Source organism: Schistocerca serialis, chromosome 3 (genome assembly GCF_023864345.2).
Source record: "Schistocerca serialis cubense isolate TAMUIC-IGC-003099 chromosome 3, iqSchSeri2.2, whole genome shotgun sequence".
NCBI classification, from domain to species: domain Eukaryota; kingdom Metazoa; phylum Arthropoda; class Insecta; order Orthoptera; family Acrididae; genus Schistocerca; species Schistocerca serialis.
This window is the reverse complement of record NC_064640.1, coordinates 413,476,448-413,620,626: the sequence shown is the minus strand read 5'-3', so window position 1 is coordinate 413,620,626 and position 144,179 is coordinate 413,476,448. Positions and strand designations below refer to the sequence as shown.

The 144,179-nt window shown below is 41.1% G+C and overlaps 1 protein-coding gene across 1 annotated transcript; it reads right to left on the bottom strand.

Moving 5' to 3' along the window:
- Nucleotides 1-34,018: 34,018 nt before the first annotated feature.
- Nucleotides 34,019-139,828, bottom strand: LOC126470288 (protein OPI10 homolog). The gene is made up of 3 exons (XM_050098039.1): nucleotides 139,686-139,828; nucleotides 69,459-69,588; nucleotides 34,019-35,497 (listed from the first exon to the last, which is right to left on the bottom strand). The coding sequence occupies exons 1-3, from the start codon at nucleotides 139,713-139,715 to the stop codon at nucleotides 35,070-35,072; spliced, it is 588 nt and encodes a 195-aa protein (XP_049953996.1). The 5' UTR covers nucleotides 139,716-139,828; the 3' UTR covers nucleotides 34,019-35,069.
- Nucleotides 139,829-144,179: the final 4,351 nt, after the last annotated feature.

The window sequence follows — 144,179 nt, the reverse complement described above, 5'->3', positions numbered from 1 at the left end:
GGGGGCAGGCAGAAGAGGAGCAGGAAAGAGAGAAGTAGAGGATGGAATAGAAGACTGCGTAGTGCTGAAGTGGGAGCAGGGAACAGGATAGGTGGGTGAAGGACAACGACTAGTGCAGGTTGTGGTCAGAGGGTTATGGGAACATGGAACATATTCCAGGAAGAGTTCCTGCCTGCATAATTCAAAAAAGCTGGTGTTAATAATAAGGATCCAAATGGCACAGGCTATGTAGTAGTCATTGAAGTGAAGCACGTTGTGTTAGGCAGCATGTTCAGCAAGTGGATGGTCCAGCTGTCTCTTGACCACAGTTTGTTGGTGGCTATCATGTGGACAGACAGCTTGTTGGTTATCAAGCCCATGCAGAAAGCAGCACAGTGACTGCAGCTCAGTTTGTATATCACGTGACTGCTTTCACAGGTAGCCCTGCTTCTGATGGGATAGGTGAAACCTGTGACCAAAGTGGAGTAAGAGGTGTGGCAGGGTGTATGGGATAGACCTCGCCTGTAGGTCTATTGCAGGGATATGAGCCATGAGAAGCAAGAGACTGGGAGAAGGGATGGAGTAGGGATGAACAAAGTTATTGTGTAGGTTTGTTAGGTGGCTGAATACCACTGTGGGAGGGGTGGGAAGGATAGTGAGTATGATATTCCTCATTTCAGGGTAAAACGAGAGATAGTCAAAACCCTGGCGGAGAATCTGATTCAGTTGCTCCTTTGTGGCCTGATGGTGGGAATGTGGGAGGTGGTAGGGGACTGGAGAGACAAGGCATGGAAAATATGTTTTTGTACAAGGCTGGGAGGGTAATTTCAGTCTATGATAGCCTCAGAGAGACCCTTGGTATATTTATAGAGGGACTGCTTGTCACTACAGATGTGACAGGCTGTATGGAAGGGACCTCTTGGTTTGGAAAGAGTGGCAGCCCTCAAAGTGGAGGTATTGATGATGGTTGGTAGGTTTGATATGGGTGAAGCTACTGATGTGACGGTGCAGGTCAACATTGAGGGAGTTGGCTTGTTGGATTGAGGAGAATCAGATGAAGCAACTGAGGAAGAAGGTGTTGAGGTTCTACAGTAATGTAAATAGAGTGTTCTCACCCTCAGTCCAGATCACAAAGATGTCATCAATGAATCTGAACCAGGTGAGGGGTTTGGGATTCTGGGTGGTTAGGAAAGATTCCTCTAGATGGCCCTTGAATTGATTGGCAGAGGATGGTGCCATTCAGGTGCCCATTGCTGCTGTACCATGCATTTGTTTGTAGGTGATGCTGTCAAAAGTGAACCAATTCAAGGGGAGGGTGTAGTTGATCATGGTGACCAGGAAGGAGGTTGTCAGTTTGGAATCAGTCAGATGTTGGGAAAGGTAGTGTTCAATTCCTACTCTACACCTTCTCCCAACCCCCTGCCTCATGGCTCTTATCCCTGCAATAGATCTAGATCTGAGACCCGTCCCATATATCCTCCCATGGCCACCTACTCCTGTCCAGTTACAGGCATCACCCATCCTATCAAAGGCAGGGACTAAGCTGCAATCGCTGAACTGCTTTCTACATGGGCATGATAACCAACAAGCTGTTTGTTCACGTGAATGGCCACTAACAAACTGTAGCCAAGAGACAGCTGGACCACCCAGCTGCTTCACAGCTTCTGCCATTTGGATCCTTCCTACCAGCTTCTCTGAATTGTGTACATGGGAACTCTCCCTGCAATGTGTCCTATGTTCCTATAGCCCCCTTGGCCTCAACCTTCCCTAGTTTACCCTCCTCTATTTCTCTGCTTTCCTGATCCCCCCCCCCCCCTTTGGCCTAAACCTCCTGACTGTATCTAGCAGCAAACCTACCCTGCCCCACCAAGCCCCTGCGTGTTCCCACAAGCAGCACTACACCTTCCTCAACCCTCAGCCTGCTATCCCTCCCCCTCCTCACTCCAGCCTCCTAATTAACCCCACCACCGATGGATTGTTTCTCCTACCAGGCGCAGTTGCTGTGTGCATATATATATATATATATATATATATTTTAATAGAGGGAAACATTCCACATGGGAAAAATATACCTAAAAACAAAGATGATGTGACTTACCAAACGAAAGCACTGGCACGTCGATAGACACACAAACATACACACAAAATTCAAGCTTTCGCAACAAACTGTTGCCTCATCAGGAAAGAGGGAAGGAGAGGGAAAGACGAAAGGATGTGGGTTTTAAGGGAGAGGGTAAGGAGTCATTCCAATCCCGGGAGCGGAAAGACTTACCTTAGGGGGAAAAAAGGACAGGTATACACTAGCACACACACTCATATCCATCCGCACATACACAGACACAAGCAGACATTTGTCTGTGTATGTGCGGATGGATATGAGTGTGTGTGCTAGTGTATACCTGTCCTTTTTTCCCCCTAAGGTAAGTCTTTCCGCTCCTGGGATTGGAATGACTCCTTACCCTCTCCCTTAAAACCCACATCCTTTCGTCTTTCCCTCTCCTTCCCTCTTTCCTGATGAGGCAATAGTTTGTTGCGAAAGCTTGAATTTTGTGTGTATGTTTGTGTTTGTTTGTGTGTCTATCGACGTGCCAGCGCTTTTGTTTGGTAAGTCACATCATCTGTGTGTGTGTGTGTGTGTGTGTGTGTGTGTGTGTGTGTGTGTGTGTGTGTGTCGTACTTGTGCAAAAGTGTGTTTGTTTTTTCTACTTTAGAAGAAGGCCTTTTGACCAAAAGCTTAAATGTATAGCAGTCTTTTTGTTGTGCCTGTCTGTGTCTGAATGTCTCCTCTATATGGTGAGTAGCAATCTACATTTTCCACCAGAATTTCTCTGGATTTATAAGGGCTTTCAATAACATTCTGATCTGTTGATAATTGAAGGCTTTGCGTGTTACCCTCTTGGCAGTCAAATGTGTTTTAATCAGCATATCTTTTGGCATAATCTTAGGCTTTACAGCTATTGTGCAGTAGTCACTGTTTCTTTTGAAATTTCCTTACTGTGAATGTATACCGTTGAGAGTCCCTCCCATCATGAACTGTTGTATTAGGTACATATGCATCCAGCACATGGTTAGCTATTCTTTTAAACATGTGAGCCTTGAGCAGCCGCTGGTGAAGTATCAGTGCAGCAGCAGCGCAGTAGCGAGTCGCATATTTAGCTTTCATGTTTGTTTTGTAGTTTGATTGTTAATTTCTTTCCAAGTGTTTGTGCGCTTGCACATTTAATTACATAAAATCCTTGCGTATTCTCGTATTTGAGAGGAGTAATATTGCTTATTGATAGCCATAGAGTATAAATTCGTGGAGTCGTTAGATATTAGCAGTAGGATGGATAAGGTGTGCGAGTGCTCTGTGCGAGCGCAGGAGGATCTGGCCGCAGTTCGCGAACAGCTGAGCGTGCTGTTGGCCATGGTCAGCCGCCTTCAGGCTGCTGCCTCGAGGTGCAGCGATGGCGGAGGGTCTGGCGCGTCGCTTGAGACACCCCAGGTGTCGCTTGCTGCGTCCGCTGACTCAGCCACCGAGGCACCTTCTAGTGTACCCGGCGTGTTGGGGCCGCCCTCACCTCAGGGTGAGTGGCGGACTGCAACGCGTTCACGTTGCTCGACGCAGAGGGCCAATGTGGAGGCTGGCTGGCTGGCCTCGCCCTTTCATCCTGTCAGTGGGCAGGTGGCCGCTCGTTCAGTAGGGCCCAAGCAGGCACAAGGGGGCAAAGGCTTGCTGTTTATTGGGAGCTCCAACGTTAGGTGGGTGATGGAGCCCTTTAGGGAGGCAATCCACAGTTCATACAGGCGGCTGGAGGATTTGGTGAAGACCACTGGCCTCGTACGCGGGTTGCAAGCAGAGCTCTCTATTTGCAGCATCGTTCCCAAAGTGGATCGGGGTCCTTTGGTTTGAAGCCGAGTGGAGGGTCTCAACCAGAGGCTTTGTCGATTCTGTGATGGTCTTGGCTGCAGATTTCTAGACTTGAGCTATTGGGTGGGGAATTGTGGGATGCCCCTAGATAGATCAGGGGTGCACTACACAAAGAAAGTGGCTACTTGGGTAGCAGAGTACTTGTGGTGTGCACATGGGGGTTTATTAGGCTAGGCAGTAGTGCGAGGTGTCCTGATGAACACTCACCAGTCGACGTGAAGGCAGGGAAATCAGAACGCGCTCAGTGTAAAGACACTTCTGCTATCAAGATATTAGCAGTAAATTTTCAGAGTGTTTGGAATAAAGTTCCTGAATTTACTGCCCTCCAGGAAGCGTGTGGTGCGCAAATTATTCTCGGGACTGAGACTCGGCTGAACCCTGAGATAGGAAGTTCTGAAATATTTAGTGAGGGTTGGAACATGTATTAGAAAGACAGATAATACACCGTAGGAGGTGGTGTCCTCATTGCAGTTGACAAAAATATTGTGTCTACTGAGGTCGAAGTAGAGTGTGATTGTGAAGTTATCTGGACACGTTTAACAGTGCTAGGGGAAATAAAGTTAATTGTGGGGTGTTATTACCGGCCACCAGGTTCCACCATGACAGTTCTAGAATCATTCAAAGGGAGTCTACATTCTGTATCGCAGAAGTACCCGGATCATGGTATATTAGTCGGAGGCGACTTCACCCTACCTAGTATAGACTGGGATGTCTATGGATTCATTACAGGTGGTACAGACAAGCCGTCGTGTGAATTACTTTTGAACACATTAGCCAAAAACTGTCTTGAGCAGCTAAATCAACAGCCAACGCGTAATGGAAATATTTTAGATCTGGTACCCACGAACAGACCAGACCTCATCGACGGTGTCAGTGTTGAGTCAGGGATTAGTGATCATGATGTTGTCATTACGACTATGGTTACGAAAGTTAAAAAGTTGGTCAAGAAGGCTAGGAGAGTATTCTTACTAGAAAGAGCAGATAAGCAGTTGTTAGCATCCCACTTAGTAAATGAATGGACTTCGTTAACTTCTGGTACGATGGACATGGAAGAATTATGGGCAAATTTTAAACACATTGTAAATCCCGCATTGGACAAGTATGTGCCGAACAATTGGGTTACGGACAGAAAAGACCCACCGTGGTTTAAGAGCGCAATTCGGAGAATGCTCATGAAGCAAAGGCAGTTGCACTCGTGGTACAAGAAAGATTGAGAGAATGAGGACAGGCAAAAGTTAGTAGAGATTCGTGCTGCTGTAAAAAGAGCGATGCACGAAGCATTCAACCACTACCACCGTCATACCTTAGGGAAAGATCTTGCTGAAAACCCAAGAAAATTCTGGTCTTACGTAAAATCAGTAAGCGGGTCGAAGGCTTCCATCCAGTCACTCACTGATCAGTCTGGCCTGGCAACGGAAGACAGCAAAACAAAAGCTGAAATTTTAAATTTAGCATTTGAGAAATCTTTCACGCAGGAGGATCGTACAAACATACTGCCATTTGAGTCTCATACAGATTCCCTTATGGAGGACATAGTGATAGACATCCCTGAGGTTAAGCAGCTGAATGGGTTGAAAATAAATAAATCGCCAGGTCCTGATGGGATTCCAATTCAGTTTTACAGAGAGTACTCTACTGCATTGGCTCCTTACTTAGCTTGATATTTATCGCGAATCTCTTGCCCAACGTAAAGTCCCGAGCGACTGGAAAAAAACGCAGGTGATGCCTGTATATAAGAAGGGTAGAAGGACGGCTCCTCAAAATTACAGACGAATATCCTTAACATCAGTTTGTTGCAGGATTCTTGAACATATTCTCAGTTTGAATATAATGAATTTCCTTGAGACAGAGAAGTTGCTGTCCATGCATCAGCACAGCTTAAGAAAGCATCGCTCCTGCGAAACGAAACTCGCCCTTTTTTCACATGATATCTTGCGAACCATGGATAAAGGGTATCAGACGGATGCCATATTCCTTGACTTCCGGAAAGCGTTTGACTCGGTGCCCCACTGCAGACTCCTAACTAAAGTATGAGCACATGGGATTGGTTCCCAAATATGTGACTGGCTTGAAGACTTCTTAAGTAATAGAACCCAGTACGTTGTCCTTGATAGTGAGTGTTCATCGGAGGTGAGGGTATCATTTGGAGTGCCCAAAAACAATGTGTGGCTGTTTGCTGATGATGCTGTGATGTACGGGAAGGTGTCGTCGTTGAGTGACTGTAGGAGGATACAAGATGACTTGGACAGGATTTGTGATTGGTGTAAAGAATGGCAGCTAACTCTAAATAAAGATAAATGTAAATTAATGCAGATGAATAGGAAAAAGAATCCCGTAACAGTTGAATACTCCATTAGTAGTGTAGCGCTTGACACAGTCACGGCAATTAAATATTTGGGTGTATCATTGCAGAGTGATATGAAGTGGGACAAGCATGTAATGGCAGTTGTGGGGAAGGCGGATAGTCGTCTTCGGTTCATTGGTAGAATTTTGGGAAGATGTGGTTCATCTGTAATGGAGACCGCTTATAAAACACTAATACAACCTATTCTTGAGTACTGCTCGAGCGTTTGGGATCCCTATCAGGTCGTATTGAGGGAGGACATAGAAGCAATTCAGAGGCGGGCTGCTAGATTTGTTACTGGTAGGTTTGATCATCACACGAGTGTTACGGAAATGCTTCAGGGACTCAGGTGGGAGTCTCTAGAGGAAAGGAGGTGTTCTTTTCGTGAATCGCTACTGAGGCAATTTAGAGGACCAGCATTTGAGGCTGACTGCAGTACAATTTTACTGCCGCCAACTTACATTTCGCAGAAAGACCACAAAGATAAGATAAGAGAGATTAGGGCTCGTACAGAGGCATATAGGCAGTCCTTTTTCCCTCGTTCTGTTTGGGAGTGGAACAGGGAGAGAAGATGCTAGTTGTTGTATGAGGTACCCTCCGCCACGCACCGTGTGGTGGATTGCGAAGTACATATGTAGATGTAGATGACACATCAGGGCCACAGTTCTACAGGCTCCTGCCCAGAGGTAAATGTTTGGAGTTCCTCTTTGATATATGACATGACTGCCTCTTTGTCTAACTTATTAAACAAATAAAGCTTCGTAATTGCTTTAGGTACCATTTGAACTTCAGTAACAAATGTTGCTACAGCTGCCTCATGGTCACTGATACCAGTTTCAACGTTGACATCCTCAAGGAGGCCTGATCTATTTGTAGCTATTAAGTCTAATATGAGGGCTAATCAAAAAGTAAAGTGACTTTTCAAATTGTGTGGGCAACATACATTGGATTATCGATCTTTTTTTTTTTTTGGTTATGTTGGTACACATATACCAAATATATGTTCACCGTTTCAAGTGTACAGCACACTTTGTTTGTTTTTGACAGAAGATGTGTTTTAGTGTGCTCGGTAATTTTCGATTATTATAAAAAAAAATGGAGCAAAGAATTTGCATCAAATTTTGTGTGAAGAATGGAGTCAAGCACTCTAAAACACTTGAAATGTTGACAGTGGCATATGGTGAGTCTGTTTTAAGTAAAAAAAAAAGTTTACAAGTGGTACAAGCTCTTCTACGATGGCTGAGAAGATGCCAATGACGAACCTCGTTCTGGATGCCCCAGTACAGCAACAACAGACGATAATGTCGAAGATGTGAAGAAAATTGTTTTGGAAAATCATCGACTTACCATAAGAGAAGTTGCTGAGGATGTTGGCATATTCGTTGGCTTGTGTCATGCAATTTTTTTTTTTTTATATTTTGGGCTTGGATGTGTATCAGTGAAGTTTGTTCCAAAACTTCTCAATTTTGGTCAGAAGAACTGTCACATGACATTGGTCAGAAGCTCTTGAATGATGATTCTGATTTGCTCAGAAGTGTCATAACTGGTGACAAAACATGAGTTTATGGTTACGACATTGAAACTAAAGCCCAATCATCCCAATGGAAGCATCCCAGAGAACCAAGACCGAAAGAGCGTGCCAAGTTTGATCAAACATCAAAGTTTTGTTTACTGTTTTCTTCAATTACCATGGCATAGTGCATCATGAATTTTTGCCTCAAGGTTGTACAGTCAATAATGAGTATTACCTTGACATTATGCACCATTTGTGAGAAGCAATACGTACAAAACATCCAGAATTGTGGAAAAACAATTCATGGCTTTTGCATCATGACTATGCACCTGTTCATTTATCATTGCTTGTGGGAGATTTTTTGGCCAAAAACAACATGACAATCATGCCTCAGCCACCATATTTACTGGATTTGGCTCCTGTAACTTTTTCCTGTTCCCAAAACTGAAGAGACCTATGAAAGGACAAAGATTTTCAACGATTGAGGAAATAAAAGCTTCATCACTGGAAGTACTCAAGGTGGTACCAAAAAGTGCTTATGAGAAGTGCATCAAGGATTGGAAGGAGTATTGGCACAAGTGTATTGTATCTGAGGGGGATTACTTTGAAGGGGACAAGATGAATATTGATGAATAAATAAATATTTTTTCATAAAAATATAAAGTTACCTTACTTTTTGAACACACCTCATACACTTCTATCACAAGTGTGCTCCTGAACTATTTGCTCTAGATAGTTTACAGAGAAGGTATTTAGTAATGGTTTGCAGGATGTCTTGTCATACCCACCATTACTAAACTGTAATTATTCCATTTGATTGTTGGATGATTAAAATCTCCTCCAACGATGATGGTAAGATTGGGAACATATGTACATGTGACCTGAGATTTTCTCTAAAGCTTTTGGTTATATCTGATCATGAGTATGGTTTTGCTATAAAGATCCAATTACTAATTAATGGCCATCATTAATGCTGAGTGTTGTTCAAACAGTAACACACAGAGCTTCAATTTCTATCATTCTAGATTTGAGTTTCTTGTCTACTGTGGCTTGTCCTTTTGCTACATTCTTAGATTTACCCCAAAAATCTCACTGCTGTCAGTTTTTGGTGTGAGTCACAGTATAAAATGAAGTTCAGGATTTCCTAACTGGATCTATATTTGAACACAATTATTGGCTTACTCAGAATGAAGGAAAAAAGTTATGGCTTTAGCATCTTCTTGATGGCTTCGTTATTACTTTCTCTCAGAAAGACCTGCTCAACATAAAGCAACAGTACAATTGAAATTGGTTTCTGTGTGAAATGGCAATGACTTCATCTGCACTGAATTGTGGATAAAGACAATGAAGATAACTGACACTTAGCATCTTTAAAAAGTACAGGGCTTCCTACTGAGAATGAAGTACAGCAATAAAAGCTTAGGATGTATTGAAAACAACTTCGTATGCCTGCATAAAACACAAAGTCGCAGTACTTACAGACAGATTCTAGCTCTCGTTACTTTTGGTGTTGAATGATGTCAGCCAAGGTTTTCCTCACAGATTCATGTTTTCTAACAGAACTGGTACTTTTGCTGTGAATGTCCTTTTTAACAGATTAAAGAAATATTGTTGCTGAATGTCTTCTAGCAAACATATATGTCAGCTATGACAGAGATAAGGCATGGAATACAGTTAAGCTGGGTTAATAAATTTTGTCTGTTTAGGTCATAATACATTGACAAAGTATGGATGAAAAATATTTTGAGAATGAGCAGCTGCAAGAAACAGGATAAATTCTATGAACTGTTGAGAACATTACTTGATGATAAATATGAAAATGTATTTCCAAAATGCTCAAATATACTATAATCATTTTTAAAAATAACTCTGATAGGAGGCCATTTGTCCACAACTTTGTAAATGTGTGATAGTCATGTGCCGCGAATTGGGGGAAATAAATAAAAAAAAACATGTTGTTATGATTTATAAGAGATAAGCTCTTTGGCATATTGATCCACCTTCAGACTGACAATATGGCAAGTAAATAATTAACAATTCAGTTCTTTTTGTTGATTTCTGAGAAGATAATTACAAGTAAGGGTGGAATATGGAATGTGCCAGCTACCAATCAGAAATTTACTTAGGCAGCAAAGCAGAGATTGTAGCCTGGACTGCATCAAATGCATGACATGCTTTCTTTCATATATTTGCATGTATTTCAGTTTATTAATATTAAACAAAAGTGAACAGCTGCATCCTGGAAGATCTAGGAAGTATACTTATTTTCAGTTATTTTACCTGTTATGTTTTTCATTAAATACTGTATTTTTTCTAAGGTACTGGCTAGTTTAAGGTGAAATGTGTAAAGGAATATCACAGATTTCACAAGATCATTCTGTTTCCGTATTCACATTTTTCCTGACAGTGCCTCTTGTGCGGCTCTTGTTTCCTTGAGCTTAACTTTCTTTTCCTCCCTCACAGAATTAATTCTGGGAAAGGACAAGATACCTGAAGTGTTGCTGGTGTGCATGTAGGACAACCTAATGTTTCTATTATTTTGTTCCTCACTTTCATAGTACTGGACATGTTGACGTCAGACTTATTTTCCCCAGATGGGCCTCATTTCATTTCACTATCTGTTTCTGCCATAAACTGAATGTACAGCCTTGAATATTCAAGAAATTTGCCATGGGGAACAGATGACACATGTTTAAGAAGTAAACACGCACTACTGGGAAATAATCATTTCCCACCAATGCAGCAAAAAGCTGGCAGTACAGTCAAAAAAGCCATCAAGAGTTGCTATGAAACAATACCCACAAATTTGAAGCACTTGGCAGTTCAGGCACAACACTGCATTCTAACTTAATGGACTACAGCATGGACTCACTGTACCATAACTGAATATATCCAAGTGCCACCAGAAAAAGGATACGAGGGTAGTTTGAAAAGTTCTCAGAATCACCATGAGAGGTCAGCACTAGCGCAATGAGTTGTTCATGTGATATTGGGTTGGGTTGCTTGGGGGAAGAGACCAAACAGCAAGGTCATCGGTCTCATCGGATTAGGGAAGGACGGGGAAGGAAGTCGCCGTGCCCTTTCAAAGAAACCATCCCAGAATTTGCCTGGAGCGATTTAAGGAAATCACGGAAAACCTAAATCAGGATGGCCGGACATGGGATTGAACTGTCGTCCTCCAGAATGCAAGTCCAGTGTGCTAACCACTGCGCCACCTCGCTCGGTCACGTGATATTCATTGAACTGTTGCCTGTAAACATGTGCCATGTCATTGCTCTTGGAAGAGAGCTGTGGCAGTGATGTGGCTCTGTTTTTGTTGCCATGTAGTGAGTTGTAAAGATGGAAAAAATCGTGATTCAAGCAGTGATTAAGTACTTTGCCAAGAAAGGTATGAAAGCAAAGGACATTCATGCCAATTTCCAGAATACACTGGGGGACTCTGCTCCTTCATATTCAACTATTGCCAAGTAGACAAATGAATTTAAATTTGGTAAGGAGAGCTTAGATGATGATCCACACAGTGGTCAGCCAAGATGTGTCACTACTCCAGAAATAATTGCAAAAGTGCACAAAATGGTCATGGAGGATCACTGATTGAAAGTGCGTGAAATTGCTCATGCTTGGCAGATGTCATCTGAAAGGGTGCTGCGACTCTTGACCTTGGATCAAAAATGCATGAGAATGGACATGGCTAAATAACACTAACTAAGGTATGAATTGTTGCCATACCCACCTTATTTACCTGACTGGCTTCATCAGACTTCCATCTCTTCTCAAAACTGAAAATTTTTCTCGGTGGATGAAGATTCACTTCAAACAAAGAACTGATAGCCAGAGTTGACAACTATTTTGCAGGCCTGGAGGAAACTCATTTTTGAGATGGTATCAAGGCACTGGAACATTGTTGGACCAAGTGCATTAATCTATAAGGAGACTACACTGAAAAATAAAAAAAGTTTCAGTGATGTAAGTACTTTTTTCTGTTTCATTCCAAGAACTTTTCAAATCACCCTCGTACATCAGCAGTCAGAAACATGTCTTCTTCTCACCCTGTCTCTAACAGTATAGCAAAACAAGCAACTGCAGGGCCAAATGACATGTTGTTATGTTTAGTGGAGAGAATAGATCCTGCTTCAGCATCAGGGATTGGTATTTGCAAGTGAAGCATTAATCTGTGAAAATGGTAGCAGCATACTGACCAACTCCAGATATTACAGTGTCAGCAGTCATAGCTTATAAAGCTCCTACACTTGTAGTGCTTGTAGATAGTTCAGTGAACAGTGTGTGCCAACTTCTTTGGCTAGTTTGCTCCCTGCACCTATTCCCAACTGAATGCAGGGATGGCATTGTCTCGGTCTGCATTACCAACATCTACTGACCAATTATCACCTTTATGCACAATTGTAGGACTGAATTAAGGCTGGGGAAGGCTACACAATATACTGATTTTTTCCCCAAGATAGTCTGTCCAAAGAGTACAATTGTGTAATCATGACCAATACAATGTACAACCTTTATAATATGCAAGTAAAACTCCACTCTAGTGGGGCCATTGCTTTAGTTACTTCATTTCTCATTTACCACTTTTGTAATTTCCCAGGGTTGAGTTACTGAAAGCCTTGAATTATCTCATAAGCTGTGTAGCTTTAACACTGGCTGCTTTAGCATCTCTGCAGTGTTAACTCTACACCTGTATTGATGCTACACTTTCAAATCAGTGGGAAGTTACTGATGATCTACATTGCAATAAACATTTCCAAGTTTTGATTCATCTACCAGATAAAGGATATTTCCAGATAAAGTCAAAAGAAGGTTTGTCAGTGATGATACTTTTGTTGAGTTTGCAACTGGGTCATACAATCATTTAGACACAATATTTCAACAGCCCATCTGGCCATATCTTCAGGTGAGAATGCTGTTTGCTAATCTCTCCAGAAATGATTTGTTCCATGAACGGTAGCTGCTGCTGCCCTCTAAGGCAAGTGAAGGTACAAGTGCCCTGGTGGTGAAAGGTGACAGGAATGACAAACTGCTATCATGTACCACTATCAATACATTCTGCAGGCTGAGTCAATGATAAAATAGGGTTTCACATTTTACTTCATGGGAAGCCCTTGCCTCTATTTACAATTGTGTGTTAGTCTACTTTGGATTGATACTTTTAAAAAACAGTTATATTATTATTCTGTGCCCCTCTGTCATACCGTGCTTTGCCTTTGCACATGTTTCAGATTGTAGTAAACATGTGTGGCAAAGGTGTGCAAAACATCTGTCATGAATGTTGCAAATTGTTTGGCCAATATACACTTTACCACAGTGTCAAGGGATTTTATAAACACCAGACTTCCTCAGTCTTAGATCATCTTTTATTGAGCCAAGGAACACACAAGTATTGGCTGGATGATGAAATAGTCTTTTAATATTATATGCACTGAAGCACCAAAGAAACTGCTGTAGGCATGCGTATGAAAATGCAGAGATATGTAAACAGGCAGAATACAGTGCCGTGATCGGCAATGCCTATAAAAGACAACAAGTGTCTGCTGTAGTTGTTAGATTGATTACTGCTGCTACAATGGCAGGTAATCAAGATTTAAGTGAGTTTGAATGTGGTATAATAATTGGCACACAAGCAATGGGACATAGCATCTCAGAGGTAGGGATGAGGTGGGGATTTTCCCATACCACCATTTCATGAGTGTACCGTGAATATCAGGAATCTGGTGAAACATCAAATCTCTGACATTGCTGTGGCCGGAAAAAGATCCTGCAAGAACAGGACCAATGATGACTGAAGAGAAATGACAGAAGTGCAACCCTTCTGCAAATCGCTGTAGATTTCAATGCTGGGCCATCAACAAGTGTCAGCATACAAAACATTCACTGAAATGTCATGATACAGGCTCTCGGAGTTCAAGGCCTACTCGCGTACCCTTGATGACTGCACGACACAAAGCTTTATGCCTCACCTGGGCCTGTCATCACTGACATTAGACTGTTGATGACTGGAACCACGTTGCCTGGTCGGACGAGTCTCATTTCAAATTTTATCCAGCGGATGGACGTGTACGAGTATGGAGACAACCTCATGAACCCATGGACCCTGCATGTCAGCGGGGGACTGTTCAAGCTGGTGGAGGCTCTGTAACGGTGTGGGGCACGTGCAGTTGGAGTGAGATGGGACCCCTGATACCTCTAGATACAACACTGACAGGTGACACATACATAAGTGTCCTGCCTGATCATCTGCAACCATTAATGTCCACTGTGCATTTGGAAACTTGGGCAATTTAAACAGGACAATGTGACACCCCCACACATTCCAAATTGCTACAGAGTGGCTCCAGGAACACTCTTCTGAGTTTAAACATTTCTGCTGGCCACCAAACTCCCCAGACTAAACATTATTGAGCATATCTGGGATGCCTTGCAACGTGCTGTTCAGAAGGGATCTCCACCTCCTCATATTCTTATCGATTTATGGACTACCCTACAGAATTCATGGTGTCAATTCCCTCCATCACTACTTCAGGCATTAGTTGACTCCATGACATGTCATGTTGTGGCACTTCTGTGCACTCACACGATATTAGGCGGGTTTACCAGTTTCTTTGGCTCTTCAGTGTATTTTTAAAACCCTTCCTATCTTTGAAGACAAGCCCCCAGAATATGGTAGGAAAGTAACTGATCTACATGCATCTTCATCTGGTTCTGGCAAGGATATGTTTGTCAGCATGGCCACTGTGCTTCGACACAAGCTTAAGATTTTATAGCTCTTGGGTGAAGCTTTCTGCATCTGAGATGGCATAAACCCTCCTTGCCAATATCCGCAGCATACAAGTAGTGTTCTGCAGTCTCTCAAGCATACAGTACTACCATCATTTCAAATGTGAATCAATGAGACAGTTCCTCATAGCTTTTCAAACCATGAGAACTGATGCTTTGTGAATGATCAAGTGGCACCAGAGCCGTGTGCCTAGAATCACTCAGAGATTCCACTACCTCTGCATATGTATTGAAAGCTTTCAGCTGTGTTAGTGATAGCAACTTTACTGAGGCCGAGGTGTACGCAAGCAACAGAATTCTTTCAAGGTTCCTGTTAAAGTCAGGATCCATAATTCTGTCACTATTGAGTGACTATGAAGAGAATGCATCACTTAGAATTTAGCTTTAGCAACAATGAAATGATATGACGGTCCTTTCTCCATGGGAGAGCTGGTGTGTGATAATACACCAAATCTTGATCAATGTCACAACAATCTAAGAACAGATTAAAGGAAAAGCTCCTAAAACTTTCTTCTTTCTTATAAAATATGACAGGCAGGACATCCCCCCACCCCAAGCCCTTCATCCCCCTGCCAACGTATTTTTTGCTGTAGTCATTAATACACTGCTGGCCATTAAAATTGCTACATCAAGAAGAAATGCAGATGATAAACGGGTATTCATTGGACAAATATATTATACTAGAACTGACATGAGATTACTTTTTCACGCAGTTTGGCTACATAGATCCTGAGAAATCAGTACCGAGAACAACCACCTCTGGCCGTAATAACGGCCTTGATACGCCTGGGCATTGTGTCAAACAGAGCTTGGATGGTGTGTACAGGTACAGCTGCCCATGCAGCTTCAACATGATACCACAGTTCATCAAGGGTAGTGACTGGCATATTGTGACGAGCCAGTTGCTCGGCCACCATTGACCAGATGTTTTCAATTGGTGAGAGATCTGGAGAACGTGCTGGTCAGGGCAGCAGTCGAACATTTTCTGTATTCAGAAGAGCCCGTACAGCACCTGCAACATGTGGTCGTGCATTATCCTGCTGAAATGTACGGGTTCGCAAGATTCGAATGAAGAGTAGAGCCATGGGTGGTAACACATCTGAAATGTAACGTCCACTGTTCAAAGTGCCGTCAATGCGAACAAGAGGTGACTGAGACGTGTAACCAATGGCACCCCATACCATCACACCAGGTGATACGCCAGTATGGCGATGACAAATACACACTTCCAATGTGCGTTCACCACGATGTCGCCACACACGGATGCGACCATCATGATGCTGTAAACATAACCTGGATTCATCCGAAAAAATGACGTTTTGCTATTTGTGCACCCAGGTTTGTCGTTGAGTACACCATTGCAGGCTCTCCTGTCTGTGATGCAGCATCAAGGGTAACCACAGCCATGGTCTCCGAGCTGATAGTCCATGCTGCTGCAAACGTCGTTGAACTGTTTGTGCAGATGGTTGTTGTCTTGCAAACGTCTCCATCTGTTGAGTCAGGGATCGAAATATGGCTGCACGATTCGTTACAGCCATGCAGATAAGATGCCTGTCATCTCGACTACTAGTGATACGAGGCCATTGGGATCCAGCACAGCATTCCTAATATATCCACCATCCGTGGATAGGAGTTATAGCGTTTTTATTTAAACTAAAGTCTTTCTTCAAAATTTACAAACCAATATTCGTGAGGTAGGACTGATCCTCCAAGCCTACCAATAACTAAATCAGAGATTCTTCCAAACATAAACTGTCGGTAGTAACCATACAACTTCACCGAACCAAGCCCCGGGCGACCCGTGAAGAGTGGCGCAAAGTCCACGTTGCCGTCACCTGAGTCCAAGGACGAGTAGAAGCCCTGCAAGGATGGCTCCGGTACGCTGGTGGCAGTGGACGATGACACAGCGGCTACGATGACACCAGTGGGCTCGCTCGGCGTGAACTGCCTCTCCAAGTTCCTGCGCTAGCGTAAATACTGCTTGGCGCATGGATATGGCTGGCTTTATTTGCAGTCACTTGTTGAGCGGAAGGAAAGAGGTCCACGGCTGTAGCGACCTCTTGCGGCACCGTGGACGCCTCCTGGTGGTCTCTGGGAAGCGTCTGTGTTTCCGGGACGACTGGCCAGGCTGACCCCTACTAGATCCGGGGCTCGCTGTACTGGTCTGCTTCGCGGGAAGCGAGAGTTGCAGGCGCTTAGTCTGGACACAGTAGTTCCATATTACCCTCCTGAACCCACCGATTCCATATTCTGATAACAGTCATTGGATATCGACCAACGCGAGCAGCAATGTCACGATACGATAAACCGCAATCGCAATAGGCTACAATCCGACCTTTATCAAAGTCGGAAATGTGATAGTACGCATTTCTCCTCCTTGCACGAGGCATCACAACAACGTTTCACCAGGCAACACTGGTCAACTGCTGTTGTGTATGAGAAATCGGTTGGAAACTTTCCTCATGTCAGCACGTTGTAGGTGTCGCCACCAGTGCCAACCTTGTGTGAATGCTCTGAAAAGCTAATCACAGCATCTTCTTCCTGTCGGTTAAATTTCATGTCTGTAGCGCGTCATATTTGTGGTGTAGCAGTTTTAATGGCCAGTAGTGTAGTAAAATGTCCATTGCATGGAATTCTTATTTATGAACAATTTTTTCTTCCCCCACAACAATAGCAGCCTGTTCTTTGAAACACAAATTAGGAAAGTTGAAGCAGTGGGTAAAATATACAAACCTTTTTTTACACGAAAGAGAGAGAGAGAGAATGTCTGTTCATGTGCATAGAATCAGTGAAGTTTCTGAGCCTTATATTTGATTATAAAGTGTCCTAATTACAGCACTTACAATAACTGAATGCCAGGTCTCTCCCTGAAGTGCATTTCAGCATAGAGAGGGTACATACATATGGGTTTTATAAAGGCTATGTGTGATCCCACCTAAATTGTGGGTCCACAGAATACAAATGAGCAAAACATGTATATCTAAAGAAAATTCACACTACGCATTATGAGAAGATCAGGCGGGAAATAGGTGCTTACAGACCCAACCTCATACCCAATGCTGGGGTTCTGGAGCCATCACTTGCCATTTTATGGCAGGTCCTCATGGTGCATTATAAGTTTTTTTGGCTGTTCCATCACCTGGCTACCATTTGCGCTACCATGATATTAGTTTTCACACATCTCCCACAAATAACAAGGCCATTTGGAATCTGCATAAAATATGACCTTGTGGTGCTTGATGTGAGCCAAATTGTGAATTGTGGTTTATTAGTCTCATAACATACATAATTCAAATTATTTGATTCAGGTACACAGACATGTCTAAATTGTGGTTAAATATTTCACCATGAACATAGAACAACTGATGTTAATGACAGCATTCTAATAATAAATTCAAGTATGTCACATCAACAACTCAAAACCTGAGTGTGTGTATGTATGTGTAAGAACTCCTCCTAGGCCCCTGTACCAAAGTGCGCCAAATCGAACACTCCACATCCTGAGATGCCCAACACGGGGGGGGGGGGGGGGGGGGGGGGGGGGGGCGGGTTACAACAGTGTAGCCCTAATATTTACTGAGATAGACACATGCATGTTTTTTAAGGCTTTGTCATAGAGGTTGCCCTGCATGACAGTTCTGTTGAGTGGGAATAGTATCGACCTGCTTTGCAGGGCAGCATGCACACGAAGGACAAGAAATGGTTTTCCAGAGACCAGCAAGTAGGCTGGGCATGTTGTGTGGGAGTATCAGCCTGCTTTATTGGCCTACTTTGTATGGCAACCTACACTTCACGGAAAAAGAATGGTTTCCAAGCCCTTGACATACATGCTGTGCTGTGTGATAGACATGTTGTGGGAGTAGTACCAGCCCACTTTATAGACTGCTTCTGCAGGTGCTATATATGCGGATGGGTATACCTGGGGAAAGATTGACACACACATACAGGAGGAGGTGGAGAGAGGGGGGCCAGAAGGGAATGGCTACGGAGAGTGAATGGCAGGGGGGGATCAATAGGGAGAGAGGGGGGCAGGAAGAGATGTAAAGACAGAGACAGAGGGTGGAGGATGGGATGGACAAAAAGAAGGGAGAGGATGGACAGAGATAGGTGAGAGGATGAGATCAACAGATAGGGAAGTGAAGAGATGATGGGCAGAGAGTGGTGAGAGGAGGAGCTGGACCAAGACATGTGCATATTACAAGCGACATGCACGTATGCAGGCTGTATGTACATATGGTGTCTAGGATCTCCTCCCAAACTTCTGTATTGAATTCAACCGAATTAGGCACCTGAACAGCATACTTCATGAGTATGAGCACTGTGAAGTTTATAACTTTATAGCTCAAATAGGAGCAGACATATGACAAAAAACAATTATTTTAAGGACCTGCCATATAGGCTGCCATGAACGACAATTGTGTTGTTGGGGAATATTATCAGCCTGCCTTATTAAAACCTGTGTTTCATGGCAACCTACATGTCAGAGGTACATAACAACTTGCAAGTCCCCCTGACATGTGAGCTGACTTATATGACAGGCTTGGAGTAGTTTCTGTCTGCTTTGTCAACCTTATTTGCATTGCACCATATTCATCAGGAGCAAAAACCGGCTTTGAGGCCCCTGACTTAGGCTGCCCTCCACAACATGTGTGTTGTGGGGCAGTATTATCCTGCTTCACTGACCTGTCGTGCTACATGTGCAGATGGTTATGGTGGGGGGGGAAGGTTGAAATGGATAAAGAAGAGCATGGACAGAGAGAGTTGGGGCATGACAAGATGGACAGAGACAGTGGCTGTGGGAGGGGATGGACAGAGAGGGGGGACAGAGAGAGGGTGAAGAGGAGATCAATAGGGAGAGGAAGGGAGGAGGAGATCAATAGGGAGAGGGAGACGGAGAGAGGGACACAGAGAGGTAAGGATAGGAGGAGATGGACAGAGAGAGAGAGGTGTGAGAAGGAGATGGATAGGGTCAGGGGGCAGTAGGAAGTGAATAGTGTGAGGTGGGTGGGAAGAGATGAATAGCGAGAAGGGGCAGGAGGAGATGGATAGAGAGACTGGGGCAGGACAGAGTGGACAGAGAGAGAGGCGTGAGAAGGAGTGGACAGGGAGAGGGTGGAGGATGAGATGGACAGAGAAAGATGAGGGAGGAGGAGTGGATGGACAGAGAGTGGAGGGAAGAGGAAATGGTCAGAGAGAGAGTGTGTGTGTGAGAGAGAGAGAGAGAGAGAGAGAGAGAGAGAGAGAGAGAGAGAGAGAGAGTAGGGAGAAGGAGATGGACAGAGAGACGGGGCAGAAAGGGGATGAGTAGAGAAGGTGAGAGGAAGAGATGGGTAGAAAGGTGGGGAGGAAGATATGGGTAGAGAGGGGACATGGAGGAGATGAGCAAGAGGGAGTGAGGAAGAGTGGGTTGGGAGGGAGTGAAGAGGAGATGGCCAGGGATGGGAGAAGGGTATGGACAGAGAGACGGGGAAGGAAGAGATGGTCAGAGAGAGGAGAGGAAGGAAATGGTGAAAGGGGAGAGGAGGAGATGGACCAAGAGAAGGGAGAGGAGGAGATGTGTGCAATATGAGAGTTGAACATGTATGCAGGCAAAGCCACAGGAAAAATGATAGATATATAATCTTTTTGTATCTTGTGTGGTTTAAATTATTCTCATCAAATAATTTTTGTCTACTGTGTAGGAAGAATATAATTTTATAAATGTATATGGAGGAAACAATTAGGATTTGTAGTTTCTGAAATAATGGGTGACAAGTTTATTTATGTTGTGTTGTACACATGTATCTGACAATTTTCTTCCGCTGTTTCAGTATTTAAGATGCACTGTTTGAACTTCGGCAACAAGGTATACCATATCTAATGACAAATTTAAAATAACTGTAAGATGCTATTATTCACATATTCATGTCAGTAGAATTTGCTAGTATTTGCATTGGAAAAGCAAAGCTGCTCAATTGATTTGGTTGGAAGTCAATACATGCATTGAAGCTTAAATTCTTGTCCACATTTAGTCCAAAGAATATGATTCTGTCACTTTCTTCCATAACTGCATTGTTATGTTGTGTATTCAAGTTCCACACATTTTGAATTTTTGGTTTGTAAGTTCACTATATGGGTTTTTGCACTGTTCAGTGTCAACCTATTTAACTGGAACCAACTTTCCAGGATATACAGCATGCTCATGATAGTGCTGAGAATTTATTCTGCATTGTCACCTTCAATTAAAACAGAAGCTTTATCTGCAAACAGAACTATAAGGAATTTGTATTTACAGGTAGGTCATTTACATAGAGTAGCAACAGGTTTGGCCACAAAATAGAGTCTAGTGGCATGACTTCTGATACTGTATTCCATTTAGAATAATAAAGCATTGCCCTTAATTCCAAATTTATCGAATTTGTAGGTAAGCAAGGCATGAAGGCATGGTTTATGGAATCAAAGGCTTTTGCAAGAACGCAAAAGGTACCAACAACTTTTCTCCACTGATCTGGTGGGGGTCTGCTCACCACATTCAGTATTTTTGATAAATCTGCATGTGCCCTTCAGGTCATCCTAAAAGGTGACCACCTCAGGAATTTCAGATCTTGTTTGCCAGGCAAACCCGCATTTCCTGAGCTGGGCCAGTTCTCTATCACTGTACACTCTAGGCATGCTTCAGTGATCTGTGCAGCAAAGTGGTGGAACGTTGTGTGTCACAGGGAAGAGGGATCTTGGCTTTACCACTCAGATCACAAGAACAGAAGGAAACTTCTATTTAAATAAAAACAGTCTCAATGGGTGCTACATGTCAACGAAACACTGGCTGTTGAGGCAGAACAATCTTTAGTGGGCAACTTGCAGCATCTCAGTTGTGTACATCTCACCCAGGTAAGTGCGGCTCTGTCTGAGAGGGTCTTTATATCCCTTGCTGCCTGTGGGACCACCATTGGAAATCCACTACACATCAACACTTGTAATGCAATGGGTGCACCATTTGAGAGCATTCATGCCCACTCATTCAAAAGGCTGAGGGGAGCTGGTCCTTCTGATAATCTAATCAAACTGAGTAACAAGGCTCAAGAAGTTGTGAATCAGAATGTGTTTCTACTGATCAAGAGGAAAGAGGGGGCATTTGAGAAAGTGTCTCCTTTCTATATTCATAAAGGTTTAGTAGAAGGTCTTGCTGGTACCTTAAAAACTATTAAAAAGTTGCAAAATGGCTCCTTGCTTGTTGAAACTAACAGATCAAAGTAGGTGAAACTTCTAATTAGATCTAAACACTTACACAAAATTAATATAGTTCTTGAAATGCACGACCCTTCAACTCAAGCAAAGGTGTGATTACATGCCATGGTGTTATGGACACAGGTATCTCAGAACTGAAAAATGGGAATCACAGGGTATGGTCAGTTTGATGCAAAGAATGTGCAGCAGTAATTTGGGGGGGGGGGGGGGGGGGAGGGGCAGACCAACACCTTCATTGTGACTTTCAGTTCTTTGTCACTACCTGAGTACATCATGATGAGGTTCCTCTGACTTAGTGTTAGTCATTAACTACCTAACCCTATGAGCTGTTACAAATGCCAATGATCTGGCTACACAACACTGAGTTTTGGACATGATGCACCTTGTGGGAAACGCAGGAAGGCAGCCCATGACTTTGGCACTGACTGCCTGTCTCCAGCTGCATGCATCAACTGCTCTGGGAGCCAACCAGTCTGGAGTCGAGACAGCTCAAATATTCACTGAAGAATAAAAAATTCAAGAAATAAAAGTGATAAAGTGGACCCCATTTCCAGAAGACAAGAAAGAACACAAGATGATAAAACAACTGGTCTTCGCCACGTGCTACACTTCCTTAGTGAAGAAACATGTCACTACTGCAGCTGTTCAATGCAAATGACATCCAATTGAACAGAACCCACCAACAACACCAGTACTTGCACCTGTACCTGAAAAGCAGACAGGATAAAGAGGTGGAAACCTAGGCAGCCAAGATGAAAGAGAAAGGCAAAACTTTAAGAGTGAGTATAGAGAAGATATCCCAGAAACAGAGAGCCTCCCAACTTCTCCTTTCCAACCAACCTCAGAGGGCGAGAGGACAGGGAAAGGAGCCCAGAATTTGGGTCAAAATCTGTTCCATGTGCCATCAGATGCATATCAGCAAATCTGACTGACAAGGATGTACTGGAGTTTGATATCTTGTCAACAGACCCAGACAACCCCTCCACTCCCTCTTGCCCTACCAAGGTCTCACTGCAAAGGCACAATGACAGTGGCAAATTAATATCATGACACAAACATGGCTGCCATACTTCAGTAGAATATGAACAGATACAGGACCAATTTGGAGGAATTGATACTACTCACACAGGACAGACTTTTCTGCCCATGTATCCAAGAGACTCATTTAAAAAAAAAAAAAAAAGTCATATGCTCTTAGGAGATTTTAGTGCACACAGTGCACTATGCGGGTCCAACACCACTTGCCCCTGTTGTTAAGTAACTGAGGATCTCGTGCAAGCTGAAAGCATCATATACCTTTGAACATGGGTCAAGCTACTCATTTCAGCACTGATCTACTGGTTCATATACAGCCATAAACCTCTCTGTCTGCTGACCTGCCCCTTGCAGACACAGCTCAGGGGGAGGTGGAAGACAACCTTCACGAAGGCATCCCCTTTCCCATCTGGATACTACTGCCAGAGGGAGCAGATCCTGGAAAGGCTAACTGGATGCTTTACAGCCAGTTAGCTGGTTTTGAGCAGTGTGAATGTGTCCAGGACCGGATGGATCACATTACATCTGTGATTCACCAAGCCACACCTAGGAGGCAGTGTGCATCTTGGTGGAATGATGAGTGTAGGTCTGCTGTCAGGGACAAGAGCATGGCTATGCAAATGTTTCCTTTTTTCTGTAATTAGATTTTCAAGTAGGCACTTAAATTTGACCAGCAAAGCTTCAATCATGCCTTCCTTCGGTACTCTGTAAATAGAAACTACAATGGCAATTAGGTCCTTTAGTTTGGCAAAACAGCTCTCAAATACACCCTCTTTATTCAAATAATTAAAATCCTTTCCAAATTTCATATTTTACCAGAAAGAATAACCAAGCAAGAACCTCCATATGATTTCTCTTGTCAAAAAAAGCTGTTGGCTACTTCAAAATTTTCAGTTTTATTAAGAATTTTATCATGTTCATATGTAAGCCAATATTCATTGTGGCAAATAAGGTTGATATTTTTACATTCAGCAAGAATAATTTTTAATCAACTTTATGACTTTTATTTGAAAAATCAGCACTTTGATAACCAATATTCTAGTGCATAATGTGGAATATCCTTCCTTATTAATGGTTTCAAGAATACTTTCTCTAATGTAGTGTTTCAGTCTTACGGTTTCTGTTACCAAACAGTGGGTATCATCTCCATCTTTCCTAAAAAGTTTCCCCTATTATTTATAATTTCACATGTATCAGAGAACATTTTACTTGAAGTTTTAGATCCTAACCTATTTAAATACAAACTATCATTACCCCAGCATTTATTGAAAATCTCAATCCCAATGTAGCATTGCAGTAGACTATCACTCTAGCCACAACAAATGTGTAGGTCTTTCAGGTTTACTCGATTACATTACTTAGAAGAGAAACTGTACCAGGAATTGTTTGAATTAATACTTAAGACATATTAAATGAGCACAATTTGCAGCAATAGTCATTTTGTGCAAGACAGTGTTGGCTACTTTATGATTTTCCTTGATAATGTCTTTAAGATTTGTTTATAAAACATATTTAGTGTATTTGGAGAAGATTTACATGTGATTTGTAGAGCGACGAGTCAAGTGAGGTATAGTTATGCTGAGAAATCCAGCATTTAACCAAAATATGTAACTAAAAGAGAAACAAACGTGGAAGACCTAGGACAAGCTTCTCCATCTACAAGGTTTGGAGAAGGAAGTGTTGTGCTGGGTGCAAGGACACAAGAGAACTGAGACAAATGTATCAGGAGACATGGCAGCCAAGGAGCCATGCATTGGAAATACTTTAGCATGATATGCATCCATTTATGTGATATCACATCACTCTTCAATCAGTCACGCTGCAGTGGAGGAAGGGTGACTGGAAATAAGAAACTATAGACTGCATCTTGTGAAGTTCTTTTCACATGATCATACACATAACACTGCCTTGTTGCATGGATTGCTTATCCAATGAGGTGACCCACATGTGTGTGGTGCTTCTAGTGCTTAGATTTCAGTAAACCACGTTTTAATTGATTGTATTCTATACTTTGTCAGGGGACAAATGTTTGTTCACCAGATTATGCCCTCTACTTTAGTAGACTATGAGATAAATATGATAGGTATTAGATTTTGTAATCTGCTTATTAAATTATTGGCAATGAAATTTTAATGTTATCTAGTTGGTTGTTTATTCCAATGTTTTAAATGTGATCAAGTCCCAAAAAAACTTTGCAACTTTGAAAACACATCTTGATTTATTCATTTAACTTACAGATAGGGTTTTGACATAATTTTATAACAAAATACAATTTTTAACCTATACCTTAACAGGTTCAATGTGACTTCCATTGGTTATGTGGCACACACCCATCTGAAGTTGATTGCTTGCCAAATTGTTACAGCAAGTCAGGTGTAACTTGTTCAACTGTAAGGTAGATTCTATATCTGAGCTCTGGTAGAGAAGCCAGTAAGGGTGGAACAAACACAATATGCTTGATGAATCCCCAAAAGAAAAAGTCAAGGGATGTCACATCCAGTGAATGTGGGGCCAAGCAATTGGCACGCCTCAGCCCATCCACTTACATGGAAAGCTGATGTTCAGGAAATCCCGGGCATTGGACAGGTAGTGCACTGGTGTGCTATCTTGCCTAAACTGTAAGCTATATTCTTGATCATGAACATCAGTCCAGGGGATTAAAAATTTTCCATGCTATCTAAGTATATCACTCTGTTTATAGTTTTCTCTTGGAAAAAGAAAAATCTATAAATTTGGCTCTTGCTCAATGCACAAAACATATTCAGTTTTGGGCTATCATCTTCATCTTTCAAGGATTTTCACTGCCACAAATCTTACTGTTTTGTTTATTAACTTTACAACTCAAGTGAAAAGTAGACTCATCACTAAAGATAATCTTTCTGATGACAGCTTCATCTTCATCCAACCAATGTAACATTTCTGCACAACAGTCCTTACAAACAATCCTATCACTGTCTTTTAGTTCTTGCACCATTGTAAACCAGTACGGTTTGAGATGCAACTGCTTTCTTGACACACGCCAAACAATAATATGTAAGACAACCAACTCTCAAGAAGCATGCTGGGTCAATTTTGTAGGACTGTTCACAAAGCTCTGTCTCACTTGTTCTACTACAATGTCATCAGACACAGGGGGGATGACCTAAGGATTTGTTATGTCTTACAAAACATCCAGTTTCAATAAAACACTTATGTCATTCATAAATAGTAGGCATACCCGGAGAATCTTTACCATACTCTGTACAGGAATTACATTGCACAGTTGTTGCAGACTTCGACTTTTCAAACAAAAATGCACAGGAAGGACACTCAGGGCCTGTAAAGCCAGCCGTCCTTGCTAAAACTGCCACTAATGCTTGCAGTGGCATGATTCTGTAATAGCGTACCACATGAGTGAAAACTTGATCTCCTTTCCACCAAGATGATACCAAGACTAAGTCTGTAAGTTCTATGAATAAGTTTGTACAAATTTTCAAGTTGTAAAGTCATTCTTGATAGACCATGTATTTCGTGTACACACAACTGGGTGGATAAATAATGGAGTTTGAAAGAGAGTGAATGTAGTCGTAATAGTTTTTATCTTCAAGAGATTTTAAGTTTGAGATATTTTAACTATGTCTATTGTGGAATATTTCAGCAACAGCATTCAATGATACCACTTTGAAAATATTCCATCCCTTTCAAGCACTAATGCAAACACACACATACACTCACTGTCTCTTATGTCTCTGGCTACGTGATTAATGATGACAGAATGCACACCAAATATTCATAGGGTGTTTCTCATTTACTCTGCTGATTCTTGCTACCATCTATTCAGAAAATTAAATAGGCAATGCCTTATGCTGCTGATTAAATGGCGACTTATGATTAGGACAATAGTCAGTTTCACTGAGGCACTGAAACACACAATATATTTTGGTCTGTGATTGGATAAATCTGTTAATTATTGCAACAAATAAAGAAGTTGTACTCATTTACCCACGAGCAATGTGTAACTGTTTTAAAACTTTCTTCTACGTGTGATGATAACTGCAGCATCTCAATGATAACTGTTATTGTACAGCTTTCCTCAGTTACAGCCTTGTCAGAATATACTGTGATCAAAGCTTTCATGATATAGGCAATGTTACACATTTATTACTGTCTTTAGTCCCTTGGTTTTGGGCTTTAGTTAAGAGTCAATGATGGAATTTCAATAAGGAAAGGTGACGTAACCATTTACAAGTGATATTGTTAGCAACTGAAGTTTTTGGTAATGAATTTGTTTATCAAGTGAGCTGTAGTGGTGAACACTAAAATTAAAAAGAAACTTCTCACAGCAACAATATACACAACTGAACAATATTTCCCTTAATGAATGAGTTATCTATTAATAATTTTTCCCTATTTTTATGCTTAGAAGTCCGATACAGTTACTGATACTTTATACAAAGTGTATTCACAAAGTATCCAATCTTCTTTATTTCCCCAGAAATTAATGGCATGAAACTGATGACACAATCTATAAGACACAAACACTTGGAGGTCCCCACAGGTGTTATACACAGACTACAATTGAAATTATCCAAAAAAATGATAACATAAGAGGTACCAACAAAAAGGCCTCACTTCATCAAAACTTTACAATTTTTTTTACACAACCAACAAGAAACCATAATACAGGGATTGTCAAGAAACTGTAAACACTAAGAACAAGGCATTCATGTGAGCACAAGCATGTATGATGAGATTAGCAGGTACTGCACAAGCAATGTTCGCACTACTTCTAAATACATACAACAAATGGAATTTTTGTTTTTGTGATGTCCATGCAGAAATAGCAATAAGTCTGAGATAGGTAATGCAAAATCTTGCAAATAACATTTCTCAAGATTGTGATGACTAAGAAATACACACATAGTTGGAACTCAGAAGATAATGTATAGTCACCACAGAGTCGCAAGTAAATATCTACTCAGTAAAAAGACATATATTGAGTAGGCCGCAGAATTAAAGTTATTCTTTCATTTATCTTGTCATTTTTGTATGCACCATTGTAATATGCAGTCATGAGAAATTCAATTATAGATACCTGCTGTGTTGGTGAAATAATGTATGCCATGTAAGTGGAATGTTGTCACTTCTTGTCCTGGTCATTACCATAATAGTCAAGAACAACATGGGCACAGAACATATTAGCATATTTGACAGTGTGGGTGCTTGGTGCACGGAACACACCATCTCTGATATCATGTCAGCACTGAGCTTCTCTGTGTTGCTGTGTCAAGGATGTCCCGTCAGCATCTTGATTCAGGGAAAACTGCTGCCACCAGGGTAAACCAATGTGAGAAACAACGTCTTAACGGTGGGGCTCATTATCAACTATTCATTATTGCAGTAGCAGACTGACTAGACAACAAAACTCATTAAGTAGCCACGTTAAAAAAAAATACCTCACTGTAGAGTACACAAACAGATGTATTGCTGATCACTGATTAGCCCCAGCACAATAACACCACCAGTAGATGCTCAAAGCATGGCAAAAGGTTGCCTGGACTGATGAATCACAGTAAATGTGGGTACATGTTGGTGACACGGCATCAGCATTTCAAAAAACATATAAGGTAATGTATTCCATTTGCCAACAAGATATCACCTGGATAGGTGATGAGGAAATAATATAAATATTTAATGTCTCATTGACGACAACGCCATTAGACACAGAGCACAAAGTCAGATTAGAGAAGGAAATTGGCTATGTTGTTTTATAATTAACTACCCTGGCATTTACAGCAACCAAAGGAAACCTAAATCTGAATGACTGGATGGCGATTTCAGCCACCACTGTTCAGTGTTTTACCATTATGCCACTTTGCACCAATGATATGTCTGCATCATCTTCCACTAGCGAAATATAGGAAATTTTTTGTCTGATCATGTGGACTCATTCTCACCCACAGCATCCTGCACGCAACCTATATCTTCAGCAAGCCAATGCACCATGCCATTACTCTTGAACTGTCAGAATGATGTGAGGGACATTTTACAGACATGAGGAGGATGCTCCTGTTGCACATTTGCGATGCCATCAAAAAGAGAGATTTGTGCACCTCAGATCCAGCTCTGATGAATGTTCGTACATTGTGGACAGCCTTTGAGTGGTCACCGATGGGAATGGCTATCCAAAGTTTTCAGAATCAGATAGAGTCCAAGCCACAATGTGCTGCCTCCATCATCTGGCCAAAAGAGATGGTGCTAAATGCTAGTCAGTAGGTGTGTTTAGATTGACTACTCTTAAGTATGTGGTACTCAGAGCATTGAGAAGCAGTCTTCCAGTGCGTTTTGAGAGATCTCAAGCATCTGGCAATAGAGTAATATCCCAGCTCATTTTTTGTATCTGAGCCACAGTGTTTGTTTGTGAAGTGCTTGAGTCACCATGCATGACTGTATCTGGAAATGATACCCTTAAATAAAACCCTTCTGACCAGCTCCATTGAGGAAAACTGAGCCATTATGAGAAATGCAGTGAGAGAGTTACAAAATAGTGTTTAAAAAGCTTTCTCAAAGCACTTTGAGCAGCATAATACATACTAGTTTAATGAAATTTGTGCCAATTGTGGAAGCTCATTACTGAAGTGTAGTAGTCCCACACACAAGCTACTCTTCTTGACTGTTGTTAGCTTTTATTCATCCACAATTCTCCATTTGTGTGTTTATTTGATCATAACAGCAATCTTCACCCCACAACAGGATTAACTCCTTTTCTTCCTCCAATGTGCTAATTCACTTTGGATCTCATACTTGGAACGTGTCATGCAGTGTATTGTATGAATACTTATACACATTTTATTGTCAAGTTTAATCAATACCTTTATTGATTTGTTACATTATTCATGCATTACTCCATGTTTTTACTGAGCACATACACACAAAAAAATTCCATGATGACATAGTTGTAATATTTTCCAATTATAACAACTTGTCTCGATAATGATGATAAAGGAAGATTATGTCTATGCAATTTCTAATACACAACTGCATCTATGACACTGCCACATACATTTTTGTGCAATGAAACAATTACAAGCACATTTCAATTACTTTTATTAATTTAAAATGAGTATTACAATGGAGGTGAAATTATATTGGGCACACTATAGACAATATTTTCAGTCTTTTTGACACCTAATGACAAGAAATTAAATCTTATTGGTAAAACAAAGTTTTGAACGTTAACATTACTTGTTGTCGACAGGCACATAAACAAAATTGAAAACTTTGTTAGACGAATACTTTCTAAAAGTGACACACACACACAAAAGACAAATCCTTTGTGTGTGTGTGTGTGTGTGTGTGTGTGTGTGTGTGTGTGTGTGTGTGTGTGTGAGAGAGAGAGAGAGAGAGAGAGAGAGAGAGAGAGAGTGTGTTGTTCGTTCACACTCAGCATGAAACAGATTCGTCATGCAAAGTTTTGAGTCTTGTTTATGTGCCTGTTGATAACTCAATGACTCTACTATTTGGTGAGTTGTTACCTTTACTCCTAAATTATTTACATTCTTCTACAACTTTCCATTATCAGCTTGCATAATTAGTTGCTCACAAAATGTTACATGATTAGTATGATTCCTGAAATGTCAATGAACAGTATTACACAAAGTGAGATCCACAGTACATGTTGCATCCCCATATTTTTTAATAAAATATAAGACATGGAGAAGTTACAAAATACACTATTTTAGTGCTACACACGGATACAAACAATTATCCACTCTGAAGAGACAGTATACATGCAAGAGTCTAAAAACCAATACATTTACCTTGCTGATATGTAACTAATTAAATTAAAAGTCTTTCTGTGTCTGCTGAATTATTTATAAACTGCAAACCACAAATCATAGTAATAGACTGGAGGGTCTGGAAGATCATGCACTGTTGCTGAATGATAGTGAATGTAGAATGGCATCCTGTATGCTTCCTAGACCACAGAGCCACTGATGTTTCTATTTCAATTCCATAAAGGTTTACAATTTGGTAAACTCGAATTCCACTTTGGTAATTATCTTTTTTCAATCTATACTGCCTAATAGCACAATTTCTCAGCAGCACACTAATTCTTTCAAAACAAATCACTTGCATTGATATGTATAACACAGGAACTATACAGGTAACAGATATTATGTAAATGGACAAAATACTGTTGTAAATAAGGAACTACTGTTGTTGCTCAATACATAGACTGTCTCTATCCCTTCTTCATATTTAGCACATCCCTTGACTGTTTTTTGAAAAATTGCAACTGTGAACCACAATACGTGTTTGCAACTGTACTTGAGGGCTCTCAGATACAATCAGTATAAGGAGGCATAGAAATATTCAAGAAAACTGCAGTTACCAAAGTATCTTAGTAAATAAATAAAGTTGCAACCACTGACCATACAGAAACATACCTTCTGTAAAATGCTACTGACTGAAATTTTATTTCAGTATACTGTCAGTGTACTGTCTACCGTCATTTAACAATTCTGTAACGGAACCCACTGAACTAAAGATTAAGACACCGCAGAAATACTCTTTGTCGTCAAGTGTTGCTTTACCACATACTGAACGTTTACATCTCTTGCATACCTAATCTCTGTGTATTTCCTTCCATCCTTCAATTATTTTGTAGATATACCTTAGTCTACTTTTAGACTATTCTACTGTACATGACTGATTCTTTACTTTCCCATGTAGTGTAAAATGAACATGTGAGCCAGAATTGCCGGGTTGGTATAAGCGTATTTCTGTCTCCAGAATTATCCGAATATGATAAATATTATGAAAGGAGACACAAAGCAAACATAATAAAGATTTGACAATAGAAGAAAAGTACAAAATAACAGAAGCATTTTCCAGAAATGTATAAAATGTCTGGGCAAATTACTTTTATACGTCAACCAAATTTGTGCCACTTAACAGTTATCTGTAATGGAATATATCAACAGGAATTTATATTCTCTCCCGAGGTTAGTGACTTTTCAAGATAATCTTCAAATTACAATTTAAATAAAGGAATAATATTTCAGGTAGTCTAGGTTAGAACCTGAAAAGTTTAATCTACTTCAATGTAGCATGTGAGATTCTCTTCATTCATTAATTACAGATGGGCCCAAAGTTGGGGCCAAACTGAGCTGAAATGCCCTGCAACATGTCTTCTCGTATGTAGTTACATTACAAAGTTTCAGAAAAACTATTATTGTGAAAACAATAATGGCTGCCTACTTTTTCATGACCACCTGCTAACACAATGCACAAAATTCTCTCTCTAACCCCCCCCCCCCCCCCCCGCACATGCGCACACGTCCTCCTCCACCCCCTCCCCTCAACATAGACACCCCACCCTCAAGCATATAATTTATGACAATGCAACAGCTGGTTTACAACTTACTCACCAATTACACTCACTTTATTTACTCACTACTTAATGACTGCAAATTAAAAAAAATTTGGTAGTATAAGGAGCTGGGATTAAGTCACTGTCCATAAAATTTACCTTCTGCTACTATAGCTGTGCAAATCTCTTCAAAATGTGATATTTCAATTTTTTTTTAAGTAAGTGTTTTTAGGTTGCTTAATAAGCTTTGGACTACATCTACTTTCTATACCTCAGAAAAATTATGAAGGCCAGTTACTATCCAGAAAAGATTATCTTTAAACATTTAAAAAAATATTTCTCTAAGACTATTATGTAGAAAGTATTTAAAAATGAATTACCTCTTACCACCAATCTACTATTATTTTAACACCACATACATGTCAAGAAAGCTTTCACACACGAAGCAAGAACAAATGCCATTGTTCATTGGATCAATAAAGATTGATGTGCCATGTGATTCTATAACTGTGACTCACTTTTTATAAATATGTATCACAGACCATATATAGAAATATGGCCTACACTCCCACCATTAAATAACAGATTTCAGAAATGTTACATGTAACGAGGACTTGCTGCAATCACTGTTATTAAATTACAATTCTTGTGCAATGAGAATAAGTGAAGATATGGCCACCTGTCCCTCCACAGAAAGGTAGGCTAAAGAGATATTGCAGCTTTAGTACGTGGCTACATATATTTCCTTTGTAATGATTATCTTTGTTTCTGGTTATACTGTATTGTTATTCATGCTTTTGAGTACTTCTGACCTTTCTTAGAAACATTTTAGTTCACAAACAACAGAAGTCTGTCAAATTTTCACCTTAAATATAGTTAAAAGTTCCCAAACTGTCTGTCTATACAGCAATATTTAAAACATGCAAACTTGTATTCTGTAACTACATCAGCATTACAAGAGGGGAAAAAAGCACAAAAATGAATTTAACTTGTTTCACTGAATACAAAAATAATAATATCCAGACAAACACTATGGATACAATAAGTTGTGAAATAACAATAACGGAAACTCAGAGCATATAACTTACATTCTCACAGTAACTCAAACAAAATGGAGGTATTAATTTCCACACAACAGAAAACTGATTGAACATTTGTGATTTTCTGCTTCTTGGGGGAAAGGGGGGGGGGGAGGGGGGGTGGAAGAGCTCTATTATCAAAGTACAGTCATTTGTCGACCACAAGTTTACAGAGAACAAATGTATGTAAATTAGAATTTTACTGTAGTTATGAACTCATATAAAATTAATTCATGGGGAACATAAAGATTGAGAATAGAGCAATCAGTAATTCACACTGGATATCAATGGAATGTCACATCATGGAACACTACTACTCCTGTAAGTGGCAACTGGCTCACATAAGATGGAATGTCAAAAGTCACATCAGTTGTGTTGTGAAACCATCTGTCTTACAGAACATCAAGAGTTAGCCTTAGGATTATGGAAATTCCAGGGAGGACAACACTGACTAAATGGTAATGAGAGCTGTCTACTGATGGAGAAGTTCCCACTAATATACAAATTTTTGCTTTGTGAGCAATAAAATAAAGATTATAAAGGACAAAAGTCAGTAACACAAATAAGCACGATGATAACAGGTTAATACACAAAATACTGGGACTGTACTAGATCATGCAGTCATGATATGTCATCATTCTGTTAACAGTCAAAACACTAGACAACCTTTGCTTTTACATTGAAGTTCCATCAACGGTTGATGCAATTGCTGAAATTTGTAAAAAAACCTTTTGATGTGACATTGTACGACAGCCAGTGTGAATCAACCTTATCACTAAGCTAATCAGAAATATGAAATTTACCAGTCACAGTTTATTTTGCTAGGACTAGTCTGAGAGCCTATGGTGGCATTAACTGGAGAGTATAATATCACATCAACAAATAATTTGTACATGTCAAATTAACAGCTCTTGAAACAGTTGTTAGCACAACATTCAACATGGACTCCCATAATCAAAGACAACAATCAATGATCAAATAGAAACAAAATATGTACACACAAAAAATAATGAATTGTACACATTGCACATTCTCAAATTACTATCGTTAAAATAAGTACATCAACTGACAAAAAAAAAACATTCTTTGAGAGTTATGGATAAAATGCACAATAAAAAGTAAACTATTGTTTAAATTATGTTAATATGATAATATCACATACTATTTGTTCACTTTATCTTTAGCTCTTGGCTCCGTAAGTTGTAGTTGGCAAAAGTTTGAATCTTTGGGCATACACTGTACATGCTTCGGGTTTTGCCAGCCGTTGTACTGTTGACAGTTGGTGGCTGCTTCTTAGTACTGTGTTTGAGCAGCCTCAAGTATGGAATATATGACTGTTTGTTGCCTTTGCAGGCTGGCTGTAAATCCATAGTTGTTCTGAATGAAGGGGGTAAACAAAGGTGCAGATTCTTAGGTTCAGTTACCAGCATGATGTAGAGAAGTTGCCTCTTACTTGGTCCTTTCACTACAATATTTTTTTTTTTTTTTGTGCTGGGCACGACTAATACCTTCTGCTCTCTGAACTTCTCTCTGATAGTGCAAAAAAATATATGAATAAATAGTAACACACTATTTATTCAACAATGCCAGAAACTACAACACAGTATGTTGCCCACATTAAAGTACCTTCCAACAATCCAATTTTATAAAACACACACTTAAATATTTCAATTTATTGTTACTTAAATTTCATACTACAGAAAAGGTGACATTTGAAGGAATTAATATAGTACCAATTCTGTCACCTCCATTTTATCCTGAAATTAAATTCATGTTTCAAATTTTGTGGCATACAAATTACATCTAAGGTCAAACAATGTAGCCAAGCCTAAAGACATGTCACTTCATCTCCAAAAATATGGATTCTGTTGCAATCGGCGTTCGAAGTTGGTATACCAGGTTTGCAAAGTAGATAAAGGCACATATGTCTCATTTAACACAGGGTTAATCTGCTGGGCTGTTACAGCAAAACTAGATGTGAAGTTTATGAAGTTCTGGATCATTTTCTGACCAAATTCCAAAAAGGACGATGCTGCCTGATTGGTGATGAGAGCCGCCTGCTGATGAACATTTGAAAGAGGTTCCACCGATATTCCAATTTGTGCACTGTGTGACATCATTTGCTGTCCAAATGCAAATGGTGTCAGTTCACTATGGGGAACAGTTTTCTTCAATCCAGATATCTTGAAAATAGCAGAAGGTTTCTCATTTGCTATATACCCAAGTAAGTGCCATGTAGGAGGTGCATTTGGTTCTGGCCAGCTGAAATAGACTACATACAAACGCCAGGTATGAGAATAGACGGAAAAAAAAGCATCAATGTTTCAACTATAAAAGATAGGTATAATCTTTGACACAAAACCAAGCCAGCGACCGACCACTGGAAAGTCTAGGCCTATGTTGATCACAACATGAAACAAATAACATGGCCACAATTATAATACTGTAAGTCCAACTACCTGCACAAACTGTGAAGTTCGTTCATTGTGCCAGTTCCTGTAGGAAGTCTTGTCTTCTGCTCAAGCTGTTATGCACATGTACACCTGTGGTCTTCCAGTGCACTGTGTGTCATCTAAATGTATTGTTTTGCAGTTGAAACTGCTTGTTGCTTGAATTTTTAAAGCTCCTTTGTCTGAATGATGAAGTTCTGAGTGTAATGGTAGCACAGCAAAATATGTATTTCACTTTCTGACACACCAGTAATAACAGTTCCATCCAATAACAGTTTTGAGAAAGATTTCTGGCCAGACTCTCTGCCTTTGAACATTTTCTGGGACCCAGTAGCGACTGCCATGGCGGCAATGTGCTCCCTTGTCTGTGTCAAAAGCATCAGCTACTCCTCATCACTCTGAATCGCATAAAATACTTAACTGTCATTGAGTGTTGCTCTACAGAAAATGTCTACTATTTTCATTTCATGCTTGACAGCACCAGGTGCAGACGAACTGTTCAATACGACAAGTTTTGTATTACATTAATATACAAGACGTAAGTATCGCTCAAAATTAATTTTTGTAGATTGTGATCCAATCAGGGTATATCACTATGAAGTTTAATGTCATTAGTAATGCTTTATTTTAAAACTGATTCTTTGTGCAATTTTTTTGTCAGGAATTCATGTTTTCACCAAGCTACAGAGAGTAACTGTGGTGTAATGTGTTTTATTGTCATTTGATTTCTTACGGTAAATGTATGCAATAAACTGTGTGCCTTGCAGTTCATCCTCTATAGCAATGCAGGCACAATGGTCATTTTGATGTCCATGTATTGATTCATGAAGAACTTAATGCTGATCAAAAGTGATATTTAAGGTATTCAAGTAGATTTAAGTCAACAAAGTTGCCCATTTTTGAAGCGAGGATGGAAATTGCTATTGCTGGTGTTGGCAAACATTTGCAGAGGCGCCTAATTCCTATTACATAGATTTAGCACTGTGAAACCATATTCACTTCGCAGCTGTTGTCCTGACGTATGGGTCCTACATAATGAATAAAACTCAAGTTCGTATTACTGACAGTCAAGTCAGAGCTCTTCATGTGAAGAAGCTTGGTATTTGCAAAGCAGACATCTGTGACTATTAACACAGCTTCCTGAGAAGAGCTCGTGAGGAGACTTAATGTGTAAAGTTCATCTTCAGATTTAGATGAAAGAATTTACTCTAGTAATTTGCAGATGCATTAAAATAAAATGGTAAATAAGATCCTAGAACACTCTTCTGCACAGTGGGATTAGAACTGACTACTCACACCATGCTTGCATCACAAGACATGTGTGGAACCACTGATCTAATGAGATCCTGCCAACAGCAGCTCTTTTTCATTGTGGTATTAGTCATTTTGCCTCACAATGTTATAGATGAAAGCAGTTGTTACTTATGTGAAGTACAACATTCCTAGCATCCAAAAATTAAATTTTCTGTCTGTGTCTCGTATTACATGAGCATCAAGTAGCATAAGTCATTGGCGTGGAAAGGGAATGCAATGTGAATTTAACAGAAAAACTCAAGACAACATGTTGAAGTAAATGCACTATCAAGGGTTTCTAAATATTTGCAATGAGTTTGCCAATTCTTAGCTGGGCTAAGGGGCATCTACGTAGTGAAATGCTTGTTGCGCTCATATTGTATGGGCTCTTAGAGGGGAGGCATGAGCGTGTTTTGTATTTTATGCAGCATTATCTCCTGATACTTTCTAATGTCACCTTTCAGGCTATCTGTATTTAATTCACTCAATTAGATTTAATCTAGAATGTTCTGTCTTGCACAGAAGAGGCTGTAAACATAGGTGTTATATAATATCAGTGCAGGGATAGCAAAGCTAGTGATATTAGTTTCTGCTCATGCAGCATACAGTGTGTGAAATATTGATGTATATAATTCTCCACTATGATCACAATATCCCAAAAATACAAATGAATAAAAAACTTACTCTGATATAAATTTATGCTTCTGCAGCCACTGCTGATATCCATAAAATTGTTCAAGATTTGTGACTGCATTGTTAATATGTAAAATTCTTCCAACAGCCATCTGCAACAGTGGCCGAAATGTCCGAAGAATTTTTCATACTGACAATGTGATTACATACGCTGAGGAATTTTATGGACACTTACTTTGATAGGTTGCAATGGAAGCTGTTTCAATGAATAAAAAGTAATTGTAAATCGACCTTGCCCCACACGTCATGAAACAGTACGATATCAAACACTTTGCACCCTGAAATTGACTTATCTATGTGCAGTCTTAGCCACATACAAATAAAATTTCATGAGTATCATTAGAAAGCAGATATATGTTGGTGGGGATGAAAGCAAGAAGAAATGCAGTTAACTAATTATTTGACGACATGCAAGTAATCAATCCATTTGGGGATTCATAAAAGAAGAATCTGAAAATTATGTTCAATAACACAGAAACTAAACAGAAGATGTGAGCAATGTGCAATTCTGCACCTTCATACATTTTTCACTTTAATATCTATATATTTCATGCAAAAATTAAAAGCTTGTTCATTGCTTTCATAATGTTCCTCTCTTGTTTGGTCCCTAAATGATACAAAGGATCCTAATCCATGTCACTGTTTGTTCCTTCGAATGTTTCCAATGACATTTTTTGTGTATTGTTGCTTGGTATTCATAAAGCAGACCACTATGCTTGCTCCCATGAGATACTGGGTAGCATTTGTGAGAAGCTTACAAACTGTATTCGAAATTGCATGTCACAAGTGAAACATGGACTAGTTGTGTAAATAACAGCAGAAAGAAACCCTCATTTATCCATTGGCATAACTCATTCAAACAGCAGTGGAACAAAATCATCATAGTCTTCCGTTCATGGCTGTAACACTATAACCAGCAGTTGAGTCAAAAGTAAACCATGGTCATGCCCACAAATTTGTAGCTACCTGTGGCAGTTTCAGAGCCCATACCACACATTCAATTGTTGATTAATATATCTGCCATCACAGTGCCAAACCAACAGAAACTGTTGCAGAGTTCTGCCTGTGTGACCAGTCTTTCGTTGTCATCTTTTCTTATTGGGCTTTTCCTGTTGTCATGAAAACAAGATGCCAAGATAAATCTGTATATTCTGCATGGCTAAACAACCCACATTCCATTCTTCCATATTCACTAGTCATGTGCATTGGTACCAAATTGGGAAAGGAAAACTTTTATGAGTGAATGAATAATAAAAATAATAGTAGCAATAACATACTAATAATTAATTAAGTTTATTGCATAACAGAGGAATGTGGGTGGTTTAAAATAAATAAAAACTGGCTGATCATTCAGTTGGCAAAATACAAAGATTTTCTTATCTTTTCATTACTGAATTCCATTCTGGCTAATTGCAGAGAAAAAGAAACTGGAGTGATACACAAAGGTAGTCCAATGAGATCTGAACCAGCACCTACCTTTACCTTAGATCACGAGACGAGCGTGCTACCACAGAGTAATCATGACACTGTTTCATTTAGTCTTCTGCCATTGCTCTGGTGGTAGTTAATGCAGATACGAAATACAAAACCAGCTGAAATTTAAATCTGAACCGACATTTCTAGGGTCGAAAAATTAAATTTACAATCTCAATGTCATATAAATGCAATGACAATTCAGATTACTTCATCAATATCAAAAGAGAATATAATGAGAATTTAGCAGGAACTTTTGGCATCCATCCCGAAAGTGCATGAACTCTTATGAGATGCCAAACATCAGCAGCAATATTGCCAAGTCTCAACTGAAGTTAGCAACATGAAGAACTTTATGGACAACTCACAATATCCTCACTGCTATCCACAGCCCTCTCCAGCCAGTCCTCAGTGGAGTTGCACTCCCAGATGTCCCCTCTAAGGCTCAGTTTCAAACCAACAGCAGATTACACCATTGAAAAATAAAAGTGATTTGCACACTTCTCCTGTTTGGAATGCAGCGTAAGCTTATTTTCACAAAATTAAAAATGTGTGCAAAATGACCTTGTTCAAACTGTAAAGAAACATTCAGATACTATATACTGTTGACCTCAAACGGTCTATGTTTATGACTGGTCTTGTATCATACACAACTAGAGTATCAGGAGTAGCATCAAAATGTGGGCATATTATTGATAACTGACTAATACATCGATTCCACAGAATAACAAATCAAATTGAAGATTCACAAGGGAAAAAATGAATGTGTGGCAGATGCAAATGGTTCAAATGGCTCTAAGCACTATGGGACTTAACATCTGAGGTTATCAGTCCCCTAGACTTAGAACTACTTAAACCGAACTAACCTAAGGACACCACACACATCCATGCCCGAGGCAGGATTCGAACCTGCGACCGTAGCAGCAGCGCAGTTCCAGACTGAAGCACCTAGAACCACTCGGCCACAGTGGCCGGCGAAGCAGATGCAAAACTGAAGAAATAGGCAAATGTGTGAGTGTGAGCTTTCATATATTTTTTGGCTCAAGATCTGCCATAGGTAATGCATACTAGCTAGCTTGCTTATTACTTCTGTAATTTTTCATGTCTTTTTTGATACCGAGATGATTAACAAAATACAGATTTATGTCACTGACACTTGTTTCGAATTTGTCCAGAGACTTTCTTTTCTTTTGTTGATGATGTAACTTGGTATTCATGAAGCAGACATCTATGGCTACACCTGTCAGCTTGCCAGGATTAGCAGCTCAATTAAAGTAGTAGCAAAAGGAAATGATAAGATACAGCTTTTGCAGCAAAACTGGAACTGATTTTGAAAGCAGCTGCCATTTTAGAAAGTAAGCACTTTATAACAATGAGGGCAACATGTTGCTATAGTAAACACTCTCTCACTGCCATAATCATAGCTGAAATACACTGGTGTACAAAATTAAAGCAACAAAAGAAAATTTTGCAAGGCTGCATTTATTTTGTCACAAAACAATATAAACAGATGATAGTACAATAGAAATGATGCAGAGAATACAGAACATAACCAACTGCAACATGCATACCAGTAGACAAAAATTTTCCTCGTTTGTTCCAACTTAAGTGATTTTGCACACTCATTCTGACAACTGGTTAATGTGCACAGTATGGGGTGCGACCACCTCTGCAGCAAGAAAGGCCTGACAACGTGGAGGTATGCTGTGGATGATATTGTCAGTCTCATGTTGAGGCAATAATGCCCACTCTTCCTGCAGAGCTGCTCGCAAGTCTCGGAGAGTGGTTGGTGGATGCTGACATGGCACAACCTGTCTCCCTAGTGTATCCCAGATATGCTCTATGGGATCCAAATCGGGAGAGCGAGCAGGCCATGCCATGTGTGCAGTATCTTCCATTTCCAAAAAAACATCAACAACCTGTGCTCTATGAGGTCGAGCATTATCATCCATCAATATTAAGTCTGGGCCCAAAGCATCTTGCAACAACTGCACATGAGGTCCGAAGAACTGTTCATGACACCTGACACCAGTTAAAACTTGCCAACTCACCCACACAGATTCACAAGGAGCTGTTTGAGTGGTCAACATAATCCTTGCCCACACCATAAGGGGTCCTCCTCGATATCGGGCTTTTTCCACATGTGAAGCCATCGAGAATCACTCCCACACCAAATTGGGACTCATCTGTGAAAAGAACATTGGACCACTGTTTGACCATCCAGGAGGCATGTTGCAACTCCACTCTAGACGTTCCCTTCTCTGCATCAGAGGTACACATACAGTAGGTCTCTAAAGACCACTCTGTTGAAGCTTTCTGTACACCGTTTGCCTCGGTACAACATGTCTAGTGGGCGCAGTGAGGTCAGATGCCAGTTGCCGTGCAGTACTAAGGTGGTACTGTCATACCTTTACAGCCAAATAACGGTCCTCTCCCTCTGATGTCCCACATGATTGGCTCCGCCCTGATCTTCGGGACAGTTTCGATCTCTATAAACTGTCGCCACATCCAAGAAACAACAGAACGATTCACATTAAGCCATCGGGCCACATCAGCTTGCGACTGTCCTGTTTCCATTCTTCTGATGGCACTCCACTGCTTAGAGCCTGGTAGGTGTCTTCTCTGTACCATACTGCACCATCTGTGACTATGTACACAATGATTTTGGGCGTGGGACTAACCGGGAAACACTACTTCATTTGGTAAGTGTCCTTACGTCATCATTGGAGGCAGCGGACGTTAATCAGAATGCCGTCTTCTGTGCAGAACATGATCATACGGACATCTGTTGACAGTTTGTATGATTACATCATGAATTAGACACTTCCATATGAATATGCCAATATTTTTCTACTATTTTTACTTATAGGAGCAATCAGATAGTATATTGGGAGGAAACTGTACCAACTTCAGAGCACTGTGCCAATTCTGCCCATGCTCAATACGGTAAACCTGCTGCTCTTCCTATTATTTTGTTTCTTTTGGTCTGAAGTGTACTGCAAATTGAAAAGCTCGTTCACCAGACGCTGTTCGCATGTACTGGCAAAGCTTCCCAAGTGACCACACAGTAAACATTATGTGTAGATGACACTTTTTGTTCTTTTGAGGTACATACATAAATAGAGGGGCAATAAACTGTAGTTGAATTAAGTCAGACGATGCAGAGGAAGTTTTTTTCATGTAAGCAGCAAAATGCATGATGCTGGCATAAGTATAACAAATGCAAAATGTTTAAAAGCAAGAACAGCTTTTCTCAAAAGAAACATGCTAACATCAGAGATAAATTTCAATGTTAAGAAGCCTTTCCTGAAAGTATTTTTCAGCCTTCCTGCTGTTGTTTAATCGTGTAGATTGCTGTCAGTAAATGTAAATATTATCCCTAGCTATGCATTATCCATAATCAGATCCACAGAAATTTGAATAACACTGAGTATTATTCAGTTTTCTACTCTTTTTAGATACCTAGTCACAACACATACCTGAAATCTGGAGAGCACATCCAATCATGCAGGATTCCAGCTATCATAGCACATTCTTCTTACCACAAGCATAATCAATACTTCGGAATGTTGTAGGCATTGTTTGATAACTCTGGTTTCACTACAGTGATTTGCAGGTGTGGCCTGATTTATCCTATAAAATTTGCTCGACAACAATGGGAGGCCAGTGAAGCAGGGAGAATTCTGCAACAGTTTCTGCTGATTTAACACTGTGAAGATAGATAAATTCATATTACAGTGTATTACTCAACAGTCGAATTTGTAGAATGGACTCTGAAACTGCTACAGACAACTACGCATTTGTGACCAACTTTGGTTTACCATTGTTTCACCTCCTGGTTATAGTGTTACAACTGTAAATGGAAGACTAAGTTTGATAATTTTGTTCTGCTGCTATTCAAATGCGTTATTCCAATGGATAAATTAGGGTTTCTTCTTGCTTTTTATTTGCACAGCTAGTGTGTGTTTCACTTGTGACATCCAAATTTGAATACAATTCGTAAACCTTCAGGCAACCTCGATGCAGTACCTCATGGGAGCAGGCATAGTGGTCTGCTTTATGAATACCAAGTAACAACATGTGAAAAAAGTCATTGGAAAGGTTAGAAGGTGGATTAGGATTCCTCAGCACAACCCGGAGCACCTCCGATGTCCAACGCAGCTTTGGACGAACTGTCAGGGATAGAAGAGTTCCATGGACCATGGCCATACAACCCGGACGAATTCTCGGCAGCTGAAACAGCCAGCCATGAATGCCTTCATTATAGGATTCCTTTTATCATTTAGGCACCAAAGAAGAAAGGAACACAACAAAAGCATTAAATATATAGATCTCAAGGTCAAAAATGCAAGAAGAGCTGCACACTAACCACATCTACTGTTTGGTTTCTGTTATAATGAATATCATTTTCAGTTTCTTCTCTTCTGAATTCTCAAATGAATTGATTGCTGTATAGCACTGAATAATTGGTTGATTGCATTTTTTCTTGCTGCCGTCCCCAAAAACATACTTGTATTTCTGACTTCTCGTGGTACTTGTGAAGTTCTATTTGGTGTTTGGCACAAGACCGCATGTACACACAGTTGATGTAGACATAGTTGAATTAGAGGTGCAAAGTGTCTGACTTTGAAACTATCAAAGTAAGTGTTTTATTCATTTCTATTTTGGGGAAATTTTATTCCTCGTGGAAGATTATGTATCTCAATATTTCGTATGCCATATGCTGCATGAGCAGAAACTAACATTACTACCTTGGCTATCCCTGTGCTGAAATTATATACCTGTGTTAACAGCCCCATTCTATGCAGGACAACTTAAAACATGAGAAATTCTAGATTAAATTTAATTGAATGCCTTAAATATCGATAGCATGAAAAGTGATGTTAGAAAGTGTCAGCAGATAACGCTGCATAAAAACAAAACATGCTCACGGTGCCTTCTCTCTGAGAACCAATACAACATGAGTGTAACAAGTATTTCACTAAATAGTTGCTACTACCACACTTCCACATGTGGTCCTCAGTTGTTCCACAAAGTTGACTCCACATTCCTTTTCCACTTCAATGACTTATGCTGCATAATTGTCATGTAATATGAGACACAGAGACAGAAAATTTAATTTTTGTGCTCCAGGAATGCTGCACTGCACATAAGTAACAACTGTTTAACATTGTGTTATGAGGCTCAGTGACCAATATCACAATGAAAGAGAGCTGCTGTCGGCAGGTCTCATTAGATCTGTGGTTCTACACACGTCTTGTGATGCAAGCACAGTGTGAGTAGTCAGTTCTAATCCCATTGTGCACAAGTGCATTCTAGGATTTTATTTTCCATTTTATTTAATGCAGATGCAAATTGCTAAAATAAATACTTTCATCTAAATATGAAAATAAACTTTACACCTAAAGTCTCCTCACAAGTTCTTCTCAGTAAGCTGTGTTAATGGTCACAGATATCTGCTTTGTAAATACGAAACTTCTTCCATTACAAATGTCTGTGAAGAGCTCTGACTTGACTGTCAACAATATGAACTTGAGATTTATTCATCATGGAGGACTCATATGTCAGGGCAACAGTTGCGAAGTGAATACGGTTTCACAGTGCTAAATCTATGTAATAGGAATTAGATGCCTCTGCAAATGTTGTTAACTTAAATCTACTTGAATACCTTAAATATCACTTTTGATCAGCATTAAGTTCTTCATGAATCGATACATGGATGTCAAAATGACCATTGTGCCGGCATTGCTATAGAGGACGAACTGCAAGGTATTCACTCAGTTCATTGCATACATGAACTGTAAGAAATTAAATGACAGTAAAAAGCATTATACCACAGTTACTCACTGGGCCTGATGAAAGAATACAAATTTCTGACAAAAAGTTTGCATGAAGAATCACTTCTAAAAGCAAAAGAAATCAGATATAAAGCATTACTAACAACATTATACAACGTAGTGAAATATTCTGATTGGATCACAAACTACAAAACTTAATTTTGAACGATACTTATGTCTTACATATTAGTATAATACAATATTCATCATATTGAATGGGTAGTCTGTACCTGGTACTATCAAGCATGAAATGAAAATAGTAGACACTTTTGTAGAGCAACACTCAATGACAGTTAAGTATTTTATACTATTCAGAGTGATGAGGAGTAGCTGTCACTTTTTACTATACTACTGTAAACAGGCATGGTACTCCACTGCCCATTGCCATTGGGTTCTCTGCTGGCCGTGAGGAAGGGGATTGTGGGGATGTGTACACGGATGACTCCTGTTGACAGAATAACAACATTTATTAATCAACTGCAATACATTGGTTGTTGGCCCTCTGGGCAAGGTATGCTTCTGCTTGCAATATTCTCAGCGCCGTTGAAGGGGGCCAGCAGAGACTTAAATGTGTGCCCCTGCTGCAACTGTAGCTGCACTGGTGTAACTGGAATCAATTGCCCTGGCAGTGGCACTACAGCCTTGCAGGGTTGTACTGCAGTGGCTGGAAACATGTGCTGTGGGCCCCCATTATGATCGTGGCTGGGTGGCAGTTGCACAGGTCAGTGCCCAGTCTCAGCAACCACCCCGGTGGCGGCTATCTGGTGGCAGCAGGCCAGGGTCCCTGGCTCCAGTCCCAGTCATCATGTTTGTGGAGGCAATGTCTCAGGATGATGGTGACAATACATTACAACAATGCACTCCAGGCAATGACTCCAATTACAGGTGGCTGCCTGCTGACAGCATCTGACGATAGCGGCAGTGACAATTACAGAGGTGGTGTCACAGTGGCGCCTCCTATGCATCGACCTGCATTACGACAGTGACTAGTATGATGATGGCAATGACAGTGACGACTCCGAGCTGGTGGCGGTGTTGAGTGGCAAAAAAAGGCAGTCGACAATGATGAGCTAGCTGCTGGACCTTAAATACGGCTTTCTACCACTGATGTTTGTATTTCTTCCTCCCCAGTAGGTCAGTGCAATATTCTGCTGTTGCTCAGCTGGCATAACTGACCCGATTACTGCCCTCAGTGCTGAAACCTGGTGTATGGCAAGCTGCTTCTTGTCATGTCCTCTACTGGTTGGTTACACAGTGTTCAGGGTGTCTACGTGGACAAGAAAAAAAAATTCCCAGATTTTCCCCGGATTTCCCTGTTAAAAACACTATTTCTCCTGGATGAAATTACGTATAAAGCGGGTGAAAATACATCCGGGTTAAGTAACAGTATACTTTCCCTCGGAGCTGTAAAACGGCGGAGGATGTCCCAGCATCTTAGGAAACGAAATCCAGGAAAAACAATGCATTTGGAAAGTTGTTTGATGCGAGACAATATGCACAGAGTTTATTTTCGTATTGCTAAAGTATATACACAAATTCCACAAATTACAGCACGGCAGTTTCCGAAACTCTAAAATAGAGATTGCGTTGAGCGATGCCCTTTTGTCAGCCAGTCATAGCTCATGCCATGTGATCTCGCTAGCGAATGACGGCAGTTATTCAGAGCACGAGACCTACGAGAAAGACAGGCCGCGGCGCTTACATTACGAAGGTAGGCCGAGCTCGCTCAACTCAGCAAAGTGCGTTTCTACACCGGTTAACTCGTAAGTAGAAGTATATGTACGAACGAGAATTGCATCGTCTATTGGCATCCACTGTTATTAGTCCTACAATGATAGGAAGTCCGTGGGCCTACTAACAGGCTCTAATTTGGCAATTAAAATCGTGCCAAAATGATTATCAGTTGCGTATAAAAGTAAAGTGTTCTGGCATGAAGAGACTTGTGACATTGCTCAGTGACACATTATGCACATTTTTTTGAAGGTCAATTACACTTTTTGCCATCAATTGCATAATGTTTTATCTATGAAAGAACAACATTAAATATGAAAACTAACTTGAAGGTCGGTCTTTTTTTAGCGTGTGTTACACGTTAAGTCATACCAATTACAAATGTGCCGGTAAAATTTTAAATAGTGGCATAAATGACTTATCTTCTGGGCCCGACATTTTTCAAATCGCTGATCCTCAAAGTGTTACATTTTGAATGAGAGTTATAACGCCCTGTGATTTAAGAAATTCACTGCACATTCTCACACGTAATACAAATCATCTTGCGTGGAAATTTACTTTGAAAGTAACGCATCTCAAGCCACTATTCGTAATATTTTCTTGTAATATTTAATTGTGACGTCACGCACATTGAATGCACGTTAGTTGTTACGGACGTATTGCATAATCTTCGACCTAAAGCCTTTGACACTATTCGGTGTCGGCAAACTGGTCTGTGCATTGTGTAAATTACCCATTTTCTATGCAACTAAACTTTTATTTTGGTGTTATTCTCTGATTTATGTTTCATTGCTGCAGTATTATTCAGCAGTAGTGGACTAAAGTTCTTTGTCAGCGTATCAGATCTTACACGTCAAACCTACAAAACTTTAACTAAAATCTAAAACAATGAAAAATCCCGGAATTCTAAAAAATTCCCAGGTTTTTCCCAGATTTGTCCTGGATGAAAAAATTCATGGGTTTTTCCTGGATCTCCCGGATGTCCCAGGGCGTATACACCCTGAGTGTTCTCCTTCATGTTGCTTAACTTGACGCTCTGCTGACCCACCTGCATAACAGTACCATACCACTTAGCTGCACAACAGAATGTAACACATATACAACCTCTAGCTCCCAATATTCCTTCAAATTTTAACTAACTTCATTACTGTAAAACTCCTACCTCTAACTAACTTAATTACTCTAATCATCCGACCCCCTTCTACGGAAAGAATGCGTCCCAGCATTCTGCCCCTACATCTATTTACACTTGACTCTATTTACATGGTTTTGAACCCTCTAACAATACTGGACTTGTACCATATTTACACAGTTCACGTCCTTTGAAACTATATATTTTGGCTTGTCACTACCAATTACACCACAATTCTCCCTCTCATATACTATAGTTCATTATGGTCCTTGAGCACACTTCGTCTTTGCCTTCATGACCGTTTACTCATTACACTGCCTTGTCGAGAAGGGGGGCGGGGGCCTGAATGTTGGAAGGGGAGGAATTTGGGCAACTCTTCTCTTGAGCAAGAAATATATAACTCCGATCACAAGAAGGAATACACAAGTCACTAATGTTGATGAACCAATGACTACCAATTGCTGCTGCTGCTTACTTCTGTAGCTTTTCATGTGCTCTAAGAGATGTTCCATGGTAACATGACCATGTTGGGTGGCGATCATCTGATCCAGAGAGGTGAGCAGGTCCTCATCAATGGTATCATTAAGAAACAAAAGGTGTTGAGAGAGCAAAACTGAGGAAGGTATGTCAGGTACATAAATTAAGGAATTGACCATACTGATGGCTATGGTTCCTGTTAACACAGCTGGTAAGTGGAAAATGGGTCCAGATATCCCACAATGAGTTTCATTGAGTATTAATCCTTGACCGTGCACAACCAACCTTTGTGTGTCATCTAACTTCCCCTGCTTGTAACATGTACAAATAACGAATGTTGGCTCTGCCACGGAGTATAACATGTGCTGTCCTACACACTGGAAGAATTCCCCCTCCTCTGGCAGTACTTCCTTAGGGCATTCCGTGATCCCCAACTGGGAATGAAACAATGCAAACTCGCAAGACTTCAGCACTGTAAGCACTAACTTTGAAGAGCAGATGGTAACTGGTGCAGTGGGACAGTGTAACAACTCTTACGCATGACTGTGTCTGTCTGGTGCCACTAGTAAGATCTCCTGCACCTGCACCTCAGATGTACTTCCGCAAAGACTCCCATGCTACTGGGTGTGCATGTACTGCATAGCACTCCAAATAGCAGTCTCTACAAGTTAGCAGTATTTATACACTGACTTCCAGGTGAGACCCTCTCGGCTGGCCCGTAAGGTGATAGTATACAGTCAAGTACTCCTCCCTTGCTGGTTTAATAAGTCCCAAAAGCACCAGCACAGCAGTCTGGTTTTCTTTGAAACACGTCAACAATCGTTCTGTTCGTAGCTGAAATGGTGTAAGGTGCACGTGTGTGGCGGGCAACAGTGCTTCCTGCAATCCCACAGTTTCAATACGAGTATCCGTCAAGCTGTCACCAAGATTGCATAGTAATGTGGCATCAGTATTGTCCAAGTGATCACCAATAACATGCAAGTTGCAATTGATGGTTCCAGCAGATGATCTAATATATGACATTAAAGCAGCGGCAACTCACAAAGCTGCCAAGTGCTGTTCAGCACACCGCTTTCCAAAATGGCGAGCTGGGTTGCGTGAAAATTCACTGCCTCCTGGTTGCTTTCTGCTTCCTTCCAAACCCCCTGTAATGCGTTACTGACATTAGCAATGTCATCTGCATCAGCTGTACCAAACATTGTCTTTAGGATCCTACCACCTGCGTCCAACCATCCTCTTTTCTGTCTGACCCATGGGATAAACTCCGTAGTCTGTGGTAGTTGCACCTGTAGCTTTGCAAACTCCAACTGTAACAGACAATACTCTCCTTGTGTACCGTTATACCCTAACTGAGTACTCATCATGCTGTGCAATTTCCCAAACGTTTCTTCCAGCCTGCGAATCTCATTTTCGAGTGCCCAAATGTTGCAATTTACCCTTAATGTCCACTGGTGATCCGACACACTCATATCCACTTGCTTGGAAAACATGACACCTCCTGACACAGAACATACCTTAACTGCTTTGGGCACACCCGTAGTGCAATAGGCCTAACATGATAAGACTCCATGCTCCATCTGCCCTCTATGGACCAAATGTGGTCCTGGATGCTGTTTCCATCTTTTCCCGTCCCAGGGTAGGAACATGCACCCTGCGGGGAAAGGAAATCCTAATACCAGTCCCGCATTCTTGCTCTAGTTCTTAGCATATATCGATGATTTGCCATATTATCCTGTTTCCTTCGCTTTACTTTTTCCTTTATCTGCTCCTTGTCCATTGTTTCTTACCCCCAGCTACAAAAAATGGGGGCCACACAAGGCAAACTGCCCATATCCCCCTTAAATGGCTGAATTCGGCTTACGTGGACTGTTGAAGGGTGTGAAGGGTGTTTGGGTGGCTGCAATTTAATGTCAATTGGAGGTCATCTCTACTACCTGGTAAAGGCCATTATATCATGAAACAAACTTTTTCATTTTCCCCTTCGGCACATAAGGATCCGCCAACATAACCCACTGACCCACATGGTACTTAGGTAACACTGCTTTCACATCATGAGCCCTTGCCTGTTTCTATACAGTTTTTGTATTCATTTTTTGTACTTGACTCCAGATAAGTTTCACTCTCCTGGTGAAATCCTTCACTGACGAGATGTCAAGTGTCGGGGCTTTGCAAAACTCAAATAGCGACAGCATCTTGTGCCCAAAAAGTACTTCATGTGGGGATAACCCTGTGCTCTGGTGAACTTCCTAATTGTATGCAGCAATGACACAGGTCAATAGTACATCCCAATTGTTATGCTGGGAATTTATGTGAAACCTCACCAGTTTTGCAATTTTCCCATGGGCACAATCCGTGTGACCATTAGCTTGAGGATGCAGAGCACTCATACATAATTTCTTAAAGCACAATGACATACATAGCTGCTGCATTAATTCCGACATAAAATTTGTGCCCTGATCCATGATTACGGCGTTAGGTCTCCCAAATCGAAGTACTGACTGACTAGTGCCTGAGCGATTGTTTTGGCTTGCTGGTCTGATAAAGCTCTCATGAAACCATAACATGAAAACTGGTCAATAACGGTTAATACGTAACAATTCTCTGCTGGTGTTTGTGCTAGGGGTCATAGGATGTCCAACCCTACCATTTGGCATGGTTTATCAACTTCCGGTAATCTGTGTAGTTTACTTTTCTGGTGATTATGTTCTGTTCTTTGAGCACATGGAACACAATTTTCCACATAATGGTCCTATGCGTCATCCACCAATAATTCCACGCCATCCTTCCCTCCATTGTTCTTCGACTTGAATGTCTTGCTAAAATTCAATCATGCAATTTGCTCAACACTTCATCACGCAAGCTCTGTGGTACCACTACCCATGGCCTATTTCATGTCGTTCGATACTTCATCCTCCACGCAGAACAGCTGCTGTTTAGCAAACTGCTGACAGTCCACATCAGAATTTTGTGCTGGGCTCCATTCACTTACATCATTACTTGTGCATTCCATAGCACATATCCTATGGCTGAGTGCATGTGCATTAGCACGTGACCTTCCTGGCCAATGTACTTCTTCGTAATCGAACTCACTTAACCGCATTACCCATATCGACAATCTACTGTTTTGATCTTTAAGTCCTAAAAGCCACTTAAGCACTGTGTACTCAGTTACCACTTTAAATTATCTACCATACAGGTAAAAATGGAAGTACCATTTTCCAAAAATCAATGCAAGCATATTCTTCTCTGTAGTGGAATAATTATATTCAGCATTATTGAGCTGCCTTGAAGAGTACACAATAGGGTGCTCTTGTCCACCTACTTCTGACTCAAAATAACTCCTAGCGCAAAATTGCTAGAATCACAAGAAAGAATACATGGTTTCTCAAAATCTGGATAGACCAAAACGGGACTAGATGTCAAAAGATCTTTTAACTTCTGGACTGTTGCCTCACACTCAGTCGTCCAATGAAACTTCACACCTTTCCGTAGCAAATGTGTGAGAGGTCTTGCAATTTCTGCAAATTTTGCAACACACGTAGGGCAAAAATTTGCGAGCCCCAAAATAGATGCAATTCCTTTATCTTGGTGAGTGTTGGAAAATTGTGAACGGCATCAACTACCTTTGGATTGGTACAAATTCCATCCTGTCCTACAATGTGACCCAAATACTGAACTACTTGCAATACAAAATGACTTTCCCTAAACTCAATGTTAACCGTGCTGCACACAGATGATCAAACACTTTGCGCTACTGCTCCAAATGTTCTGGAATATCCTCTGAATACACAATTATGTCATCCAAGTACATTGTGCACTGTTTTGGTTTTAATCCCTGCAACAAACTATCCAACAAATGCTGAAAGGTTGGCAGCATGCTTTTAAGTCCAAAAGGTATGAGGCACGTGGCGAAACTGATAGGGTCCAGTCGGTGTTGAGAATGCAGTTTTTGGTTGGTCCTCTGGCGTCACTTCCAATTGGTGGCAACCACTACACATATACAGTGTTGTGAAGTACTGACATTGGCCCAAGTTGACCAATATCTCTGTTATATTACGCATTTTTGCTCACAATTACAATGACAGCATAACAGGGACTACAAACAGGTTCTACGATGCCATCTCTAAGTTGCTGATCTCTATACTCTTCCACAATTGGCTGTAAATGCCTTGGAACTCAATACGGTCATTTGTAGATGGGTGCTTCAGTTCCAGTAGGAATCTGAAGCAGAAGAAGCGGTGTTGCAGGTAATGGACCAGATATATTGAATAAGTCCACACTCTCACTCAACAGTTTTTCCACTCATGCTCTATTCTGTGCTTCAAGATGTGTTACCCTAGTCCTTAGCACTGACCAGTCGAAAGACCTTCCGCACATTGTGTAATTCACTGTAAAATCATGGCCTAGTTCATCCTCATCTACCACTTCTAAATATGCAACCAGGGTACCCTGCAACAACTTTACTACCTCTGGGCCAAAATGATCAATACTGTGAGGCACTATCCTCGTGCCATCTACCTCCCAAACATAGGACATGCTAAGTTGTATAAAACAACTAACTGCATCTATTACTTCATTATCCACCAAAGGTCCAACGATACACAATGGGTTCACTGGCAGGTCACTACCAACATCAATCCAGTCTACCTCTCCTGTACCTTTCAATATGTGATCCCATGAATTGACCTTATAGGACCCAGTGCGCAGTTTAACTAGTTTCCCCTGGCCATAGGGTGGACCTTGCAACAATGGAGGTATTCCGGCTGCAGAGCCTAGCTAAAACAAAGTCCCATCCACTTCTATTGTATGCCCTTCCAGGACAATTATGGCATGATGTGCAATCTGGAAATCGAGTCCGAGAATAATGTCATACCTACTGCTAACCACGGGAAGAACTTCTGCATCCACTTGGAACTTCAACTCTCCAGCACTGAGTGAATTTACATGCCCTCCACCTACACTACTCAAATTCCAGTGTGATGCACTTAACCTATTAGCCCCAAATATTCACTTACTTGCAGCTGATACCTGAGAACTGGTATCCAGTAACATTTTAAATTATTTACCCCCACATAGACGGTCAGAAAAAAGTCTGTCGCTGCTTTCTTACATGTGCTAACTCTTACTGTGAGCATGGCACATTGGACATCCCATCCCCTGTGCCGTTTAACTGCTGCCCGTAAGATCTAGCCCATGATTGAGACTTCTGTTGTTGCTGATTTCTGTTACAGTATTACCGATCCAAGTGACCAAATTTCTTGTAATACCTTCAACGTTGCTGTTTGCACTCTCTCTGTACATGACACTTTCGTCCACACCAAACACAATTTATGTCCATAGTAAACACTGTCTGATGTTCATGTGACCTAGCCAATAATTTAATTCCCTCTAAGGATAATGCAATATCCATTGCTTCATTCAATTACTTAGAAAATTCCAAATGAACCTTTCTTGAAATATCCAGTTGCAGCCCCCTCAAAAATGCATCAATAGCCCTATGTTCTGCTTCCCACAAAATTACCAAGTTAACCCCACCATCATCTGTGAGCTCATAGGTACCTACATTGATTTTACAAATACAGTCAATGAAACTTTCAATCGATTTATCCTGCTTATGAAAAACCCTAGTAAATTGTTTCTGACAATATCTTGCGTGTTCTTTTTCTGATATCTCTCTATTATCCCTTCCTGTAAATCTTCAAATGTTTTAGCCTCCCTCAGATTCTCATTACATATAACATATCTCTGGCATCTCCCGTTAACATCAGTCTAGCAACATGCAATAAATGCTCCTTACTCCACCCCCCAAATTTGAAGGCCTCCTTCATACCTCAGCAGTCTTTCTGACACCAGTGTAAATAGGCATGGGACTCCACTGTCCATTGCCAGATTCAAACGTGAGTTCTCTGCTGGGTGTGAGGAAGAGGGAATAACAACATCTATTGATCACCTGCAATACATTGGTTGTTGGCCCTCTGCGTGAGTTTTGTTTCCACTCATAATATTCAATATTCTCAGTGGTGATGAAGGTGGCCAGTGGATGCTCACATGTGTGCCCGCTACTGCGACTGTAGCTGTGTAGCATAACTGGAATCCGTTGCCTCAGCAGTGGCACTATACCTTGTGGATCATACCACTGGATCTGTTCTGATCGTGGTCGGGAGGGGAGGGGACGGGAGGGGAGGGGGTGGGGTTTGGCAGTGGTGCCAGTGGGAACAGGTCAATGCCCTGTCTCAGTGACCATCCCCAGCAGCAGCTGGCTGGCGTTGGCGGGCCAGGGTCCCTGGCTTCAGTCCCAGTCACAGTGTTTCTGGAGGCACTGCCCCAGGATAATGACCACAACACACCCCAGGCAATGACTCCCATTACACACGGCTGTCTGCTGATGGTGTCTGATGATAGTGATGGTGATGACTAGAGTGGCAGCATCGCTCTAGCACCTCCTAGGTGATGACCTGCACTGCAACGACAGCTATGATGACAGTGACAACTCCAAACCGGTGGTGGTGCTGAGTGGTACAGGCACTGTGTCACTCCAAGGTCTCACAATGGTTGATGATGAAGGGCTGGTTGCTGGTCCTTAAATGTGGCTTTCTGCTGCTAATTTTTGCAGTTTTTCCTCCCCAGTAGGTCAGTACAATATTCTGGTGTAACTGACCTGATTACCACCCTCAATGCTGACACCTTGGCATGCCGTGAGCTGCTGCATGTCACGTCCTCTGCTGGCCGGTGACACAGTGTTCTCCTTTGTGTTGCTTAACTCAGTGCTGCAGCAACCCACCTACGTCATGGTACCACACCACTGAGCGGTCAACAGAATGTAATTTACATACAATCTCTGGCTTCCAATATTCCTCCATATTTTAACTAACTTTATTACTGTAAAACCTTACCTTTGAATAACTTAATCCCTCTAATCATTCAACCTTCTACACTATAGAGAATGACAAGTGGTAGCTGACACTTTCGACACAGGGTGAAGGAGTGCAGTGCCATCGTGACAGTAGTGACTAGGTACCACAAATTGGGACCTGGGGAACTGTGGCATTGAAAGGCAGACAATGTTTATCAAAAATGTTATTAGATGGAACTGTTATTACCAGTGTCTCAACAGGTGGAATGCATTGTAGCTGTGCTACTATTACACTCTAGACTTCAGCATTCAGACAAGAAGCACTATAAAAATTCAGGCATTGTAGCTGTGCTACTATTACACTCTAGGCTTCAGCATTCAGACAAGAAGCACTATAAAAATTTAGGCAATGAGCGGTTTCAGCCACCAGGCATCACATTCAGACAATGCGTGGTTTACCGCTAGACCACGATGTACACATAGCGTAACAGCTTAAGCAGAAGAAAACACTTCCTCCACATACTGCCATAACCTATAATGTTGCCAATTCGTGTAGATAGCTGCACTTAAGAGTATTATCAGCATGGTCATATTACTTGTCCCATGTTGCAATCAGTGTGGGCTTAGACTCTGAGGTAGCTGGCTGCCAGCCAGGTTTTATGTCAAAGAGTGTACCTACTTCTTACCTACAATGCAGTGGGTGAACACTTACCAACAGCAACACAGAGAACGCAACACTGGATGACAAACATTTTACATCAAAGGTTTCTCTGTCAAAATTATTGAAAGAACATGAGAGAAAAAACAATGTGAAAAGTCTAGATATTGGGATAAGTTACTTGGAAAATCAATTCAACTGAGCCAAATGACACTAATGTATTAGCAACCAATGGATGCAGAAGATAACATTAATAAATTAATAAGTAAAGGTGTAAATAGTGCAGAGGAAAATAGAAGACAGCAACGGATCAAATAATGGCTAGTAGATACCAGTTAACCCCTGGCCTCTATTCTTTACATAACTGAATTCCCATGTATAAAATGTCATATCCCTCACACACTCTGTTGTACACTGATATAATTTCACAGGTACATTCAAAGATATATGTGGATACTGTCTGCAAAATTTGTTGTCAATACTTAGTACTAAAGAAGAAATAAACTAAAACATCATGCCCAATGCTGCAATTTTACTGCACAAACAGTGACAATGTAGTAACCGATAAAGTTTTTTCCTTTCATTTTGTAGGGGGAGGACGGGGGTGGGGTTGGTCAGTGAGAAAAAGAAAGTTTCTTTGACATTGTGTGCAAAGTTTGTTGAAAGTCATCAAGTGTTCTCCTCCTCAAATGCTGGATGAATATAGTCTGGGTAAATTACGTGGCATGAGTTACACTGTGTAAAGAGATATACAATGTTTCTACCTCTGATAATTAACTTATTGTGTTAAACCTTTAACATAAGGTTATAGCTCTTAATGAGTACATTATGACAGCATTTTAAACTTCCATGATAAGTGTATGAAATACTGAAAATCAAACTTTTGTTGCCTTTGGAAGTCATTAGATACGCGACCTGCACCACGGCCATGTCCCAGGTTACCCATTTAGTAACGTAGATAAGTAAAGAAAACCTAGAGTGCTGTCAACATGATAGACTGATCAAATGAAAATCCAGTAACAAATAAATATAACAGAAAAAACAATGGAGTAATAAAGAAGGACAGAGCTAAAAAAGAACAAGATAAAAAAAAATGCTATAAGTTCAAATAAAACAGAAAAGATAAAAAGGGATAAGGAGGCAAAGAGAATGCTTACAAATTAAGATGTTTCAAGAAAATGCAGTATAACAGAGAACAGTAATGATGGAATTTGATGACATTCGCCCAGTTCCATAGTTTTTTCCTGTTTCACACACCTCTCCTCCATCTGTAATGTATACATAACAAAAAATCATCTTAAATACTGTGTCACAAATTTCAATACTTCCCTCAAAGAAACTACTACAAATAATCTTTTAACAATACAGTTACTTAAATTATATTCCTCTATTAATCACTTAATTTTTACAAAAAAAGTGACATTTATTTCAACTGTTTTATGTATAAGGGGCAGTCAAATGAAAACGAGAAAGATGGGAAAAAAGTAAACTGTTTATTACACTACTGGCCATTAAAATTGCTACACCAAGAACAAATGCAGATGATAAACAGGTATTCATTGGACAAATATATTATACTAGAACTGACATGTGATTACATTTTCATGCAATTTGGGTGCAGAGATCCTGAGAAATCAGTACCCAGAACAACCACCTCTGGCCGTAATAATGGCCTTGATACGCCTGGGCATTGAGTCAAACAGAGTTTGGATGGCGTGTACAGGTACAGCTGCCCATGCAGCTTCAACACGATACCACATTTCATCAAGAGTAGTGACTGGCGTATTGTGACGAGCCAGTTACTCGGTCACCATTCACCAGACATTTTCAATTGGTGAGAGATCTGGAGAACGTGCTGGCCAGGGCAGCAGTCGAACATTTTCTGTATCCAGAAAGGCCCATACAGGACCTGCAACATGTGGTCGTGCATTATTCCGCTGAAATGTACGGCTTCGCAGGGATTGAATGAAGGGTAGAGCCACGGATCGTAACATATCTGAAATGTAACTTTCACTGTTCAAATTGCCGTCAATGCGAACAAGACGTGACCGAGACATGAAACCAATGGCACTCCTTACCATCACGCTGGGTGATACACCAGTATGGCGATGACGAATACACACTTCTAATGTGCGTTCAACGCGATGTCACCACACACGGATGCGACCATCATGATGCTGTAAACATAACCTGGATTCATCCGAAAAAATGACGTTTTGCCATTCGTGCACCCACGTTCGTCGTTGAGTACACCATCGCAGGCGCTCCTGTCTGTGATGCAGTGTCAAGGGTAACCGCAGCCACGGTCTCCGAGCTGATAGTCCATGCTGCTGCAAACGTCGTTGAACTGTTCATGCAGATGGTTGTTGTCTTGCAAACGTCCCCATCTGTTCACTCAGGGATCAAGACGTGTCTGCACAATCCGTTACAGCCATGCAGATAAGTTGCCTGTCATCTCGACTGCTAGTGATACGAGGCCATTGGGATCCAGCACGGCGCTCCGTATTACCCTCCTGAACCCACCGATTCCATACTCTGCTAACAGTCATTGGAGCTCGACCAACGCGAGCAGCAATGTTGCAATACGATAAACCGCAATCGCAATAGGCTACAATCCGACTTTTATCAAAGTCGGAAATGTGATGGTAAGCATTTCTCCTCCTTACACAAGGCATCACAACAACATTTCACCAGGCAATGCTGATCAACTGCTGTTTGTGTATGAGAAATCGGTTGGAAACTTTCCTCATGTCAGCATGTTGTACGTGTCGCCACCGGCGCCAACCTTGTGAGAATGCTCTGAAAAGCTAATCATTTGCATATCACAGCATCTTCTTCCTGTTGGTTAAATTTCGCATCTGTAGCATGTCATCTTCGTAGTGTAGCAATTTTAATGGCCAATAGTGTATTTCAAAAGTGATCCTCATAACCGCTAATACATTTATCCCACTGTGAGACAAGATGATCAATGCCTTCATGGAAAATGTTTGTGGTGATCTAAAGAACAATGACTGCACTCTGGTGTGTGCTTCATTATGCAAAGTTAATCAACAGCCATGAATGTCTTTCTTCAGGGCTACAAAAATACGGAAACTGCATGGGAAGAGATAGGGACAGTACGGAGGATAAGTATGGGCTTTTCAGCGAACCTCAGCAGCATAACTGAAACATCCTTGGCAACATGTGGGCGGGCTGTGAAAAGGTTCAGCATATTCCAAACAGATAACAGTAATGACAATGAAGAAAAGGACCTAGCATGACAGCTGTGATGAGACACACGAGTTAAAGGAGTGCCACAACAGGCACTACTTTAAATTTATCCTTTCATTATCATATCTTCCTTTTTCCTGACCAATCTGCTTAGCTGTTAATCAGTAGTGTGCTACAGGTCTGCAAGGAGTTCAACATAGAAGGACCTGTTTCAACATTTGTACTTGCCTCATCATAATGTCTGAGATGTACGAGGTGTGATCAAAAAGTAATGGGATTTTTTTAATTTCATGGGCTTTATACATCCGATTTTCAACATTTTTTCCATTTATCTTGCTGGTACACATGTTCCTCGAGTATGTTTGCTTTTTCAGCCATTTTGAATATTTAGCTTACTGCCGAAATTCAAAAAGGTTATACATGTTTTCGAGTGCTTGGCAAATTTTTTCTTTCAAAAAAGATTGAACAATGAATTTGCATTAAATTTTGCTTGAAAAATGAAATAAAGTGCAGCATGGAATTCAATATGTTGACTGTGGCTTTTGGTGAATCTACTACAAGTAAGAGAAACGTTACAAATGAAATAAACATTTCAACGAGGGTAGAAAAGATGTTGACAATGGCGAGTCCCCCGGATGCCCTAGCATATCAATTACTGACAAAAATGCGGAAGAATTAAAGAAAATGGTTCTGGGAAGTCACTGAGTCACATCAGAGAAGTTGCTGATGATGTACAAAAGTTTGTTCCGAAATTGTTGAATTTTGGCCTAAAAGATGTCGCATAGATATCATCGCTCAGGAATTGCTGAATGAAGCTGACAATAATCTTGAACTTCAAAAGAAGGTTATAACAGGTGACAAATCATGGATATATGAGTACAATGTTGATATGTTGATAGCAAAGCCCAGTCATCCCAATGGAAACTGTCTGGAGAGAGGGGAGGCAGAGACCAGTTTGAACACCTGTGAAGGTTCTTCTCACTGTTTTCTTTGATTACAGTGGGCTAGTGCATTACGAGTTCCTGCCTTACAGTCATATGATCGATAAAGAATACTACTTACAATACTACCTGGGAGGTATGTGCCATTTGAGTGAACCAATCTGAAGAAAATGACTAGAACTGCGGCAAAACCACTCGTGGAAATTGCATCACGATAACGTCCTCGCTCACACCTCAATGCCTGTTCATGATTTTTTGGCAAAAAAACAAGACCCAGTAATCTGAATGGCTCAAAGCAAATCACCCGAAGAGCAAAGACCAAAATAAAATTTAAAAGTTTTTCACACGTGAAGGTTGGAAGGTTCTTCTCAGTTTTTTTTTTTTTTTTTTTTTTTTTTTTTTTTTTTTTTTTTTTTTTTTAAAAAGGGCTAGCGCATTACAAGTTCCTGCCTTATGATCATACAGCCGATAAGGAATATTACCTAAGAATTATGTGCCATTTGTGTGAGGCAATCTGAAGAAAATGAATAAGAGTTGTGGCAAAACCAATCAGGGAAATCACATCACAATAATGCTCCTGCTCACATCTCAATGCTTTTTCATGAGTTTTTGGCAAAAAACAATGCTGTCATGTTGCTTAAGCCACCGTATTCACCGGAAATCGCCCCAATGAGTTCTTACTATTCCCAAGGCTGAAGAAAACCATGAAAGGCTGTCATTTCGCCATCAGTAATGAGAAAGAAACAGGATCTCTGAAGGAGCTAAGCACCATAAAGAAAAGTGAGTACCAGAAGTGCTTCCAAGACTGTAAAAAGCTCTGGTACAAGTGTATTACATCTAGCGGAGAATACTTTGATGGGGACAAAGTTGATACTGATGAATAAATAAAGATTCTTTACGAAAAACAAAAAATCCGTTACTTTTTGATCATGCTTTGTATACTGGGAGTCCTGTAAAGTTGAGTGGAGTGCAGTTATTTTATTTTCCTTCTGAAATAATTTTGAGCAATCTTGTTTGGGTGTCAGTAACAGCCTCCATTCTTCAAAGCTCACAAATATCCTTTAACTCATGGAAAGTCCATCTCTCTCTGATACATAATTTGTGCATGTGTGTCACCTAGTAATGCGAATTACATAATGTAACTATTTTGTGCTGTTCGGAATCAACTTCTTATACTGAAAGAGCAGATTTTTGAAGTTTTTTAACAATGCATTACAATTTATACTTTCCTTTGTTTCCTGGTCTTACTTCAATGTAAGGCAGTTCATGACTATTTCACTATTTCCAAAGTTGATGGTATTAATCATTCAGTGTAAAAGCAATGGTAAGAATATTATTTCTATTGTCAACATTTAGTAACACCTTCCACTTCTAAAGTAAAATGCAAAGAAATGAATACAATACTCAAGTCAACACACAAAATCGTTCATCAGTGATTATTCAGATGTTTCATTCTTTTGGCAACTGTAACAATTACAAAAATCTTTTTTGTCACAAATTTCAGTCAGTCAGTCACTCAGCGTGCTTTTGATTGTTAAGCTACGTTATTGATATCATTTCCAGCACAAATTTCAACAACTGACTTGGTTTTCTTCTTCAGGTGTTAGCAGAGTTCAGCTTCCAGTCAAACTATGCCTTGTGGTGCTCATTGTTATTTGGATCCCGTGCTGTTATTCTGTGAAATATAAGTTCTCTCAGCATTTCCACATCTGTCAAATGAGATGGACAGTAAGATCTTAATAAATTGAGTGATGAATCCTATGTCTTACTTAAATTGAAACCTATGTCTTTGTTTATTGTGTTTCCTGGCATATTTATTTTGACAGGCTCCTTCATTAAGCTGTCCTAGAAACTTGGTGTTTGCACCACAATAACACTGCTCTTATCATGTTTAATACCTTTTTTCAATTGTTCTAATGGTCTACCCTACAAAAGATAGGCCAGATTCACGTGGACTGTGGTACTACACCTAGATTTTGGAGACCCAGATAATCTTTGATATTCCACAGAAGACTTTTTACCATTGTTATTGGGAACAAAATACAGTGGATACCATATTTCCATAGGAGTTTACTGATCTTTTCTGAGATTGAGCCAACATACGGCAGATAATCAATCTTGGCTTTTCATTTTCTTTCTCAATCTCAACCTCTGCCTCAGGCAGTGTTGATTTTGACTGCATCATACACTCAGTTCCTCGATCTAAGTAACCAGTTCTTCTGAACACTATTTGTAAGTTCTGTAATTCTTTGATGAGGCTGTCCTTTTCTGACAGCATTCAAGCTCTATGGTCCAGAGTCTTTAGTATGAAATTTTTCATGAAGAATGTTGATGGTCTGAGGTGTGAAGATAAAAGTCAGTGTGTGTAAGTATCCTACATACACTGTGATCCAGGGATCAGTCGACCCTTCTGTTGTGACTCACCGATCTTTCAAAGTGCCGCCGCGCAGTTACGTGCGTCCTCTACATGCGGCGCTGTCTACCAGCCATGCAGCAACAGCACCACCTAAGCGGCCAGCCAGGCAGTGGCCACTAGACTCGGACTCAGTTATGATTTGACTGTTAAAGTGTACACACATCTTACTCTGTTTACTTGATCTGTGACTTTCACGTATTGCGTCGTCCTTGAAATATATTTGTTCAACTTGAAGTTATAATTGGCGGCGAGATAGTGATTTTTCTTTTCCATCGTTGACCCACATGTTTCCATGGCTACTTTAGAGCTACTGTTGCAAGGTCTCATAGAACAGCAAATGCTTCTCACAATGCGATTCGTGATTTCATCGCGGCATCAAATGCGGGGCGTCTCTCGTCATCGTCTCTACCTCCTTACGACGAGACGGCGGAAGACTGGTCTGATTACGAAAAACGTCTTCGACAGCACTTCTTGGCATTTCATGTCGCGGATGAACAAACATGTAACTCTCTGTTCCTTTCATGGATTTCACCTCAAATGTATTGATTGTTGTCGCAATTGGCTCCTTTGAAAGATCCTGCGTCTTTGTCCTTTGCTGAAATGTGCTCACTTCTGTCCGTCTATTTTCAAAAGCAAATGCATGTGGTAGCCTCTCGTGTTGCCTTTTATTGTTGTCAAAAACAACCAAATCAATCCTATCGTGCTTGGACTGCTGAACTTCACGGCCTCAGTAGAAAGTGTCAATTTGTTACTGAAGTTCACAAAGAATCCTACGCCGATGCAATGGTACGGGATGCTATTATCCAATCGGCGCCCGACAAAGAAGTTAGGCAATGTGCCCTTCAGTTGGCAAATCCGACTCTAGATGAAGTCCTATCCATCGCTCAGTCTTTTGAAATTTCTCGTGCCGCTGGAGCGCAAATACAGGCATGGGGCGACGTCGGGGAAATACAACCTCTGTGCGATGTTGACGAAGCGTGTGGTGTGTCCCCGCCAGCCGACGTGGCCGCAGTACACTCCCAAGCGCAGCCTCGGCCTAACCGTAAACAAACCTCTAAGAAACTGCAGCAAAACCCACGGCAACTTCCTTCATGTCCGCAGTGTTTTACGAAACATTCACGAGAAGATTGTCCACAACATTGGGCCATGTGTCACAAATGCAAAAAAAAGGGTCATGTGTCATCCGTTTGCAAATCCGACCGCATACATGATGTTCATGAACATGACGGTGATTCTTATTTTGTGTTGTCTGTCAATTGTACTTATTCCCTTTCAGGGAAGTTATTCCTCACTGTCCAAATACGTGGTTGAGATGTTCGCATGCAGATGGATACTGGTTCTGCTGCCACTATCATCAATTCTCAGATGTATCTTCAGTTGGGTTCTACAATCCTGTCACCTGTCATTAGGCAATTACAGACTTACAATAAACAGATTTCTCTCTTGGGACAATTTGATGATGAGGTATCTTACAAATCTGTTGTTCGCACTGTTCCCATATTTGTGGTCGACCATAGTAATGCGGAGAATCTTTTTGGTTTTGATGCCTTTTGCGTTTTTGGATTCTCCATAGATGACTCTGTCAATATCATCTCTGATGCTATTCCTTATGCTCAATTGGATTCCTTGTTGACGACATTTTCGTCCCTTTTTTCCCCATGGGTTGGGCTGTGCAAACGACTTTGAAGCTCATATCATGCTCAAACCCACTGCTCGGCCTAAGTTTTTTCGGGCTTGGCCCATTCCTGTGGCCCTCCGTGATCAGGTCAAACACAAACGGGAGATGGATCGTCTCACTGCTTCAGGGGTCTTGCTTCCTGTTACTTCCAGTGAGTGGTCCTCTCTTGTCATTGTCGTTGCTAAGCCAAATGGTGATATTTGTCTCTGTGGCGATTTCAAAGCCACTGTAAATGCTCAATGCCTTATCGACACTTACCCTATGCCTCGACCTGAAGAATTGTTCACTAAACTTGCTGGAGGCCAGTCTTTTTCTAAACTTGACCTGTCAGAAGCTTACCATCAACTTCCTCTCGACACTGCTTCCCGGCAGTTTCTGGTCCTTAACACGCCTTTCGGCCTCTATCAATACCAACGATTGCCATTCGGGGTTGCTAGCGGCCCTGCTCTCTTTCAGCGATTCTTGGAACAATTATTGCTCACTGCCCCTGGGTGTATAAATTACCAGGACGACATTGTCACTGGCTCCACCACTGACAAACATCTTCAAAATCTCCACACACTTTTTCATGTCTTACAGACTGCCGGTCATAAGTGTAATCTTCAGAAATCAAAATTTTTTCAGGCACCTATCACGTACTTGGGGTTTCAACTCTCTCGGGATGGTATTCATCCACTTCAGCAAACTGTTGCTGTGATCGATGCCCTTCCTCGCCCTACATCTGTTAAGGAACTGCAGGCCTTCTTGGGGAAAATAGCATACTATCAGAAGTTTTTACCGTCTTCTGCTTCGGTGGCTCAGCCGTTGCATCGCCTGTTGCATAAAAACGTGCCTTTTCACTGGTCCACGTCATGCGATGTGGCTTTCCAGAAATTGAAGACTATGCTGAAACAGGCCCCATGCATGGCTACTTATCGACCTGGCTAACATCTTGTTCTTTCCACGGACGCCTCTCAACACAGGGTTGGTGCAGTCCTTGCGCACCGTTTTTCTGACGGTTCTGAACAACCCATTGCTTATGCCTCCAAAACACTCGCGGATGCCCAACAAAAGTATTCTCAAATTTAAAAAGAAGCTTTGGCCATTATTTATGCTCTTCATAAGTTTGGTGTTTTTCTCTATGGATCCTAATTTCATTTTATTATGGATCACAAACCACTTGTTTCCTTGTTTCATCCATCAACGTCACATCCCGACAAGGCTGCACACCGCCTCCACCGTTGGGCTATTTACTTGTCTCGTTTCAATTATGATATTCATTTTCAGCCGACGGTTCAACATACAAATGCTGATGCACTGTCTCGCCTTCCCATGAGTCCTGATCTGGCATTCGATAGGGACGAACTTTTGTGTTTCCACCTGCATGTTGCCGAGCAGTGGGTTGTGGACGGGTTCCCCATCACCGGGGACCGGCTGGCAGCTGCTACGGGTTCTGACCCTACCCTCTCCCGGGTGTTACACTGTATTCAGAGGGGTTGGCCAGATCGTCCGTCTGCTAATACTTCTGATCCGTTGCGGAACTACTACGCTTTGCGTTACCGACTCACGGCTAGGGATGGTGTTATCCTTCTTTCCACTGAAAATGCTTCGCTGCATGTTGTGGTACCTGCGTCTTTGCGTGCTTCGGTCTTGCGCCTCCTTCACCAAGGGCACTGGGGTGTCTCTCGCACAAAATCTCTGGCGCGCCGACATGTGTACTGGCCTGGCATCGACTCTGAAATCGCACACATGGTCGCTGCCTGCGGCCCTTGTGCGTCACAGGCCGCCGCCCCGAAGTCATTTTTGTCACCGTGGCCTTCGCCTGAGAAGCCCTGGGAGCATATTCATGCTGACTTTGGGCGTCATTTTTTACGTACTTATTGGCTTCTCATTATTGACGCCTATTCTAACTTTCCTTACACTGTCCGTTGCACGTCGCCTACCACCGCGGCAACCACCAATGCTCTTGCTCGCATTTTCTCTTTGGAAGGCCTTCCCTCTACTCTTGTTACTGATAATGGTCTGCAATTTGCCTCTTCCGATTTTGCGGATTTTTGTGACCGTCACGGCGTCATGCATGTCATGGCCCCTCCGTTCCATCCACAGTTAAACAGTGAGGCTGAACGACTGGTCCGCACATTTAAGGTTCAGATGAGGCAACTCCTGAATTCTTCTGCTGCTGATGATGCGTTTCTCCAATTACTGGCTTCTTACCGTTCCACCCCCATGGGCGACCACAGCCCGGCTGAGCTCTTACATGGCCGACAGCCCCGCACGCTACTTCATCTTCTGCGGCCTTCCACCTCATGGCCGCGGGTGCCTTCACTTGGCCGGTTCACCGCCGACGACCTTGTATGGGTACAGGGATAAGGCAGGTGGCCAAAATGAAGTCCTGGCCGCATCTTACGACACCGTGGCCGACGCCTGTATGAAATCCAGATGGACACGGGTATTGCAGTGCGTCATTCGGACCAGCTTCGGCCTCGTGTGCCGGCAACGCCTGTACCGGATGCCGCTGCACCACCTTCGGCTTTACCTAATGCTCGGGACACTGGAATCTCTCACTACTCACGATGCAGTCCTCTCACCATCATATAGGTGCCAGCACAAGAACTGACGCCACCAGGAGACGTGCCCATGCAGGAACCAGATGACCATCATCTGTCGGAGCAACTCTACTCGCCTCCTTCTCTTACGGACGCGGACACATCGCCCATGTCTCCTGTTATAACAACCGAACTTGCCGCAACGGGCCGATTGGTACACGGGGCCCAAGCAGATTCGACCCCCACGTCTCCTGTCATCTCGACCTGTTATCATCGGGGACACTTCTGTCCGTACGGGAAGCCTCCTCCTTGAGACTTTATGGCCAGTCAAACAACACCTATGGACGTTAGCAATCTACAAGCCACCTCCATCAAGAACTGTGCAAAAACTTGAAAGGGGGGAAAAGTGTTGTGACTCGCCGATCTTTCAAAGTGCCGCCGCGCAGTTACGCGCGTCCTCTACATGCGGCGCTGTCTGTCAGCCATGCAGCAGCAGCGCCACCGAAGCGGCCAGCCAGCCAGCGGCCGCTAGACTCGGACTCAGTTATGATTTGACTGTTAAAGTGTACACACGTCTTACTGTGTTTAATTGATCTGTGACTTTCACGTGTAGCGTCTTCCTTGAAATATATTTGCTCAACTTGAAGTTATTACACCTTCTCTTAACTAATGCATCAAGGCAAGATAGCTCTAATTTTTTTTCTACAAGTTCCATTATGAATTGTCTATTAGGATGGATAGTGCTTAAATTTTACAGGAACTCTTCAAGTTTGTTCCCTTCATGTGTCTACACCACAAATGTGTTGTTCACACATCAATTGAAACACATTGGCTCGAACTTGACACATTCTAGTGTGTTTGCTTCAATGTGGTCCACATTTAGGAGGACTATGACATATGATAACAGACTATCCATCTTCACACCATCAATTAGTTAACATCGATTTCGGATTTTCTGTCAAACAGGAAATAGGCTGATGTAAGAACTTGCCTCAGTGTTTTAGTGGAACAGTTGTCAAACTTCTCCACAAATAATTTCAAGGATTGAGAAAGTGGGACTCTTGTTAAGAGGGAGAACATATAGAAACTGACCTAACCATATCCTCATGCAACGATGGATGGAGGTGGTGTTCATAGTGTGTGAGCTGCAAATGTGGTGTTCACACTTCCCCACACATTTGATACAAATGTGTTTCACATATTGGTTTGTTGGTGCACATCAATATTAGTAATAATGGGTCTTTGAGAAATGACTCCTTGTTTACCTTAGGAAAGCCATATGGTTGTGGCAGTATAGGTGTTTCTGTATTAAGACCCTTAATAATGTTACGTGGCATGCCCGGCACACTGAGAAGAGACATCAGCTTCCTTTTAATTTTATTCATAAAATCAACATTTTACTGTAGATTATGTCATTCAAAAGACTGAAAATCTTCTTAATCTAGTCCACTCATAACGTTACAACCTCAGCCCTTGTCAGGTAGCAGAAGTACAGTTGCTTTGTCCTCCCACAGATTTCCAACTGCTACTTCTCCTTTCTTGGAGATGCTGGCTCTAATCAGTGGAGCTTTCGTAAATGCTCTACAGGTTTCATGGTGAACCTCTTCAGCTGTTTCCAATGGGAGCAAAGTTACAACATGCTGCAGGGAGCTGATGTAATCTGTTACTGGTAGCATTTCTTAAGTGCACTCAAAACTTTGTTCTTTCGCAAGGGATAACTATATCCTCATCATGGCCTACATCTACATGGTTACTCTGCAATTCACACTTGAGTGCCTGGCAGAGGGTTCATCAAACCATTTTCATACTACTTCTCTACCATTCCACTCTTGAATCGTACGTGGGAAAAAGGAACACCTAAATCTTTCCGTTTGAGCTCTGATTTCTTTTATTTTATTATGATGATCATTTCTCCCTATGTAGGTGGGTGTCAACAAAATATTTTCGCATTTGGAAGAGAAAGTTGGTGATTGAAATTTCGTAATGCTGATCAGTGAGATAAATTACTGAACAGCCCCTTGCTTCCTGTCTTGGCTTTTTGTGCAAGTGAACAAATTTTACTTTCTGGCATCGACTCTGCTTGTGATCATGTCATATTGTCCAATTATTCTGAGAATCTGCAGACAGTGTAGCTGACACATAAAGATGGAGATCAAGGAGCTCTTTTGAAGTGATATCTAGCATTTGTCAAGTGTCACAAATTCTCTCTTGTACTAATACCAGGCTTGCATGGTACATAGTCCTATTGGCCACTGTGTTAATATGATAATCTGGTTTTGGCGAACACAGCTATAACTTGTTCATCTTGACATCTCGTCAAAAAAATCAGAATACTGAGAAGCCAACATTCCTTCTGGTAGACCTTATCCACATTGTGTGAGTTGTGGAACATGTCCTCACCACAGAGTGAAGTTATAGTGTATTAGGTTTTCTTGGTGCAGTTGATTAATGACATGCTTTGGGTGTTCAGTCGAGCTGTGGAATGAACAATTCTGCTGGATCCCCAAAAGCACATCATTCATCAATCATGCCAAGGAAATGTGAGAGAGCAGTTATTATCTGAATCCACAAATCAAAATTGCAAAACATAAGATTTGAGAGCAAATTGTTACAACTAGTACATTACTTAAAAATGTGTGGTTCACATGCTGAATAACCCTACTGCTACAAACTGACTGTGGTCCATTACTTTTACGTATACACATATGGCATATACGTATATATATCACAAGTGTTTCATTATTTTGTGTTGTAAGAAACTTAGGAACATACTATCTGTCATTTTCAAATCCAGCAACTGCCTCAATAACAAATAAAAATTTGATTGATAATTTCAGTTCATTAAATATTCAATAAGCAAATTTACCTAAACCACCAGTTCCTGGGGGAAAGGATTGGACTCCTGTTAGAAAAACCACAACATGATTGATTGAATCTGCATCTGTAATAGTTGTTGCAAATTTTGTTTGGTCACACTGTTGAAAATCTGTTTGCACCTGCAACATAAAAGAAATTGTCATCCATAATTCAAATTTATTCACAAATTCACAATATTAATGACAACAGCTAAAAAAAAACTAATAGTACAAATTTCCCACAGGTTGCAACAGCTGCATCTATAAAAATGATCATCAGCTGTGCCACTCTGTCTGTAGTAGCACACATCTGTATCTAAGGCAGCAGAATTCAGAGTACGGAGCAATCTGGAAATGTAGGCCATCATTTTCTTTGTTTTAAAATTTACTGACATCTGACTTACACAAGTGATACTATAAACAATTAAGATTACTTGAGGATATTTGTAGTAGGATGGTCTAATATTCACCGATGCCATATAAACACGGATACAGATACTTTAAATGTAACTGAGTTGGCACCTTCCAATCACTTACACACGAGGTGCCAGTGGCAGATACAATGAACGTGTCCTAACACACCATAACACCACCAGTAGAAGTAACCAGCATTATCATCTTGAACTATGCTTTAAGAATTCTCTCTTGGTACTACAAACCTGGCTGGTAATGACTTTGGCTTGTTTCTGATTTTTGATTCTTTTATCAGTCTACTTCAGTACTGCAATTGCTGGCTGGACTGCCTCCAACTCCAGTGTCTCACACTAGTACTATTTCATCACTTTGGCTTGTAGCTTCCGCAGCTTCGCTGATCAAAGACAGTCGCCACAAGCAAGTTTTTCTATCGTGACTGACTGAAAACTTGACAACAAGGAACATTGTCAGCATGCAGAACTGGTTATGATGGATCCATAATTTTCTGCATTGTGGAAACAGTAGTTGGAATAGTCGCAACAGCAGTTCCAACAGTAGCAACAACTGTTTACTAACGCAGCAGCAGCAGCAGCAGCACCACCACCAACACCAACACCAACACCAGCACCAGCACCAGCACCAGCACCACCACCACCACCAAGACAATTGCTATTTCTGATTCAGTTCATCACTGTGTTATATTACGGTATTCCAGTAGTCATTTATACAAACTGATCAAAGTTTATACACTCTAGTTGATTCCAGTATGCTAGAATTTTCTGTTGTCTGTGAGTTACTGACTAAACATTACATTGCCAAAGTCAAATTACAGTTCAAATTCAAACAACATGCAAAACAGCCACGTTCATCCTATGCAATGTAGGTCAAAAAATTGCAAGGCTTATCATGCCAGTGCAATTTTGTATGTGCATGTTGCAATGTGTCTTATGCAATATCTGTAATTCCTGGTGTAATTGTCAGATTAATGCTAGACGAACAGGTTGAGATGAAAGATTTAGCATTTTCAGACCCATCACTTGAAGAGGTCTTAACCAACAGTGCAAGCATTCGAAGTAGCCGCTTCTACTCATCAAATGTTTCAAAACAGGATTGATGTAAGTACTTTGTAGAGTAGCCAATGTTGTCAGTCAAATAATGACACACATTCATAGTAACCATCCTCAGATTTAATTAATTTTCAGTTCACCAGTATATTACAAAGCAGCCAAGAATTTGTCCATTGCCCATTTGCATTGGTAGATGCTGCTGTAAGGGAGCATATAACTCATTGTTGAACATCAGTATCTATTACATGTCATAGTCACTCCCCATGTCACTGCCTTTCGATCCCAGGGTATTAAGTTATATACATCTGCCCCAAATGCTACACCAAACATGAAAATTGACAGTGTCCATATTATGGCATGAAGTACAACGTGAGCCATAAATGTGGCATCCTAGCTAGCACAAAGCAGAGAGGCATGAGGGCATTCTGCAGTGACCAGGGGATAACACTAAGAGGACAAATTAAGGTGCCAATAATTTACAAGAAAGTACCTCACACACTTACATAGCTGGTAGTTAGTTCACGGGCAACAACTAATGTACCTATTTGGATTTGATATTTTTACTTTATTTGGGTTCCAAATCGATGACCATGTAGCATTAGCAACCATAGTAATTCCATTTAGTGATTTGGAAAAACTTTTGCACTAGTCATAAGCAGTCCCAAACTCCCAGAAGTATCAGTGCTATGCTTTCAACAATGTGCCCTCTACCTCAGCAGTCCACAGCTCATGGTCTTGCAGTCGTGTTCTCACTTCCCGAGCATGGGGTCCCGGGTTCGATTCCTTGCGGGGTCAGGGATTTTCACCTGCCTCGAGATGAATGGGTGTTTGTGTCGTCCTCATCATTTCATCATCATTCATGAAAGTGGTGAGATAGGACCGAGCAAAGGTTGGGACTTTGTACGGGTGCTGATAACCGAGCAGTTGAGCAACCCACAGCCAAACATCATCATCATCAATCTCAGCAATTACACAAATGACATTCATTAGCACCCCACCACACAGCATGCAAATGCAGACACCCTATCCCTGTGCTGATTGGCCCAGGCAAATGAGTATGATGCATGTGAGACATTATGTTTTGCACTCAGCAACAAGCAGCATCAGGTTTTGGATGAATCACTGCAAATGAGGTAGCTACAGACACTGTCCAGAAATCAGTACTCCACAGGATAATGTTGCCAATAAAGGGAGGATGGCCAGAACACCAACAAAAAGGCACCGATTCACAATACAGAAGCTTCATTTATTTATTCCATCAATTCACGATGCTGTTATACTAACAATGACAGAAGAAGAATGTTATTCTGCCCTCAATCCATCCACACATTCTCCAGTTGTTTCACACGTCCACTTGGTAATGTCACAAAGATTTTACAGCCCACTTTCAAGGAGCGATGTGGATGCTTGTGGTTGATACACTCTATAAGTTTCCGTACATGGCACACATGTCCAGCACCTCAGGGCCTGGCACGATTTGACCACTGTCCTAAATTTCGGCAATAGGGGGTGCACCACCACATAATTTGTCCAACAATGCCTCTCAGTTTGTAGTTTCCACATCTCAACAGTTCTGCAGTGCAGAAGCATGGAGCACACAATCACTGCACCCTTTCCACCTAGCATGTAATTCCAGGGCAAAGTGGAGGGTCAGGACATTTCATGTTCCTGGCCACCTATAGATCCACCTCCATCAACATACAAAGCCCAGCCAAAATTCCGGACAGGTGCAGACTCTATACATTATTTGACCTTCTACACCCCACACAGCAAGCCTGGAGCTCCCACCCACATGCAACCTACAACTGTGCTGGACTCACAACTTCAGTTGAGTGGATTCGAGGTGTTGTGACCGATCTCAGAGGGGAGCCAGCTTTCCACTCGTGGGCCAATGGCAGTAGTTGCTGTGTCACGGGAGTCAGCTGTGGCCACAACTAGTTGGCAATGGACACACACAGGATACCAGACACACAAATAGCTCAGGTGGCAGGTGAAGGCCCTCCCTGCCCCCAGACACCAGCCACCCGAATGTGCTTGCCTTACACGAGGTACAACCTCCTACTCTGCTGAGAGCCAAAATGACCCATGAAACGAGTGGTGGAGCAAATATGGGTAACAATGGAGCTGTAGCTCTGTTCTCCATCCCAGCCTCTCCAGGTATCAGCTGCTCCACATGTAGGGTCGAACGGTGATTTGCAACCACTAGGCCAGCAAGGCCCAGCACATGCACCTACATCGACAACCAGGTAGTCCTGCCTCCAAACACAGGAAGTAATGTTTGAAGATATTGATCCCTCCACATATACAGCCATTTATGGCCCTACATGCTGATTAAAGGGGGGGAGAGGGGGGGTGGGGGTAGGGATTTAGTATCTTACAATACTGATAATGATTAGGAGGTACATACTTTAGCTATATCTGAGTCAGCACCTTCAAATCATGTCCGCATGAGACACCAGCAGTAGGTATGCTTGAAATATCCTATAATGAGCCACTGCTAGGAATGTATGGCCTCTGGTAAGCAGCTTTAATGTCAAATCTTGCCAAGTCATTATGTGTTGTCTTCCTATGAAACTATTGATCAAGTGTCGTAATAGTACAGTAAAGCAACCTGGCATTATCATTGTGGCTGCCTGTCCGGTTAGCCGTGTGGTCTAATGCACTGCTTTCTGGGCGGGGAGGTGTGCCGGTCCCCGGCACGAATTCGCCTGACGGATTAGTGTCCAGGTCCGCTGTGCCGGCCAGTCTGTGGATGGTTTTCCATCTGCCTGGGCGAATGCAGGCTGGTTCCCCTTATTCTGCCTCAGTTACACTATGTTGGTGATTGCTGCGCAAAAACTTTCTCCACTTACGCGTTCACCATAATTACTCTACCATGCAAACATAGGGTTACACTCGTCTGGTGTGAGACGTTCCCAGGGGGGTCCACTGGAGGCCGAACCACACAATAACCCTGGTTTTGGTGTGGGGCGGCAATGGGTTGAGTGGACTGCTGTAGCCTGTTGTGGGGTTGTGAACCACTGAGGGCTACAATGGGGCAAAGCCTCTCCATTGTTTCTACGTCCCCAGTTCTATACAATACATATCATTGTGGACTATGCTTTTGGAATTCTCTCTTGATACTATGGAGATGGCTCATGTCAACTTTGGTTTGTTTCAAGTTTTTGTTTGTTGTACCACTCTACTTTGGCACTTATTCACCAGCTGTGCCGTCGATGACCTCCTTCCAGCTCTGTTGTCTCTTGCTTTTGTGGTTTCACTGCCCCAGCTTGTTACTTCCATAGCTTAGCTGCTCTAAAAAGTGTTTCTGTTGGGACCAAAAGAAAACATGACAAGATTTTTTTTTGTTCTTATCCATAAAGTATTATTCTTTTTTCACATCACACACTGCCCCATTCTTCTCAAACGTGGCATAAAATTTTATACCTTTTAGTTGTGACAAAAATGCAATATTTTTTCCACCCTTCAGTAGCCTCCGGAGCTAAGTCATGTTCTCACATTTATGACAACTTTTTAGTCTACTTATGTTGGTCAAACAGAATGTTTCTCATGTGGAAGTGGTGGTGGTGGTGGTAAGAGACAAGAGATAAGATGAAAGTAACTGGCTGGTTGACTGATAAAAATGAATAAACTGGTCATTATACTGCACATTAATATCTCCCCTTTAATCCTAACAGTTTATGGAGGATGTCAGACACAACATAAACTTAACAAAAGGAACCAGAGAGGAAAGATTAGGATTTAATATCCAATCAACACTGAGGTCATTTAGCAATGGAGAACATATTGGAGAAGTGTGGGAAAAGAAATTGGCAATGTTGTTTTCAAAGGAACCATCCTGGCATTTGTCTTACGCAATTTACGGAAACTGTGGAAGACTTAAATCTGGATGACTGGATAGAGCTTTGAAGTGCTATCCTACAAAATGTGAGGCCAGTTCCTTACCATGGCACCACCAAACTCTATCATTCAATCTTCCAAAACAGATACATTGCCATTAGATAAATCTAATAGGAGATCTTTCAAATATCTGAAGATTACCTATTTGTTGACAAATTAAAAAATTACACAATTGCAGTAAAACATGGTATAAAGAGAGATGTAAATAGTTACCATAAAACTGCAGACTACACCAGTTCTTAAAATATCACGTAAGAGAATAAGTTGATAGTGGAGAGACTAAAATATTATAGCTAAGCACTAAACTAAAAAAGAATGAGCCAGTCACTATGCAATACATTAAAGTCTCCAACCACAGCATTGAGGATGGAGTCCAGAAAGGCCACAAACTCTTAAAATGTGTATCACACATATCTCACAGTAAACTAAAATGGAAAGCAGCTCCCCTCTTAAATATACTTCTGCCAACACATCACAATTTACAATAGAATACTGAAACATATGAGCCAGAGACACCATGAAAAGGTGAGTCCTCTACTGGTGTAAAGTAGTCATGGGTCCAAGGACAAAGCACAATACTTTCTCTCTCTTGCATGACCGGAAGGGGGAATATCACAGTCGGACCATTGATTTTACCAGTCACAGTTTACTGTCTCTTATGTCCAGCCATTCATCATTTCATTGGCGCACAATCAGGGTCAACAATAAGGTGACATATTGCAAAGAAATGATAAAACATTCCACAGTACATTCTGTGGCTTTTATGCTATCTTTCTCATTTCCCTGGATTCTGATATGCCCTGGTACCAAGTTGCTTCCTACTCTTGCTTTGGTAGCAGGAGAAGCAAGTCCTGAATTAGCTGGATGGTTCTCTCTGAAGGATATATTTGTTGAATCACTTGGAGGGCACTGAGGGAAAACTGTTCCTTCAGTCACAACTCAATTGGAGCATATTATGAAATTCTTTCTTGGATGATAATTCACCTGCTCCAATGCCTTCAGGTTTGCCTGATAACCATTACCTGGTCAAACCTTTCCGCTGGATTTTTTAAAGCAACTCAGCAAAGTTAATTTTTTTATCTTATTACAAGTGTGATCACCAGACTATATTTTTTGATAATTTTATTTTTTTTATTCAGGGCCAAAAACTTTGGTGGTATGTATGTAAAAAAACTATGGTGGTATGTATACCTTGTACAGCCATTTTGGGAGCTGTTATATTGGTGGTAAGTGTATTTCCCACTGTAGAAACAAAGCATTTTTTTCCACAAGCGACAAGAATAGCCCACAAGATTTCGGGATTGCAGCCGGATCTCATCGACTTCTTTCCACGATATTTCGGCTGACAACCTTACAGCCATCTTCAGGCGAGTGTTTGACACTGGAGATTGCTAGTACAAGTCGCTCTATTTATACGTAAAAGTGTCGCAGGCGCGCATGCGCAAGTTACCGTAGCATGCGCGCCACCTGTCGATTCCAAGGCCCTCTACAATATTACTGCATCTTTGGAGCGCAATCGAATGCGTGAAAAAAGTAAAACATGCACGCAGACGTGTCCAAAACAATAAAATTTCAATATTAAAATTACATGTCGCTTGACGTGTCAGAAGCCATAAAAAGTTTTCTTTTGATTGAAATTAAAGAAATCAACGGGTCCCAGGCCTTATTCAATAAAAAGCCGCCATCACGATTAATGAGATTATCCGCTAAATGTATTTCCACGGATTCCTTCACAATTGAATCCCAGAAGGATCTCGATGGGGCCAAGATTTTCGTGGCCGAATAATCCATAGTATGTCCTGTGGAAATACAATGTTCGGCTATAGCCAACTTACTTGGCTGTAAAAGGCGAGTGTGGCGCTCATGTTCAACGCAGCGGTTGTGTACTGTGCGTGTGGTTTGACCAATGTAGGCTTTCCCACACTCGCAAGGTATTTTATAAATTCCAGCCTTCCGTAATCCCAGGTCATCCTTGGCTGAGCCCAGAAGAGCACGAGTCTTTGTAGGTGGCCAGAAGATTGCTTTCACACGATGTTTCTTTAAAATTCTGCCTACTTTCGATGAAATGTTCCCGACATATGGGAGAAATGCTCTGGACTTAAACACCTCCTTATCCTCTTGATCTTGTTGGTGGTCACGTTTTTTCCTCCTTAAAGCAGTACTGACCTGAAGTGCAGAATATCCATTACGTTGAAATACCGATTTCAAGTGCTCTAATTCGTCTGCAAGGCTGTCTTTATCAGACACGACATGTGCCCTATGCACCAACGTTCGAAGGACGCCCATAGTTTGTGACAGGTGATGACAGCTTGACGCCTGCAGGTACAGATCCTTATGCGTGGGTTTTCGATAGACCAAATGCCCCAATGACCCAACCACCCTGCGTTTAACCATGACGTCCAGAAATGATAGACAACCATCCTTTTCAACTTCCATCGTAAACTGAATGTTTGTGTGGATGGAATTCAGATGTTGTAAAAACCGTGAAAGCTCTTCTTCATCGTGAGACCACACTACAAAGGTATCGTCCACGTACCGCCAGAAGACTGTTGGTTTCAACATCGCCGAATCGAGAGCCCTCTCCTCAAAGTCTTCCATATAAAAGTTTGCCACCAGAGGGGACAGAGGACTGCCCATGGCAACACCGTCAAGTTGCTCAAAACATTCATTATTAAATAGAAAGTAAGTAGAGGACAGGGCATGGTGAAACAGCGCCGTTATATCGGCCGTAAACTTATTGCCGATAAGTGACAATGAATCCAAAAGAGGGACCCTCGTAAAGAGTGAAACGACATCGAAACTTACTAACAAGTCCGAATCTTTCAGCTGTAGTGTTCTCAGTCTATTGATAAAGTCCGCAGAGTTGCGAATATGGTGCGTACATTTGCCAACAAAAGGTCTCAGTAGCGAAGCCAAATGACTAGATAAATCATATGTTGGAGCACCGACATTGCTCACTATGGGGCGCAAGGGCACATTATCCTTATGGATCTTTGGAAGACCATATAACCTCGGTGGAACAAAACTGTGAGGTCTCAATCTTTTCACAACTTCTTGCGGCAGAGAAGAGGAGTTTAGCAACTCTGACGTTTTCCTTTCTACTTTCCGAGTAGGGTCTTTATCAAGCTTCCTGTACGTTGTCTCACTCAGCAAACTATATATCTTCTGATCATACATATCACATGGAAACAGCACAGTAGCATTCCCCTTATCCGCCGGAAGGACCACCGTCTGAGTATCTTCCCGTAACTTGCGCAGCGCAGCCCTTTCCATTGAAGAAATGTTGCTCTTCTGAGGCCGAGTTCTCGTAAGGGCGCGACATGTTTCCCGCCTGATTTCTTCTGCTGCTTCACTGGATAGAGGCCTGACAGCTTCTTCAACAGCACTCATAAAATCTGTTAAAGGTAAGGTCCTAGGTGTCGGTGCGAAGTTCAGACCTTTCCCAAGTACCGACAGTGTCACGTTGTCTAAATCCTTATCCGTGAAATTTACCACAGAGCGTCGAAAAACACCTTCTTGTCGTGACGTTGCTGAGAGTCGGTCGAACTTCGATGATTGTCTTAAAGAATACTCCTGGCGGACCCAATCTGATTTGGCCCATGTTACACCATCGACCCATTCCCAGGAGAGGGAAGGAAGATTAGATGCAATCTCCATATGCAAATAAAACAGCTCTTTCGAAACCAAGTCCAGTTCCCGGCGAGTGAAGCGTATCCTCCCTTCACAAGGGCTAAACTTGCTTTACAAGTGATGAACTTCGCAGCGGCGGACTTAATAAAATGTGTCACTCTGGCGAACTTTGGAACAAGGCCATTATCCCGGCATTTCAGTAAGAAACATAAAGCACTTAACAATCTCACACATTTGTTTCGTAACTTATCCAACTTCTGGATGTTAGATGCCATCTCCTCCCTGACGAGGTATTTGATGTGACTCTTGAAGTTTTCCCGGCGTATCGAATATTCCACAAGATCTCGGGATTGCAGCCGGATCTCATCGACTTCTTTCCACGATATTTCGGCTGACAACCTTACAGCCATCTTCAGGTGAGTGTTTGACACTGGAGATTGCTAGTGCAAGTCGCTCTATTTATACGTAAAAGTGCTGCAGGCGCGCATGCGCAAGTTACCGTAGCATGCGCGCCACCTGTCGATTCCAAGGCCCTCTACAATATTACTGCATCTTTGGAGCGCAATCGAATGCGTGAAAAAAGTAAAACATGCACGCAGACGTGTCCAAAACAATAAAATTTCAATATTAAAATTACTTGTCGCTTGACGTGTCAGAAGACATAAAAAGTTTTCTTTTGGTTGAAATTAAAGAAATCAACGGGTCCCAGGCCTTATTCAATAAAAAGCTGCCATTGCGATTAATGAGATTATCCGCTAAATGTATTCCCACGGATTCCTTCACAACTGAATCCCAGAAGGATCTCGATGGGGCCAAGATTTTCGTGGCCGAATAATCCATAGTATGTCCTGTGGAAATACAATGTTCAGCTATAGCCAACTTACTTGGCTGTAAAAGGCGAGTGTGGCGCTCATGTTCAACGTAGCGGTCGTGTACTGTGCGTGTGGTTTGACCAATGTAGGCTTTCCCACACTCGCAAGGTATTTTATAAATTCCAGCCTTCCGTAATCCCAGGTCATCCTTGGCTGAGCCCAGAAGAGCACGAGTCTTTGTAGGTGGCCAGAAGATTGCTTTCACACGATGTTTCTTTAAAATTCTGCCTACTTTCGATGAAATGTTCCCGACATATGGGAGAAATGCTCTGGACTTAAACACCTCCTTATCCTCTTGATCTTGTTGGTGGTCACGTTTTTTCCTCCTTAAAGCAGTACTGACCTGATGTGCAGAATATCCATTACATTGAAATACCGATTTCAAGTGCTCTAATTCTTTAAATGTGAACATTTTTAGGTTAGGCTTTACCGTGACTGTTACTGACATTAAATGAAACAACAAGTTTACTGTTACCAGTCACCGTTTTATTTTTTCCACGACGCGTTTCAAAGGTTTAAACCTCCATCATCAGGTGGCTGTCTTTATCAGACACGACATGTGCCCTATGCACCAACGTTCCAAGGACGCCCATAGTTTGTGACGGGTGATGACAGCTTGATGCCTGCAGGTACAGATCCGTATGCGTGGGTTTTCGATAGACCGAATGCGAATAGCGATCTCACGGCAAACAGAAACTGATTGTTTAAACATTTGGTACAGTGAACTACCACAAGATATCAGGCATAGCCAGAAGTAGTATGTAAGTTACATTCCCAAAAGATTTCTAAAACCACTATGTTTCCAAAGGCGTTCAAAGGACATATGAATTTGGTGGTAAGTATACTTGCCAAGCCTTTGGAGAAACTACTTTGGTGGTAAGCATACTTCCCAATGGCTGTTAAAACAATATTATTTAATGGGCTGTATAGGTGCCATGGCCCTAAAAGCTATCTTACAACAAATAGAAACTACAGATGGTGCAGAGACTACCATTAGATTCCAGGAGAGTACAAAAATGGTACAACATATTCCCGTAAATGCAGTAAAAATATACAGTTACTGGTAAGTATATGCCCCACAGCCCACAAAAGGGTTAGGATATGACCAGGGAAATGATTGAGAAGTCCCTCTCCTCCTGGTTAGACCCATTAGTAAACACTGCTTGTTTATATTATAAAGAGAGACAAAACTATGCTGGGAGTACTTATGATATGACACTGCTTCATGCCAAAGTATATATGCCTGAAACTGTTTAGCTAGGAAAATTATTTTTTCCATCCTCAGCTTTTTCTGGCAATTTTTTGGTTATACAAGCAAATTTCTTATATAATTTTATCTGCTTAAGGCCTTAGTTAAATGCCATGCCATTGACTTTACAGGATATTGTTACTCCTACAACAACTCAGGCAAACTTTATGCATGTGAAGCGATACAAGTAACATGATCAGTTTACAGTAATGTGCCATAATAAATAAATGTCTTAACCAATCCCTCAGATTTTGTACTAAATTATTTAAAAATACTCTGTCAAATTATATAATATGGAGAGTACTAATCAGGCCTAACATGACGATATTAAAATTAATAGTCACTCAAAATTAGTTACAGTTTATATTTGGGTGATAGGCGAGTGATAAATGTCAGCATTCTTTATATGCCATAATAAAGAAAAGGAAAGTTTATATTGAGACCTAAAACAAGTACAAATATTTTCACTTGGTCTACTTGTGAGCTTAGTAAAGTGCTATAAAAATGCAAATGGTTTGTGCCTACAGGCAGCATTTGGTGAACAAGTGTTCTTGCACTGTGTACTAAACATAAAACTGGAAATCAGGCAATTATATATATACAACTGAGTATACTTTTCCTCCCCTATTACACCGAGCGAGGTGGCGCAGTGGTTAGCACACTGGACTCGCATTCGGGAGGACGACGGTTCAATCCCGTCTCCGGCCATCCTGATTTAGGTTTTCCGTGATTTCCCTAAATCGCTTCAGGCAAATACCGGGATGGTTCTTTTGAAAGGGCACGGCCGATTTCCTTCCCTCTCCCGAGCTTGCGCTCCGTCTCTAATGACCTCGTTGTCAATGGGACGTTAAACACTAATCTCCTCCTCCTCCCCTATTCTTTGCACTACATGCACATCCTCTGTAAGACATTCTTCAATCACAAAAACCATAAAATATGACACACATTACAATCAAATTTCAATGAGTTATTCATAAAATGTGAAAATAGAATAGAGGTCACTAAATAGTAAAACCTATTTAAAATAAAGTCTTTACGTGAAAAGAGACAGAGTAGCAATCCTTATGGTAAATTTTTCTGGTGCCTAATGGCACTGCTCTCCAAGCTGCTACGTATTTACACCACTGCACATAAGCTTAGCAGAGATGACACAGAAGGGACGAGCACGGAAGTTCCCTACTGCAGCTCACTGACACTCTTCTTCTGGCTGTGAGGCATTTACGTTAGATGGGCAGATGTTAGGCAGTGCAAACATTGCTTGGATGGCACAGTGTGGCACTCGTTCACAGGGAGGCTCCAGCTGATGATGGACCTTTGGAGATTCAGTGCTCTGGAACAGCTGGCTTTGCTGGTTCTTTATCTGGGTTATCTCCACACCTTTCCTCCGCAGGACAGATCATCTGACCTATGAACATTTTCCAACATTGGCACGGGATGTGGTAAACTCCTAGCTCTTAAAATCCTTTGAAGATCTCAACAAGGCTTTCATCTTGAGCAGCAGGCAAAATACACACAACATTATATTTCAAGCATATCCTCCCAATTTTCATCAATATGTTAGCAACGTACGGGATAAATGGCATTGCAGCACATTTCTCTCCTTCCTCTTCCCAGGCTCCTTCGGTTTTATGGTACGCTGGATCCAGTGGTGGTTGTAACCATTCTTCTGGAAAACTGTCTGCAGGTACTGCAACTCTACCACTAAATTGTCTTGGTCGGAAATTTCACAAGCCCTGTCCATGAGTGTACTGAGGATGCCTTCTTGTTCTGAGTGGGCACGACAGCTAGAGGTGTGCAAGTAAAAATCTGCATGTGCTCATTTACGATATACACTGTATCCTAGTGTGCCATCCAGTTGATTAGCATGTCCAGGAATGGAAGTTACTCTGTGTAATACATGTAAACAGATCAGCAAATTTCAACTATGTTACACTGGGAAGTGAGGGCAAGGACAAGAAAGTGTATCACACCAATGGTGAAGAACAACTCTATAGCAGTCCCGAAGTGTGTGCTCTGTCCCATGTTCAGAAGACACGTATCTTCTGTCATCAAGAGTCAGCAGCTGAATCCATGGTGAAAGTAGTAAAAGTGCACAGCATATGGTTTGTATTAAGATCCCACAGATACAGAACTGGGAAGAGGGAGGGCGGAGGGCACAGAATGGTGAGATGAATCTCTTGCTCAACTGGTTCATGAGGAGGTTTATACATTGGTGGCAGTGAGGGGAACAGAGACGGCCATTCCTGTTGTATCCCTGTCTCCACTTAAGTCATCCACCCCCTAGCACAGGGGTCTTAAATAATTAAAATGTGTTTATTACAAACATAAGCACAAAGCTCCACCCTGTACTAGCAGTTTGAGTTCCTTAAAAAGTATCCTGAAGCCATTTACATTCCAGTATAATATGGGAGCCAACTCACAGGTGATGTTTTATTTTAATTTTTCCCTTATCTATCTGTCAAGGACAGAACAATTTAGACATACACAGAAGGCCTTACTGGTTCCCTCATCAGAGTCATACATGCTTGGACCTTTATCTGACAAGCACAATGTGATCTGAACGCTGTCAACTCTTTGTTTTAACAGTTCTGTTTTGTATTTCTATTTTCTCCTTCAATGGTGACAGCAGTGATTCCATTATTGGAGACACATTGGTTGTTCTTGGTCTGTCTGCAGTTACGAGCTTGTGTCGTGCATTTGTCTACAAGCTTTGCTAGTGACAGGGAGCAGACGTCTGACTTAATCATGAGTCCATTACTGTATGTACACTTGCAGGTACAAGTGTTCACTTCAGCTGTTAAAGTACGAGTAGTGGAATTCTTTTTCCGAGTGTTAATCCGGCTTCATACACAAACAATGGGGCAAATGGGGAGGGGTTAAGACCTCTTTTGCTTTAGAATATGTAACCACAATATCCTTGACTTTATTTTTGTATAAAAAGTCTAGACTCCAAAATGAATGTGTTTCTGAACAGTTTACAGAGGATTATGGTCCTGAACATGTGAGTTCACCTTCATGTACTAGTTCACCACATTTCCCCTTTCATTCTACATGCTATCTATAATGGTGGCACTTGAAACAGTGCATGTGGCTGATGAAACGCAGAATGCAAATTCAGCAAATAAACCATGATATAGAGCTACAGGAAGTTTTTGTTCAGTTATATATAAAACAGTATTGCACACTTATGGAAATGAAATGTGTTACACTGTGAAGCACCACTCTGATATTTATCAAATTTTGTGGAAATGTTTGTCACATAATGGATATTAAAAAACTTCCAATACATTCAAAATTGATTTCAGTAAGAGATTTGCCTCTGCACAGGCATGAATACTCTCTTGCATTCACTGTGACATGGTAACAAATAGCCTCTGAATGTCATGTCGAGAAATTTCTTGGCATACTTCACACACATGTCGTGTCAGTTCATGAAAATTGCTGGCTGGAGGCTGGTATGCGAATATACGTCTTCCTACCACATCCCACACGTGCACTATTGGCGACACATCAGGTGACAGGGCAGGCTAGTTAAAGATCCTTAAATCCTTCTAGGCATCTGTGGTGTGAATTGCAGTGTCGGTTCTTGCATTATCCTGCTGGAATATGCCATTTTGTACCCCTGTAATGAAGGACATAACCAGCAAGGTACACTCTTCTTGCCACACACTGATATGCAACCAGTATCCCTTGAACAAGCAAATTTAAAGCAGAATCTAAAAAAAATTCTACTCAATTAATGTTTCTACTCAGTAAATGACTATGTAGGCCAATGAGCATTTTCCGATACTGTTTATATTATACAGAACTGAAAATACTGTCTTTTGCCCCTAAGCTTTTTCTTATCTTTGTGTATCTAATGGACTGCTGCTGTGTCATGTAAAGTCTCTACTTAATTATTGTAGGGTATATGAAGACTAGTTGCCTAGGGAAGACAAAAGTAAAGCCCTATGGAAAACAGACTGTGAAATTAAAATACCATAAGTGTACCCTTACATAAATTTGTGTTACTATGTATTGCGTAATCTAGTATTATTCTGTGTGACTATGTATTGTATGATCTTGTATTATTCTGTGTTACTTTGTATTGTATAACCTTGCATTACTTTGTCTGTCCTTTTTTATTTTCATATTAGTATGTTCCATTTCCTTGAAATGGTTTTCAATAAATTTACATACACTTGGACCACATTCTTGCAATGCTTATTCTCTATGGATGGATAAATAACACTGAAAAATAAAAAAATTACCAAATCAGTCTTGTCATCTCTGTGAGTTCCCCGCACCAAGTCTACAGGAGCTGGAGTGGTATGGGTCCCTAGAACTACAGCTTCCTGAGACCTTTTACCATGCCGTCTACAGACACTGATGAATAAGATGGAACTGCTCAACTTTCCATATGGTGATTAAAGGCAAGGATAGGAAAACCTCCCATACAGTTCACAGGCTATGGGATACAACAGAGTCTGACATTTGCATAGTCACCATAGATACAACTCAGGTTCCATGAGAAAGTGTTGCCAAATTTCCTTCTCACCCAATGCTACAGCCTATCACTGTAAATATTAGGATACAGCTGACAATGATAAGAACCACCCAGCAACCACAAGGGAATTTCAGAAAGGCAAACTGGTGTCTATCTAGAGGCCAACTTATGCTTATGCTGGACTAAACCCAGTATTAAAAACTGTAACCGTTTCTTGGGCATAAGGAGTGGAGTAACAAAACATAACACACATCTTTGCTCCTGGAAAGAGTGCATCACATGCTGGAACATCAAGACAGAGAAGCTTTATCAGGTACATGAAAGAAAGAGACATCATCAACTTGGCCAACAACTGCTACAAGCAATTAATATGGGAAACCACCACAGGCAACTAGCGTTCATCTATTCAACAAGAAAATGATAATCCCTACTGAGATACCTTGGAGCTGCAACCTCTATGTTACACAGCCAATCAAAAGTATCTTGATAACAATTAGCAGAGCAGATTAAACAAAGTCCATAGGAAGTCCCATTTGAGTAAGAATTTAGGAAATCTGTCAAGGAAAAACTTCGGAGAATAGACAGCACATTTAGTGAAAATCCTATTTTATTCACACCCTTTAATAAAGAGGGAGTAAGCAAGACTATAAATTCAGTGAAATGAGGAAGACTTGTTAACATCAGTGCATATGCAGGGCATCCAGCAAAGGAGTCCCTGATTTCAAAATTAAATATCTCAAAAACTAAGACTGATAGACGAGTGCAACAAAAGGTGTTTATTGCAAAAGCTGGAAGAATTTTATACAAAAGTTTTGACATAGTTCAAAAAGCTGCTAAAAGATGGCACTGTATGCTGTGCAGCTCACACAGTATCAGTGTGCATAATTAAACTCATTCTCAGCAAGCAGTGTTTGCAATCACATCACAACCTTTTTGAAATGTCCACAACTCACAGTATGGAGGTGGTGCAAACAAACAATGACATTTGTTATTACATCCCACAGTGTATCAATAGATTGTGTAGATTCAGATGCCACACAGGTCACTGATTTGAGCACGTTCGGTGTGGTGGGACGGATCTAGTAGACAGTTCCACACAAAAAGAAGTCACAAGAAGTGAGATCGGGTGAATATGTAGGCCAATCCATACCCATGTCATTCAGTTTGTAATAAACCAATGCAGTGACTCTATTTCTGAAGTATTCATCAAGAAAGTGAAACACTTGTTCGATGCAATGCAGTCAGGCCCCATCTCTCATGAACTATTCAGTGCCTGGTTGATGCCCCAACGCTAGCTGTCGGGTGACAATCTGTTCCAAAATTGCAATGTAATGTTCACTAGTGATCATTTCTCACATGAAAAAAGAGCCAACAATGCCTCTGCTGCATACTGTAGCCCAAACAGCAGTTTCACTTCTCACAAATGAGGGTTTTCAGAACCCCAGAACTGTCAGTTTTACTTATTCATGCCTTCAGTCAGGTGCAAGTGTGCTTCCTCTGTGAACCAGATGCAGACAACACCAAATTCCTCATTATCAGCTATTGTGAGAATCTGGTTCATAAAGTCAGCCCTGTGTCACACAGCTCATACAGGTGTGGCCTGGTGGCTTTAGATTTTGAATCGAAACATGAGTAGGCTCTGTCTCAGTATTTTCTGTGTGTTGGAACACTTCAAACCAGTCTCTGCTGCAATTCCTCAGTCAGAGTTTCTTGAATTTGTTGAATAATTTCAGAAACTGTGGTGACATTTTCAGGACTAACTATGGTTTGCCCGGGGCCAGCATTTCTCACTAGTTCATCAGCCATGCTGCCTATCCATTGGAATTTGGTGAATAGTTTGTGAATGTTTTTCACATCGGGTACTTTTGGAACATTAATCATATTTGAAAACTGACACTTACTGCCGCAGGCCAGTTTTCCAACACGTGGTATTCCAGTTAAAGAAAAACATGTTGTCCAATTGAATGCATGTTTCCAACCACTTCCTTTGATACACTAACATCTTTTCATGTTTCAACAGTGAAACAAATCACTCTAAGCTGCAGTGCACTATTTATAGGTGCCACATATTGCAATTACAGCACCATCTGTTGGCAGCTTTGGAACTATTTTGAAACTTCTGTATAAAATTCTATAGCTTTCACAATAAACATACAGTTTGTTGCACTCATCTACCAATCTTAGTTTTCAAGATATTTAATTTTGAAATCAGACTCCTTCGCTGGCCACCCTGTATTATGTAAGGGACTGGTTTGGTATTCACCAGTTACGAAATATCCACACAATGAACAGATCTAGCATCTTTCCATATGTCTGCTTTGCTGATCTATGTATATTAAACCAAACTCATAAAACTGTAGGACTCCAGACCAGTCAGTTCCTCATGTTAGTTTGCTATCACACTTCAGGGTGTTTAATACTCTCAGATATGTAACTCAAGCCTTCATATGATGCAGTCAAGTCAGTTTGTTGTCAAAATGTAGATTCAATAATGCTACCTGCATTTTTAAAATGGTGCTTTTCATGAGGAGGACAGGGAAGTTAGAAAGACAAGATGAAATCCACAAAGATGGTTTCCTATCACAAAAATTTAAAACATATCCTAAATATTAATCATTCTTCTTTTATGTCAGCTGAAGTTGATGCATACAGTCTGGAGAAAGAACAGAAATTCTCCCATAAAGGGAGTTCCTTAAGCAGGGGATTACAGGGCAAGCTGGAATTTCAAAACCACTCATTAGTAATGCAAATGCTCAAAACAAGAAAACATGGCGCCAAAGCCATAAAACCTGGACTATGAAGCAATGGAAGAAAGTCATTTGGTCAGATGAGCTTTGTTTCACACTGTTTCCAACTTGTGGCTGAGTTTATGTCCCAAGAATGAAACATGGCTAGAGATGGGTGATGATTTACGCAACCATATTGCGGTATTCCATGGGCCCAATGGTTACTCTGCAAGATCGTATTACTTGTAAGGACTATGCGGCCATTTTGGCTGATCACGTATCCCATGGTACACTATTTGTTTTCCAATGGTGATCCTAAGTGACATCATGAATGTGGAATAAGTAAAAAAAAAAATCTTTTAATTTAAAAGAGAATAAAAATTTGTCAAAGAAAATGTAAATGCAGTCACTCATAATCAAAGTGAAAATCATCTGCACCAAAGTTACTTTATATATTTGTGAACATTATTCTTATTTCTGGAACTGATTACATGAACCGAGCTGTTCGTCTGAAAAAAAAAGAAACATATTATTTATGCCATATTTCATTAAGGAACAAATATATTGGGATGCGGTAGTTAGTATCTCCAGATCCTAGAACACCTCACTGTAAGATGTTCTTCAGTTCGCAACATAAATAATTCGTATTAGGCCCCTACGTGCTTCAGAACACAGAAAACTTCTTGCTTATCACAAAAAATCATCTTGTGTGACATTATGGAATGAAAATAAGCAACATATTCTAGCATTTTATTTTTATATCACTTTCCTCTGATAGCATCCACATCACAAATAAAGATTTCTTTAGGCACTTCAGCAGTGTTGTGGTCTGTTTCTGCCATCTGACTTTATTATCAATTTGTAATCCCAAGAATTTAATTTTTTCTGTCTGCTTGTCATTATATTTTATACATACAGAGTGATTCACCTGACTGTTCACCTCAAATATTTCCGGAGCCATTTAAGTTATCATAATTATGTTTTCATCCAGATGAATTGTGAGAAAGTACTTACTGAACAACACAAGACTCTTTTAATAGCTATATTAATTACAGAGATATAGGTATCAACTTTGCTTTTTGAAATGGGACTAAAGTAATTTCTGCTGCTAATATTGCAGTTCTAAAAGAGACTAATTCCACACTGGTTTCACTTTTCAAAATCTGATAACTAGTTTCAGAGAAATTACAAGATTTAGAACTTAGGACTTATCTGGTTTGAACATGAAACCAATTTTTATTTTATGCAAAAGGTTTGTGGTTTCACACACACATACACAAAAAGGAAATGCACAACATTGGATAAGGAGGAAACAGGGTTCACTGCCGTGATACGAGTATAAAAGGGGCACCGATGAAATGTTGCTTTCATTTTGTCTGCCACACTCACTTCTGATTTAAAAAAATAAATATTTTTCACAAACAAAGAGAAACAACATATGCTACTTCTTCATGGAGAATGCAAAAGGAAAGCAGAGGGAACAGCTGAGTTGTATACCCAAAAGATATTCTGACAGATAGTGTCCAACAAGAATCGTAATTGTTACTGGAAGGGTATTGGAATAATACACAGAGGATAAGGAGCAAGCCTGCAAAAAGCAAAGTGAGTTAAATAAATGTTATGGCAGCATTAAATAAATGTTATGGCAGCTGTCGCTCACAATCCACACATCCACTCCGGTGAGTGCCTCTAGAATAAATCAGCCCAGTGTAGTTCACATTTTGTGCACAAACAGCTTAACCAGCAGATTAAACAGTGGGAGTGCAGAAGCATGGGATTCTGTTGCTTTATTCTGATGCGACTTCAGGACAATAGGTTCTTTATTGATGAAGCTATCTTTACAGATAATGGAAAGCTGAATTTAAGATATATACATTATTGGGCTACTGAGAATCCACACTGCCTGAGGTAGGTGGTACAGCAGAGGCAGTGAATGTTTGGTGATGGTTTACTGGAGAGGGTGTGATTGGTCCCTTGCTTCATTGAAGAAACTGTAATGGATAAAAGATGTACACAATTTCTTCCTAAAGTACTACCGGCTCTCTTAGAAAAACCACCACATTAAATACATACTTTATGTGGCACCAGCATGATGTCTGCCATATTATTACAGACTTGTGGCCACGAAAGTGTTCACCCAACTCTTTCCTGGGTGCTAAATAGGATGTGAAGGCTTTATCAGTTGGCACATTTGTCTCATCTGATGCCACTGGACTTTTTTCTCTGGAATAAATTCAGAAATGAAGCCTATGCACAAGTTCCAATGAATCAAGATGATTTAAAACATTACAGTGTTGCAGAATGTGCAATGATGTAGAAGGAATCTCTTCATTCTGTTCAGAAGTCCTTGCACCAGTGACTGTTAACAAGTGTTGCAGTGGATGGTGGGCATATCAAACACTTGATGACAGAAACGGAAATCTAATTTCATGTTTATAACCATATACTTTCGTAATTTCTCCTTTAGTTACTGTTACTGGAGCAATTTTGGTATGTGTATTTCTTGACATTAAAATCATGATGCAAAGTTAGTTAACAACATTTACACAATACCTTGTTTTACAGATTTATTCACTTTTTTGCATGTACCTTTGTTTCAAAGCACTGGTGGAGACAAGACCAGAATAGTCACCATAGTTAACTGGTGAACCATTCTCAGATGCTGATGTCAGTCCAACCACATGTAGCCAAGATCTGAACTGCATATAACATGTCTTTTCAAAATCTAGTGACAAAGAATTGACTAGGAACCATTTATTAAAAGAATTGACTAGGAACCATTTATTAATGTCCATGAAAAGTCACTAGCTGATCTTTCTCAAACTATTCTTGATTATTGCAATGTTTGTATCATCAGCACACAAAATAAACTTGGACTCTAATAATGACAGTACTCTTTCTTATTGACGCCCTTTGTTTCCTAACAGAGTGGTATCTCAAATTTTCACACCACTTCAGTCACTACAATGGAAGAAACTAGAGCATCCACACTATTAGAAGATTCCAGTTCCCATATTGTGGATCGACACTTGAACAATTCTGTGTTGATAAAGGTGAAAACCAGACACAGTGGCATGATCAAGGCATCAAACTCACACTTGGGAAGAGCAGGTTTCCTGTGAGTTCCTTAAAAAAATGTGGGGTGACCACAAGGATGCATGCTTTCAAAGGGATATGGTCAGTTTCCTTCCCTATCCAGTCCTGTCCAAGCTTCTACTACTTCTTTAATGATCACATTGTCAACATGACATTAAATCCTAATCTCCCTTTCTTTGAAATAAAATTCAGTAATTTCCTCTCTACAGTTTCACACTGCAGACAAAATGTGTAGCCGTAGTTAGTTGAGCTGGTATATTTGATAGAGTGTTCTGTCATTAGCTGAACTATATCCTTTGCCAGAAGTGAGTCAAAATAATCATACTTTTCATAAATCAGCCTTAAATATTTTCAAAAGATTGTTAGAGTTTGATGATGATGTGGAATGGCTTATATGGTTCTGATACTCAATCCATAATGTCGACTTCATAATCTTCCTAGTTTCAGCTCTTGCACTCCAAAATCCAGCTACATTTTTGGCAGACAGGTTGATTTTGAGTTTTCATGGTGCCACCTGCTTGTCACTCAATGCAGTTGGACAATCATTGTTTTGTCAAGGAGCATTATGTCCCTCAAAATGAACAATGCCGCCCCCCCCCCCCCCCCCGCCGTTCCAGATGAGCAAGAACTGAAACAGTAATTTCATTCAGATAGAAATGCCTGAACAAAAAATTGAACAGTTTCACACTTATTAGCCTAGAAATATTACTTCGGTTCAAGGTTGGGTTCTTACCTCAAGTGATCTTTTAATTTGGCTTTGAGGAAACATCGCTGTACAAATCATTTCCTATTGTACGTCTTTTTTTACACGCAACATTGGAATGCATTCTGGTCTGAGCTGCCAGAAATGGCAGTCATGTGTAGGTGAGATGTGTGTTTCCTTTCCTGAAGAAGGCTTTGGCAGAAAGCTAAATGTGAAAAAGCCTTTTTGTTGTGCCTGTCTGCAACTCAACATGTCATCTTTATGGTGAGAAGCAATCTATCCTTTTCCTTATGTTGTTCAATTTACATGCATTATGGATAACTTTTTTTACCAGTCTGTGTAGTACAAAAATTGACCTGAAATAGGATACATATTTCATTCTTTCCTGCTCCACTTCAGTGCAGGACTTGATGGGACTGCAGAAGTATCTATGTTGTATTCACTACTAACATCAATTTTGCTTCATTCAGAATCACTGCCGCTCAACACTTCATTGTTATTCTACTTTAATTTGCATAAATGGGTCACTGTTACTATTGTCCATATTTACAGCATTATATCACCAGAAGTTATTTGCTAAAAAAATAGACAACAATAACTTTTTGTAATTTAGTGTAGTCTTTACATATTCATCTCTGCTTCCTCACACTGAAAGGACTTCCAGCAAGTGAACTATCAAATTGTGAATATCGCACCCCTCTGCTCAAAAGATTGTGCACTACTAGAAGATATGCTTGGGTACTCAAGCAGAAGCTCTTCAGCCCTCAATGAGGAATATCCTGCCACAATGTATGTTGAACAAGATATTTCCAGGGATACTGATTTTAAGGCAGAAATCAGAAAATTGCGTAAAGGGCTCTAGCACACCATAAAAAAAAAAAAAAATGGAAACGGGTATTATGGTTCTACTGTGTGACAAGATATTATAATAGTTTCAGACAATATGTAATTCTTTACTGCTGTCAGACACAGATTTGAATTTCATATGTTCATTATACAAATGTTTGCATGGATACACTGAAGCTCTCAGATCAATATGTGCTAATTTTGAGAATAAGGTAAGAGACATTACCGACTATCATCACTATTGTGAAAAAGACTTCACAGTAAAAGCAACAAAACCGAAAGCTTGGGAGTCCTCAACAGGTTACTTTGAATGATAATACTGCAAAAAATTTTAGTTCATCTGAAAAATTCAGAACTGAAATTTTCCTCATAATTATTTACACTGGACTGCCATTTTATCAAGAAAATGAGGTGAGTATGTACCAACACTTACATCAGACCAAATCGAGGTTGGTACATCTAACTTGATTCTGAAGTACACCAAAAATATTGAAACAAATTTTGAAGAGGAACTAATCCAGTTCACTGAACTTTTGAAAACTAACTCACCTGAAACTATATCTGAATGTCATCAGACATTAATAAATTGAGGGTATATCATGTTATTCACTTGGCACTAGTATTCCCAAGGTGGAGAGGGCACTCAAGATTTTTCTTGCTCTTATGGTTACTAACTGCCGTGGTGAATGTTCTGTTTCTAAATTAAAAAGAATTGTTAGGAGGCAATAAAGACTGAACTACCAGTCTTTGGTGAGTATTGTCGTACGATATAAATGACATGGATGCTTGTTCAATAATTGGCTTTAAAATTTTAAGTCCTAATTCTGGGAAGGGACTAGGGGGAACAGCAGCAGATGATGATGTTTCGGATTGTGGGGCGCTCAACTTCGCGGTTATCAGCGGCCATACATATTTCCAAGCTCTACTCAGTCCAATCTCGCCACTTTCATGAATGATGATGAAACGATGAGGACAACAAAAACACCTAGTCACCTCTAATCAGGTGAAAATCCCTGACCCCGCCGGGATTCAAACCTGGGACCCCACACTCGGAAAGTGAGAACAGCAGCAGAATATACTATTCCAATCCTTATGAGAGTGCCGAGACTTGACACAAATTGCACTGATGCAGAATCCAAACATATCCTTACTCGGGGTGTACAGCATATTTTTTGTATAAATGCCCTTCTGTGGATGTTCTGTCTAAACAGAATGACTAATAGTTAAATCTACAGGGGGATCTATGGCACTTGCCTCCATGATCTGCCAGTTTTGACTTGATGCTATATAGTCACTTCAATGGATTAACAACTTTCTTACTTGAAAGCGATAAAAAAATGGGATGGTATGTAACTATTTACTTGTCTAAACAGTAATTCTTGTTGCTATCTTAATGAAGCTCATAAAAGTCAACTATGAAATGTAATTTTAGTGTCTTCAGTAATGTTTATTATGACGGTCATACAATGGCTCAAAAATCAAAGTATGTAACATTTGTTACTGTTTAAGTAAGTATACTAAAACTTTATTAAATATTATGTTTACATATTCTATGGAAGTAAAATATCATGTTTAACAAAATGAGTATTTACTGCTGAATACGAGCCTCACAGCTCATTAGTGCTACACGCAGCTGATATACTACATGCTTTCCATACAGAACTACTTCAAAATAGGTCAAAGCCAAAAGCAAGTGATTGGCAATAAATACACTCCTGGAAATGGAAAAAAGAACACATTGACACCGGTGTGTCAGACCCACCATACTTGCTCCGGACACTGCGAGAGGGCTGTACAAGCAATGATCACACGCATGGCACAGCGGACACACCAGGAACCGCGGTGTTGGCCGTCGAATGGCGCTAGCTGCGCAGCATTTGTGCACCGCCGCCATCAGTGTCAGCCAGTTTGCCGTGGCATACGGAGCTCCATCGCAGTCTTTAACACTGGTAGCATGCCGCGACAGCGTGGACGTGAACCGTATGTGCAGTTGACGGACTTTGAGCGAGGGCGTATAGTGGGCATGCGGGAGGCCGGGTGGACATACCGCCGAATTGCTTAACACGTGGGGCGTGAGGTCTCCACAGTACATCGATGTTGTCGCCAGTGGTCGGCGGAAGGTGCACGTGCCCGTCGACCTGGGACCGGACCGCAGCGACGCACGGATGCACGCCAAGACCATAGGATCCTATGCAGTGCCGTAGGGGACCGCACCGCCACTTCCCAGCAAATTAGGGACACTGTTGCTCCTGGGGTATCGGCGAGGAACATTTGCAACCGTCTCCATGAAGCTGGGCTACGGTCCCGCACACCGTTAGGCCGTCTTCCGCTCACGCCCCAACATCGTGCAGCCCGCCTCCAGTGGTGTCGCGACAGGCGTGAATGGAGGGACGAATGGAGACGTGTCGTCTTCAGCGATGAGAGTCGCTTCTGCCTTGGTGCCAATGATGGTCGTATGCGTGTTTGGCGCCGTGCAGGTGAGCGCCACAATCAGGACTGCATACGACCGAGGCACACAGGGCCAACACCCGGCATCATGGTGTGGGGAGCGATCTCCTACACTGGCCATACACCACTGGTGATCGTCGAGGGGACACTGAATAGTGCACGGTACATCCAAACCGTCATCGAACCCATCGTTCTACCATTCCTAGACCGGCAAGGGAACTTGCTGTTCCAACAGGACAATGCACGTCCGCATGTATCCCGTGCCACCCAACGTGCTCTAGAAGGTGTAAGTCAACTACCCTGGCCAGCAAGATCTCCGGATCTGTCCCCCATTGAGCATGTTTGGGACTGGATGAAGCGTCGTCTCACGCAGTCTGCACGTCCAGCACGAACGCTGGTCCAACTGAGGCGCCAGGTGGAAATGGCATGGCAAGCCGTTCCACAGGACTACATCCAGCATCTCTACGATCGTCTCCATGGGAGAATAGCAGCCTGCATTGCTGCGAAAGGTGGATATACACTGTACTAGTGCCGACATTGTGCATGCTCTGTTGCCTGTGTCTATGTGCCTGTGGTTCTGTCAGTGTGATCATGTGATGTATCTGACCCCAGGAATGTGTCAATAAAGTTTCCCCTTCCTGGGACAATGAATTCACGGTGTTCTTATTTCAATTTCCAGGAGTGTATATATGTTTAGTTATAAATGCAAGCAAGGTGTAAAATGAATACAACGTTTAATAAATGACAAATTTCGACCCAGTTGGTATCTCCCTTTAGAAAAATCAGAGGTTAGCAGCACTGTTTATATAAAAAATATGTCTGCAATTTTAAAACAAACTTTAAATAATGCACCTGTATTTAACTGTATTTTTAAATATGTTATATGTAAAACAAAGTAATTAAGAACCATGAAACATAATGATAGATTTGTTAGTGAATAATGCAAACTATGTTGACAGACAATTTATTAACCAAGTGTACACTGGATTGCCCTACAGTAAACAATGCAGTTTTATGGTAGCTACACCAACTATATAGATGGTTCAGATGCATGAAAAGGGACACACAAAGCCAACGGTCTGTTACTAATGCCTCTAAGTTCATTCTTTTGTCAGCAGTATAAGAGGTTTGTGACTTTTATTATCTTATAGATTTGGCTTTACTATCTTGATATTCAGTTTCAGTTTACTTTCCCTCCCTCTGTGGTAAGTGGATGCAGAAGAGAAGATGGAAATGCACTATCTATATTAACTCCTGTTTGGCCACCAATGATTCATAGATGTCATTAGTTGCTTGAATCAGATTATAGTACACCCAGATTCCCCCCTCATCTCCTGCATTCAGCCTCACATGTGCAAATGCATGTGGAACTGTTGGTTATACACTGAAGAGCCACAGAAACTGGTACACCTGCCTAATATCATGTAGGGCCCCCGTGAGCATGCAGAAGTACTGCGACATGACATAGCATGGACTTGACTAATGTCTGAAGTAGTGCTGGAGGGGACTGACACCATGAATGCTGCACGGCTGTCCATAAATCCGTAAGAGAATGAGGCAGTGGAGGTCTCTTCTGTACAGCATGTTGCAAGGCATCCCAGGTATGCTCAATAATGGCCATGTCTGGGGAGTTTGGAGGTCAGCAGAAGTGTTTAAATTCAGAGGAGTGTTCCTGGAGCCACTCTGTACCAATTCTGGACATATGGGGTGTTGCATGGTCCTGCTGGAATTGCTCAAGTATGTCGGAATACACAATGGACATGAATGGATGTAGGTGATCAGACAGGACGCTTACGTACGTGTCACCTGTCAGAGTCATATATAGACGTACCAGGAGTCCCATGTCACTCCAATTGCACATGCCCAACACCATTACAGAGCCTCCACCAGCTGCTGACATGCAGGGTCCATAGATTCATGAGGTTGTCTCCATACCTGTAGACGTCAATCCACTCGATACAATTTTAAATGAGACTCATCCAACTAGGCAACAGTTGCTAGTCATCAACAATCCAATGTCAGTGTCGATGGGCCCAGGTGAGGTGTAAAACTTTGTGTCGTGTAGTCATCAAGGGTACACGAGTGGGCCTTCAGCTCTGAAAGCCCATATCAATGATGTTCCGTTGAATGATTCATGTTCACACGCTGATACTTGTCGATGGCCCGGCATTGAAATCTGCAGCAATTTGTGGAAGGGTTGCACTTCCATCACACTGAACAATTCTCTTCAGTCATCATTGGTCCCATTCTTGCAGGATCTTTTTCCGGCCACAGCAATGTCAGAGATTTGATGTTTTACCAGAATCCTGATATTCACAATACACTTGTGAAATGGCAGTAAGGGAAAATCCCCACTTCATCGCTACCTCGGAGATGCTGTGTCCAATCGCTCATGCACTGACTATAACACCATGTTCAGACTCACTTAAATCTTGATAACCTGTCATTGTAGCAGCAGTAACCATCTAACAACTGCACCCGACACTTGTTGTCTTTCATAGGCATTGCCGACCGCAGCTCCGTATTCTGCCTGTTTACATATTTCTGTAATTGAATATGCCTGCCTATAGCAGTTTTTTCCGTGCTTCGGTGTAGCATAGGTCACTTCCGGCTTGGTTTAGACACTGGTTCCTATAGCAGGTTTCATGAGTGTAAATGCAAATGACGTACTTATGCTAGATGCTTGCATTATCTTAAAGTCTTAAAAACCATCTTGGATTGAACATACAATTAAGTCTTTTAAATTCAATTTCTTGAAGTGTTCTCTCGTCAATGAACTTTAGACAGTCTCACTCTAAAATGGAATTGTTCAGTAAGTAGTTAAGGTATAACGGTTACCGCTGGGTCTCTCTTATTTAATTTATAGATAGTACCTTAACTACAAAATGAATTACTTAATTAGTCAGTCACAATTTTATTATTACTTTTTAACTGACACCATGCATTTCATTAGGATGTTCGGACCATTATTTACCTTTGCTTTAGATTATACAAGGTGTTTAGAAAAGAAAAGAAGTATTCCAGATTTGTACAGGTTGACGCTAGAAAGAAAAATTCTATAAATATATGTCTGCAAGTAAATACTGGTTGAGATATGGGCCATTTTACCTGTGTGAAGAATGGCCAATACTCAGTAGCATTGACATTCATTGCTCTTTTCATAGGTTGTGCTTGTCTCTGTAATTAACCCTCTGACTGTGATGCTGTTGTCAAACATATCACTTATATCAGACATTCCATATATATCATTTTGAGATTGTGCTGGAATCAGAACAAGATTAGTCATTTTGTGGAGGATGAATATTCCATCCAGGAAATGACAGACATGGTAGTCTGTTATGGTTTAAAAAAACGTCCAGTAGCCTGATTCGCAACTTGTAGACATACAGTCATTGGCAACAAGGGCAAGAAATTGCAGTTGAACTTGCATGTCGGATATGGATAAACAAACGGTGCAACGATTAAAAGATGATCCTGAAAAAGTGAACAAACTGGAGCTGCAGAAGGCATAAATCATGCTCTTGAATGGTCAATTCTGCACGTCACTTACAGTGTGTGTACAAGCTTTCAAGGCCCCTGTGTTACAGTACAGTTCTAATAATGGATCTGAAGCTGGAGCACTGAAGATTCACAATTCACAACTTGAATTTTATTTACAAATGAGGTGGGATTCACAGAGTGGGATGATAAATTATCAGATGTGAGCAGATGCAAATCACTGAGTAATAATGGGAAGAAAGCCTCACGTTTGTTCTATAACAATATGTGGCCAGGAACTGTAGATGATAAACTTAAAAGGCCATACACTTGACTAGACAAATAAACAGATACTGTTGTTTATCATTAATTCCTGCACTACATATTATTCAGATTACTGGAGAACTATTACCTTGAAGAAAGACAGCAGATGTGGTTTATGCGTGGCTGGCCACTGCCCAGTTTTCTACACGTTGTAAAACAGTATCTAGCCCACAATTTAATGAATGATGGAATGGTCAAGTCCAGCATCATGGTCTCCCTGTTCACCTAACATTAATCCGGCTATGGGGACATTTGCAGAGGCTGGTGTATCCCACACCATAAACGATGTGCACACAATGCAAGAGCCTGTGACTCATGCATGAGATGAAATCCAAGGGAAGCCAGGTGCGTTAACATGAGATCATGATTCTTTGAGAAGGAAGGCTGAGGGATGTGTAACAATGAGGGGTCGCAACATAAAGCTTCCTGTAAGACTATGAGACACTTTAAAAAATATCCTGTATTTGCTTCGTGCTAACCAAATCTCAGTTTCTTTTGTTTTTATGTAAGTAAATGTCACTTTCAGTGACACAGTCACTAGTTGCTTATCTGGTGAGCATTCTTTGCTCGACATGTGAGCAGGCTAAATATCAGAATGTTATTCCTGCTGAAGCTCTCGATGTGGTGTTGTTATTACCTGACCTGTTGGATTGGCCTCAGGTAATTTGGAGATGCTTGTCCTGAAGTGGCTGTGGAGAAAATTATTCTCGCAGTAAGATTGCCCTCTGTTGATCTGGAGGGGATTCGTCCTCAGGCTGCTGTGGAGGAAATTATTCTCGCAGCAGATCCAGCAAACATGTTGTCAGCCTGCAATGTTACTGGTAGCCCAGTTCCAGGACGAGCTGATTGCGGAACTGACCTGTCTGCCAGATTCTGTCCTGCAGCAGCAGGATGCCTGTTTATTTGTGCAGAAGACGAGTTGAACATAGACTCGAGAGGCACACAGTGAGTTTCAGAGCTCAGTTCTGCACCCTCTGCCGCATTGCAGTGTGAGAGAGAGCGGCCTTTCCCCATACCACAGCTGCATACCCTAGCACTGGTCTGACCAGTGTTAGGTACAGTATAATGTCAGGTATAGAGGCAGCGATGACCAGGGGTTAAACCCAGGATACAGGGTGCCCTACTGCTCTGCTTCAAGTATACGCTAGACCCTCATGAGCCTCTGGTCCGAGAGTCACTCAGTGGTATTTTGCAGTCTTTGTCCTTATGATGGGACTTCCCATGATTTTGACAGGTGAGAGATCTGGTGTCAGCACCCTTCAGCTAGAGACTGCTGTTTGGCTCTTGGCAGTAGTGAATTTAAGCTGCCACTTTGTTGCCCATGCTCCCAGTGTGTTGCAACCGACTAGTAGGTGGCATCTCATTGTCTGGACATCCATGCTATGGGTAAAAAGTGCTGTATCAACAGCATAAAGCACCAGTTCTATGCACGCCACCAGTGGTGCATCGGCAGTGCAGAGAGAGCACAGTAATGGGCCTCTGCGAGTATCTGCTGCTCTGTGGACGACCCATTGTCTGCCCTCTCACAGAAGCTCCTCCCAGCAAGGTAGGACTGAAGAAGGACACCGTGCAAAATTGGTATCCTAATTACAAAGAGTTCGCACATGAAGCCATTATGCCACCCCACGGTACTCCTCAGCACCCTCATCGCCAGATCCACCAGCCACAGCAGCTAGTGAGAGGTGGAGTGACTGCTCCAAAATCAAAAACTGTCAGTCAGGTATGATGCTCTCTCATGTAATGTGTTGCATAAGCCTCCTCATGTATAGCCTCCTGAACATGTTCGAGAGAGACGAGAGTAAGCTGATGGGCCTGTAGCTATCTGCTTGACATGGGTCCTTGCTGGTTTTTGGGTTAGCCACCACATCTGCATGTTTCCATGTGGGGGTTTCCAGTTGTATTGTAAATGAGCCACACTTCATATTTCATAATAATGCAGCTCAGTAGGCTAATATACACTTGCAGCCTCTGTAATTCAGGAAGTTCATTCAGTGATTACAGAAAAGAGCAACTGCAGATAATTGCAGGTGTTTTATCAAAACAATAAGTGACTGCAGGGAAAAGTTAATGAGCTAGAAGTAGAATTTGAATCTGATCTTACCTGTTTCTCGGAACATCATCTTTCAAGTGAAGAGAGACTCCCTCATTTGGGGACATATGACATACAATTTCTTCCCCAGATATTCCTTGCAGATAGGACAAGTTGTTATTTCACCAAAGATAACACTCCATTTGAGCAGATTGGTGTTGTGAAATACTGTATAGTGAGAGCTAGAGGGCTCTGCTGCAATATTTGAATTTATTAGCATCATTTTTTGATTGTTATTTACAGATCATCCAGTTCTAATCTCAGAATCCTTCTGAGCTAACTTCAAATTTTGTTAACTTCTACTCACAAATGCTATTATAGCACTACTGTGGACGCCAACATAAAATTTATTGGACAGTCTACAGATGAGAAAAAATAGAATATTTCTTGTTTCATTTAATTTATTTCAACTGTACTATTTCTAAAAAGAATAACAGGAAGTAGTAGCATAGAAATATAGAACATATTCACTGACACCACGTAAGAGGGTTATCTCACTGTGTAAATTATTGTTAATGGGTTATCAGTCCATGAGACACTGAGTTTAATGTTGAGAAGTACTAAGAAGGAAATGAGTACACTAATAATCGAGAAAAAAAGAACCTAACCTATCTGCAGTAGAGTTATTTATTCAGTTCTAGAGAAACTGTCAGTGTCAATGGTGAATAGCCCTTAAAGCTAAAATGATAAATACAATGGATTCACACAGATTCATAACAAGTAGCCAGTGTGAGTAACACAAAAAAATCAGAATCACATGTAAAAGAATTTATCAACACTTACAGCATAATCAAGAGCCACCTGCAGCTTTTTACAGAAAATACAGCAAGGTCTTGAAAAAATATTACGAAAGAGGCCAAGAGCATGAGTTTTGCATGCAGAATACATCCAATATATAAAAGATAAAACATTGTGGGATTCAGCAAAGACAGTGCCACGGAGGCAACAGAAAGATTCTGTTAACAAATTAATTGAACTGGAAAATGAAGACGTCACTGGTATTACTAAGATATGTAAAATTTTCAAAGGTAAATTCTTCTCTGTTGCGCATACACTAAATCAAAATTACACCAGTTTCTTAGAGAAAGATAGGAGGTATAGCTACTGTAGACAAATAACTATCAAACCTGTGCAGTGTACAGCAGTTGTGCTGCCAGTTTGGCTTTGGTGCTACTACTATGGACTCTGCCACATACAGAACTTTGATACAGCAAGGAAAGAGTATGCCATATATACATCTCTTGTTGTTGATAAACCAGGATGAGCCCCATTAACTTGTCTGTAGCTTGCCTTTACAAAAGCGGCTACGTTTGGGACCTGTGACACTTGCAAATCGGACTCTGAACATTTTTATGATTACGTGAACGTGTGGGTTTTCCAACCATGGAGGAACTACAGCAACTACTAACACTATCTGCTCACAGTTATCAGAAGCCAACAATAGCTATATTGTCTTCAGTGCAAGCATTATTGAATATAGCAGGAATGTCTCCTGTGCTATCCACTTTACAACTTTTCCACCATTTAATGAACAACATTTCGAGTGGGATGCTTACTGCCAACAATCACAGCTACATTTTGCAATTTGTTAAATTTCTGATTCAAAAAGACAAGAGGCCTTGTTCTTGTCAGGAAACCCCAAACTGCACAACTGAATACAAAAAATTGAAACATTAATGAATCTGGCAGAACTTGAATTGTCTAGAATATTTCCTTTATTACAAGAACACTTTTCAACAAAGAAACACATTATTTCAGTCATTTTAGTAAGGGGTCCAATCAATCATATGCAGGCTGGACCACCAATGTATGGGGATTAACTAGAAATTGCACTTAAAATGTTTGTGCAGACGGAATTAAGTGGGCTCTTTAAACAGAGAAGTTACAGAGCATTTTACTCCCACCCTGGAAGTGATGAACCACACACTGAAGAAATTTGATCCCTCTCTGATCGAAGTAATGTGAATAGTTCAAGCCTATGAAACTACTAATGCCGACATGAGTTTGTCTATGGTAGAAGAAGATGTTGCATAATGGTAGTGCAGCTTTTTGGGACACAATCCAGCAAATGTACTTAAGATACTTTCATTGGAAAACATCCTGTGATCTAGACACTAGAGTATTTGTGTACTTGCTAAGCAAATTAAATTAACTTTAGGGTTGCAACCTTTGCAGGCAGCCAGGACAAACCTTTTGGGCCTATGGATGTAAACAAGTATCCTTGCTGGGGAAACTTCCAATTTCACTCACTAACTAACAAGTTAATCACTCAGAATATTTCCTTGAGATGGCTGATCCCAAGGTATACAATGTTTTTGGGATAGATTCTTTCGACACTTTTGGATTTACGATTCGAGAAACAATGCACACCACACAATACAAAGGCCTTGTGCCACCTGAAAGACTCACTGTGATTGGCAAGTTCAAATATTCTCAACCAGATTAGGCAAGAAAACTGATTTTGAAGCTCACATCAATCTAAAAGCAATAGCTGCCCCACGTTTTTTCGAATCTCATCTGGTGCCCTTGGCTCTAAAGGACCCCCTCAAAACAGAGCTAGGCAGACTCAGTCATGATGACTTCTGTAATGCCCATACCCCATAGTCAATGGCCACTCCCCTGGTGCAGTAACAGTATGCCTATGCAAACCTGATGGCATCTTGAGACTTCATGGTGATTTCAAAGTAATGACCAACACAGAGGTAGAAGTGGAAACTTACCCTTCATGGAACCTAGATGAACTCTTTGTAAAATTAGGCCATGGCATTTTATTCAGTAAAATTGATTTTCAGGTCCCCTTGGATGCAGTATCACAGCCTTACCTTGTGATAAATACACCATATGGCCTTTACAGTTATAATACGTTAGCTTTTGGAATTGCTTCAGCCTTGTCATATTTCAGCATTCAATGGATTACACTGGCGGCAGTTTAGTCACAGGTATAACTCCGTATGACTGCCTCCGCAATCTTGAGCTTTTGTTTCAGAGGTTTACAGAAAATGGACTCAAATGCAACCCACACAAGTGTTATTTCATGCACTCATCCTTGCCATATTTGGGATTTCAACCTCGGACAAATGGATCTGCGTCAATGAAGGTATACATCACCATATGGAAATGATGCTTAACACTGCAACTACCATGTTCTCTGGTTTTCTATTAACTTGAAGGGCCATCCCGACTGAAGGCCAAAGCCTTGCAGAGTGACTTCATGGCAACTCATCTCTGCACCCTCCTGGACGTGCTGCCACCCCCCCCCCCCCCCCACCCCCCCGCCACAACTCCACTACCCGGAATGTGCTTGTCATGAAGAGCCCTGTCTGACAAGACTTCACCAGAATCCAGAATATAAGCCAGCCTGAATCAGCAGTGATGTGATCAGCAGAGTGTGCAACCAGCATGATTTACGTGCTACTATCGTGGACTCTATCATAGGCAGAACTTTGATATGGCATAGAAATGACTTCACTTTGGAATATGGGCTTAATTAACTTCCACTGTTTCTGAGGAGTATCCTGAATTTCTTGTTGTAAATAAACAGTAGTGAGCCCTGTTAGCTTGTGTAAAATTGTGTTTACAAAACATTCATTTATGATCAAGGTATCAAGTAAGATACTGAAGATTTCCACATTTTATGTTCCCATCATAGTTATTTACTTTGGATTGTCTTTTCAAATTGGTCTTATCCCAGCCAAGCTTAAATATCCTATGGTGAGGCTTTGAAACAAGAAAGGGGAAAAGATGATTGTAAGTAGAGGTCTATGTTATTAGAAATTTAAAGGAAAAATGTTTAAAATGGTATGCCCATCTACAAGGGACGGACGATAGCTGATGGTCCAAGAAAGTTTGGCAGTGGACTCCAGTGGGAAGAAGAAAGTGTGAGCAAACTAGGAGGATGGTTGGTTTGTGGGGTTTGAAGGGACCAGACCACAAAGGCCATTGGTCTCTCAAACTAGGAGGAGCGGGGATCAAGATGTCTCAGATGCAATGGATGCCAGAGGACTGCAAATAGGAGAATGGCATGATGATGATGATGATGATGATGATGACAGAAAAACTGCAATGTAGATTACAGTAGCTGCGCTTTCTCTGAGCACAACTCAACAGATTCACATTGAAACTTTAAGGAAGGCTCATCAGTTGACCTGGCATATTTCCTTCTGATATGCGGCAGTGATTGGTAAAAAAAAAAAAATTGCACTATCAGGTATCTTCTCGTATTTATCAGTGCCATACATGGGTGTTAATTAAAAAACTCACTCACAGCATCAAATAAGCTGAGTAATCTCAAACCAACATCACAGTACATCGGCTTGCTTGTAAAATTTCTGGTTGACAGTATGAATTTTGTTTTAATAGTTATTACTATGCAGTGAACATGACAGAGGAAAAATCTTCACTTCTGTTGCTAGCACTACTTTTCTATCTTTTATATGCTGTTATGGTTTATCATATTATGGGCCTTCCCCAGGTGCTTAAAGCCTCTGCTACTGCATATGCTTAATTGAAGTATCTAAATGTAATTCACTGAAATGAGCAGAAAAGTTCTTACTGTAATCATACCACCCAGGTTTGGGTTTTTAGAAATCATTTCAGGCATGTTGTCCCTACCAACAGGCCACAGCTGACACCTTCTCTTCTACTTACCTGTTACTAACTTTGATGAAGAAAAGCAAATCCCCCCCCGGATAGGCCAGCACATTAAAGTACCCACTTCTGGAAGGGGGGGGGGGGGGTGGATAGGGTGGCTGGCCCTGGATTCAATGCATCTCATGGATTAACAATGGGAGCCAGTGTGCCTGATAGCATGTATGTGGTTTTTAGGCAGTTTTCCACATTTGCTGATGTAAATACTGGCTAGTTCCCATGTCTCACCTCAGACACATGATGTGCAAATGCTTGGAAACACAATTTCACATTTGGTCATATGATTACAGTACAAACAAACAGAAGGCATACACAGATTTCTCCCCATTGAGAGGGTGGGGAGCTTGCAGTAGCTCTAAAATGCCTTTGGGAGAGGCGACCCCATCATAGTAACAGCCTATGGTGTGGTTGCCTCTCTGCAAATCTGGAGAAGAAACATACCACTCCCAATCTCCTGCTTGCTAGATAAAGGTAATGGAAAAGGAAGAGAAAACAGAAGTAAATTCTTTTGCTTTGTATTTATTATTATTATTATTATTATTATTATTACCTTTCCTTTCTCAGACCTTAGGTCTGGTTCGGAATGAAAGTGACGCGGACCTTGATCAAGCGTCACTTCCTTTTAACTGTACGGTATATGTTACATTGCGTTTAAGAACTTTCGGGTAATTGAACATGTATCAATAATTACGGATTTCTGAAGTTGTATATATAAGTTTGGATGTAGCTGTATTGCATTGGTGTACTGGTGGATATTGCGTGGTATGACTCCTGTAGTTGAAAGTATAATTGGTATAATGTCAACTTTATCCTGATGCCACATGTCCTTGACTTCCTCAGCCAGTTGGATGTATTTTTCAATTTTTTCTCCTGTTTTCTTCTGTATATTTGCTGTATTGGGTATGGATATTTCAATTAGTTGTGTTAATTTCTTCTTTTTATTGGTGAGTATGATGTCAGGTTTGTTATGTGGTGTTGTTTTATCTGTTATAATGGTTCTGTTCCGGTATAATTTGTATTCATCATTCTCCAGTACATTTTGTGGTGCATACTTGTATGTGGGAACGTGTTGTTTTATTAGTTTATGTTGTATGGCAAGTTGTTGATGTATTATTTTTGCTACATTGTCATGTCTTCTGGGGTATTCTGTATTTGCTAGTATTGTACATCCGCTTGTGATGTGATCTACTGTTTCTATTTGTTGTTTGCAAAGTCTGCATTTATCTGTTGTGGTATTGGGATCTTTAATAATATGCTTGCTGTAATATCTGGTGTTTATTGTTTGATCCTGTATTGCAATCATGAATCCTTCCGTCTCACTGTATATATTGCATCTTCTTAGCCATGTGTTAGATGCGTCTTGATCGATGTGTGGCTGTGTTAGATGATACGGGTGCTTGCCATGTAGTGTTTTCTTTTTCCAATTTACTTTCTTTGTATCTGTTGATGTTATGTGATCTAAAGGGTTGTAGAGGTGGTTATGAAATTGTAGTGGTGTAGCCGATGTATTTATGTGGGTGATTGCTTTGTGTATTTTGCTTGTTTCTGCTCGTTCTAGAAAGAATTTTCTTAAATTGTCTACCTGTCCATAATGTAGGTTTTTTATGTCGATAAATCCCCTTCCTCCTTCCTTTCTGCTTAATGTGAATCTTTCTGTTGCTGAATGTATGTGATGTATTCTATATTTGTGGCATTGTGATCGTGTAAGTGTATTGAGTGCTTCTAGGTCTGTGTTACTCCATTTCACTACTCCACATAAGTAGGTCAATATTGGTATAGCATAGGTATTTATAGCTTTTGTCTTGTTTCTTGCTGTCAATTCTGTTTTCAGTATTTTTGTTAGTCTTTGTCTATATTTTTCTTTTAGTTCTTCTTTAATATTTGTATTATCTATTCCTATTTTTTGTCTGTATCCTAGATATTTATAGGCATCTGTTTTTTCCATCGCTTCTATGCAGTCGCTGTGGTTATCTAGTATGTAATCTTCTTGTTTAGTGTGTTTTCCCTTGACTATGCTATTTTTCTTACATTTGTCTGTTCCAAAAGCCATATTTATATCATTGCTGAATACTTCTGTTATCTTTAGTAATTGGTTGAGTTGTTGATTTGTTGCTGCCAGTAGTCTTAGATCATCCATGTATAGCAAATGTGTGATTTTGTGTGGGTATGTTCCAGTAATATTGTATCCATAATTTGTATTATTTAGCATGTTGGATAGTGGGTTCAGGGCAAGGCAGAACCACATAGGACTTAATGAGTCTCCTTGGTATATTCCACGCTTAATCTGTATTGGCTGTGATGTGATATTATTTGAATTTGTTTGGATATTAAGTGTGGTTTTCCAATTTTTCATTACTATGTTTAGGAACTGTATCAATTTAGGATCTACTTTGTATATTTCCAATATTTGTAGTAACCATGAGTGGGGTACACTATCAAAAGCTTTTTGGTAATCAATGTATGCGTAGTGTAGTGACCTTTGTTTAGTTTTAGCTTGATATGTCACCTCTGTATCTATTATCAGTTGCTCTTTACATCCTCGTGCTCCTCTGCAACAGCCTTTTTGTTCTTCATTGATAATTTTGTTCTGTGTTGTATGTGTCATTAATTTCTGTGTAATGACTGAAGTTAATATTTTGTATATTGTTGGTAGGCATGTTATGGGGCGATATTTTGCTGGGTTTGCTGTGTCTGCTTGATCTTTAGGTTTCAGATACGTTATTCCATGTGTAAGTGTATCAGGGAATGTGTATGGGTCTGCAATGTAACTGTTAAATAATTTAGTTAGATGTGAATGTGTTGAGGTGAACTTCTTTAGCAAGAAATTTGCTATTTTATCTTTTCCAGGGGCTTTCCAATTGTGAGTAGAATTAATTGCTTGGGTGACTTCATGTTGCAAAATTATCACTTCAGGCATTTGTGGTATCATCTTGTATGTGTCTGTTTCTGCTTGTATCCACCGTGCATGCCTGTTATGTTGTACCGGGTTTGACCATATGCTGCTCCAGAAGTGTTCCATGTCTGTTATGTTTGGTGGATTGTCTATTTTTATGTGTGTGTTATCTATTGTTTGGTAAAATTTCTTTTGGTTGGTGTTGAATGTTTGGTTTTGTTTCCTTCTATTTTCACTTTTTTTGTATCTTCTAAGTCGTTTGGCCAAAGCTTGTAGTTTCTGCTTCTTTTCGTCTAACTGCTCTATTGCTTCTTGTTGTGAGATTTTACCTAACCTTTTTCCTTTTTTGTCTGATATTTCATTTCTTATAAATTGTGTTAGCTGTCCAATGTCTTTTCTCAGTTTTTCTATTCTGATCTGTAGCCTGTGTTGCCATGCTGGTTTTGTGGGTTTCTTCTGTGTGTTGGTTCGTTCTGATCTCTGCCTAGTGTGTATATTTAGTGTAGTGAGTGCTCCTACATAAACCAGTAATTGTAACTCTTCCATAGTTGTGTATTCATTTATTTTGTTGTGTATGATTGTGTTGATAGTTTTTATTGTTGTTTCGACTTGTGGGCTATTTGGTGGTCTATGCAAGAATGGTCTAATGTCTGTATTTGTGTCTTTGTATTCTATATATGTCAACTGAAATTTTTCTTCTATATCTAACATGTGTGTCACTTCATGTTCTATTTGTGCTTGTGTTGGTGACTGTCTTAAGATTTCGTTTTCCTCTGATTGTTTAATTGATGCGTGTTGTTCTTTGTTTGTTTGCTCTGGGATGTTTGAGTCAATTACTGTATTTTCTTCTTCTTCTGATTGCACATTATTTTGTTCCAGTATTTGTTGTACTTGTTGTTTGATGTTTTCTAATTCTGACTGGGGTATCCTGTTATTTTTTATTATTACACGAATCTGATCAGCTAGACGTTGTTCTGTTAAAAATTTTAATTCTGGGTATCTGGTAATAAATGTTGTGTATACTTGTGATCTGTATCCAGTTGTGTTGGTTCCTAGGTTTGTTGCTTGGTAATAACAGAACATGAGGTGTCGATTGACTTCATCTGACCATCTCATCCTCTGTCTTTGTTTTCCTTCTAGGGTGGTTGCAGGAAGCATATCCTGCAAAACACCTCTATTTGGATTTAAATCATTTTCCGTGTGGCTAGTAGTGTCGTTACCATTGTGGGCGGGCACAGGGTTCAAGCGTCGTCCCCGACCATGACGGCGCTTGTCCGAGGCTTCTTTAGTTCTGTCCTGAACCAAGTAATCACACTAAAAGGGGGGTTAGCCCTATTAGTGGTTTGTTCTTTTCGTCGCCTTTTACGACTGACAGAACATACTATTATTACTATTATTATTACTATTATTATTATTATTATTATTACTACTACTACTATTATTATTATTATTATTATTATTATTATTATTATTACTATTATTATTTTAATTGTTATTTGCATGTTAGTATCTCATTATTCAGCATATTACTATTCTGATCTTTTGCTTTTAATAAGTTACAGATGTGTACTGGCACCACTGATGATTATGTGTCACTGCAAAAGTTGTCACTGCAAAAGTGGTTCGATGGAATAAGAATAAAAAAATAAAAAAGCAAATAAAAGAAATATATTTGTATGTACTTTGAGTAATATACTGTGTTAACAGCTCAAATACAGCATGCACTAGAATATTCAAACACTGTCATTTCCAGTATTTTCAGTTTAATAAATATTGTTGCATCATAAAGAAAAGACCGTTGCACTTTGGTGAAGCTAATCAAATTTATCTGACACGATCAAAAGTAAACATGGTTGTTGTAATTATACACATGCTCACATTCCTACCAATGACACCACGAACAATAACTTCAGTTACAATAAAAGCATATAAGCAGTTGATGTGTTGTTCCTTTTCAGATTGAGGTTTCTGTCCTCTTTCCAATATAGGTACTGAAATGAAGGTATTTATTCACTGTGGCAAAAAACATTCTATCACAACCCTAGACACTGGATGCTTAACAGTGTACAAAGCTAACCTGTGTAACTAATTTCTGAGGGGAAGGACATAGGATAGAGGGAGAATTCAAAGAACAGATGCTCAATTTGTCACAAAATTTGGTATCGCTGCACAGAAATGCTGAATAGTCAGTCACCAGTGAGAACCATTTCAGAAAAGAAATTTTACACAATATGAGGATTCACACGGTCAAAATTTTTGGAGTGTGATTCAATAAGAATCAATAAACTTATTACTTCCTCTGGAAAGCATATTGAATAACGATAATGACATTGTGTCACAGGGCTAAGGAATGCTTTTTTAGAAAGTATAGAATATAGGCTGCCAGTTTGGCCTCTTCTGGCAAGTCAGGAAGTGTCCCTTCTTCACTGGTACCTGAAAGAATCTGCAATTTCTACTTTGCTATAACGTTTTCTTTTCTCTGAACACAGGTTTCAAATGCTGAAGTTCAAACTGTAGATGAGCGTCACACGAAATCATCTTAGCTGATTGACTTTTCACGCACAGGATAGTGAAGCCTATTTTCATTCTCATACGGTTGGTGTGGGTAGGTTTCTTGCACACCTAATGACCAAGCTAGCCACATTCCTTCTGTTAGACTAACACATCCAGAAAGGTAAGCTGTCATCCTTCTCAAACTTGACGAAAAATTAATTTTGGGATGCACGGACAGCTGCAGTATACTTTTATCGAGAGGCCACATTGTAGAGTTCCTCCTGTTTTGCACTGTATTTTATTTTCCAAATGTTACATTTTGCTGGACTCTGCAGATAGCATAAGTAATTCGTTGTCTTAAGCAGTGAGCAAAATACAATAGCACCGAGTAGGAAACTGGTTCCCACATAGGTATGGGTGATGAATGAACCATATGGCGCTGCAGTGAATCATGGAGAGAAATGATGAGTCTTGAGAATGAATCTTGCTTGGCAATCAATACATAGGAAACCAAAATGCTCTGGCGTGTTTTCTTTATTAAATATTAGTCATCAAAATCCACTTTTGGCATAGCAAACACTAGGAAGGGCCTACAGGTTGTCAAAGCTTTGATACAATGATACTACTACACCGTAAATCAGTTAATTCAGTGGAAAAATGAATGTTGTTAAATCAGTGAAGACAAAGAAAAGGCTACAAAATTTTACAATGTAAGCAAGAGATCTCAGCTGCTTGTCTATCTCACCAGTCGCTGATAGGACGTACTTAGAGCCTGTCCCTCTGTGACAATCGGTTTCACCATGCTCCTAAATTTTATTAACTTTTTGAGACGAACTGTTTCAGACTCAAGAACTGCTTTGAGGGACATCAACAATGGTGGGAGGAAAACCTACATGCTGATTCATTAAAGTAATCCCAGAAAGGGTTAGCATAACTCGTGCAGTCTCAGGTTGGAGGGCATGATCGGTTATACTGTATGTCACCTACAACACTTTCTACAGATTCAAGGCTAAATTAAGAAACTTTTATGGAGGTTTGGTATCGTGAGGGGATGTTGCAACATCAAGAAGGAACTGTGACACATTGGTGGAAACAAGATGAGCAACTAATTACAGAGTTCAGAATTTGTTCTTCAAAATGTTCCATGAAATAGTCTGTGGTCGCCAGAGTGGTAAATCTGCATTTACCAATACTGTTTACCATTCATCATGCTTCCACAGCAGTACTCTATGCCAGCCACAAGATCAGTTTGTCATGCCAACACACCACAGTCATGGATCCTTCCACTGAGCTAAGGTTCACTAGCTGTAGATTTGGAGCCCGCACTGGTGTAAGTCTATAATGCCACATGTGCTTGCTGACTCAACACTAGTGCCGAAAACACTGGTGACCACTATGCTGGCCTACATCTAAGACTGACGCCATTTCCAAGACTCATTCTTTGTTGTGCTGTTTACTGTCGTCATACCATGAAACACCTAAGATTTAGACATGCTACACTGTCTAGACGTTGCTCCTGATTACTCTATGGATCTGCAATGCTATGCTGGACTAGAATTTTGCTATGGACTTGGTATCACCACCAGCTGTCACTTCCTTGTTACTGTATTCTGGGCCATTGTGTGTTTGGTTTAATAAACAAGTTAACTGTTCAGTATTCACTTGTATTGTGTGCCACAACAGAATTAGCAACAGCAGACTGAGCTTGTGTGTTCACACAGGGTGACGAGGCACTGTGGCACTTGAAAAAGGTGAGCAAGATGACAAAATATTCGAAAAAGGTGATAAAATATTTTAAAAAAAGATAATTAAAAAGTGACAAATTATTTCAATAAACAGATATGTCACACATGAACTCTTTCAATTTTTGATAATCCCTCCCAAAAACGCTGGTTAAAGCCATAATAAATTTCACTATTGTGATCCTGGCTGGGGTATGGTTATTTTTTTCTTTTGCACACATTTATTACTATATACATGCACAATGGTAATTTGATATTGGTAATTGTAATACATAAACACCACCTGCATCACATTTTTATGACTAATTACATTCTACACGTAAATATTCGAAAAAGATCAACAAAATATTTTTAGAGTACTGTTCCTTACAAATCTTAGCAAAAAATGAAGTAATCATACTAGATTTTACTTTCTCAAAATTTTCCTGAATAGTCTATACTTTTCTTTCTTTCACTCTTTCTTCTACTTTCACGATTTGTGCATCCTCAAGCACTCCCTGGGCCAATTTTGCTGCCTTTAAATCATTTTTTCAAGTGCTTTCTTCAGTTTAGTTGAGAAGTTCTTCTTGCACCTCTTTAGAAAGTTGGCATTCTTTTTTCTTTTCTTTCAAAGCACCTGTCTCAGAGTCAGTTGATTTTTTTTTTCATGTTATCCATCTTCTTAATCTGGTCTTCAAGATGCCTTTGGTTTTGTTCCTCTTTCTGTTTTTTCTTCTAATTTACATTTTATCTTCCAATCACATTCTTCCTTATACGCAGTATAATTTGCATGTGCTTGCTGTCGATATCTCATGAGTTGTGAGTCAATGAACACAGAAAGCAACTGGAGGTATTGTCCCAAAGCATCCTCACAATCAAAGAACTGTAAAAAATCTTTTAGTCATTGCTGCCTTGCCTTCTCCTTATGTGTGTTTTGAAAAGGAATATCTTCTCTCTATGTCTGCATTTCCATGCAACAATGTAAGAGAAACCTTAACAAATTTTGGAACATTAAAAAACTAGAAACCCGCCTCGATTGCGTAAAAAGTACCTAGTGTTAACCTAGGTTTCGACGTAGATAACTACACCTTCTTCAGAACAACAAAACCCATAAGTGCCTAAGAAGACCTTTTTTTCTAGTTTTTTAATATATTAACTAACGACTGCTGACGCACTGCGATGTTGAAGGTTCTTAAATTTTGAAACATTTGGATAATTTAACTCTAAGGGTGATGAGTCTCTTTTTGAGATGTGTTACTGCTAGTAATTGTCAATTCCTTTGTTATTGAAAAGTGGGTCATCTTTTTAAAACTGTAGAACTTTCCATTCGACTAATAAGTGATCTTGCTAGACATCAGATGGTATCTTTTTTGCAACATTTACCATGTCACTGCATCTTCTGTTCTTTATTCTTTCATTCAGATCTAAAAACGTAAAACCTTTCGGTGGAGCACTTGATAAGTGTGTATTTTCCATCACATGTTTGCCAATTGTGATTCGATGTTTTTGGACCTTCTTTAGAAACTACAATTTGTCAGCAGCTTCCAGTTTACTAAGTTATTCTGTTACTTCCTTGATAAGCACTAGTTGTTGATGAGTAAGCAGATTATCCTATGTAAGGACTCCGTGTTTATTATGAAGAACTTCAGAAATACTCTCAAGTTTTCTCAAAGCAGAAAACTCCACAACATGAGCCAAAAATATTTGAAGTATGTTTTCTATTTGTGTATGTTGTGAATTAAGGGCGTTTGGCTTTGAAAAAGTAGTGTGAACTTACTTAATAGTTCTGCAGGTGAAATAAAGTCCTGATTTCATGAAGGTTTTTTAAAGCATGCACAATTGTAGGATTTGGATTCAAGAGCAGCAGAATTTTTTTAAATTTTTTTTAGAGGTATATGTCTAGGAAAGTAATACTGTGTACCATTTCACTGTTCCAAAATTTTGATGGCCGAAGGTCCGAAAGAAAGTCACCTTGTGGCTGTATGCCTCCAAAACTTGTGATGCGGAATGTTAAACTTACACTGAATAATGCCTTCAAATTTTTCCCAGCGAACAGGTTGTCCACATAATGGTAAATATTGACAAGATATTCAGATGCTTCTTCACATAATCACTCCATAGCCTTTACATTGTCACTATGCATAGTACACGTATTGCAAGTTCTGATTTTTATAAATTCTCTGCCTCAGGGATCCTGAACATCACTATCTAAAAGTCTAAAAACATTATTGACATTAGGTCCATCTGATCCCAGCATAAGGCTTTTATTTAGGGACAGGTAGCAGGCGGATAAGGGAGGAATCAAAGACTTCCTCCCCCTGGATACATGAATAAAAAACAGAGGCAAGAAATAGGAAAATAGACCTATAGTACTGCAGTCTCAGTTTTTAGGATGGCAGTTATCCAGGAAGGCTATCCACTGGTGGCCATCACCTCACAGCAGGAGGAATTGATACAGATGGCCCTCTTTAAAAAGATTTGGGGGAGGGGACGCTGGCCCAGGATCCAACTTCAGGAGGGTCTATCTAGATCATGGTGGCCTCATTTTTATCTGTGAAGGGGGTGCACACGGTGGAATGCCTCAAGGACAAGGTGCCCATGATATCCCCCTGGGAAGATGCGAAGTTGCTGGTTAAGATGGCAGCTAAGCTTCTTAAGACCGCAAAGATATCAATACGGGTACCAAAGATCCTTAAGGAAGTCTCTCCTAAGATTCTGTTTGGGGAGATAGGGGCCCAGAACCCAAAAGTCTCGACAGAAGACTGGAGAGTGATCAACCAGAAGGTTGCACCAGAAGGACGAACCCTGGTGGTGGAGGTCGGAGAGAAGTCCCTGCAGGCAATGTGGGAGCAGGACCTGAAATTGTTTTTCGGGTTCTCGCGGGTCACCGTCAGGGTTCACAGAGACCTTAAAGATGGCAGCAAGATGGAGAGTGGAGATACTGCAGATTAATCTGCAACACAGTAAAGGGGCCCCTCAGTCGCTTCCTGGGGAGGCAGGAAGTGGATGTGGCCCTGATACAAGAACCCTATTTATATATAGGGGGTGTATTGGGCCTCGGTGGCACTGTAGGTAAGCTGATTTATGCTAGAAATCTAAGAAACTCCAGAACATACATCTATGTAAGAAATGGAATTTCTTTCATGCCAGTGATGGATTTCTGCTCCAGGGACTTGGTGACCATTAAAATGCAGCAATGTGAGGAAGGTATCACAAGGTAAATTGTTTTGGTCTCAGTATACCTTCCTTACAAAGACAACTCTCCACCTCCCTTGGAGGTGAGGAGACTGGTAGAGACTTGGCATCAGCAAGGTGACCAACTGCTGGTGGGATGCGACACAAATGCCCACAACCTAGTGTGGGGCAGCAAGGACACCACCAGTAGAGGTGAGTACCTTCTTGAATTTCTTTTAGCTAACAACTTAGAGGTCCTGAATAGGGGCAATGAGCCTACATTCAAGAATATCAGAAGGGAAGAAGTAATTGACATAACCTTTGGTTCCACGATGATGGGCAGCTATGTCAAACAATAGCATGTGGTGATGGAGCCATCCTCACTGGACCACATGTACATTAAATTCAACATTGAAATGGGAATCAGACAGACCATGACCTACAGCAATCCCAGGAAAACAGACTGGGAGACATACAGGAGGGACCTTGATTTAGGCTTATCGAAAATTAAAACCTCGATAAGGAATCCAGAAGAATTTGAAGAAGTAGCAGAGGACCTCATATCACGACAACTGCACAATCACCAAGAAGTGCACAAATAGGAGTGAGCCTTGGTGGAATAACAATTTGGAAATACAAAGAAAACAGGTACGGAGATTGTTTACTATTGTGAGATGTAAAGGACAATGGGCTAAATATCATGAGGCCCTTGTTAATTACAATCTTGTAATCAGACAAGCAAAGAAGGCATTCTGTGAGGAAGTGGACAGCACGGCTGCACAAGTCAGACTTCACATGATTCTCACTAGAGTACCAACCAATCCAGGAAGTAGAGGGAGGAGGATGGGGAATATACAAAGACAGCACATGAGACGGTGGAAGTGCTCCTCAAAACTCACTTTCCTCAATATGCTCTGCTGGACAACACAGACCAGAATGTGATCACAGAGAGACAATGGTTCTCAGGCACTCGAAAAGAGGACTGGGAATTGGCTAAGGAGTGTGTGAACTTTAATAAAATCCAATGGGCGGTGGGAACATTCCAACCGTTCATGTCACCTGGCCCAGATGGAATTTTTCCAGCTCTCCTGCAACAGCCAGGTGAGAAGCTCATAAGAGTCCTATGCAAGCTATTCAGGGTTAGCCTAGCAGAAGGAATCATTCCCAATGCTTGGAGGGGAGTGAAGGTTGTATTCATTCCAAAGCCAGGGAGAACTGATCATACCAAGGCCAAGGATATGAGACCCATCAGTCTGTCCTCCTTCATTCTCAAAACATTGGAAAAACTGGTTAATGTATATGTTGGGGAGAGGCGGCTAAGTAGGGCCCCTCTACATTCAAACCAACACAAATATCAACCAGGTAAATCATGTGAGACAGCTCTCCACCAACTTGTTGGGAAGGTGGAGAAAGCACTTCACCACCAAGAAATGGCCCTCTGCATCTTCCTGGATATCAAAGGGGCCTTCAGTAACAGGACCTTCAATTCCACGGTAAGGGCAGCAGAAGTGCATGACCTGGGGGCCACTATATGCAGGTGGACCAGGGCCATGCTTAGTGGAAGGAAGGTGGAGGCTACCATGATGAATGAAAAGATGGTAATTAACACCACTAGAGGTTGCCCACAAGTAGTAGTTCTGTCCCCTCTATTGTGGAACCTAGTGGTGAACGAACTTATTGAGGAACTAAATTCCAAACGATGCCTTTGTCAATGATACACAGATGACCTTGTCATCATAATACTTGGCAAACTTACTGACACAGTTAGAAATATAGCACAAGGAGGTTTGGACATTGTGCAAAATTGGTGCATTACACAGGGTCTGAGGGTTAATCCTAAGAAGACTGTTGTGGTGCCATTTATGAAGAGACACATTCAACACTCAAGTTGGAATCTAAAGCTCTTCGATGAAACTCTACCTGTGATGGGGGTAGTGAAATACCTAGGAGTAACCTTAGATGAGAAGCTAATGTGGACCCTCACATTAAGAGCATCTGCTCCAAGGCAAAAAGTACTCTAATGAGTACTGGAAGGGCTTGCGGCAAAAACTGGGGCCTAAGCCCCCAGGGATATGCACTGGATATACACCACAGTGGTTAGACATAGGATTTGGTATGGGGACGTAGTGTGTTGGAAGAAGGTAGAACAGCAGGTTGCAGCTAAGGTGCAGAGATTGGCCTGCTTAGCCATAACAGGCGGAATTAGCTGCACACCAACTGTTGGAATGGAAGCCATGCTGGACATGCCTCCACTACACCTGTGGGTCAAGATGGATGCAGCAGCTGGGGCACACAGTCTTAAAAGTGACAAAACTGGCTCTCATTCGGATATCCAGAATCACACACTAACATAGTGAGTGAGGTAAATATAGGAATGGCTGGGGAAATGCCTGCCAACTATACAATAACTCCCAACTGCTTCAACAAGCCTTACAATATAATAACTGGAAGCAAGGAGCAGTGGGAAAAAACAGCTCTAAACCACATCGGGGACATCATTTGGTTCATCGATGGATCAAAAATAGACCATGGCATTGGGGCAGGGGTGTACGGGGTTCAGCCAAGACTGGAGGGCATCTCTCTAGGAAAACTGGCCTCTATATTCCAAGCTGAAATTACTGCAATCAGCGCATGTGTGGAGGAGAATATGCGTAGGTGCTACAAGAACCGTAGCATCTACATCTATTCAGACAGTCAGGCAGCCCTGAAATCATTGGCAGATCATGCAACAAGATCTAAGATTGTTGCAGAATGCCATAGGGCTCTGGTGGATCTAGGGGGAAGCAATAGGGTAAACCTAGTGTGGGTCCCTGGCCACTCATGGATCTGTGACAATGAACAAGCTGACAGATTGGCTAGGATGGGGGCAACAATTCCATTTATTGGACCAGACGGCAGAGGACAACTGATTCCCTCTGAGAGGACCACATGGAAGACTTCCACATATTCGTAGTCTCCTTAATGACATGCAGTTTGTTGTGTGTACTGTTATGCCATTCCGTCAACCTGCCCTGACAATCACCAAAGCTATGATCAAATTAGAACTACGGAACTGGCTTAGGAAACAGAACGTAGGATATTGGACCAAGGTCCATAAACAAAAACATGGTAAGGTAATGATACCCAAGCCATGTTTTAAAAGAAGCTCTGTAATCCTGGGATTGAAAAGGAAAGAGATCAAACTCATGAGTGGACTGATGACCAGCCATGGTAATTTCAAAAAACACCTATACACAATGGGTATAACGGAAGAGGACCCCAAATGTAGGATCTGTGATGAGGGTGAAGAAACTGCATCACACCTGATCTTTGAATGCATGGCATTGGAGAGTAAAAGATACAGAATCTTCGGGAAATAGGAATCTAAAGAAATTGAGTCTAACAAAAAACTGGTAGAGGGACTCCTTGCACTATTTAAGGGCATTGGTTGGCTTTACTAGATATACAGGGAGCAATACCACACAATAAACTTAGTTTCAGTGCGGGCAATGGCGTGTTAGACCTAAGCTGTTTTAGGTTCCCTGTTAAAATTAAATCAAATATCGACACCGAAGGGAGGGTGCTGGGAAAGTCGAAAGTCCACCGCAGAGCGGCTAAAAGTGGGCAGTCCAGCAAGAGGTGGATGACCGTCATTTGTGAGCCACAGCGACATCAAGGTGGGTCCTCATGACGGAGGAGGTAACCATGCGATAGCCAAGTATGGCCAATGTGGAGACGGCAGAGGACAACTGATTCCCTCTGAGAGGACCACATGGAAGACTTCCACACATTCGTAGTCTCCTTAATGACATGCAGTTTGTTGTGCGTACTGTTATGCCATTCCGTCAACCAAAGCCGAAAAACCCTGTGGCGTAAGACAGAATGCAGGTCAGTTTCGGAGATGCCCATCTCCAGAAGCAATTTCCGCGTAGCCTGTTTGGCCAGACTGTCGGCAAGTTCGTTGCCTAGGATTCCGACATGTCCTGGGGTCCACACAAACACCACTGAAAGACGGGACCGTTCCAGGGCACAGATGGACTCCTGAATGGACACTACCAAAGGATGGCGAGGGTAGCACTGGTCGATAGCTTGTAGGCTGCTTAAGGAGTCAGTACACAGAACAAATGACTCGCCAGGGCATCAGCAGATGTGTTCAAGAGCAAGAGATATGGCCGCCAGCTCTGCAGTGAAAACACTGCAGCCATCTGGCAAGGAGTGCTGTTTCATATGTCCTCCAACATATGTCCTCCTGCAACATATGCAAAGCCTACGTGACCATCAGCCATCGAGCTGTTGGTGTAAACCACTTCATGGCCCTGGTACATGTCGAGAATCGAGAGGAAATGATAGTGGAGAGTCACAGGGTTAATGTAAACCTTAGGGCCACGCAAAAGGTCCAGAAGAATCTGCGGCCTAGGTGTACACCATGGAGGTGTATGTGAATGGACCTCGAGGAGAGGTGGTAATGGGAAGAACTCCAGTTCAGACAGAAAGGACCAGATGCTAAATATAATCGTAAGTCCTGACCTGGGCCGCCGATGCGAGAGATGAACCGCCGTGGTTGGGAAAAGTAGATGGTAATTTGGATGCGCAGGAGAACTACGAATGTGTGCAACATAACTGGCAAGCAGTTGTGTATGCCTAACCTTCATTGGAAAGACTTCGGCCTCCACCAGGACACTGGTCACTGGACTCATTCTAAAAGCTCCCGTCGTTAGGCGAACGCCACAGTGGTGCACTGGGTCGAGTAAATACAATGTTGAGGGTGCCACCGAATCGTAAACCAGACTCCCATAGTCAAGGCGGGATTGAACAAGGGCTCTGTAGAGCTGCAGCAGCATAGGGCAATCTGCACCCCAGTTGGTGTTGCTGAGGCAGCGGAGGGCATTGAGGTGTTGCCAGCACTTCCGCTTAAGCTGACAAAGGTGACGAAGCCAAGTCAATCGGGCATCGAAAACCAGTCCTAAGAATCGATATGTCTCCACTAAAGTCAGTGGATTGTCATCAAGGTACAGTTCTGTTTCTAGATGAATAGTGTGACACTGACAGAAATGCATGAAACACAACTTAGTGGCTGAAAACTGGAAGCTGTGGGCTACAGCCCATGACTGCGCCTTGTGAATGGCTCCCTGTAGGCACTGCTCAGCAACATCAGTACTGGAGGAGCAGTATGAAATGTAGACGCCATCTGCATACAGAGAAGGTCAGACCAATGGCCCTGCAGCTGCTGCTCAATACGGAGCCCTGCGGAATGCCATTCTCCTGAATACGGGGGAACTATGGGAGGCACCGACCTGGACATGGGAAGTACAGAGCGACAGAAAGTTTTGGATAAAAATCGGGAGCAGGCTCTGGAGACCACATTCATACAATGTTGCAAGGATATGTCACCAGGTCATGTCGTATGCTTTACGTAAATAAAAAAAAGATGGAAACCAGATGTAGACATCTGGAAAAGGCTGTTCGGATGGAAGACCAAGGGACAAGCTTATCAGTGGTAGAGCGACCCTGGTGGAAGCCACCCTCACATGGCGCCAGTAGGCCACGTGACTCCAGGACCCAACCCAACCGCCGACACACCATACGTCCCAGTAGCTTAGAAAGAAAGTTGGTGAGGCTGATGGGCCGGCAGCTATCCACATCAAGTGGGATTTGACTGGGTTTGAGCTTCGGAATGATGGTGATCTCCCATCATCGCAATGGAAAGACGCCATTGCACCAGATTTGGTTGAAGATGATGAGGAGATGTTGCTCGTAGTCAGACGAGAGATGTTTAATCATCTGACTGTGGAACCGATCCGACTCAGGCACTGTGTCGGGGCAATGTGCAAGGGCGCTGAGGAGCTCCCACTCTGTAAAGGGGGCGTTATAGGGTTCACTGTGGCGTGTAGAGAGCAAGAGGACTTTCCTTTCCATCCGTCGTTTGAGTGTGCGAAAGGCTGGGGGGATGGTAGTTCTCCGACGCAGAGGCTCGAGCATAGTGCTCGGCAATCGCGTTTGCGTCGGTAGATAGCACGCCATTGATGTTAATGCCAGGGACACCTGTTGGGGTCTGGTATGAAAAAGGCATCTGATCTTCGTCCAGACTTGGGAAGGTGACATATGGCACCCAATGGTCAACACGTACCTCTCCCAAAACAACTGTTTCCGTCATTTTATAAGCTGGCGAAAGTGAGCATGGAGCCGCTTAAAGGCTATTAGGTGCTCTTATGGAAGGGTGCCGCTTATGTCACTGTAGAGCTCACCGACACTCTTTAATTGCCTCAGCGACTTCCGGTGACCGCCAAGGGACTGTCTTTCGCCGGGGGCACCCTAAAGAACGAGGGATCGTGGGGAAACGATCATTGCAGTGACCTGCTCAACAACAACATCGATGGCACCGTGTGGGGGAGATTCAGTGGTGACAGCAGAGGTGAAAGCTTCCCACAGTCTGCCTTGTTTAAAGCCCATCTGGGTAGGCGTCCTCGGGCATGATGCCGGGGGAGTGACAGGAAGATGGGGAAGCGGTCACTACCACACAGGTCGTCATGTGCTCTCCAGTGGATAGATGGGAGAAGTCCAGGACTGCAAACCAAGAGATCAATGGCCGAATATGTGCCATGTGCCACACTGAAATGTGTGGGAGCACCTGTATTTATGAGGCAGAGGTCGAGATGTGACAGTAAATTTTCGACATCTCTGCCTCGGCACACACAAGGGATTATGAAAGTTAAACTCTCCCAAAAGTAGGAAAGGTTTAGGGAATTGATCAATCAGTGCAGCCAATACGTTCAGGGGTACTGACCATTGGGAGGAAGATATACATTGCAGACAGTTATTTCCTGCATCGTCCTTATCCTGACACCCACATTTTCAAGAGGGATTTGAAGGGGCACAGGTTAACTACATACTGAGTTTAGGACATAGACGTAAAATCCGTCTGACACTCTATTATATGGTTCCTGTAATATCTCTTATAGTCGCAAAGGGCCACATTGTCAGGAACCAGGTTTCCTGGAGGGCAATGCAGAAAGCAATCTTCACCTCATTCTCAGACACGGAACATGTAGGTAGTGGTGGTGCAGGTGCGACTGCAATGCCTTAGTTCTTGGGGGTCTTTTTCGTTTTAGGTTTCTCTCGCTGCTACTTAGGTTTGTCCAGCTGGGAGGGCTTCACTGATTCAGTCTCAGGGACTGAGGAGGACCGTGAAGCCCTACGACCAGCTACCTGTGGTTGCTTCAGCCACTGGCAGGTGTCAACTTTGCCACAGGTAGGACCCTGGGAAGGGAGTGACCCAAGGGATCCCTTCCTGGCGAGAGGAGCCAAAGAAGACTTACTCTTCTTCGGCTGAGAAGTGAGGACTGATGCCCCCGATGGTTGGGAAGGGGGGGCGGGGGGGAGGGGGGTGTTGTTCCAGAAGTAGGTTGTGCAGGAGCAACAGGGAGGGAAGAGCCCCCCACCATTGAGGGGGCAGGTGGAGTCTGACAGCTCTGAGAGCCAACTGTACGCGGCATAACGGAAGATGGTAGAATCGTTGTTGTAGCAGCAGCGTAGGTTGACGTCATATGCACAGGATGTAGCCTCTCATATTTTCTCTTAGCCTCATTGTAGGTCAGTCGGCCCAGGGTCTTGTATTCAATTATTTTTCTTTCTTTCTTCTGAAGAATCCTGCAGGCTGGTGAGCAAGGTGAATAGTGCTCTCCACAGATGACATGCATGGGAGGCAGGGCACAGGGAGTATTAGGATGTGAAGGACGTCCACAATCCCGACAGGTGACACTGGAAGTACAGATGGAAGACATATGGCTGAACTTCCAGCACTTAAAGCACCACATTGGGGAAGGGATATATGGCTTTACGTCACAGCGGTAGACCATCACCGTGACCTTCTCCGGTAATGTGTCACTCTTGAAGGGCAAGATGAAGGCACCAGTTGCAACCTGATTATCCCTCGAGCCCTGGCGGATGTGCCTGACAAAATGGACACCTCAGCACTCTAAATTGGTGTGCAGCTCATCGTCAGACTGCAAAAGAAGGTCCCTGTGAAATATGATACCCTGGACCATACTTATGGGGTGTGATGGAAACAGAAACATCCCCCAGATTGTCACAGGCGAGTATTGCCCGTGACTGGCCAGACGATGCTTTTTTGATCAAGACCAAACCTGACCGCATTTTGGACAAGCCCTCCACCTCCTGAAACTTGTCCTCTAAATGCTCCACAAAAAACCAAGGTTTCATTGACAAGTAAGATTTCCCATCAACTCTCGTACATAGGAGGTACCGCAGTGAATAAGCTTCACTGCCATCTTTAGCCAGGCATTCCTCCCATGGTGTGGCCAGGGAGGGGAGAGGGGGGGGGGGGGAACAATTTGGGGTCATATTTTGTTGCACTGAAGTTAGACATTGATTGCTTAGAGACTGCTGGTGTTTGACCACCAGCGAGAGATGACGTACTACACTTCATGGCATGTCATCCACCCTGATGCCACCCACTCTGACCAGGGGGCCTCCCCATGGGCGCCACCAAGTTGCAGCAAAAGCCATCTGGCAGGATGGCCATTGCTGGGAGTCCCGATGCCCCAGGTTGACAGACACCTACTCCTTGGCATACGTGGAGAGTTAACGGCACAGGCATCAGCAGAGCAATCCCTATGTGTTCAGGGGGTTACAACCACCATGGTACATGGTGGCCCCATGTGCTGGATATCAGGCGCAAATGAGCTAAGGAGTTCATTATCGTCAACAGCGCAGAAAGCGATACTGCACAGAGGATGGAGGAAAACACACCAAGGAGGGCAACGTCGCCCAACAGCTGGAGAATGAGCGGAAACGTAGATCCATGTTGACGAAGGATGCAAGAGGTCTCAACGCATGATGGACACTATGCACCATGTCAGACGCCCTTCCCCAACTGGCTAGCTCTTCAGGAAAATTTTGAAAAATGGAGGTTAAACTCCACAGGGGACCATCACATAAAGGCTGAAACATGTGAGACTCATTTTAGTCGCCTCTTACGACAGGCAGGAATATTTCGGGCCTATTCTAACCCCCGGACCCGCAGGTGGGACAGAACTTTGAACTTTGCATGTGCTCTATCACTTGGACTGTGACAATTTTTAAGCAATTTTTGAAACCGTGAAATTTACTTGTGCTCTAGGAATGTGGATTCTTTCAAGCACTGGTGCTTGGACTGTGAACATTTCTGTGCACCAGGGACCTTGGTCCTCCGTGCTTTGAGAGGTGAACAGTGCACGGTTTTCTTTCTTTCCAGTTGCCATGGACAAACCATTTTTGGCAGCCACTCTACAGCAGCTGATGGCTCAACAGGTGGGAAGTCAAAAGCATATTGAAGAGCTCCTGCCCTGGGTACTGATTCAGCAACAGGCAGCCAATCCTTTGCCATTCCCACCATGCGAAGAGCATTCGGAAGACTGGGACTCATATATAAAAAACAGCTGTGACAGCACTTTAGGCCGCTTCAGGTAAAGGATAACGATACAGCTAAATATCTTTTCTTTTCTTGAATTCAGCTGCAAACTTATCAATTACTATGCAAGCTAGACCCTCTGACAGAAGGTGCTAAACTGACATTTGAGGAAATGTGTTCCTAATTAAGTGATCACTACCAATGGCACCGTTAATTTGAATTCTGCTCACCTCGAGTTTTACCAAGGGTGCAAGCATATGAGTCAATCTTATCAAGCTTGGGCAGCAGAACTCTGGGGGGCTAAGTCACAGATTCAAGCTTCTCATTCCATGAAACAAAGAATTGTATGCAGAAGTGATGATTAGAGATGCACTCATCTGTGCAACACCAAATAAAGGGTTTCACTTAAAGGCTTTACAGTTTGATGCACTTCTTTAGATGACGTATTGCGTACAGCACAGTTGTACAAGGTCACACAAGTAGCAGGTCATCACTCAGTTTCCCAAGTGGATATTGTCCCAGTAAACAGCGAACCTGGCAAAGTTTACAATTTGGTGGCCAATAGGGAAATTACTGTAGTCCACAAACAGCAGCACACTCATCCTCTGCACATAAACATTGGGTCACAAGATGAACCACATTTAGACAGGCATATCCTTCCTGCGAGGAATGTTTTCAGAGGCAGAAGGCTGTCCACACAGACAAGCAGACTGTACTAAATGTGCAAGACACGGTCACCTGTTATCTGTCTGTAGGGCAGACATTCTGCTTTCACCATCACAAGATCAAATGGACATAAATGTTATCAGTTAGAAGCCATCAACCCATGAAAGATCGCCCAGTAAACTACTCACTTCACTGAGAGTATCTGGCAAATCAGTAAACTTCCAAGTTGATATTGGTGCCACTACAAGTCTCATCAATTTTCAACTATATTTACGATTATGAGCACCTGCACTAACTTTGCAAACCAAATAGATTCCAAATGTATGTCATGAGATGAATAATCCACAATTCTGTCATCTTGACAGTTGGCAATTATAACCCGCAACAAATTTTGTTGAACAGTCATTTAACACAGAACTGACTTACAAAACTGTGACAAGGGAAATAATTATCTCAGATGTAAACAGTGCTGATATGGAGAACCATTTATGCCTCAACACATCTACGTTTTTTGTATTTTCGATCAAATTATTTTATTTTACACGTCTAATTCCATAGGACCAAAATCTCCAAGTCATGGAACGTGTCACTACATGAAAATACAGCATAGAAGAAATAACAGATAAAAATAAAATGTTTATGAACCCAAAAAAAGACAAGCCGTAAGTTCATGTAAACACAATCAACAATATAACACAGGCATCATCTTAATTTTTCAAGCAACTCCTCGACAAAATAGAAGGGGTGACCCATGATGAAACTCTCCAGTTTTGATTTGAAAGTGCATGAATTACTGCAAAGATTTTTAAATTCTTGTGGTAGCTTATTGAAAATGGATGCAGCAGTACACTGCATGCCTTTCGGCACAAGAGTCTAGGGAGTGCGATCCAAATCCAGATTAGATTTCTGCCTAGTACTAACCGAGTGAAAGCTGCTAAGTCTTGGGAATGAGCTGATATTGTTAACAAGAAACAACATTAAAGAATACATACATTAAGAAGTCAATGTCAGAATACCCAGACTAGTGAACAGGTGTTTGCAAACTTACACCATTTATTGCCCGAATCACCCATTCCTGAGCGAAAAACATCCTTTGAGAATGGGAAGAGTTATCCCAAAATATAACACCATATGTCATAAGTGAATGAAAATAAGCAAAGTAGACTACTTTTTGTGTCAAACTATCACTTACTTAAGATATTGTTTGAATAGTAAAAATGGCAGCATTAAGTCTCTGAACAAGGTCCTGAATGTGGGCTTTCCACAACAGTTAACTATGTACCTGAACGCATAAAAATTTGAACTGTTTAGTTTCACTAATCCTATGTCCATTCTGTGAAATTAAAATGTCAGGTTTTGTAGAATTGTTTGATAGAAACTGTAAAAACTGAGTCTTACTGTGATTTAGCGCTAGTTTATTTTCTAGAATGCAATGGTGCAGTCAATCTGGTACCCAAGAATGCACCTTACCAATAACTGGACGAACTCTGGGCCTGGGAAAGGCAAAGAATTTCGAAACTTGTATTTTGCAAAAACCTAGAGCACAACCTCAATTTTTTGTCCCAGGGTGATTTCACTGGTAATATGTAGCAAAGTCAAGGAGGGATTACCGGCTGCAGGAAATGGATGTGATCATACCTCTCTCATCAGGTCAGTGGGCAACTCGCCAGGTTATCATCAAGAAGCCATCCATCAAACTCAGGCTTTGCTAGGATTTCAAGGTCATGTTGAATTCTCACACTGAAGTGGACATATGCGAAATCCCGAAGCCTGATGACATATACAAAGCTGGCAGACGGACACTACTTCTCCAAAGTTGAGCTCGCCAAGGCATAGTTAAGGCTCCCTTTAGGCCTAAGTTCTCTGAAGATTTTAGAAATCAACACAATGTATGGTTTACACATATTTAAATGGTTGGTCTTTGGGGTCTCCAGTATCTCTGCAATTTTCAAGAGATTTTTGGGACAGCTAATTCACAATGTGGCTGGCTGCATAAACTATTAGGTGACATCATCATCATAGGAAGTTCCAGTATGCAGCACTTAGTAAACGTGATTTCACTCTTTGTCATTTTGCAGGAGGCAGGATTAAAGCGCAATCTCAGCAAACATGAATTTTTTCAGTATTCAGTGGACTACTTAGAACATTTTGTCTTGCATGAAGGCATTTTACCACTGAAGAAACATACAGAAACAATTGCACCAATGTCTCAGCCAACAAACCTAAAGCAGCTCCAGGCTTTTCTAGAGAAAATTACATATTGCTGAAAATGTATTCCCACTCTATTCCAGATAGCACATCCATTACACACCTCATGTAAGAAAGGAGTGGCAGTCACATTGTCCACAGCAAATGAAAAGGTGATCATAGAGCTCCGGCAGTGTCTCCTCTCAGCACCCTTTTCAGTGGTGTTCCAAATTGGGATGAAGTTGCTGGTTGTGGCAGACACCTCACTCACAGAGATGACAATGGTTAAGAGAACCCCACTGCTTACATTTTAAAAACTCTAACCTCTGCGCAAAAGAAATACTCTCAAATTGAGAAATAGGCAATAGTGATTATCTTTACTTTGAAAAAAATTCAAGTATTTCTCTATGGCAAAAAGTTTCGTCTGGGACTGGACCATAAGGCATTAATCTTGTTCAACCCAGCAGCTCATTTACCAGATCATACGGCTCATCAGTTTCAGTGCTGGACATTGTCCCTATCAAGATATGAGATCCAACACATCACAGCATGCCTTCATGTGTAGATGATCTTCCCTGCCTACCCATGGGATCAGACTACAAGTTTGATTAGTAGGAATTCCTTTCTTTGTCTTGGACAATGAGGCTCAACAAGCCATGAATGATTTTCCAATTACAGGAGCCTGAATCGCTGAAATTGTGGGAGCAGACACCATTTTCCAAGAAGTTAGCACCTTGAAGGGGCAGCCAGAACAACTGGCCAACCAAAAATCTAATCCACTTTGACATTACTATGTGCTATGTAATATATGCTAGTAGATGGTGTGGTCCTTTTAACTATGGACCACAACTTGCCAAAAGTGGTAATTTCAAAATCATTACGCCAACAGGTCCTACAGTTGCTTCATCAAAGACATTCGGGAGCTTCCAGAACCAAGCTACTGGTTCAGCACTACACTTATTGGCCAGGCATCAACCGGGAAATAGAGTGCCTAGTTCATCAATGCACAGATGTGCGGAACAGCAAGCAGCCAGTATCATGTTTCCCCCCCCTTCCCCCGCCCCCCCCCCCCCAGTACCCCTCTAACCACGGGAATGGATGCTATTCTATTTTGCTGGACCCTTCCTGAATACAAAATGACTCATCATAATACATGCCTTCTCCAGGTTCTCATGCATGTCAATTGCTGCACAACCACAGTGCAATACACAGTCATGGTGCTGTCTAGGATTTTTGGCACTGAGGGAATGCCACAGAATTAAGTCACTGACAACAATCAGCAATTTCGGGCACAGGTCTTTGAAAATTTTTGAACTAAGAATGGAGTAAAGCAAATCCGTTCACTTTGCACTCATCCCCAATCCATGGAGAAGTAAGATGTGGTTCCGATATTCAAACAGCTGGTAGACAAGTACATACAAGATGCACCCACGGAACACACTCTGACACTCCTCTTAAGTTCATATAGAGTGACACCCTTTGGAGAAGAGCCTGATGGAGCTATTAAACGGTTTTGGCTTGTGGGGCGCTCAACGGTGTGGTCATCAGCACCTATTAAACAGACAATGAACTCGATTTCTACTGCCTGTGCTAATGGGTGCACCCAGTCCCCCAATCACTACTCCTACACCGAGTTCTAGCCTGGCACACAAGTATGGGACCGGGGGTTTGGCCGACAAGATCGGTGTTTAGCTGCCACCATTAGTCGGCAATGAGGGTGAAGGGCCTTCACACTAGATACTGGAGACCGTGGTGAAGAGTCTTCACACTACATACTGGAGAGCAAACTATCTCCAGCACCACAGCCAGCTCTGATTATGCAACTTCAGTCTGCATTTCTCTTTTCACCAACCATTTACTGCGCTCCGATTTCCCACTCTTTGGCTAAAGAGGAGCACAACCTTGAGTCCACTCCCCCTATCCTCCTCCACTTGCTCCCTTCTCATCCTACTGTTAGCTGTTCCAGGCCACCACAGCAACAGGAGGAGCATCCAGCCTTGCCTCCGGCTTCCCCATTACAGGAAAGACAGATGCTTGAAGTTCAGGTACCTCAGCCGAGGACATCAACAGAGGGCACACTTAAGGGATGGCCACAACTCGGGAGCCTAGACGTCGTCATGATCTCACCTCCAGCTTCAGCTGTCACACCCGTATCCCCGCCACTGCCCAGCAGTCCAGCCAATGCTGCCGCCCAGGCCTCTTTCAGCACTACACTTGGGTTAGATCAGGGGGCTCCTGGTGCCTGAGGTCTCAAGGGGAAAGGTACTGCAGATGAGATGGAGGTCGTGCACCGGCATGGGGCTACCCCCCCATCCAGAGGGGAGGAGTGTTGTAATGCTCATTTACCACTACCGTTTGCCGCTCGGCACACTTCAAGAGTGGTACTCTGCTCCAGCACACCATTGTTTTGGCCCCTTGCGCTGAGCTGAGGCTAGCTAGCTGCAGAATTGGGGCCTGACACCTTAGGATCCACCATCACCCCCCCCAACCCTGGCATGAGTTTATGACACTGGATGCGTGCACCTACTCAACACTACCACCATCAATGCTGGTGACCACTATGATGGCATATATCTAGGCCAACATCAGCTTCCAAGACACATTCTTTGTTGTCATGATACTGTGCCGCACCCAGATTCTGAAACGCTATGCTGTTTGGTTGCTCTACAGATCTGCAAGGCTATGCTGGACTAGAACTTTGTTATGGACCTGGTATCGCCTCTGGCTGTTGCTTTCTTGTTGTTGTATTCTGTGCCATCTTGTGTTTGATTCAATAAAAAAGTTCACTGTTCAGTGTTCATTTGTACTGTGACACAGTAGCCAGTGGCAGTGGGAGTCCCACTGCTGATCCAACTGTAACCTCATAATATCTGTTGTGATACAAGAGTACCAGACAAGAACTGGATAACAGTTCTGTATCATCAATGAGCAAAAGCTTTAATATTTCTTCAGCCATGCAATGACTGCCAATATTGAATGACATTAGTGGAATAGAGTGCAACTCTCACACAACAAGGAGGAGGACATCAGGCTGCTGTCTCGCCTATATATGCAGTCCATTGTACCAGCCCAACAGTTAGTAGTTATCTGACATGTTGTGGCTTGAATACAGAGAAGATTTTCTTCAGGCATGCACTCATAAAAGACTATTAGGACGTGAAGTGGAATCTAGTTTCATTACTAGGATACTTCTTCCAAACAATTAAAAGAATAAGATGTGGGTGTTTGGAAACTGAACATAATATAGAGCTTTAAAACTCAAGTCATTCTTTTTTTCCTTCTTATAGACAGGTGCAAACAGCACTTTATTCCAGTCTGTTGGGACTATTCACCACGGAAAAGATCCACAATAAATATGAGCTAAGAAAGGAGCCAGTGAGCAGAGTAGTCTCTGTAAAACCAAATTTCAGTTGAATTAGGGTCTGGTGTCTTATTTGTTTACAATTGGTTTAGCTGCTTTTCTGACAATGAAGTAGTTTCTTCTCACACTGTACACAATATGTTGGATAGAGATATCACTAACAGTACATCTCAAAGCATACTGGCCAACAGTCAGCCGAGTGGGCTATACCAATAGAACAATGCTCTGGGCAAGAATGTGACTTCTGTACACAGGCCACTTTCTACATCTACGTCTACATTTATACTCCGCAAGCCACCCAACGGTGTGTGGCGGAGGGCACTTTACGTGCCACTGTCATTACCTCCCTTTCCTGTTCCAGTCGCGTATGGTTCGCGGGAAGAACGACTGTCTGAAAGCCTCCGTGCGCGCTCTAATCTCTCTAATTTTACATTCGTGATCTCCTCGGGAGGTATAGGTAGGGGGAAGCAATATATTCGATACCTCATCCAGAAACGCACCCTCTCGAAACCTGGCGAGCAAGCTACACCGCGATGCAGAGCGCCTCTCTTGCAGAGTCTGCCACTTGAGTTTATTAAACATCTTCGTAACGCTATCACGGTTACCAAATAACCCTGTGACGAAACGCGCCGCTCTTCTCTGGATCATCTCTATCTCCTCCGTCAAGCCGATCTGGTACGGATCCCACACTGATGAGCAATACTCAAGTATAGGTCGAACGAGTGTTTTGTAAGCCACCTCCTTTGTTGATGGACTACATTTTCTAAGCACTCTCCCAATGAATCTCAACCTGGTACCCGCCTTACCAACAATTAATTTTATATGATCATTCCATTTCAAATCGTTCCGCACGCATACTCCCAGATATTTTACAGAAGTAACTGCTACCAGTGTTTGTTCCGCTATCATATAATCATACAATAATAGCACTAGCTCTAATAATGGACTGCTAGCGCTGATGGGCAGCCAAGATTGTTAAGTTGAAGCAGACTTCACATTTCTTGAACACACTCACTACAGATATTGCTCCTGGGCAAAGACTCTAATGATAGCATGGTGCTTTACCACGGATAAGGAGGTTGTTCAGAAAATGTTTGTGCAGGTCTACCATGTGGGAAGTGAACTGAATAAAACTCCAATACAGTTTTATATACTTTACAGTACAATTACAGGATACAGTTATATGTACTTTATTAATATCACAATTATAATGGAAACACATTTGCAAACCATGGAAGTCAGCAACAGACTAACTAACTATAGAGGGATGAGTGAAACCCCCACAAGTATATACCATCTCCAGGAACACACTTGGTAAAAACAATTTAATGGTCACTTTGGATGAAGAAGAGATGCACTGAGTTTAGTGGTAATTACATTGCAAAATAAAATAAATTGGGCTGTGTTACAATACTTTCTTAGTATACTTTGAACTACCACTAAGCTGAAACTGCTTCACTATGAACTACAAGATAAATGAGCACTCTGCGAGTATATTCCGTACTACAGCAAGCTGAGCAACTTTGTGCATACTAGTAGCGACTGTTTTGAACAGAATCGTAAAATGCAGCTGCACCTCTCAGTCATGACTGATTTAGTAACAATTCTTTACGAACACTCAGTGTAGACGTGTATCAAAAACATAATGACAGTTGTACACCCCCACACCAGGTATTACAGAAGTATCAAAAATAATTACTACATGCCTTCTGCTCACTTAGTCAAAATATACATTAAGAACTCCTAACATATGGAACTGGCACCAACAAAAAGTGCTAGCAGTGGAAAGACAGACTGATGTACTCATCAAACCAAACTGTCAAAGTGGAAGATGCACTATGAATTAGAACATCAGCAATAGATGCTGTTGAAAGAAAGAAAGAGAGATGAACGCAAACGTTTGTACTGGAACAAATCAAAAAATAAGGTAGAACAACTTGAAACATTCAAGTAAGTATGCTCAGAAGAATATCACAGAAGTATACATTTGCTTATCGAAAACACATTCAATTCATAAATTTTTCATCTCTTTATTGCAGATCGATTATAGCTTCTTGCCAAGAGTATACTGATGGCAACAACATGTTCATTATGTTGCCATATTATGGCACAAGGACAGCAGCTATTTTGAAAAAAAAAAAAAAAAAAAGTTATCATTTCTTTTTCAACTTAAATTAAACTGTGTGTCTGAAAGCTAATAATAGACATAAAACAAATTTTCTTCAGCAAGAATTAGGAGTATATAAATTACAATGTCCTAATTGCAATGCCTGTTACACACGGCGAACTGGGCTCGAGATGAAATTTCATGAGCGTGTGGCATTAGAGGGGAGGGATATAGTACAAAAAACCAAATTTTACTGCTCGTCTTGTTGACATTGGAATGGTCCTCCTGGTCTGATGTCGCAACTGAAGCTGCTACATAAAGGGGATAAGGGCAGATTTTTGGACCTCCTGGAGGAAATGGAGATATTTTGTTATCAGAGAATTTCCCACCTTGCTCAATGAGCAGGTAGCAATGAGAAGCAACCAATTATGGGAGATTTTCAAGAGCCCCCTAACTAACAAAAACAAGGGGCTTTCAGAGGTCCAAAGAAAGACACACAACACCTCGTAAATACAGCTTTATGCAGTGCCATGTGATGGCTCATTAAGTGAGAACAAAATTCATAGCTCATGAACCAAGCCATTTTCCAGTAGCCACAGACAGTGCATGCATCTGCATTATTATTAACACTGTTTTTGTATAATAAAGATTGATAATTTTTATAAGTCAATTTGAGTATTGTACTTCCTTGAAATCATAACGCTGGTTCATACTTGACAGCTGGTTCATACTTGACAACCATATAAGTTAGTTTTTGTTATTTAAGCCAAGTTGGAAGAGAGACTTATGCACTCAGTGTGTGATATGTATCCATAACGTAAAACTTGTTTTAATATTGGTAATGATTATAGGTTTCACACAAAAACCAATGTTATTAGTACTGTACTTAAGGATGCCATTGTAATTTTATGTAAAGCTACTACATTTAATTTTTTAAATATATTTTAATAAATGTTGTATACAAATGACAGTTATAAAGAGGGTGCTAGTTACTACTGATGTCACACACCAAGGTTAGCTGCAGGGAAATGTAAGCAGCAAACTCATTTAACTGTTTGTTATTTGTAATGGCAATGTGGTACACATGCAATTTTCTTTATGATGAGTTTTCATGACTTGAATATAAATGGTACATGTACATTTATGGTTTGCAAGCTGGTGTATTTATGATCTGGTTTTAATTGACATTTTAATGTCTGATTCTCATTATGTTCTTTTGTTCATGTAGCAATGAAGATAGCTACATAGAAGCTGCAATTGATCTGCAATAAAGAGATTAAAAATTTACAACCGATGCTGCCCTTCCTCCTATCTCGGATCTCATTAATGTAGTCATGGAGCAAAGTGTTCCTAATGGAAACACACTTTAAGAGTATATTATTATTATTATTATAGACAGACAGTTTAGCACATATGCAAGCACACACACAGCTGCTTCTTTTATATGAACCCACAAAATATTCATACTAAGCTCAGACAAATACAATTTTATTACACTGTGCTCTAACAAAGAAACAAGTAATATTCGAGCATTATATATGGTGATGATTTTGTTGCTGATCAGTTGATGCTATACTTTTTATTTCCGTTTGTAATAATTCTCAGAGAGAAAGAAGAATAGCAGCAGTAGCAACTTGTGTAAACCACACTACTCTTTCTTCACATCAAATTATTTCTCAGACGCAAAATCTGTATACAGATAACTGAAATTCTGTGATGGCTTGACAATGCTATCACTGTAAATGTAAGAAAAATCATGAAAACAGAATGTTGGCTTCTCTAGATGATACAAATAAATAAATAATTATATTCGTCTTGAGAAATTTATTTAATAACAGATGTTACAATACGCAACCTGTGGTTTCCGGATGGCAGCCATAAGGTAGGTTACCCCCTACAAATGCACTTCAAAGCAAGAATAAGTATATTTTCATGCTGAACTCTGCAAGTGGAGTGTAGGGTGAAGGCTCTAGTTTTGGCCACTACCCCACTTATGGCCACCTTGATGTCAAAGGTTAATATTTAAGCTTCTCTGGAATACCAGCCAGTTCTACTATAGATTATTATAAACTTTGTGAAAGGCTCTATTCATTTGTCTACATAATCATTCTTTTGTCTGTTTTTGTTTGGAGACACCATTTTGTGAAATGACCAGTGTTGCAAAAGCTGGGTTTTGCAGAAGTTTTCTTTAAGCAACACATGATCTGTTTTTTTGTATTTTACATGTTTAAATAAAACATCATAAGAAACTTAATCTGTTCAGAGGTAAGATAAGACATTATATTTTCATTTCTTTTAAGTTTTATATCACTCAGCCTAAAAACATGCTATCAAAAGTATGTGGCCATTAACAGATCCATATTTAGCCCTGGTTCCGTGTTGTGGCCATGCATGTGGCCATAAGTGGAGACATATACGTATCCTGTTTTGGCCACTTCTAAAAACTGATACAAAAACATCAATATTAGTGTTCTGTCCTACATTACACTAGGCTAATTTTATTTAAATAGGCTTATTAAAATATTTTTGGTATTTTTATATCAATATATACCTCATTATTAGTATTGTCTTGGCATATCATACTAATTTACCTATGCTTGTAAGATACAAAATATGCAATAGGCACTATTCAAATATGCAACATTCTTTAACTCCATCTCTGTGCATTATTTATAGGAAAAATGTGTCAACCAAAGAATAAGAAGTTTCAGTATTCTCCCAGCAAAGTTAAAGATGCTCTAAAGGCTATTGATGAGGGAATGAAGGTTGCTACTGCAAGCAAGTTGTACAAAATTCCAAGGACAACATTAAGAAACAAAGTTTCTGGTGTATCTCCAAAAGAATCTACAGGGCACTGTGGTCCACTTTCTTAGGTGAACAAATTGAAAAAAATTGGTCGACTGGGTTTTGGACTGTTCTAGCATGGGATTTCCAGTTACTAAAGAAAATCTCTGTGCATCTGTGCAAAAACTTATTGAGAGTGCAGATATGGAAAGTTGTAAGGCTACATTTACTAACAATTGACCTGGAAAAAAGTGGTATTATGGATTTCTTGAGACAAAAGGTTCTGCCACAAAAACATGCAGAATATGTCAATAGGGCTAGAGGTTCTGTTACAGAAGAGAAAATAAGAAACTGGTTTCACGAAGTATCCATCACTTTAAATGATATGGATGTGTTAAATGACCCAAACAGAATTTTTAATATGGATGAAACTTCTTTTTTTCTGGCTCCTAAAGGGGAATTAATCATAGGTCCTCGTGGCCATCATGTTTATGATGAGTCATGTAACTCTGACAAAGATAATGTTATTACATTGTTTGCAGTGAATGCTGCTGGAAAATTTGCTCCTCCCTTAACACTGTTCAAATATGCAAGGATTCCAGCATCATTGGTGAAAGCAGCTCCTCCAAACTGGGGCATTGGAAAAACAGAAACTGGGTGGATGACAGGTGAAAGTTTTTTTGAGTATATAACAAATGTATTTGATCCGTTCTTGAAAGAAGCTGAAATTCCCCGGCCTGTAGTAATATTTTTAGATGGGCACTGCTCTCATTTGACACTTCATTTGAGCAGATATTGCAGGGAAAATCAGATCATTCTAGTTGCTCTCCTTCCCAATTCTACACACATCTTGCAACCATTAGATGTAGCTGTCTTTGGACCTATGAAAAAAATGTGGAAGAAGATTGTTCAGAAATGGCGTTTTGAAAATAATGGCACTGAAATTTCAAAATCTGATGTACCTTCTGTTCTGTCACAAATTATTATAGAACCTAAAATGGTGGCAAATATTCGTGCTGGTTTCAGGACAACTGGTCTGTTTCCATTTAATGTGAACAATGTAGATTACAGCAAGATAGTTGTTCGTAGTATACCAGCGTCAACCACAGTTCAGACCAGTGAGGAACTTCAGAGACATTTCTCATACATAGAAAAGCAGATTGATCCTGTCCTTCTAGATGAGTTCAGAGCAACCAAGAGAAGGAATAATGAGTGGGAAGGAAATCAAGAAGCATTATTACTTTTCAAGTTCTCGAGAAAAATAGCCGATGAGGTTGAAATGCATGGTGCTAGTGGTAACACTGATGACATTCTTCAGATAGCATAGTGCCTCCCTCTGAAGATAATCAAACAGAGAATGTTTCACAAAACACAGACAGACTTAATCCTTCATCCATTCAAAATGTTGATAATATTGACATATCTTCAACACGCAGCAGCATTTTACAGAATTCAGATATTCCTTCAACACCCACCAACAGTCTTATTCCTGCAGATATATCAACAACCCCCAACAGTATTTCACATAGTTCAGGTACTCCAACATCCAACCACAGTCCATCTTCAGTGCGTATCCAAGTGACACCACCAAAATCATTAGCGACAGTTTTTGAAAGTGTCATCACTTGGCCAGAACCCAAACAACGAGGCACAAAGAGAAAGAAAGAGCATACCCCCACTGTTGTGACTAGTGACAAGTGTGTGGAATATCATGAACTGAAGGAAAAAGAGAAGCAGGAGAAGGAGCAGGAAAAAAGGAAGAGAAAAGTTATGAAGGAGTTAAAATCCAAAGAGCAGCACTTCGCATTATCTCACGTAAAAAGGGGAAGACAAGAAACAGACAAGAGTTAAGTGATAGGCCAACAAGTTCTTCCGAGGAAGAAGAATGGACGGTCAGTGGAAGCAGTTTAGATGACTACGTAGGATGAGATGAAGATGAAATACCAGAAAATGTGAAACTATCTTCGAGTGAGAATTTGAAAGTAGGGGACTTTATTTTGGTAAAATTTAGTTTAACAGGAAATAGAAGAACAAGACCTGCAATTTTTAAGTATGTATCTGTAATTTTGAAAGTGCTTTCTGACTCTGAATATGAAATTCAGCGCCAAAAAAGTTCGAATGTTCAGAAAACTTGTTTCAAATACATTGAAAATGATGTTTTGACTACAATGGATGAAGATATTATAGGAAAACTGCCAGATCCAGTCTTGATGCAAGAAGGACGTTCATTAAAAACAAAGTTCCCTGGTTCCATTGATACTCGTGAGAAATAAACTTGTCTGGAAGTTTATTTAATAATTACTGGGACAATACTTTGCCTAATGATTTTTTTTCTCTGTTCATTCAGTTTCTGTACCTTTTACCTATTTGATGTATGTTTGTTGTCTTATAGACTTGTATAAAGCACAAATTACCTTCTGGCACATGGACTGACAATTATTTTAGCCATAGTTTTATTATAATATGAAGTAGCCATAAGTGGGGAAATAACTGGCCATAGGTAGGGTTAACATAGCCAAAACTGGGGAAATGCACCATTTATTTTTCAATATTTTTTTCTGCTTTTGTTATACAACTTAGAATATTTGTTTTTACATGGTTGTAATGTGTAGACTTTGGAGCAATAGATACGATTTTTTGAAGTAATTTGTATACTCTCTTCCTATACTAAAAATGTGATGTATCTCGAATTGCCCTTAATGTGGCCATAACTGGGGCCTCGACCCTATATGTAAGTATTAGATTCAATTTCGGATGAACATCAATGTTGTTCCCAATCACTAAGTGAGGAAATCATTCACAATTTTTTCGGTCTTTTACTGATTCTCCAGTGAAGCAAGGGCAATAAGATGAGGTGGGATTGCCAGGTCAGCCTGCTACCACAGTAATCGGATTTCCGTCGATGTTCTAACAAACCTGGCGAACATAATTGTGGAAGATCAGGTGGAAAAAAAAAATGGGCTAAGTTCTTGTTGAAGACATCATCTAGGCATTCGCCTCAAGGGATGTGGAAACAGTAATTACTTCCACTGCAGAACGCAGATTTGAATCCTGCTCCTATACATGAGGGTTGTAATAGTGGTTTCTGCTGCCCAATTGTTTATCATTCCCCGTTTTACACAACATATCAAAAACCAGAACTGTGCCGGGGTGACTTTTTTCGTCGAGGTGCATTATATTTTTAATCATGAAATATAAACTGTGGATGCGCTATTAACAACAACAGAAGTTTAACCATTGATAGGCGTTTCCCAATACAATAGCATTAACATTCGATGACTATGTCGTGTATTCAGTTTTTGTTTCCTGTTTTCAACATATTGCTTAACAATCTATAGTATAAAAAAATAAAAAATAAAAAAAAACCACTTAATTAAGACTACTTCTAGAGTGTTCGTATCTCTATTTAGTTTTGAAAACAGTATGAAAGTTCATATATGTTCAGAACACTATCGACTCATATATGGTTATACATTATGAAATATCTCACCAGTCTTCCAGAAACTATTACACCAAACATGCTTGTAAATTTGTTTTATTTATGTAGATCATACACAACTTTCCCCACGCGTTTTTCTCGGCAAGACAACAAGTCAACAAACCCTTACACCACTTCAAAACACAAACATACAATCCGTGCAGTGTGCACAGATATTATTCAAGTCGACAGATCGACCTATAACAATGGAGGTAAAAATATTTTACCTCCATGCCAAATAACACAAGAAACACGGCATTAATACTCAAAAACTTTCTGTTTTAAAATAAATAGTTATCTTCTGGAATATAGAACAACATATCATAAATTAAAAGGCATTACTAGATCTTTATCGCCCAGCAATGAATTAATATCTCCATAAAAGGGACTTCTCTTACGAGATTATCATCATCTATGTTCCGCCCTTGGGTAGGTTTTCACGTGCAGCTCTCCATGCATTCCTGTCATTTGCTACCCTCTTCGTTTCCTAGTAATTGTACCCTATTCTAATACTATCCCCCATCTGATACTTTCTGCGTACTCTCCTTTTGCCATTCAACGTTCCCTTCAAAACAGTTACCAATTCCACATGTCACACTTATTACATCACATCTGTATAAATTCGTGTAGTTTTATTTGTTTATATATTTTGGTCCAGTAAATCAGTTTACTACCAGCCGGGTTCACACAGGAAACAAAAGTGTAGCTACAGCTAGTGGAACACTGCATTTGCAATGAAGTTTCAGGCGCGATCGCTCAGTTTTTAGCGGAGTAACTTAAGATATGCAACTTCATATGCGGCAAAAAATTCAACTTGGCTGTACTTTTTTACGCCACTTCCATCACTGCTCCCTATGGGCTGTATTTCGAAACACGAGAATTCTGTTGCAGTTGTCGTGGAGCAATTGCTGGTGTACTATATTCAATTTCAATGTGTTTTCATTTTAGCGCTGACAAAAAGTCAGAATAGTGGTCAGCAGTTACACTTTCACAGCTTCTAGAACTACACCATTAACAATCTGTAGTGGTGTGTGCGTGTGTGTGTGCGTGTGTGTGTGTGTGTGTGTGTGTGTGTGTGTGCTGTAGGTCTATGCCACAATCTCCTCGAAAGAGTTTTTGGATTAATAATTAAAAAAACTTAATATGTGACTAAAAAGGGAGTCATATAAACTTTGTGATTTGTGAGACCAAACACTGAATAAATTATGGGTTATATGTGGGAAATAGTCCTGGAGTGTCATGTGGCAGCTGTTAAACTACAAATTAATTGTTAGACATGCCTAGATCAACGAATACTAACATCTTGTAAGAGTGGTATGGCTGCAGAGGATATCTGTACACGCCAGGTGTTGGCTAGTTTACTACAGCAGACAGCGTTTTCGTCTTCAAGTCTTTTGTAAATGTCTTCGTGGCTCCTGATTTATCCTTGTGCAATATCTATTTTCGAATTTAACATTTGTGTTTCATCTGTCTTGTATTTAACTCTTGACACAGCTCTAATGCCGTAACTTGCACTTTAACATCAATACTCGCTGATATTATATTATTATTACCTTTATTACCAATTCTATGTCATTCTCCAGCCACAGCTGGACAGAAAGCGTAAGAGATACATTACCAAAATACATGAATACAACTCTACTATGATAGTAATTTAATACTGCAAGACATATTTAAGTTATAAAATAGATTACAATAATATCACACCAATAAAATAGATACAAGTGTATAATGAAATTAAAAATAACTGTTGCTGCTGGAGTTACGGAACTGAGCTGCAGCTCAAGTAAACACTATGCTATTACTAGAGTAGAATTCTTCAAATTGTAGAAGGCTTGCTCTTTTAGCTTACATAAAATACCAGTTTTAAACTGCTCCCATGGTAAAAAATTGGTTTACAGTGGTCTTTTTTTTTTTTTTTTTTTTTTTTTTTTTTTTTTTTTTTTTTTTTGCTTGAAGTAATGATCCTCATTGCTTTCTTTTGCGGTAAAAGCACATTCTTGCAGCCTGCAGATTGGCCCCAAAACAACGGTACTGTTCTGGTACTATACTTTTCAGTTTCCTCAAGAGGTACACGACCCATGAAAGTTTGGAACATACATGTTTGGTGTACTGTTGTCAGGTTAATTAGGTATCAATGAGAAAGCCCAGAAGTTTAACCTCTGCTGCCTTACCCATTTCTCCAGTATCGCTGAGGTTGCATAGCACCCTCTGAGTTTTTTATTCATTAATTTTCATTTTGTTCATGATAAACCAGGCCTTAGCTTCATTGAACAAGACTTCTGCTTGTTGGACTGCCTGTACAATATTCTCTACCTTTGAGAACAAGGTTGTATCATCCACAAACTGCAAGGTGTGTCCATTGGAGCCCATGTCATTTACGAAGGTAAGGAACAGCAGGGGCCCTATTACCGATCCCTGTGGCACACCAAGCTGTAGCTTCTTCTCATCTGATTCAGCTCCTTGCATGGAGACAATCTGTCATCTGTTTCTCAGGTAGGATTCAAGAGCTTGCAGGACAGATCCCCCTATACCATATGTTTTTAGCTTTCTGAGCAGGGCCTTATGTGGGATGCAGTCAAATGCCTTATTAAGGTCACAGAGTACTAGTGCTATAGACACTTTGTCTTCAAAACCCTGACTTATGTATGTAACTAAGTCAAGTACAGCTGTTTTTGTTGACCTGCCCTTCCGAAAGGCATGTTGCGCATCATAAAAGAGACTATTTCCTTCAAAGTACACTACTGGCCATTAAAATTGCTACACCAAGAACAAATGCAGATGGTAAACGGGTATTCATTGGACAAATATAGTTTACTAGAAGTGACATGTGATTACATTTTCACGCAATTTGGGTGCATAGATCCTGAGAAATCAGTACCCAGAACAACCACCTCTGGCCGTAATAATCCCCTTGATACGCTGTCGTGTATTATCCTGCTGAAATGTAGGGTTTCGCAGGGATCGAATGAAGGGTAGAGCCACGGGTCGTAACACATCTGAAATATAACGTCCATTGTTCAAAGTGCCGTCAATGCGAACAACAGGTGACCGAGACATGTAACCAATGGCACCCCATACCATCACGTCGGGTGATACGCCAGTATGGCAATGACGAATACACACTTCCAATGCGCGTTCACTGTGATGTCGCCAGATATGGATGTGACCATCATGATGCTGTCAACAGAACCTGGATTCAGCTGAGAAAATGACGTTTTGCCATTCGTGCACCCACGTTCGTCGTTGAGTACACCATCACAGGCGCTCCTGTCTGTGATGCAGCATCAAGGGTAACCGCAGGCATGATCTCCAACCTGATAGTCCACGCTGCTGCAAACGTCGTCGAACTGTTCGTGCAGATGGTTGTTGCCTTGCAAACGTCCCCATCTGTTCACTCACGGATCAAGACGTGGCTGCGTGATCCGTTACAGCCATGCAGATAAGATGCCTGTCATCTTGACTGCTAGTGATACGAGGCCATTGGGATCCAGCACGGCGCTCCGTATTACCCTCCTGAACCCCTCGATTCCATATTCTGCTAACAGTCATTGGATCTCGACCAACGCGAGCAGCAATGTCGCGATACGATAAACCGCAATCGCGATAGGCTACAATCCGGCCTTTATCAAAGTCGGAAACGTGATGGTAAGCATTTCTCCTCCTTACACAAGGCATCACAACAACGTTTCACCAAGCAACGACGGTCAACTGCTGTTTAAGTATGAGAAATCGGTTGGGAACTTTCCTCATGTCAGCACGTTGTAGGTGTCGCCACCGGCGCCAACCTTGTGTGAATTCTCTGAAAAGCTAATCATTTCAATATCACAGCATCTTCTTCCTGTCGGTTAAATTTCGTGTCTGTAGCACGTCATCTTCGTGGAGTAGCAATTTTAATGACCAGTAGTGTAATGTAGTAGTTGTTCTTTCATTATCGACTCTATCATCTTCGATAGTACTGGTATTATAGATATGGGCCTGTAGCTTGACACTTCATGTCGACTGTCTTTTTTGTAAACAGGCACTGTGCGTGCTACTTTCAGGAAGTCTGGAAATTCCCCTGCATGGAGGCTTTTATTTATTACTACTGTTAATGTCTGTGCAATTTCACTGATTATAGTTTTAACATAGTACATTACATGCCATAAATATCAGGACTCCCTGAAGATTTGTAGCTTTTTACAAGTTTTATTATTTCTTTTGGATACACTCTCTTCCACATTACCATGCTGCATTTATTTTCAAATTTCCCAGCAACTGCAGGATCTATTCCAAAGTTAGGAATTTCATCTACTGTTTTTTCCACTATTTTTATAAAATAGTCATTAAACTCATCTGGACTGCAAGAATTAGAGCAAGAGGTGGGCTTTTTCCTGTGCTCATTAACCAGATCCCATGCTGCTTTACAAGGACTGTGAGCTTTTTCAATAAATCTGGCATTGCTTTCCTACCTTGCTTTTCCTATTTCCTTTCCGTATTTCCTTTTGGTCTGTGAATAACTAGAGT

Bases quoted from the DNA above. Each gene is read 5' to 3' on its own strand.
- LOC126470288 (XM_050098039.1), bottom strand. From the start codon at position 139,715: ATGTTTGGTGTAATAGTTTCTGGAAGACTG. The intron at 69,589-139,685 runs GTGAGATATTTC...TTTATGTTGCAG, and splicing joins TAATAGTTTCTGGAAGACTG to GTGCAAACAGATTTTCAACA. The intron at 35,498-69,458 runs GTAAATTTGCTT...GTTTGTATGTAG, and splicing joins CCCAGGAACTGGTGGTTTAG to TCTATTTCAGCTGGCCAGAA.